The sequence below is a fragment of the Loxodonta africana genome, chromosome 2 (genome assembly GCF_030014295.1).
Source record: "Loxodonta africana isolate mLoxAfr1 chromosome 2, mLoxAfr1.hap2, whole genome shotgun sequence".
In the NCBI taxonomy this organism is placed as follows: domain Eukaryota; kingdom Metazoa; phylum Chordata; class Mammalia; order Proboscidea; family Elephantidae; genus Loxodonta; species Loxodonta africana.
Genome location: NC_087343.1, coordinates 229,252,847 through 229,374,742, shown reverse-complemented (window position 1 = coordinate 229,374,742; position 121,896 = coordinate 229,252,847). Strand labels below are relative to the sequence as shown.

Sequence of the window (121,896 nt, the reverse complement as noted above, 5' to 3'; positions counted from 1 at the left end):
ATGACTGGTGGGGTGGAGGTGGGGGTGCCCAGGGGCCCCAAGGCAGGGCATGGGGCTCTGGAGGATGTCCCCAGCTGGGCTCCCCACCTGGGCTCCCCACCTGGGCTCCCTGCAGACAAGGAGCTGGCTTCTCCCACGTTCACTCATTCACCCATGCCTCCTGTCTGGGTTTCTTTCTCTGATACTCACTTTTTAAAAGATGCACTTTTTTAAAAGATGTCCACTAAAAGACTATCCGAAAGGAACCAGAAAAGCCTTCCTTTGTAAAACTGGTGACTGAAGCTTCGCTACAAGGGGCTTGCCCTGAGTGGGGGTGGCTGTGCAGAGCCCAAGGGAGGAAGCAGGGAGGAAAGGTGCTGGAATAGCAGGGCTGAGGGGGAGGGAGGCAGGGGGAGCTGCAAAGGCATCAGGGGCGCTTCTTACACCTGAGGCTCACATACTTGTGTGCATGCACACATACGTGCTTCCTGTGTTCTCACTACACACACGCAGTCATGTCTCACTCCCATGTTCTCACTACACAGTCATGTTTTCATTGCTATGTTCTCACTACACACAGTCATGTTTCATTCCCATGTTCTCACTGCACACACAGAGTCATGTTTCATTCCCATGTTCTCACTGCACACACACACAGAGTCATGTTTTTATTCCCATTTCTCATTACATCACACACACCCTACAGCCTTTGCAAGAACCTGCCCAGACACAGCCCGTCAAGGTTAAATGGAGGAGACTCTGTTCTCTGTTCCCAGCCAAAATCTGTCCAGGAAACCTGCAAATCTGCAATTCCTGAAGCAGCATTCTCAAAGGGTGAGGGTGGGAGTACAGGAGGCCCAGAGCAGAGACCACACCTGATCCTTTGGAAATACTTCTCATCAGCGTCACGAGTCTTTAGGATGGGAAACCCAAATGTGGAACACAATTGGAATTCAAGTACTTGCCCCCTAATATCCCTGGATGGTACAGTTAATGTCCTCAGCTGCTAACCTAAAGGTTGGAGGTTCGAGGCCACCCAGAGGTGCCTCAGAAGGAAGGCCTGGCAATCTACTTCCAAAGTATTAGTCATTGAAAACCCTATGAAGCACAGTTCTACCCTGACACACATGGGGTTGCCACAAGTAGGAATGGACTCAATGGCAACTGGTTGGATGGGTCAGAAAGTCTAGTGGGTAGTAAAAAGTTATGGCCATCCATGGAACATCAAATTCCTTTGTTCTACAAATTAAATGAGGGTCACCTGAGCAGGAATCACATGGGATGAAGGATGGCCCATCCTCAGGGCAGGGGTCAGCCTCTCGGGGCAGGGCAGACAGTCTCCAGTGCACAGCAGCAGTCAGAACTTGGAGCAGATGGTGTGGCAACGGTCTCAAGGGGACACAGCGAATTTTCATTCCCGTATTCGTGACCAGAGGCTTCTCAATTTATTAATCTCTAAGAATCAGCTTTTGGTTTTCTTTTTACTTTTCCATTTCATTGATTTACCCTTTGATATTTACTTTCTTCTACTTATTTCAGGTTTAATTTGTTCTTCTTTTTTAGTTTCTTCAGGTTGAAGCTGGGATAATTGAGACTTTCTTTTCTAATACAGACTTCTAATGGTATAAATTTCCCTCTAAATATAGCTTTAACTGCATCCTGGCAAAGTATGATACATTGTATTTTTGATACATTGTTTATTTTCCTGTTCAAAATACTTCCTAATTTCTCTTCAGAATTCTTCTTTGACCCATCAGGTTATTTGGGCATTTTCCAGAGATCTTTCTGTTATTCTTTTCTTTCTGAATTAATTCCTGCTTACATTTTTATGTATGCCATCCTCCTGTTTTGCTTATTTTTTTTTAACTTCTTCAGTTGATGGCTGCTCCGTTTATTTTCATTCTCTTTCATTTTATCATAAAAAAAAAAAGTATATGTGAAATCACTGATTTTCAACAAGGATACCAAGACAATTAAATTGAGAAAAGAGTCTTATTGACAAATGTGTTGGGCAAACTGGATATCCACATGCAAAAGAATAAAGTTAGACCCCTTTCTCATCCCATACACAAAAATCAATTCAAAGTGGATCACAGACCTAAATGTAGGAGTAAAAACTACAAAACTCGTAGAAGAAAACATAGGAGTAAATCTTCATGACCTTGGGTTAGGCAATGGCCTGTTAGATATGACACCAAAAGCACAAGCCACAAAAGATACCATTAAGAGAGTGAAAAACAAAGACCAGACTTAATGGTCTGAGACTAGACCCCGGTGGTCACGGCCCCCAAGACCTTCTGTTGGCCCAGGACAGGAACCATTCCCACAGCCAATTCTTCAGACAGAGATTGGACTGGACAATGGGTTGGAGAGGGATGCTGGTGAGGAGTGTGTTTCTTTGATCAGGTGGACAATTGAGACTATGTTGGCATCTCCTGCCTGGAGGGGAGATGAGAGGGTAGACGGGGTTAGAAGCTGGCAAAACAGACACAAAGAGAGTGGAGGGAGGGAGCGGCCTGTCTCATTAGGGGGAGAGCAATTGGGAGTATGTAGCAAGGTGTATATAAGTTTCTGTGTGAAAGGCTGACTTGATTTGTAAACTTTCACTTAAAAAATAAAATAAAAATTTGAAAAAAAAGTGAAAAACAACCCAATCAAAAACCAAACCAAACCCAGTGCTGTCGAGTCAACTCTGACTCATAGCGACCCTATAGGACAGAGTAGAACTGCCCCATAGAGTTTCCAAGGAGTGCCTGGCGGATTCGAACTGCCGTCCCTTTGGTTAGCAGCCGTAGCACTTAACTGCTATGCCACCAGGGTTTCCGAAAAACAACCCAGAGAATGGAAAAAAATATTTACAAATCACGTATCGGATAAGAGACTTCTATCCAGAACATATAAAGAGCTCTTAAAACTCAATAAATAAACAGGCAAAGGATTTGAATGACATTTCCCCAAAGAAGATACACAAATGGCCAATAAGCTCATGAAAAGATTCCCAGTATCATTAGCCATCAGGAAAATGCATGTCAAAACCACGAGATACCAATTTATACCCACTTGGATGGCTATGGAAACCCTGGTGGCATAGTGGTTAAGAGCTACAGCTACTAACCAAACGGTCGGCAGTTCAAATTCACCAGTCGCTCCCTGGAAACCCTATGAGGCAATTTTACTCTGTCCTATACAGTCACTATGAGTCGGAATCAACTCAACAGCAATGGTTTGCTTTGGTTGGTTTAAGATGGCTATAAGAATCCCTGATGGTGCAGTGGTTAAAGCCCTTGGCTAACTGAGAGGTCAGCAGTTCAAACCCACCAGCTGCTCCACATGAGATGTGGCAGTCTGCTTATGTAAAGATTTAGTGCCTTGGAAACCCTATGGGGCAGTTCTACTCTGGCCCATATGATCGCTATCAGTCAGCATCGACTTGACAGCAATGGGTTGGGTTATGGGTTAAAACCAAACCAAACTAAACCCAGTGCCATCGAGTTGATTCCGACTCATAGCGACCATACAGACCCTATAGGACAGAGTGGAACTGCCCCAAAGAGTTTCCAAGGAGTGTCTGGCAGATTCAAACTGCTGACCTTTTGGTTAGCAGCCGTAGCACTTAACTACTACACCATCAGGGTTTCTGGGTTATGGGTTGGAATGGCTATAATTAAAAAGAGAAAGAGACAATAACAAATGTTGGCAAGGATGTAGAGAAATTGGAACCTCATACATTGCTGTGGGAATGTAAAACGGTGCAATCATATGGAAAATAGTTTGGCAGTTCCTCAAAATATTAAACACATAATTACCATAAAACCAAAAAACCAAACCCACTGCCATCGAGTCAATATGACCCACAAATTCCACTCCTAGGAGTATAATCAAAAGAAAGCAAAACATATGTCCACACAAAAACTTGTACTGTGGTTTTGGTGAAGATCCTTCACTCCTTACATTCTAGGACAATGACACACAGTTCCTCCAATAGCTTCCTCAGTGCCCAAGACCACAGATACCCTACAACACCGAGCAACTGTCTAAGTCAGTTCAGACAATTTCTTGAAGCTTCCCCTCCCATTCACTGCTCTGAGCAAAGTTCTATTCTCTCAGCTCAGGCCTGGTGCTCTTCCAGCTGCCCTTCTAGGCTGACAGCTCATCTGGACCACCTGCTGGTGTCTCCCAGTTGTTGAAAAGAAGGCAGAAGCTCTTTATCCTGAGTGTGTGTGCTTCTCCCATGGCAGTCACCAGGAAAATGCCCCAGGAGGCTCAGGTTTAGAAACAGCAGAATATAAGCAAGATAAATGAAGTGGCAGACAAGTCAGTAGAAAATACCAAATTGAAGCACAGGGATAAAGAATGGAAGATAAAGACTGTAAGAATCACGTGGGGCACAATGAGAAGTTTTCTAACAAATGTGCAATTGGAAGCTAACAGAGAAGAGAGAAAACAGAGTGGAAACAATATGTAAAGCAACAATGACCCAAGAATTTCCCAAGACTGATGCAAGATGTCAACTCACAGATTCAAGAAGCTCTGTGAACTCTGGGATATTTAAAAAAAAAAACTATACATAGACAATATAGTAGACAGAAACAATATAGTAAAACAGCTGAAAACCAAAGAAAAAGAACAAATATTAAAAATAGAGGAAAAAAGACATCATATCCCCAGAGGACCAACAGTAAGACTGACAGGGAGCTTCATAACAGAAACAATGGAGTCCAGAAGATGATGGAACAGTAACTTTAAAGTACAGGGGAAAATACAGCTGCCAACCTAGACTTTCATAATCAACAAAAATGTCTTTCAAAGTGAAGGTACAACAAGCAAACAAAATCAGAGGAATTTGTAGTAAGAAGACTTAAACCAGAACATGTATTAAAGGAAGTTTCTCAGGCAGAAGGAAATGATTTCAGACAGAAACATGGAAATAAAGGAAGGACTAGAGAACAATGGAAAGGGTACATATGTGTATAAGTATAAATAAACATTAACCGTATAAAATAATAATGTATTGTGGGGTGTTAAACATATGTATACTTAAAATGCATAAAAATAGTCATGTAAAAGGTGAGAGGGGACTAAATGGATGCAATGTATTCTAAGGTCCTAGCACTTATGGGTAAGTACTAAAAGTAAAAAAATAAATAAATAAAAATTATATTAGAATGCAGTGAGTCAAAGATGCATGTTGTATCTCCATCAGGATACTTCATCTGAACTGCAAGACACAAAAAATAATTTGAGAGACGATTTTCTCAATTCTCCCAAGTCTGACTGTTACGGATTGAATTATGTCCCCCCCAAAATACTGTTGTAAATCCTAACCTCTATACCTGTGGTGGAGCCCTGGTGGCGAAGTGGTTAAGGCTTACCTGCTAACCAAAAGGTCAGCAGTTCGAAACCACAAGCCGCTCCTTGGAAACCCTATGTGACAGTTCTACTCTGTCCTATATATACAGGATCCCTACGAGTCAGAATCAACTTGATGGCACCTTAACAACATACCTGTGGATGTAATCCCACTGGGGAATAGGGTTTTCTTTGTTATGTTAATTAGGTCATGTCAGTGTAGGGTGTGTCTTAAACCTAATCACTTTTGAGATATAAAAAGAGCAGATTAGGCACAGAAGCAAGTAAGCAAAATGGGGAAAAGGTACGTGCCATGTGGGTATTTCCAAAAAATGCTGAGACCACCACCAGAGAAGCTAAGACAAGGATTTTCCCCCAGAACACAGAGAGAGAGCTTTCCCCTAGAGCTGGCACCCTGAATTCTGACTCCTAGCTTCCTAAACTGTGAGAAAATAAATCTGTTTGTTAAACCCGCCCACCTGCGGTATTTGGTTATAGCAGCACTAGGAAACAAAGATTCATAAATGAGAAAATAATTCATTTCACACAACGGAAACCTGAAGGCACATGGCCTGATTTTCTCATGAAGTCCTGGGAGAGAAAGACTGCCAAAGGTACATGCTAAAGGAATAATACTAGTTTTTTTTTTTATATAACTAATACACTGAAAGAGGGGAAATGGAATAAAAAAAAATAGAATTTAAGCCATGAGCACTACTAAACATAGAAAGGGTTACTTTAAGGGGCCAATCTACCAGGAAGATGGATCAACTCTAAATAATTCTAAATTAGAGAAAAATAAAAAATAATATTTTTTATTTAAATTTTTAATAAATTTTTAAAATAGTTAAATATTAATTAAATAAATATTTAAATATTAATTAAATATTTACATTTTTAATAAATTTAATTAAAATTTTAATAAATTTTATTTATTTAAATTAGATAGATAGGGCAAACATTAAAAACAAATGAAAAAGAGAGACAAATCCACAATCATAGAGGGAGGGTTTGATGTCTATGAGACTTCAAACCTTTCCTTTCAGTATCCAATTGCCGTCGAGTCAATTCTAACTCACAGCGACCCTATAGGACAGAGCAGAACTGCCCCATAGGGTTTCCAAGAAGCACCTGGTGGATCTGAACTGGTTATCAGCCATAGCTCTTAACCACTGTGCCACCAGGGCTCCATCCAATAGTATAAGCAGACAAAAATATCAGTAAATATCCAATTATCTGAACAACATAATTAACTAACTTGATCTAAAGGACATATTTAGAGTCCTGCGCGCAACAGAGTACATATTCTTTTCAAGTGCACATGAATACAATTAATGTATGTTGAGTCATAAAAGAAGCTTCAACAAATTCTAAAGGATTGAAATCACTCGAGAGTTTATTCTCTGACCACAAAGGAACTAAGCTAGAAAGCAAATAACAGAACAACAACTAGAACATCCCAACTTTGTGAAATTCAACTATATACTTTTAAAGACAGTATGGTACCACAAATCACAGCAGAAATTAGAAAGTGTTTGTTGTGAAGTGCCGTCTAGTCAGTTCCGACTCACTGTGACCCTATGTACACCAGAACGAAACACTGCCCCGTCCTGCGCCATCCTCACGACAGTTGCTGTGTTTGAGCCCATCATTGCAGCCACTGTCAACCCATCTGGTCGAGGACCTCCCTCTTTTTCACTGACCCTCTATCTTACAAGCATAACGCTGTTCTCCAGGGACTGGTCCCTTCTGATAACATGTGGACAGTATGTGAGGTCAAGTCTCGCCATCCTTGCTTCCAAGGAACACTCTGGTTGCACTTCTTCCAAGACAGACTTGTTCGCTCTAGAAAACATTTGAAACTACATAATAATGAAGATAAGCCAAAATCTGTTTTTTTAGCGAACACAGTTTCAAATTTTACAGCTTTTAATGCACGTACTAGAAGAGCAAAGCTATAAATCAATGCTCTAAGCTTCTTTTTTTTTTTTTTTAAGCTTCTACCTCATATGCGGGAAATGAATCTTGAGCCCTACACCTTACGTCATGACAAAAATCAATTCCAGATGGATTGCTGCTGTACATGTAAAAGGTACAACGATGCTCTTGCTGTTGTCAGGTGCCATCAAGTTGGTTCCACCTCATATCAGCTCTATGTATAACAGAACGAAATGCTGCCCGGTCCTGCACCAAGCTCACAATCGTTGCTCTGTTTGAGCCCACCATGCAACCACTGTGTCAATCCATCTCGCTGAGGGTCTTGCTCTTTTTTGCTGACCCTCTACCAAGCGTGACGTCCTTCTCCAGGGACTGGCCCCTCCTGATAACATGTCCAAAGTACGTGAGACGAAGTCTCGCCATCCTCGCTTCTAAGGAGAATTCTGGTTGTACTTCTTCCAAGGCGGATTTGTTCATTCTTTTGGCAGTCCATGATATATTCAGTATTCTTCGCCAACACTGTAATTCAAATGTGGCATCAACTCTTCTTCAGTCTTCCTTATTCATTGTCCAGCTTTTGCATGCATATGAGGCAACTGAAAATACCGTGAGGAGTACCTTAGTCCTCAAAGTGACACCTTTGCTTTTTAACACTTTAAAGAGGTCCTTTGCTGCAGATTTTACCAACGCAATATGTCATTTGATTTCCTGACTGTTGGTTCCATGGGCGTTGATCGTGGATCCAAGTAAAATGAAATCCTTCACAACTTTTTTTTTTCCCTTTATGGTTCCTGCTTTTTCTGTGCTGTTTAAGAAATCTTTGCCTAACCTAGGATCATAAAGATATTCTCCTATATTTTCTTTCAAAGCTTGTTTCATCAATAATAAGCACAGAAAAAGCACTAAGCATAAAAGAAAAAAGAGTCAAATTGGGCTACATAAAAATTAAGAACTTCTGTTTATCAAAAGACTATTAAGGGTATGAAAAAATAAAACCACAGAGTGGGAGAAGACACTTGTAAAATATATATCTGGTAAGGAACACCCTTATAGAACAATGGGCAAAAGACTTAAACAAGCACTTCAAACACACCCAAATGACCAGCGAACATATGAGAGTGCATCAGACATCAAGGAAATGCATTATCACATTCACACACCCACCAGAGCTGGCAAAACCAAAAACAGACAATACTAGGGGTTGGCGAGGATGTGGGGCATTTCAACTCTCATGAAGCAAAGGACATGTACAGAAATGTTCACTTTAGCAGTATTCGTAACAGCTAAACACTGGAAACAACCCAAGTATCTGTCAACAGAGCGATGAGATAGATTGTGGTCCCTCCACACAGTACAACACTACACAACGAGGAGGTATACAAACTCATTGAATCTCACAGCATGATGCTAAACTAAAGAAGGCAGACAAGAGAACATTCAACGTACAACTTTATTCATCTAATGTTCAAAACCAGACAAAAGTAATCTGTGGTGTTAGAAGTCAGGACACTACCCTTGGAAGTGGGTTCTGAACAGAAGGGGGCACTTGGGGGCTTCTAGAATGTTGACATTCCTTGGCCTAGGTGCTGGTTACATGTGTGTCCACTTTATGAAGTTTCATCTATCTATACACTCATAATCTGTACAATTTTTGGTAATACATTTTATTTCAATAAAAAGTTTACTAGAAATCAAAATACAGAAACACCAAAAAAGTCGACATATGCCTACTGACAAGTTTCCTCATAAGATCAGACAAGAAAAGGTTACAAAACACTGTGTGTAGCATGATCCCGTGGTTGTAAAACGCAACACATGTGAACAGAAATAGGATACATACCCATGTTCACTTATTAAAAAATATTTATTGAGTGCCTACTGTACACCAACACATGATTTGTCTGGAAGACTTCTACATGACTGTACTATCCCATGCAGAGTCTAGCATGCACTCGCCGGCACCAGCTCTCATGCCGCGAGCCGCTCAGCATCCCCCACGCATCAGCAGCACAGCAGGGCGAGGCTGCCTTCCACGTGCTGAGCAGATGAACCGGCACCAAGGACACCATTAAACACACAACGCATGAACAGTTACTTTGACAGGAGTGAACGGCGGTTGATGGGATGTGTCCTGGGAGTTTAGGTTAGAACTGGACCTAGCTTAGGAACACTGTACCACTGAATTGCCCAGGAGCGGGCCCCACAGGGAACACTGATAAATACCCGGAAACACGGCCTACTTCTAACAGAACACTGGGGGAGTGACAGCGGTGAGGGCAGCTCCTGGTTGGCCCCGAGCACGGTTTTCTGTGAAGGACCCTGGTGAGGTCTCTGAGCCTGCAAATGATGGTGTGTCACCATTTGCCAAGTGGGGAGTACAGTCAGTGCAGAGCGAAAGCTGGAGGACTTTCAGAGGGTGACGCACCAGCCTCCAGGAAAGTCTTCCTTCACTGTGCCTGTCCCCTCCCAACGTGCATGCTGCCTCCCCTGCACAGCCTCAAGTGTCATCTCCAGATGGGAAAGGTTTTTTCTCCGACCTAAAGGGAAAAAGAAAGAAAACAAACAAATCAATTGAATAATAAATTGTTTCAGTTTGATTAGCATGCAGTATTTCCTAATAACAAGTTCCTGTTGTACAAGAGAATGATGTTTAAGTCCTGGATTTTTAAAAAATGACAAACATTTAAACTTTTAACATAAAATAATCACAGGGCAAACACAAAAAAGGAATCAAAATAAATAAAGGAAACCATTTAATTACTTTTCTTTTCTTCCCTGCATAATCCCGAGTACAAAGACGAGAATCCCAGTGGTCACGAGCCTTCCTGAGACGGAAAAGGCTCCTTGCCGACCTCTGATGTGATCTCAGTGAACTAGTCCCACCAGCCCTGAGGCCACTCCCCACACGTTTTCACATATGAAAACATAGGCTACTCAAGCTCTGACAGAGTCAGAAAATAAGACTCCACACTGCACGTCCAGGCTAACCACGCCTGGAAAGCCCGGTGACTCACATAAAGGGAAAGCAACATTTTTTTCCTTCCTCCCCACTCCACCATGGGCGTTCTGGATGCTGTGGGAAGGAGTGGACTGTGTGGTCTGGTTGGGGTCTCTGTCCCGCTCACTGGCTGTGTCACTTGAGGGAATCACTTACCTTCTTGAACCCTCGCTTCCTACTCCGTAAAGCGGGAAATGGGACAAATAGTAGCACCTACCTGCTGGTGTGAAGATGAAAGAAAATGAGAAAAAGGAGGTATGGGCCAGGATGCCCCCAGGAGCATGCACAGCCGGCCATCACCCAGCCGTGGCCACACTCAGACCTGCCTCCTAAGGACCAGCATCCTCAAAACACAACGTTGAAACGAAACACGGGAGGTCAGCGTTTCTTACTCTTTGAGATGTGGGGTCTTGTCCAGAAGTGACTGACCAGCTCAGGGCGACTGACATGTGCCTTCTCCACACGGGGTTTCTCTGCAGCACCACTGAGCCTGTGACCACATCTCCTATGTGGACCGAGACAGGGTCGTCCATCATGAACAAGGTCTGCTTCCAGTGCGTTGTGCTACAAGGCAGGTTTGCAAAGTCACACCCAAAGCGGCCTGGACCTGCTTCCACCCCGCCCTGCTATGACCTTACCACTAACCCCCGTGGACAGCCTGCAAGGCTGTAGTCTCCTTCCCTCATTCCCCACACCAGCCTCTCTGGGAGCCTAGGACCTTGGAGCTCCATTTACAGGCAAACAAACTCCTTGCTCTATGAATTAAAAGGTGTTTATGTGACATGCTGAGATCAATTCACAACTATGACTCCAGAAACAAAACCAAGAATGGATATTTTCTCTGGAAGCCTGAGGATGGCTCCGCCTGGAGGGCTCGGGGGCACAGGGCTAGCACTCACGGTCCCCTGAATGAGGCCTGATCCCCGGGCCCTGGCAGGGTCAGCCCACTGGCCACATCCTCTCTCTCCTGGCAGAGCAGGGCCTCCCCTAAATCCTCGATGCTCTCTAAGCCGCTAGTGCCTATGGTTCTAGGTATCCCAGCAAAAATGTGACACAAACTGAAGCTATCGTGCAAAGCAACAGGTTACTTCTCTGGAAGGTAACAGGAAGGGATGCAAGACAACCATAAACTTTCGGGGAAAAGAGTAAAAATCTAGGATTCTGTGCCCAGGTTACACTGCGAAGGTCAAGTTCTCACTTCACCTTTAAAACCGGTATTCTTAGTGGGAGCACCAGCATCCCTGGGGGCAGAAGCTGCCTCCTGGGGGGAAAGTCTTGCTCTATTTATGTAGGAAGCACAGATGTGCCTGCTGGACATGTCCAGTATATCTCTGGTGTTAGACTTCCCTGCAGAGGCAATCAGGAAAAAAAAAATCTAAAAAGGCTCCTCAAATCGAACCAGTCACCGTGGAGCTGTCTGGCTCACGCGGACCCCACGTGTGTCAGAGCAGCACGGTGCTCCACAGGGCTTTCAGTGGCTGATTTTTTGGAAGTAGATTGCCAGGCCTTTCTTCTGAGGTGCCTCTGGGTGAACTTGAACCTCCAACCTTTAGGTTAGCAGCTGAGCACATTCACCCTTTGCACCATCCTGGAACTTGGGCTCATAACGAGAAAAGGCTGGCAAACATTGACTTAAAGAAACCCAAATGAGTACTCGTAGACCCCCCTGGGGCTTCCTGCAAGGAAGGCGGCAGGGCCTCCAGCCGGCAGACACACCTTGAGAACTGGGTGTGTGCTGATGTGTTCTAAGTTAAAACACACGTCGTTCCCTCCTCTTGCCAACTTCTGGCCTCTATGGGGCCACAAAGAGGCTCTGGCAGCCCGATGGGCCCACCCTCTGCCATCCGCCTGCTCTCCTTCACCCATGAGGGCAGGAAGGATCCAGGTCATGGCCCACAAGCAGCTCCAGGCCCTGCCCTTCCTCTGTGCATTCTCAATCAGCCCTGGAACATCCTTTTCTCTTGACTTTCTTCCCAACTCTCCAGCCACTCCCCTCCGCCACCTTCAGTTTCTTCCCCAGCCCTCACTTAGTGTGTGTCCCGGGGTCAGGTTCCACCGGCACGTGGACAGCCCCAGGGGAGACAACTGTGAGGGTAAGGGCCTAAGTGCACCACCACCTAGCATCTGCTCTGCACCTAGATCTGTTTCCAGTGCTCCCGCCCGCCCAGTGGGGACAGCCTGATCTGCAGGGGGCGCTCAGGAAGGCAACCCCTCTATCGGCTGCAGGGCAGCTCTGGGCAAACAGCTCCCCCGGGCAGCACTCCGTTTACAAAGTGACGGCCGAGGTCTCCCCATCTGAATCCCATGACTGTGTCAAACCCATGAGGCGCCCTCTCTGGTGCCTTGGCTGCTGTGACCTGACTACCACACGGAGGGAACCACCCTCAGGGCATTTATGGAGGGGGAATGAAAGACCACTGAGGGGGTGGGGAGGGGGGCGTGTGTGCTTATCTCAGCTCTCAGCACACTTGCCCAGGTGGGGGGGGGCGTGTGTGCCCATCTCAGCTCTCAGCACACTCGGCCCAGGTGGGGGTGTGTGTGTGCCCATCTCAGCTCTCAGCACACTCGGCCCAGGGGCGGGGGTGTGCCCATCTCAGCTCTCAGCACACTCGGCCCAGCCACCGCTAGATTTCCAGCATGCACTCAAGCAAACTCAGTCTCTGTAAAGCTAAAAAATGGCCTGGAGACAAAGTTTGTCCCAAAAGACATCTGCCTTCCAAAAAAGCCTGACTACAAACCTCCAAAATTCTATTGACTGTATTTTTGTGTTAGATCATCAAAAAGCTGTAGGGCAGCAGAGTGCAGATTCTAGGTAACTTCTCTTCCCACAGCCACCAAGTCTGTGCATCGCGGGGAGCCCAATGCAGGGGCAGCAGAAAGGGAGACCCCGGAACCCTCTGTCCACACAGAGAGATGGGGGTGCAGAGATCAGTGGATGCAGAGCCTTTGCGACCTGACCCCGCCTCCTTACGTCGGCCCCAATGACCCGCTGCCACCCAGAAATCCTCAGGCACACGGGTTACCCTGGGCTACAGAGTTTCTGAGATCAACTTTTAATCTTTACTAAATCATGACTGTATCGTTAATGGCACGTTGACAATTGGAGGGCAAATGTGTCGTTTCACACACACCCAGGGCCAGGCTGTGTTTGCACAACCAGGTCATGGCAGTCCAACATGGCGGCACTTACGGGTGGAACGGGCCAGTGCTCAGAACCAGCTGTGGTTTGTCTTCTTCCAGATTCTGGAACCTGACGCTGAACCAGGCTGTAAATCCATGCAGAGTACCAGCTTTTTTAATATCAAAGTGTAGTTCGCCTTTCATGGTCTGTTTTCAAATAAACAAATAAGAAAATAAACACCCATTCCACAAGCTGTGAAATGCCCACCGAGTAACAGGGTTCCCTGAGGAAGATGCTTCCTGTGGCTCTGTGAGTGAGAACTAGCAACTATCATCACTGAGTGCGTTCTTTTGCTTACTGAACATTTTACAAAGCTCACAACATGGTGCATGAACTGAACAGCTGTACTGTCTAATTCAGTAATTATGAAATGTAACTCTAACATGCTAGCTTAGCTGAACACATCAAAAACCATGTAAAATTCTCTCCTAAGGAAAAAGAGTCAAACTTACATTATAAACTCAAATGCTGCAGATAATCAGAAAGGGTTTTGTTATGGATAGAACTGTATACCCCAAAATTACATGCTGTAAGCCCTACCCTCTATGCCTGTGTTACAATCCCATTTGGGAACCTATTGTCTTTGTTATGCTAATGAGGATGGATTAGCAGAAGGTGTGTCTTGAGTCAATCTCTTTTGAGATATAAAAGAGATTACAACAAGCAAGCAGAGGAGACAGGGGCTAAAACAGAAGCCAAGACACATGGGCATCTCCAAAGAACCCGGAAGCAGACACTGAAGAGACGAGGACCTTCTTCCAGAGCCCACAGAGAGAGAAAGCCTTCCCCTAGAGCCAGCACCCTGAATTCGGACACCTAGCCTCCAAAACTGTGAGAAAGTACATTTCTGTTTGTTAAAGCCACCCGTCTGTGGTATTTCTAGTATAGCAGCACTACATAAGGAAGACAGGTTTCAAGCAACTTGAGCCTCGTTCTGCCTGAATTTCTGCCTCCAAATACGTGTGGAATACTTTGCACTAAACAGAAAAACAGGCTTCTGACCCAAGTTTCCACACTACCAAAACCTAGAGAATTCAGTTCACGCACTGTTTTGCCGTATGGTTTGCAAGGGAGGGCTGGCACCGTTTTTGTGTGTGAACCGGCTACTTTCAAATGGTAACCTCTCACACGCACATCCAGTTCAGGGGCTGAGGGAGCTGTCAGGAGCAAGCAGCGGGGCTCTCCCTCCCTTCTGCCACCACCAAGGAATTCACACGGGTGCCATCTCATGGCAGAAGAGAGTAATTTAAGGAAATAACTTTGATTAAGAATTTAGTAGCTAAAAAGACTTTTGAAAATATGTTCTATCTCAAATTCCATGAAGAAACTGAAGATTTTTTAAAAATACTAAACACGCGATCTAAAAATAACTAAAGATGCTAAAAAAATTTGAAGAAAAATGATGTAAAATATATCAAAATAGAACACAAAAAAGACTGTGGGAAAAATCAATAATAAAAAGTTCACATATCTGCTACTTGTGTAAGTTTCTCTCACACACCCCCCCCAATATTTACTGAGGGCTTACAATGTGCCAGGCACCATTTGTTCTAGGGCTTTACAGGTATTGACTACCTGATTTAGTGAACAATTCATCTTCTCACCTCTAGATCAGAGATCTGCACAGTTCTCATGTCCAACTGTAATATAGTGCACGGTTCAGAGAGGCAGTCTTCTGGTTTCAAAATGTGATTATACTTGGGCTTTGAAAAAAATTCCTTAATTGCTAAAGATCTGGGGAAAAGATCAAAGCCATTGTCAAAGTCATGACAAACATTTCCGGCTTGGAACACATGCGCTTAACAACAGTAAGTTTCTCTCCCTTCCCGTGTTAGCAAAAAAAAACAACTAAACCCGTTGCCGTCGAGTCGATTTAGCGTAGAACTGCCCCACAGAGTTTCTGGGGAGTGCGCCTGGTGGATCTGAACAGTTACCCTTTTGGTTAGCAGCCATAGCTCCTAATCACTAGGCCACTAGGGCTCCAGTGTTAGCAGGAATTCTAAACCATTGTCAGAGCATGCCATAGCCAAGGCCGGCCAGGAGGTGGCTCCCTCCCTCCTCTCCTGCCACCCCGGCAGGCCCCAGAGGGGCACCATGAGCCTTCTGGAGCCAGGCTACTTCTCTTCTGTGCCTTATTTACAGGGATCTGAACACACGGACGCCGACGTTCACACGTATAACCCAGAAGATAGGGGCAAGGCAGCGCACTTTAATTTTAGAATCTACTTTATCTCAAATTACCTTTTGGGGGATCTTCTAAAACCGTGCGCTGTAGACTCGATTCCGACTCACGGCAACCCTACAGGACACTGGGACTCCCCAGAGAGTTTCCAAGGAGCACCTGGTGGATTTGAACTGCTGACTTTTTGGTTAGCAGCCGTTGCATTTAACCACTACGCCACCAGGTTTCCATGGATCTTCCACTACACAGCAAATAAAAAGGATAGCTCTGTCCTAGGTCAGAAGCCCTGGTGGCACAGTGGTTAAGAGCTATGGCTGCTAACCAAAAGGTCAGAAGTTTCAATCTACCAGGAGCTCCTTGGAAACTCCATAGGGCAGTTCTACTCTGTCCTACAGGGTCACAATGAGTTGGATTCGACTCGACGGCAGCGGATTTGTCCTAGGTCACTCCTGAACAAACGTAACGAATCAGTAGGCCTGAAGTCGCCCACCTGAGCTAAGACCTCATGAGAAACACTTGTGCTGCTGCTCTGCAAACTACACACAAACAGACCCTGGATCCCTGTAGCCTCCCATGCCACTGCCTGTCTGCACTCCCACTTCACTCCCGACCATACGAGTGACAGAGACACTTCTCAAAAACTAGGCACACCAGTAACTTTTGAAATAGCAAATGACAGTAAACATTCTAATAGAGATTTCATTATATATCCATGTTTCTGAATGATAATTTTTCTAATGATAAAAGTAGGAAATTTAGAAAAGAAAGTATTAAAAAAATTAAATCCTCCAAAATCCTGCATTTTCCCTAATCTTGCATAATCCTTAGCATTTTGTGATGGTTAAGGTTATATGTCAGCTTGGCTAGGCCATGATTCTCAGTGATTTGACAGATATTATGGAATCATCCTTCATTTTGTGATCTGATGTGAGCAGCCAATTAACTGAAAGAAAATTTCCTTGGGGGAGTGGCCTGCACCCAATATATATGGATGTTCTGGCAAAGCTCTCTCTTGATCGTACATCTGACTTGTCATCATCTGACCTCCGGTTCCTGAGATGTGAGCCAGCAGTCTGCCATCTGACCTGCCAATTTTGGGTTCACTGGCCCCTGCAACCACATGAGTGAGAAGTCTCCAGCCTGACACCTGACCCACGGATTTCAGACTTGCCAGCCTCCACAACTGCGTGAGACATTTCCTTGAAATAAATCTCTTCATGTATATTTATGTATATACACTTGTTATGGATTAAATTGTGTGCCCCCAAAATGTGTATCAACTTGGCTAGGTCATGATTCCCAGTACTGTGAGGTTGTTCACCATCCTGTGATCTGATGTGATTTTCCTGGGTTGTAAATCCAAATCTCTGCCTGTGCTTAATGAGGCAAGATTAGGTTAGGTTAAAGAGCATTAGGGTGGGATGCAACACGCTCACTCAGGTCAGGTCACATCCCTGATCTAAGGGGAGTTTCCCTGGGGTATAGCCTGCATGACCTTCTATCTCACAGAGATAAAAGGAGAGGGAAGCAGACAGATGGTACCTCATACTACCAAGAAAGCAGAGCTGGGAGCGGAGCATGTCCTTTGGACCTGGGGTCCTGACACTGAGAAGCTCCTAGACCAGGGGAAGACTGATGACAAGAACCTGCCCTTAGGACCAAGAAAGACAGAAAGGCTTTCCCTGGTGCTGGGGCCCAGAATTTGGACTTCTAGCCTCCTAGACTATGAGACAATAAATTTGTTTGCTAAAGCCATCCACTTGTGGTATTTCTGTTATAGCAGCACTAGAAACTAAGACAATGCTTCACTGGTTTTGCTTCTCTAGAGAACCCAGCCTAAGATAGTGCCCATGGAGGACAGGATTCGGCAGAGTTTCCAGACTAAGAGATTAGGAAGAAAGGCTTGGCTATCTACATCTGAAAATCAATCAATGAAAACCTTGTGGATTAAAACACAACACTGTCTGATATAGTGCTGGAAGATGACCTCGTAGGCTGGAAGGCACTCAAAATACACAGTGGCCAGAACAATGGAATCAAGCACACCAATGATCATGAAGAGGGTGCAGAACCAGGCAATGTTCTGTTGTGTTGTACACAGGGTCACCATGAGTTGGAGCTGACTCGACAGCAACCAATGCAGCAAAGTTTCTTGGCCTCACAGAAGCACCTTATTAAAGGCAGTGTGCAAGTACTGTTGTGTCTTACACATTATACGAAACTGAGCAGGGTCCTTGCCTTCTAAGTGCTTAACACTCATGATAGCTGAAATTTAGTGCAAGCGTCAGAAAACATGGTTCTTGAGAAGCAGACCTCAGTGCTTCCACCTGAAGATGACCTTTTAACAGTTTTCCTGACATTTAAAAGGATCCAGGCCAAACCATGCCCTCTCCCTGTTCCCTCTCAGGTTGGGGGTGGCCCAGACACAGACTATAAGGGTTTGGGGGAGTATCCAAAGGTGGAGATGCTACCTGGGGCCACTGCATCACTGAAAACCCCACTCCTGGTACCAAATGTCTTAGGCTGGGTTCTCTTGAGGAGCAAACCAGTGAAGCATATGTATACAAACAGTTATAGAGAGATTTATTTCAAGGGAATGGCTCATGCAGTTAAGAGGGTGGCAAGTCCCAAATCCATGGGTCAGGTGTCAGGCTGGAGGCCTCTTCTGACTCACCTGGTTGTACGGACTGATGAACCCCAAATCTGCAGGTCAGACAGCAGGCTGCTGGCTCACAGGCTGCTGCTGTTGTTAGATGCCATCGAGTCAGTTCCGACTCATAGTGACCCTATGCACAACAAAACAAAACACTGCCTGGTCCTGTGCCATCCTTACAATTGCTGTTATGCTTCAGCTCATTGTTGCAGCCACTGTGTCAATCCACCTCACTGAGGGTCTTCTTCTTTTCCGCTGACCCTGTACTTTGCCAAGCACAATGTCCTTTTCCAGGGACTGATCCCTCCTGACAACACATCCAAAGTATATAAGATGCAGTCTCGCCATCCTTGCTTCTAAAGAGCATTCTGGTTGTACTTCTTCCAAGACAGATTTGTTCGTTCTTTTGGCAGTCCATGGTATATTCGGTATTCTTCGCCAGCACCACAATTTAAAGGCATCAATTCTTCTTCGGTCTTCCTTATTCACTGTCCAGCTTTCACATGCATATGATACAAGTGAAAATACCATGGCTTGGGTCAGGTGCACCTTAGTCTTCAAAGTGACATCTTTGCTTTTGAACACTTTAAAGAGGTCCTTTGCAGCAGATTTACCCAATGCAATGTGTTGTTTGGTTTCTTGACTGCTGCTTCCCTGGCTGTTGACTGTGGATCCAAGTAAAATGAAATCCTTGACAATCACAGGCTGCAGGAGATGGCAAATCCCCAAATCTGCAGATCAGGTGGCAGACTGCTGGCTCACATACCAAAAACTGAAGGTCAGAGAATGATAAGCTGGATGTAGGATCAAATGAGAGCTTTGCCAGAATATTCATATATATTGGATGCAGGCCACACTCCCCAGGAAACTCCCCTTTCAAGTGATTGGCTGCTTATATCAGATCACAAAATGGAAGATGACTACATAATTATCTGCCAAGCCACTAAGAATCATGGTGTAGCCTGGTTGACACATAACCTTAATCATCACACATTTGGATATATTTACTCATTTTTCTCCCCCACAGACATATTCATGTGTGTTTTTTGTATACACCGTTTTGTGTCCTACTGTTTTTACTTATCTCTTAAAACACTTTGCAATATCATGATATTCCCCCAAAAATGTAACTTTTACAGTTACAAGTCTTCTACCAAAGGGTCGTACTGTCATTTAACCACGTTCCTATCAACATGTGTCCAGTCTGCCGCATGCATATGAGCGTACTACCAGGATATTCTTGAACGAAGCCTGGACTTCCTGTCTGTCTGTCTATCTGGGATGAACCAGAAGCTCAGCTCTGGCCCAGGGCACCCACCAGATGGGAAGAAGCTGCCGTCCCCCTATCTCCAACCCCGCTTCTGCAACGCACAGACGGCACTGCTGTTACATCTATACCTGTGCAGGGTGTCACTGATCAAATCTTCACTCATCTGATGGGAAAATGGCATTTGTTTTAATCTGCATTTAAATTGCTAACGTCATGGAAATTTTCTCAAATGTTTACCGGTAATTTTACAGATTTGTGACTTGCCTGTTCACGTCACATGCCTATAATTTCATTTGGATATTCACCTTTTTCTAAGTGATTTCCGAGACCTGTCAGCAAGTAGATTTCCCTAATTACAAACGTATTTTTGCTGATTTTGGACATTTTACAAAGTGAAGTCCTGCTTTGTCCTCTGTTTCTGCTTCTGACTTCCTCTCCGCCTAAGATTTGATACACAGGTGCAGTTGCTGTCGTTACTGTTTTCACCCAAACTCTTAAATCCACGTGGAAATGAATTTTTCCAAAGAGCTAATCAACTGTCCCAGATAATTCGCAGGGTCATCCCTCGCCCCCCAGTCCTGACTTATAAAGCCACCTTTTCATCTACTAAAAAGTCCTCTTTGTCTTTTCATCCTGTTCTACTCATCCGTCCAGCGTTGTCACAGTACCACACTGTTTTAATGACTGGTGCTTTTAATAGATTTTAATACCTGATAACACGAGGACCTCCTCATTCTTCCTTCCACTCTCTCCCACTTGTTGCTCCCAGATGAGTGACAGAATCCCTTTGTAGGGTACCTTTCCCCTCTTTTCACTTGGGATTTTAGTTAAGATAGAAATGATTAGCAGGGGAAGAATTCATGTTGCCATGTTACTATTTCTTCTTTTTCAGTGAAAACATAACAGACTCGGAGCTCCCACCTTGCCACCACCTCCCAACCCCTTGCATTCCACCAGGAGTCCACAATCTCCCATCGTAGCCTCCCAGCGTGGACTGGGAGTTCTCACAGTTTCTGACACGTGTGACCCGTCCCTAATTCCCAGGCTGATGCTGGCCTTCTGCCACCCAATGTGAAGGGCGGTATCTGGAGGGAAGTCAGCAGCTTAGGTTACACTCCCGCTCAGAAGGGCAACGTGTCAGGAAGTCGTATGTTAGTAAACATCTGGAGCTCAACTGTGCCAAGGTGTCCAGGTGTTAAAAACCAGAATATCAGCTATCTTAAAGCAATTCTTTGCAAAATGCCAGGAATGACATTGTAATTCTCATTAGAAATGTATAACCATTAGTACGAGAGTATGTTTGTGTTGTTTAACGACCCACACGTTTTTTAAAGGCCTCATTTTTAAATATGACCTTATTTCTCCCGTTATATCTGAGAGCTTAACCAAAAAAAGAACCAAACCCACTGCCATCGAGTTGAGTCCGTCTCATAGCAACCCTACAGGACAGAGCAGAACTGCCCCCTAGAGTTTCCAAGGAGTGTCTGGCGGATTCGAACTGCTGACCTCTTGGTTAGCAGCTGTAGCACTTAACCACTAGGCCACTGGGGTTTCCATCTGAGAGCTTAGGGGACAACAAATATTCTACTTAGATTCAAAAGACATTTCATCTCCAATCATGTCTGTCAGCAGTGCCAAGGCATTAAAAGCAAATGTGTAAATCCTCAGCCCCCTGGGTAAATGTGGATTAGCTTCTTGGCAGCTTCGACCACAAAGTATAGTTATTCTGTGTCTTAGAGATGTCTGAGATCTTCGGACTGGAGCTTTCTCCCCATCTTCCCACCCCTTACCGTATCTTTCCTTAGGAAAGGGCGTGGGGTAAGACAGTATGTCCCCCCCGGGCTTCCTCAGAAGTGACAATCCCTTGCCCATCAGGAGCTGGGCTAGGGACAGGAGAAGAGGAAAAGGGCATGGTGGAAGAACCTCGGCCAAATTCTCACAGTCATTCCGGGTCACTAAGTGTGCTGGGAACAACTTTCCTAAAGCGATTACACTTCCCACAGAGGACCACCTCCACAAAAAAGCCACAACTATCACTCCGCCCTCACGGGCCGTCTATACACCACCTGCACCTCCCTGCCAGGGCACCAGGGGTCCAGAGCCCACCCACCTGAGCAGAGACCTAGACAACGATTCCCGCTGGCCCAGGAATGTTCTAGAAAGCTCTGGAACTCTTTTTGTTCCTGACTCACCCATTCAACTTACTTCAGTGCGCTGAGGTTGAACTCGTAAGCGTTGTCCCAGAAGAGGACTTTGCTGTGGTAATCCCTGTCGGCACTGCAGGGCACGAGGTGGAGTGCGGCCGTGGTCGGCCAGATCACCCCGTCCTCCTTCAGCCACATGTCCCGGGCGTACAGGATGGACTCAATCATGAACTCAAACTGTATGAGGAGGGAAGAGACACAGAACACCCCACAGCTGAGGCCGTGGATCCTCGGGAGAGCTTTCCCCGCTCCGTTCAGTCTGAACGTGACCCCTGGCCCAGGGCTCTCATGAATTTCAGCACAAGAGCACTCTAGCCAGGTGAGCGCTGCCCAGCACCACGCGGAAGAGTGCCTTAGACAATCTATTTTATACCCACAAGTTTTTGCTGCCATAATCAAAACTGGGCTGCCCTAACAGTCAGGAAAATGTATGTGCTCGTCCCACCTCAGCCACTTAGGGGTCTGTCACTACTGGGCTTCGAAAAAGCCCCTGCGTTTTAGCTGCTGTAGGACTTTAACTGATAAGTGGAATTATTTGGTTGGGGTGTTCTCAGAATTTTCACACCCTTTTTTTGGTTTGTTTTTATGCTTTTTTTTTTTAATCGTGCCTTAAGTCAAAGTTTATAATTCAAGTCAGTTTCTCCTACAAAAACTTATACATACATTGTTATGTGACCCTAGCTGCTCTCCCTACAATGTGACAGCACACTCCTCCCACCCTCTATGCCCCACGTCCATTCAGCCAGCTCTTGTCCCCTCTGCCTTCTCATCTCGCAGAATTTTCACACCCGCTAAGCTGAGTGAAATCACTCCTTAACGCTATGAACTGTCGGACCAGGAGGAAGAGAGATACCACTGGTACTTGGTTAGACGGTGTCTAGTCTGGAAACCCTGGTGGCACAGTGGTTAAGTGCTACGGCTGCTAACCAAAGGGTCGGCAGTTCGAATCTGCCAGGCGCTCCTTGAAAACTTTACGGGACAGTTCTACTCTGTCCTATAGGGTCGCTATGAGTTGGAATCAACTCGACGGCACTGGGTTTTTTAGTGAACAGTCACATGAAATAGTGTGATGAGTGGCATCCACCCTACCCTGCATCCTCACATCAAGGCACCCTCACAGGCAGGCCCCTGACAGCCTGTCTGCACTGCCCTGCCCTGCCCTGTATGGACCGGCCCCTCCTGGAAAACTCCCCCAGCCCCTACACCTGGGCTCTCCTGACATGGCCAGCCCCCTCTGCTCTGGCCCAGACCGTGCCCTACCCTCCCCATGCCCTCGGCCATGTCCTTCCTACACTGCCAACTCAGGCCAACAACACAGCCCCAAGGGACAGTGCCTATACTGAAGACTTGGGTAACAAGACACCCGGCCAGCCGTACCTGTTTAATGCTCACTGTCACTACTCTGAAATTCCCAGTTACTCCGTCTTTGAGCCTGTGCTGTTAGGTGCCACTGGATGGGGCAGAGGGTGTACAAGCCAAGGACATGTGTGCTGAGCGCACCCAACTGCCCCATCTTGTCCTTTCTTACTCTGCGACATCCCTGCATTAGTCAGCCCTTATGCTGACCACAAGGACACGGAGAGAAAAGGAAGACAGGCACCCACGGCCCGCTTTCCTTTCAGTCCCTCCCCTCTCATCAGGGAGCCCTGGTTGAGAGCGTTGGTAGAACGTGTATACCAAGTGAAGGCAGACAGCTGAAGTAGTTCTGTGCAGCATTCCCACTGTTCTTGTGAGAGTGAAATTCACGCGCACGCAGGAGCTACGAGCTATAAACTGCACGATGACCGTGATTCTGCTAACAAACGTTCTTATCTTTGCGTTTAACACTGGCATCGCATGATAGAACGATGAACGTAAAATTTATGGTAATAATTTAAAATCTCAATTTTTCTTTACTTAGAAAGTTAAATAGCAAATAAAAAATGCCATTACAAGTGGAAAGAGACTGCAAAAGAAAGGAAAAGCCCTTCAGCCAAAGATTAGACAGGCCCGTAAAACAAAACAAGACCAAAGGGGCACACCAGGCCAGAAGCGAGGATGAGAAGGCAGGAGGGGACAGGAAAGCTGGTAACGGGGAACTCAGGTTGAGAAGGCAGGGTGTTGACATGTCGTGGGGTTGGTAATCAATGTCACAAAACAATATGTGTACTAACTGTTTAATGAGAAGCTAGTTTGTTCTGTCAACCTTTAAAGTACAATAATTAAAAAAAAGAAAAAGGGCATGCTCAGAGGCTGCTAAGAGGTGGGGTGAGATAAAGGCTGAAAACAGAACATCAGAATCAGCGACGGAGACTGGTGGTTATGGCCTTGACAGAAGTAGCTTAGGAGTTAGGGGAATAAAACTGAACTGGGATGGGTTCCAGAGAGGATGGAGGGGAGCAAGTGAGGACACTGGGTACAGTCAGCTGTTTCCCGGAGTTCTGCGACAAAGGCCATGAGAAAAATAGGGCTGTAACTGGACAGAGACAGGGGTTTAAGGAAGAGCCCTGGTGAGACAGGAGACGTCACTGAATGCTTTCACACTGTTGAGAATCTCCAGCAGAGAAGGAAATTTGTCCTCGAGTTTTTCTCTTAAATATCTCACACCAGTGCCATCCTTCCATCCTCACTTGTTTGTTGCCGTCGAGCTGGCTCCGACTCATGGTGACCCCACGTGTTACCGAGTAGAACTGCTCCACAGGGTTTTCTTGGCTGTAATCTTTTAAGTGCTATGGTTGCTAACCAAAGTGTCGGCAGTTCGAATCCGACAGGAGCTCCTTGGAAACTCTATGGGGCAGTTCCACTCTGTCCTATAGGGTCGCTATGAGTCGGAATCGATTCGACAGCACTGGGTTTTGTTTTTTTATCTTTACAGAGCAGATTGCCAGGCCTTTCTTCTGCAGAGCCCCTGGGTGGGTTCAAACCACCAACCTTCAGGTTAGTAGTTGAGTGCAAACGTTTGCACCACACAGACACCTTACAGATGTCTTATTTGGGATTCTGAACAGCTTTCTTTATTGGAAAAAAAAAAAAAGGAAGAGAGTCTGTTGTGGGTTGAACTGTCTCCCCTAAAAAGACATGTTAAAGTCCTAACCCCCAGTACCTGTGAATGTGACCTTATTTGAAAACAGAGCTTTTGCAGATGTAACCAAGTCCAGATGAAGTCATACTGCATTAGGAAGGCCCTAATCCTGGTGACCTTGTAAGAGGAGAAAGCAGAGCACACAGGGGAGATGGCCACAGGAAGACGTGGGCAGAGTCTGGAGTGATGTTCCCACAAGCCAAGGGACACCTGGAGCCACCAGAAGCCAGAAAAGGCAAGAAAGGATTCTCCACTAGAGCCTGTATGGCCCTGCCAAAACCTTGATCTTGGGCTTGTGGCCTCCAGAACTGTGAGAGAGTAAGTTTCTATTCTTATAAGCCACCCAGTCTGTGGTACTTTGTTCACGGCAGCCCCAGGACACAAAGGCAGGGTCTATACTGTGGCACCATCCTCTACCTTCTCCACACGCCCCTGCCTGCCGGGACAACCATGGCCCAGCAGTGTGCTCCCTCCATGCCATCTTATCCTCTATCCCACTCAGCTGCAAAGCCCCAGCCCTTGATAAATCTGACTCCCTGGAGCTCACTGGTCTAGCTGTTCCAGTCTCCTGCCAGTCCTGGAACACGGCACAGCCGCTCAGTGAACCTGGGGCTGCTGACACTCCCTGTCTTATGCCTCATGGTCCACCCGCCCTTGACCCATCCGGGCTCTCCCAAATGTGGCGCACCTGGGTGCTTACTAAACGGACAACAGTGTTTAGGACAAAGTTATTTTAGAACATCGTCCTTTGTGGGTGATGCTGTAATAGACTAAATTATGACCCCCCCAAAAGACGTGTTGTAAACCCTGACCCTTTCATCTGCGGACGTTAATCCCATTTGGGAACAGGGGGTCCTTTGCTATGTTAATGAGTCCACATCAGTATAGGCTTCTTAAACCTAACCATTTCTGAGATATAAAAAGACCAGATCAACTTGCATCAGGTGGGCACTTGAGACTGTGCTGGCATCTCCTGTCTGGAGGGGAGATGGACAGGTAGAGGGGGTTAGAAACTGGCAAAACAGTCAAGAAAGGAGAGACTGGAAGGAGGGACCGGGCTGACTCATTAGGGGGAGAGTAAGTGGGAGTATGTAGTAAGGTGTATATAAGTTTATATGTGACAGACTGACTTGATTTGTAAACTTTCACTTAAAGCACAATAAAAATTATTTAAAAAAAAAAAAAAAGCAGATTAGGCACAAAAGCAAATAAGCACAAATGGAGGAAAGACGGATGCCACATGGATATTGCCAGGGAATGCCAGGAAGAACCCTAGAGACGCTGAGACAAGGATTTTCCCCCAGAGCGGACAGAGTAAGCCTTCACCTTGAGCCAGTGCCCTGAAGTCAGACTTCTAGCCTCCTGGACTGTGAGAAAATAAATTTCTGTTCATTAAAGCCACCCACTTGTGTTATTTCTCTAACAGTAGCCCTAGGAGACTAAGACAGACGGTGTGGGCCCTCTCTCCCGGCACATCATCTCATGAACCCATCCCCATTGCCATCAAGTCCATTCCGACTTATAGCGACCCTACAGGACAGAGCAGAACTGCCCCATAGGGTTTCCAAGGAGCGGCTGGTGGGTTTGATCTGCCAGCCTTTTGGTTAGCAGCCGAGCTTTTAACCACTGCGCCACCAGGGTTCCCTCATGAACCCAGAGCCTATTCACACTTGATCTTCAGACAAGGTCATTTCAGCAGGGCTGAACGTCTTTTGCCATCATCTCCCTCCTTCTTTACAATCTGTAAAAAGCTGGGGCAACACTCAACAGCTATTTCTTCCTATTTAAATAGGTTCTCCAGCTGGGAGCATCTGTCATAGTCCTCTCACCCTCACCCAGATGTTATTTTCTGAGTTTTTACACAGGAAACTAAATTTCAGATAAGGATGATTCACTCTAAAACCTCATGTCCCAAGATGCTAAACCCAGAGTCAGCCTCAGGAGAAAAGGGTGGGCTAGCAGCATCTGCTGAAGCACCAGGCCCACCTGGGTTCCCATCAGCACTCACTCACATCTGAGCTGCTTGATTCAAGTGTTATGAACACGAGATACTTAGACAGGATAAGTTGAATGTCCCAATCAGGGGGACTGTAGGGTACAGAAAGCAATTTGGTCTTTTGTTCCTGAGAGCCAGGCTATACCTAAAGCTAACGAATGGGGGCTGACCAGACCAAGAGGGCCCACCTGGGGGCCAAATGCCACCCAAGCGTCATAAACATGATGTAATTTATCATGGCCACATGGGAAGGGCAATAAAAGTTCTGAGTCCTGAGGCTCAGATGAAACTTTCTGGTTAGTAAGATGGAACATCTGCTCTGGGGAGGGCAGTGTGTTCCCTTGGGACATGGAAGTTCCACACTGGGACCCCTCCTGAACCCTGCCCTATGCATCTCTGTATCTCTTTTTGTTATCATGGGCATGGTATCTCCCATGAGCACTGTGAGTCATTCTGATGAAATACAGGACCCAAAGGAGTAGTAGGGGCTGGCTAGTCTGAAAGTGGAGCGAGTCATGTGGACTCCTGGGTTTGTGGTTGGTACTCTGAGAGGGTAGAGGAAAACCCCAAATTTGGGGCTGGCTAGTCTAGGTGATACAACAGAATGTGGAAATTATAGAACAATATCATTAATATCACACACAAGCAAAATTTTGCTGAAGATCATTCAAAAACGGCTGCAGCAGTATATCAATAGGGAACTGCCAGAAATTCAGGCTGGATTCAGAAGAGGATGTGGAACCAGGGATATCATTGCTAATGTCAGATGGATCCTGGCTGAAAGCAGAGGGTACCAGAAGGATGCTTACCTGTGTTTTATTGACTATGCAAAGGCATTCAACTGTGTGGATCATAACAAACTATGGATAACACTGCGAAGAATGGGAATTCCAGAACACTGAATTGTGCTCATGAGGAACCTTTACATAGATCAAGAGGCAGTTGTTCGGACAGAACAAGGGGATACTGACTGGTTTGAAGTCAGGAAAGGTGTGCATCAGGGTTGTATTCTTTCACCATACCTATTTAATCTGTATGCTGAACAGATATTACCAGAAGCTGGACTATATGAAGAAGAACAGGGCATCAAGATTGGAGGAAGACTCATTAACAACCTGCGTTATGCAGATGACACAACCTTGCTTGCTGAAAGTGAAGAGGACTTGAAGCACTTACTAATGAAGGTCAAAGACCACAGCCTTCAGTATGGATTACACCTCAACATAAAGAAAACAAAAATCCTCACAACTGGAGCAACATCACGATAAACGGAGAAAAGACTGAAGTTGTCAAGGATTTCATTTTACTTGGATCCACAATCAACCGCCACGCAAGCAGCAGTCAAGAAATCAAAAGATGCATTGCATTGGGCAAATCCGCTGCAAAGGACCTCTTCAAAGTGTCGAAGAGCAAAGATGTCACCCTGAAGACTAAGGTGCGCTTGACCCAAGCCATGGTATTTTTAATCACATCATATGCATGTGAAAGCTGGACAATGAATAAGGAAGACTGAAGAAGAGCTGACGCCTTTGAATTGTAGTGTTGGCGAAGAATATTGAATATACCATGGATTGCCAAAAGAACGAACAAATCTGTCTTGGAGGAAGTGCGGCCAGAATGCTCCTTAGAGGCAAGGATGGCGAGACTGCGTCTTACATACTTTGGACGTGTTGTCAGGAGGGATCAGTCCCTGGAGAAGGACATCATGCTTGGGAGAGTACAGGGTCAGCGGAAAAGAGGAAGACCCTCAACGCGGTGGACTGCAACAATGAGCTCAACAATGGCTGCAACAATGAGCTCAAGCATAACAACGATTGTAAGGATGGCGCAGGACTGGGCAGTGTTTCGTTCTGTTCTGCATAGGGTCGTTATGAGTCGGAACCGACTCGACGGCAACGGGTTAGTCTGAAGTGGGGGGAAGGGGTCATGTGGACTCCTGAGCCTGTGACTGGTATCCACTGACCTAGCCCTGGGCGAATGGGGATGTGAGAAAGAAGGGCTGCATGGGCAGCTGAAGTCTGAACTGAATAGGGTAGGAAGCTGAGATTTCCTTAGGATGCACTGGCGTATGGAGTGGGATTTGTTATTCACCACACAGTCCGGCATCCGAAGTGGGCAATCGTAGTCTCCCTGGACTGGTCTGTACAATGGCGTAGTTGGCAGGATTTGCTACAGCAACCCTGACTGATCACAGGCGTAACCAGGAAATCGTTCCCTTCTATTCACGTGCAGCAAGAAGACTCGAGAAGAGAATAGCCTGTGAAAGGCCAGGCCGTACAACGGGATCCCCCAAGTAGCGCTAACCATGGTTTTCTCAGTACAGCAGGAGACACGGTCTCTGAGGAGAGAAGAATCTCAGGCTAAGGAAAAAAGGGAGACTCTGCGTATATTCAAGAGTCATGTGTATTAACACTTGATCATGATACTTGCATGATACTTGCAGGTGTCCAAAGACAACATATCTTACATAAACCACTCATGAGAAAGTTACACTAACTTTGATTTCAATCTGTCACAAAAGCATCTTTTTAATGAGTCAAAAACTCAAGACAATGAACACAATGTTCATACAAGAAATCACATCTTAACTTAGGAAAAAAATTAAAATTAATAATGATATGTGAAGATCCCCGGGACTGACCTGGTCATGCCTGTGTTTGGAAACCTGAGTAAAATCCAACCCTCCTCCGTGGGCTCCTGTTACACCACAGCTGTCCCCACATCACAGTGCCTCCCTCCGCCCTGTCACATGACACTACCGGACTCAGGCACCCCTCCCCCACCCGCCACATGCCATTACCCTACCAGGGCACCTCTCCCTATCACATGACACTACCTGACTTAGGTACTCCATCCCCCATCACATGACACTACCTGACTCAGGTACTCCTCCCCCATCACATGACACCACCTGACTCAGGTACTCCTCCCCCATCACATGACCCCACCTGACCTGGGAACCCCTCCCCTATCACATTACACTGCCTGACCCAGCCCCACCCCCTCTCACCAGCAGGCAGGTCCCCATCCACTCGGACACCAACACGTCCACCTTCTCTGGAAGTACCACATCCTCCACCTTCTGCTGGAACACGGTGATGGTGTCAGCGAAGCCGTTCTGCAGCACCAGCTGCCCTGTGTGCTGCGCCATCTCACTAGCCTCCACAGCATACACCTACAGGCAGGACAGAAGTCCATTGGTCAAGCGTGCTGAAGAGGCTTCTGGCCCCACTCCACGTGACGGCCATCTCATCTCCTGGGTCTGAGTGGACTGAGACAGCTGGAGTAGAATCAACTTTAGAAAACCACTGAGTGCAGCAAGAGAAGGAGACAGGGTTTGGGTGGTGGCAGGCCGTGCACACAGCTACTGGTCATGCAGCTGCTCCGGACACCCTGACAGTATCAGGGAGGGGCTCTGTTTCCGGATCGAATAGCTGCTTCTAATCCTTCCTCTTCCCTCCACACCTGCCCCACCCAGGACCGCCCACTCTAGGAAGCCCTCCTGGCTAAGAAGACTTGTGGCCAGGCATGTGCACACATAGCCAAGCCCAATCTACAACTGATCCTAGATGCTCTTGGTGCCCAACAGCACAGCCAGAATCTGTCTCTGTGTCCAGTGACTGCGTCAGGCAATTTCAAATATAAGTTCTCAGAGGACAGCCTGGTGGAGGATGCCAAGGGCCAGGTCCCAGTTCCAGCAGAATCTGGGTCAGGCGAGTCCTATAAAACAGGATCATCACTCATCTGTGCCAGCTGTCACAAGGCACAATCCAACAGCACAGACAGACAGGCCTTAAGGGCAGAGGGCCGCGTTTCATGGTGAGTGAGGGTCTTCCACGTTGCCCATGAGGTGGGCTATGCCTGAGCAAGGCAAGGTCTCAGACCCTGACCAAAGGGTGCATCACACCCCCGATGGTGATCTGCACACTGCAGCCTAGCTTGACGTGGGACCACTTATCTCTACATCCAACTAAACAAACATTTCACAAAAATACCCCACAACACGTACTTCCCTCTGGCATTTCTTATCCTGCCCTATTCCATTCCATTTAAAAACAATCACTGTTTGGGCCTCATTACGGCAACATCGCAGCCTCACAAGGCTCGGCCCCTGGCTGGGAGCTACTGCCCAAGTCCCTGAACACAGGGTCACTTCACAGAGACAGCCGCCTGAGCAGGCAATCAAACAGTGAGGTTCCCAGCAGGGACCGTTCTCACCGGCCCACCTTGGCACGAACAGGCCGGAGGACCAGCATTTTCTACTCACAGCTCTGGGTTGAGCATGATGCGCACAGAAGAGGCTGATGATCCCCGTTCCACAGCCAACATCCAAAATCACTTTATCTTTCAGGGAATCTTTATTCTGCAGGATAACGTTGTGGTATTTAGTTGTTCGTGGCTGGTCTGCCAACATTTCCAAGTGAAGTTTCTAGAGGAAATACACATGTAGAATCACTGCCATTAGCCTAACACACATGGAGTTCTGGTTTGAGATGGAGGATTAGAGCCAGGATGAGTATCTTTTAACCCTACCACTCCATACGCAAAAATATGAGGAACAAATAGGTTTAAAAAAGCAAAAATACACCAGCATATAAGTGGCCAACAAAGGAGTGAAGCAGAAGTTTCCGGAATCCTCTCGGCTCAGCATGGTGCTCCCTATAGCTTCTCCCTATGTCTTCTCCCAAGAGCCAGGCAGGTGGAGAAGCAGTTGTGGACCACTCGGGACGGAGGTGTGAATGTCAGCCTTGGAGCACCACCAATCCCACCCAATACAGCAGGAATCCCCACATTCCCAACCCGAGACACCACCTGGTCAAGTATCCACCAAGAGAGACCACCAGAGGGCGCTCACAGGGGCCCTTAGCAAAGGCTGCAATCTCCCCGCCTGGCAAAGGGGCCCAAAAGTCATATTTCACACATAGATTTCCCCCTTGTTCACTCAGGGAGTGCAGAAACTACAGCCCAGGGGAGGGAGATGACACCAAGTAGGAACACAACTCTGGCCAACTCTCAGGGAGGACACCCCAAAAGCCATGGACATACCCCCTGGAATCACTCCAATCCCCCAGTAGAGGGACTCAAAGAAAGGCTCACCCAAGACAGTTAAGAAAGCCACAGAAGGGTGGTCAGAGCCCTTGTCTGCAGACAAGGCCACACAGCCACAGTAGTGCCTCCTGCAGTCCCATTCCCCATCCCCCCCACCCCACTTCCTATCTTTCATTCCCGCCCCCCAGCGCTTTCAAACTGTAGAAACCCCAGCTGACAACTGTATCACTTGGAGGGGAAGACAGACCCAGGAAATAATGTAGCCAAGGACAGGCCACCTAGGCTGCGTCAGCACAAACAGGAGGTCAGGAAGAGCTTTCACGTAGCCCTCACACACACATTGTAGAATGAAAAATAAAGGGTGGATGGGGGCAGGCAGCATGAGGAAAGGGAGGTGAACAGGATGCAGAGGAAGAAGTCTATGCCAACCAAAAGGAAAGAAAATATTTCCCTTTCAGTACTACAGCATAAATTCAAAAAGGCATAAATTTAGTAAAATAAGTACCTGAAGACAAGATGGTAACATTACGTACAGAATTAGATTTTAAAAGGCAGGGGTACTACAAAGTTTAGGAGAAAATCTGAGGACCAGAACACCACCATTACAGAACTGTGCACAGGAGGTTAACCCGACCTTTCCCCTCCTGCACAAGAACCCAACCCTACGCCGGTCTCCTGCCTCTGTTCCTCTGGAGACCTTATAAAGATGGCTTGTTAACCGTGTAGCTCAGCAATGCTGCTTACGCCAAAATGAACCCTGACTGGAGGCTGTGTCTGGGCAGGGTACTGTAAGTGCTCGGCGGGGATGCCGTGACTTTGGGCTTCCCTGAGTGGGAGGAATCTTGAAACTGGGCATGTCCCTTGCAGGGACCTTGGAAGCTCTACCCATGAAACAGTCACCAGACACTCTGGCCCCCGTGATGCAGGAAGCATTAAAGCCAAAGCTGTCCCTACGGTGTGGGTCTCGTCCCCTTGAACCCGAGCTGCTGGCCTGCGACAAGGACTCTCTCCTGCCCCCCGAAGATGAGCCCCTGGTCCCGCCCCGCCGGCAAGCTCAGCTTCTTAGCAGACTAGTGCCAAGTATAGCTTATGGTCTTTGTGTGAAAGTGCACGTTTAGTGGCTATCGCCTACCATGCAAATGAAGCATCTGTGGGCTACTAAAAGGGACAGAGAGAGGACTGGTTAGTTTGTGGCCCTGGTAGGAGGGCTAAGCCTTCAAACTGATGAGGAGTTTTCTTATATGCAGCTAGCCCTATAGAGGCTGGCAGGCAGAAGAAGAAAGAAAGAAGCAGGAAAACAGAAAAGGCAAAAAGAGAGAGGAAGCAAGGAACCTCCTAAAAGAGCTGTAACACAGGTCAAGGGCTGTAACATTGAAGACGAGCAGGCCGGAAAGGGCCCTGCAGCAGAGTCAGCGGTGACAGGCCCAGAAGGGATCCTGCAGCAGAGCTGGTGGTGACAGCAAAAACCTGCTGCTAGAAGTGCAGTGAAGAGAGCTGAACACAACTGCACCACTGGCTATGAGCTGGATCAGTTAACAATGGAGAGGCCAAGGGCAGGGAGGCCGAAAGCAGAGAGGCCTGTGCTCAGCATGCCAAGCGGAGGTCTGTCCTCATGGTGCCAAGAGGAGCCGGTCCTGAGAGGAAGCCTGTCCTGAGGGAGCGGGGAGGAGGCCCGTCCTGAGGGGGCCGAGAGGAGGCCCGTCCTGAGGGGGCCGAGAGGAGGCCCGTCCTGAGGGGGCCCGGAGGAGGCCCGTCCTGAGGGGGCCCGGAGGAGGCCCGTCCTGAGGGGGCCGAGAGGAGGCCCGTCCTGAGGGGGCCCGGAGGAGGCCCGTCCTGAGGGGGCCCGGAGGAGGCCCGTCCTGAGGGGGCCGAGAGGAGGCCCGTCCTGAGGGGGCCGAGAGGAGGCCCGTCCTGAGGGGGCCGGGAGGAGGCCCGTCCTGAGGGGGCCGGGAGGAGGCCCGTCCTGAGGGGGCCGGGAGGAGGCCCGTCCTGAGGGGGCCGGGAGGAGGCCCGTCCTGAGGGGGCCGGGAGGAGGCCCGTCCTGAGGGGGCCCGGAGGAGGCCCGTCCTGAGGGGGCCGAGAGGAGGCCTGTCCTGAGGGGGCCCGGAGGAGGCCTGTCCTGAGGGGGCCCGGAGGAGGCCTGTCCTGAGGGGGCCGAGAGGAGGCCTGTCCTGAGGGGGCCCGGAGGAGGCCTGCCCTGAGGGGGCCGAGAGGAGGCCTGTCCTGAGGGGGCCGAGAGGAGGCCTGTCCTGAGGGGGCCCGGAGGAGGCCTGTCCTGAGGGGGCCGAGAGGAGGCCTGTCCTGAGGGGGCCGAGAGGAGGCCTGTCCTGAGGGGGCCCGGAGGAGGCCTGTCCTGAGGGGGCCGAGAGGAGGCCTGTCCTGAGGGGGCCCGGAGGAGGCCTGTCCTGAGGGGGCCCGGAGGAGGCCTGCACAGCTGAGAGGGAGCATGCACGGCAGAGAGAAGGGCCTACTCGCTTGCACAGCTGAGAGGAGCTGAGACAGCTGTCTTACATTGAAGAAGGGAGGGATGTGCTTTCCACTTCCGGGGAGTCTTCTGGACTTTGCCTGCATGCTTCCTGATCCTGAATTGTAGCCTGCTGATTGTGATCCCAAGTTGTACCCTGTTACTTCCTTAATAAACCACTTACCTGTAAGTATGGTCTGTGAGTTCCATGTGGCCAATGCAACAGATTATCAAAACCACAGAGAAGCTGAGAGTGCCGTGGGAAGGATGGCTGGTGTAAGAACCAGTAAAAAGGCTGGAGGCTGTCTGACTTCCACCTCATAGGAATGACCGCTGGGCTGATCTTGATTCTCATTATTCCCCCGAAGTCACACAGGTTCTGACGCTACTACTACCAGGACACAGCACCTCTAAACTACTCATCAGCAGACTACAGCCTGTGGGCCAAATCCAGCCCTCTACCTAATTCTGTATGGCTCTGCAAGCTAAGAAAGGTATTCACATTTTTAAATGGCTAAAAAAACTCAAAGAATAATATTTTGTGATACATGAAAATTATAAGACATTCAAATTTAGTATCCATAAATAAAGTTTTATTGGAACACAGCCATGCTCATTTGCTTCTGTGTTGTCCATGGCTGCTTTTGGGCTATGCTGACAGAGTTAGGTAGACAACACAGGAGCTGTATGACCCACTACACTGAAGATATTTACAGAAATGGCTGCCAACCTCTGCTCTAATCAATGAGGAGAGGAAGCTCAGAGATTATTTTCTTAAAGTTCGAACAGACAACCAGAGAGAAGAAACCACCACCTGGCAAGCTAAACAGGGAATTTGAAAAACAATTACCAGAGTTCCATAGCTGCCAAAATACTCTTCATCTTGCCATGTGTCTTCAGGATCATACTCCTCCAGGTGTTTCCCAACATGGTTAGCTGGTATATAACCGCAGCAGCCTGCACGCTCACCCCACCACCAATCAGCAGTAGTTTGTCTCAGGATAAGAATTTTTTCTCCTCTCAAAAAACTGAGCTGGGAAAGGAAAAGGAAAAAAAAAGAAAGAAATAACCTACTAGCAAAACTAACTGATATTTCAACTGCAGCTTGGTGATAAATCCTGGTAAATCATGGCAATTTCAAAACGTAGTCAGTGAAAGTTCAACACTCATTCATGATAAAAACTCTCAGCAAAATTGGAATAGAAGGAAAATTCCTCAACATAATAAAGGGCCTTTATACAAAGCCAACAGCCAACATCACCCTAAATGGAGAGATTCTGAAAGCATTCCCACTGAGATCCAGAACCAGACAAGGATGCCCTTTATCACTACTCTTACACAACATTGTGCTGGAAGTCCTAGATAAAGAAATAAAGGGCATCCAGATTGGCAAGGAAGAAGTCAAAGTATCTCTATTTGCAGATGACATGATCTTATACACAGAAAACGCTAAGGAATTCTCCAGAAAACTACTGAAACTAATAGAAGAGTTCAGCAGAGTATCGGGATACAAGATAAACATACAAAAATCAGTTGGAGTCCTCTACACCAAGAAAAAGAACATCAAAGCAACAGAGAACCCCTGAGGGAGGAGGAGATCAGTGGGATGCAGACCCCAAATTCGCATAAAAAGACCATACTTAATGGTCTGACTGAGACTAGAGGAGGAATCCCGGCGGTCATGGTCCCCAAACCTTCTGTTGGCACAGGACAGGAACCATTCCCGAAGACAACTCATCAGACATGAAAGGGACCGGAGAGTGGGTAGGTGAGAGATGCTGATGAAGAGTGAGCTAATTATATCAAGGGGTCACTTGAGACTGTGTTGGCATCTCCTGTCTGGAGGGGGGATGGGAGGATAGAGAGAGTTGGAAGCTGGCAAAATTGTCACGAAAGGAGAGACTGGAAGGGCTGACTCATTAGGGGGAGAGCAAGTGCAACACGGAGTAAGGTGTATATAAACTTATATGTGACAGTCTGACTTGATTTGTAAACGTTCACTTGAAGCTCAATAAAAGTTAATAAAAAAAAAAAAGAAAAGAACATCGAAGAGGAAATCACCAAATCAATGCCATTTACAGTAGCTACCAAGGAGATAAAATACCTAGGAATAAATCTTAACCAGAGATGTAAAAGACTTATACAAAGAAAACTGCAGTACACTTCTGCAAGAAACCAAGAGACTTACATAAATGGAAGAATATACCTTGCTCATGGATAGGAAGACTTAACATTATAAAAATGTCTATTCTACCAAAAGCAATCAATACATTTAATGCAATTCTGATCCAAATCCCAACGACATTCTTTAATGAGATGGAGAAACAAATCACCAACTTCATACGGAAGGGAAAGAGGCCCCAGATAAATAAGGCATTACTGAAAAGAAGAACAAAGTGGGAGGCCTTACTTTACCTGATTTTAGAACCTATTATACCGCCACAGTAGTCAAAACAGCCTGATACTGGTACAACAACAGATACACAGGCCAAAGGAACAGAATTGAGAATCCAGACATAAATCCATCCACATATGAGCAGTTGATATTTGATGAAGGCCCCAAAACAGTTAAATGGGGAAAAGACAGTCTAACAAATGGTGCTGGCATAACTGGATATCCTTCTGCAAAAAAATGAAACAAGACCCATAACTCACTCCATGCACAAAAACTAACTCAAAATGGATCAAAGACCTAAATATAAAATCTAAAACAATAAAGATCACGGAAAAAAAAAAAAGGGACAACATTAAGAGCCCTAATACAGGGCATAAACCGTATAGAAAACATTATAAAGAATGTAGAAGAAAAACTAGATAACTGGGAGCTCCTAAAAATCAAACACTTATGCTCATCCAAAGACTTCAACAAAAGAATAAAAAGACTACCTACAGACTTGGAAAAAGTTTTTAGCTATGACATTTCTGATCAGTGCCCGATCTCTAAAATCTACATGATACTGCAAAAACTCAACTGCAAAAAGACAAATAACCCAATTCAAAAATGGGCAAAAGATATGAATAGACACTTCACTACAGAAGACATTCAGGTAGCTAACAGATATACGAGGAAATGCTCACGATCATTAGCCATTAGAGAAATGCAGATCAAAACTACAATGAGATTTCATCTCGCTCCAACAAGGCTGACATTAATCCAAAAAACACAAAATACTAAATGTTGGAGAGGCTGCGGAGAGATTGGAACACTTCTACACTGCTGGTGGGAATGTCAAAAGGTACAACCACTTTGGAAATCGATTTGGCGCTTCCTTAAAAAGCTAGAAATAGAACTACCATACAATCTAGAAATCCCACTCCTTGGAATATATCCTAGAGAAATAAGGGCCTTTACACAAACAGATACATGTACACCCATGTTTATTGCAGCACTGTTTACAATAGCAAAAAGATGGAAGCAACCAAGGTGCCCATCAATGGATGAATGGATAAATAAATTATGGTACATTCACACAATGGAATACTCCGCATCAATAAAGAACAGTGAGGAATCTGTGAAACATTTCATAACATGGAGGAACCTGGAAGGCATTATGCTGAGTGAAATTAGTCAGTTGCAAAAGGACAAATATTGTATAAGACCACTATTATAAGAATTTGAGAAATAGTTTAAACTGAGAAGAAAACATTCTTTTGTGGTTAAGAGAGGGGGGAGGGAGGGAGGGTGGGGGAGGGAGGGAGGGTGGGAGAGGGGCATTCACCAAGTAGAGAGTAGATAGGAACTACTTTAGGTGAAGGGAAAGACAGCACACAATACAGGCAAGGTCAGCACAATTGGACTAAACCAAAAGCAAAGAAGTTTCCTGAATAAACTGAATGCTTGGAAGGCCAGCGTAGTAGGGGCAAGGGTCTGGGGACCATGGTTTCAGGGGACATCTAAGTCAATTGGCATAATAAAATCTATTAAGAAAACATTCTGCATCCCATTTTGAAGAGTGGCGTCTGGGGTCTTAAATGCTAGCAAACAGCCATCTAAGATGCATCAGTTGGTCTCAACCCACCTGGAGCAAAGGAGAATGAGGAACACCAAGGACACAAGGTAATTACGACCCCAAGAGACAGAAAGAGCCACATGAACCAGAGAGTACATCATCCTGAGACCAGAAGAACTAGATGGTGCCCGGCTACAACCCATGACTGCCCTGACAGGGAACAGAACAGAGAACCCCTGAGGGAGCAGGAGAGCAGGGGGATGAAGACCCCAAATTCTCATAAAACCAGACTTAATGGTCTGACTGAGACTAGAAGGACCCCGATGGTCATGGCCCCCAGACCTTCTGTTGCCCCAGGACAGGAACCATTCCCGAAGCCAACTCTTCAGACATGGATTGGACTGGACAATGGGTTGGAGAGGGATGCTGGTGAGGAGTGAGCTTCTTGGATCAGGTGGACACTTGAGACTATGTTGGCATCTCCTGCTGGAAGGGAGATGAGAGGGTGGAGGGGGTTAGAAGCTGGTGAAATGGACATGAAAAGGGAGAGTGGAGGGAGAGAGCAAGCTGTCTCACGAAGGGGAGAGTAATTGGGAATGTGTAGCAAGGTGTATAGGAACTACTTTTTTTTTTTACGTTTTTGTGTGAGAGACTGACTTGATTTGTGAACTTTCACTTAAAGCACAATAAAAATTATTTTAAAAAAAAAAAAGGTAGTCAGTGGGTAATTACAGCAACAAACTACAAAAACAATACCAGAATTTAGAGATTTTTGTAAAACACTTACTGAAAGAACAGCCTAGCTTATTTGAGATTTTGAAAAACAATATCAAAGGTTAAACATTTTCAATACAGCTTAGAATAGAATTTCTAAACAACCTGTTCACTGTAACTCAGTTATGTAGTAGCCAATTTAGTTACTGAAGACTTACTCTATAAAAAATTTGTTACAAAGCAAGGAAAGCTACACTTGTGCAGGTATTTTTATTTTCATTAACTGGAATTAGTTCTTAACCCAGGTTTCCAAGCAGAAACTGGAACAGGTGCTTTTTCCTCACCCTGCTGCTGACTCTCTTCCTTCCCCAGGTGTCTTTCCTATCATGCCTGAGGTCAGAACTTGTTAGGCAAGGAAGAGAAGGGTTTCGTGTGGTTCCAAACACCTGGATACATTGTTATTTAACTTTGGTGTGACTTTTGGTTAAATCCTCAGCATAGGCGAAATTTACATCTAATTCTGCCAGTGAGCACGCTGAAAAAATGAGTACACGCCCGGGTGCGCGAGGCACACAGACAGCTACCTGCGTTTCATCAGTAGCAGAATAGTCTGCGATGGCCACAAACTCCTCAGGCTGCAGCACGCCCTCCTGGAGGCTCTTTTCTTCACTGTGCTCGATGGCTGCTTCTTGTTCCTGCTCAAAGCCAAAAAGATCACAAGTAAAGGAAGGTAAACCTTCTTAAACATACATCATTCTGTGGGTCTCCAGTAATTCTCATAGGATACATTTCTGGATACGAAATTGATGTATCAAAGACCATGAATACTACTGATTTTGATATATACCACACCAGATTCCCTCTAAAAAGGCTCTTCCTTCTACTTCTGCCAGCTACTTGAGAGTGAGCTACCCATTATCCTATGCCCTCATCAACAATGGGTATTATCAACCACTTTATGCCAATTTGATGGGTAAAAATTACATGGCTTTGTTACTTCCGTTTGTCTTTCTTTGATTACTGAGGTCAAACATGTTTGTAGGTATTTACTGGCCATTTGTGTTTTTTTTTTTTTTTTTTTGCTCAACTGCCTGTTCACATTCTTCGCACTTTTTTCCACGTGATTTGTTTTAGAGCAGAATTTTTTTCTTTTTGGTTCACCCTCCATCTCTACCCTTGTTACACCCAGGTCATCATCCATCACCCCTCACCACCACCTCTGGATAATCTGTATTAACCACCTGATACATATCCTACCATAGCCTCTCCATGCTCATGCCATGCGCAACTAAACTCACGCCCATACACATACAGGGTATTTCTCTTCTTTTGACATTTTTAAAAAGTACATTACTGTTAGTGTGTGCCATCAAGTTGATTACAACTCACAGTGACCCTATAAGACAAAGGAGAACTACCCCATAGGGTTTCCTAGGCTGTAATCTTTACGGGAGCAGATCACCAGGTCTTTTCATCTGTGGAGCAGCTGGTGGGTTCAAACCGCCAACCTTTCTGATAAAATCTGAACACATAATCATTATGCCCACAGGGCCCTTCAGACCCTTTTTTTGTATTAGCTTTTCTTCTTTATACAACATGTTGTAGAAAAACTCCCCAAGGTAACTGGTGGAATTATAATCTATTATTTGCAATGGCTGCGTAACATTCCACAGTCTGAATTTAGCTTGAATTTTCAGCCATTCCTACTGATGGGCTTTCTCCTGGTATTCAGTTTTCTACTACCGTGCACAATGGTGCAATAAACATCTGTGCACATATATCCTTGCGTACTCATGTTTCATTCCTGTGGGGTACGCTGCCAGGAGTGGCATTGCAGATATGAAGAATAAACATATTTTTATTCTAGCACATGTCAGATTCTTTCCATAAAGGTTCTAACACTTCACAATTCACCAGCAATGCATGGAGCACCCTTTGTTCAAACATTCAGCATCAGCAGGCATTATAATGGTCTTTAATTTTTGCCAGAGTGATAGGTGTACACTGGAATCTCACAGTTATTTCATATCAATTCCTCAACTACTGTGTTTTTACATGCTTACTGTCCATTTGGATATACTGTTCTATGAACTGCCAGCTGTTACATCTGGCTGCTTGTCCTTTTCTTGTCACGTTAGAAAAGCCCTTTGCATAATATAGGTCTTATTTATCATCTTGATGGAAACATTTTTTCCAAATCTATTTGTCTATTGATTTTGTTTAGAATCGCTAAACTCAAAGTCAGGTCAGTATAAATTATCTAAACTGAAGTACAAAAGAGAAAAAAGATCTAAAAAGAAGAAAAGAAGAGCATGACACGTGTGATACAATATCAAACAATTTAACTTGCATGTAAGTGGAATTGCAACAAAAGAGGAGCAAAAATGAGGCAGAAGAAATAACTGAGGCGGTAACTGGAAGTTTTACCAAAAGTAATGAAAGGCATGAGCTCAAAGATTCAAAAAGCTCAGCTAACCACAAGCAGTAGAGATACAATGAAAACTGTTAAAAACTAAAGATATAAAGGAAATCTTAAATGTAGCCAGTGGAAAAAAAAGACAGCTTACATTTAGGAGAGCAACAGTAAGAATGACACCTAACTTCTCATGAGAAACAATGAAAACCAGAAGACAGTAGAAGGACATCTTTAAAGAATGAAAGAAACTGCAAACCCAGAATTCCATACCAAGTGATATATTATTTAAAAAAAGAGTCATACACTTTTATTCAAACCAAAGTTGAAATAATTGGAAACATTTCAAAAAAAATTAAGAGAGATTCTTCAGGCTGAAAGGAAATGATCCTACATGCAATAAAAATGGAAAAACACCAGAAAAGGTAAATTATAGGAAAACATAAAGACTGTTTCTTACTCTTAAAAAATATTTTTGACGGTATAAAGCACTACATGACAACAACAGCACAAAAGATGGGGGCTGGTAACCTGTAAAATTCTTAACATTGTGACGTGTTTAAAAAAAAAAAACTGCAATAAGTTATTGATACATATTAGTTTCTTATGTAACCATTAAGAGAATACTATGAAAAGGTACATCTAAAATGCCAATAGAGAAGATAAAGTGGAATTACAGAAAATACATTATTAATACAAAAGGGCAGGAATGGAGAAAGGCACAAAGAAGAAATGCGACAAGAAGAAAACAGCAAGGTGTTAACCAAGTCAGCCAGCTGCTGCTGAGTGGATTCCGTCTACCGGCAACCCCACGTGTGTCAGACCAGAGCTGCGCTCCGCTGGGTTTTCAACAGCTGATTCTGCAGAAGCAGATCTCAGCAGCCCCTCTGGGTGAACGCAACCAAACGACCTTTCAGTTAGCAGCCAAACACATTGACCGTTAACCCAGGGACTCCATCAGGATGTTACATCTATCATATCATTAGTTACATTAAATGTTAATGGACTAAACACCTCAATTAAAAGGTGGAAATTGACAGGAAAAAAAAAAAAAGACCAACTACATATAAAGAGAAATACTTTAAATGTAAAGTCTTAGATAGGTTGAAAACATAGGGATGGGAAAAAATAACCACGCAAACATTAAGCATAAGAAAGCTGATGCAGCTGTATCAACACCAAAGTAGACTTCACGGCAAGGAATATTACCAGATACAAAGAAGGACATTTCATGAAAATAAAACGGTCAATTAATCTAGAAAACAAAACAATCCTAAATGTGTATGCACCTAATAACAGAGTTTCAAAATTTAAGAAACAAATAGTGACAGAAAAAAAAAAAGAGATATACACAAGTCCACATACATAGTGGAGATTTTTTAACACATCTTTCTCAGTAATTGATATAACAAGTGTACAACACACCAGAAAGGATACAGAAAATTTAAACAATACTATGAACTCATTAAGGAGCCTGGGTGGCACAAGCAGTGTGTGATAGGCTGCTAACTGAAGGTCGGTAGTTCGAACCCAAGCAGCAGCTCCACAGCAGGAAAGGCTGGGTGACCTGCTTCCATAAAGATTACGGCCACAAAACCCCCCGGAGCAGGTCTACCCTGTACACACAGGGTCGTCATGAGTTGAGGGCTGACTTGACAGCACCTACAACAACACAAATGCACAACACCCAACAACTGCACAATACACAGTCTTTTCAAGTACAAAGGAACTTTCGTCAAAACAGCCTACATGACTAAGCCACGAAGCAGATCTTGATAAAAAGAACTAAAATTAAACATAGTATGTTCTCTGGTCAAAATGTAATTAAACCAAAAATAAATTACAAAAAGTGAAAATTCCCAAGTGTTTGGAAATTAAGCAACATACCTCTGAATAGGCCATAAATATTCTAAGTTCCTTTAACATATTTCCATAATATCACAATGGTAATTAGAAAACATTTTTAACTGAACAATAATGAAAATACAATATATCAAAATGTGTGAGGCACAGTTAGCACAGTGGTTTAGAGGAAAAGTTATAGCTTTCAAGACATAAATTAGAGAAGAAAGTTTAAAATAAATGATCCAAGCTTCCATCTCAAGATGCTGTACAAATATAATAAAATAAAGGAACTCATAAAGAGGGGAAATCGATGAAACAGAAAACAGGTGAATAGAGAAAATCAACAAAGACAAAAATTGGTCCTCTGGAAAGATAATAAAACTGATAAAACCCTAAGAAGATGGATCGAGGAAAACAACACAGAAAACACAGATTATCAGTATCAGGAATAAAAAAGGGGGCATCACCAGAGATCACATACATGTTAAGGGAATAAATAACATTATGAGCAACCTATACAAATAAATTTGACAATTCAGAGGAAACTGAAAAACTTCCCTAAAGACACAACATACTGAAACTAACACAGAAGAAAAAGAAAATCTAAATACTCTTTATCTGTCAAAGAATTAAATCCATAATTTAATGCCATAATGATAATTCCAGACACAGACTGGCTTCACTGGTTAATTTTATCAAACATTTAAAGAAGAAATACCAGTCATACAAAAACACATTCCAATCAGCAAAACCCTAATATCGAACCTAACAAAGATATTTTAAAAAAAGAAAATTACAGACCAACACTCACGTACACACAAATACAACACTCATACACAATACACCCACGTACATAAAAAAACTGTAAAGTATAAGCCAATCAAATCCAGCAATATATAAAAAGGAAAGACATCATGATTAAATTCGTTTATTCCAAAAATGAAAGGTTGATTTGAAATGCAAAAAAATGCAAAGTCATTTACCACATTAACAGATCAAAGGAGAAATAAATGAAGAAAAAAAAAAAAAACATTGCCGTCAAGTGGATTCGACTCATAGCGACCCTACAGGACACAGTAAAACTGCCTCATAGAGTTTCAAAGGAGCGCCTGGTGGATTCAAACTGCCAACCTTTGGTTTGCAGCCGGAGCTCTCAACCACTGCACCACCAGGACTCCTTACAGATACCCATGATTGTGCAAATAGATAATGCAAATGAACGTATAAATTAGAACTGTGAAGTGAATTTAGCAATGTTGTTGAATATAAGATCAACATGCAAAAATTGTGTTTCCATACATAAACAATTGCAAACTCCAGTTTTAAAAGAGACCATTATAATAGCATCAAAAAATACCCAACACCTTGGAATAGATCTAATGGCAGATGTGTACCTTTAAAACTCTACCTTGAAAAACTACAAAACATTCCTTAGAGAAACTGAAGACTTAAATAAATGAAGAGAAATACCATATCCATGGACTGGAAGACACGATAAAAACATTTACTGAGTCTTCCATTATGTCCCTTTTCCCAAATTGACCTGTACACTAAATGTAATCCCAATCAAAATTTTACCAAGATTTTTTTTCAGAAATCAGCAAGCTGATTGTAAACATGGAAATGCAAAGGATCTGGAGTAGTCAATAAATATAGAATAAAATTGAAGGAACTGACTCCAAGTTTATCTGATTCCAAGACCTACTATAAAGTTACAGTAATGAAGACAATGTGATACTGGCATAAAGACAGACATACAGATCAATGAAACACAACATACTCCATAAACGGACCCACACACATAGACCCACTTTATTTTCTGTCAGACACTAAAGCAGCTGAACAGGAAAAGAAAGGTGTGAAATGGCCAGAGTAAGACTAGTAGTAATGTGGCATCCAAGTCGAACTTCAGGGGGATAACGCCAATCAAGACCCGCCCAAAGCTGACTCTGGGAGGTGAGAGTCAGACATGTCTCCACACTCCTATCTTTTTACCGATTCTGACACCAGCCACCCCCCCACAGCACTCTCTACTTCTCTTCTGGCTTCAATCATCCGTTGCGATGGCCACACAGAACTCACAGACCATGCTTACAGGTAAGTGGTTTATTGAGGAAAAGGGTACAACTCGGGATCAGGATCAACAGGCTACAGTTGAGGATGAGGAAGCATGCAGGCAGTGTCCCTTCTTAGTGCAGGACAGCTCTCTCAGCTCCTCCTGACTGTACAGGCTTCCTCTCAGCCCCCTGAGGACAAGTTCTTCTTAGCCCCCTGAGGACAGGCTCCCTCAGCCCCCTCAGGACAGGCTCCACTTGGCCCTGCTACCTGTTACCACCAGCTCTGCCACTGGGCCCATTCCGGGCATCTCACTATGTTCATTCAGTGTTACAGTCCTTGCCTCCTCTCTTTTAGGAGGTTCTTTGCCTCATTTCTTTCTCTCTCTCTGCTTCTTCTCTCTTCTTTGTTCCTTCTGCTTCTCTTCTTGCTTCTGCCTAACTTCTGTGGGGCTGGCTGCATATATTTATATATACATATGTGTGTGTGTGTCAGTTTGTTGTACTGTAGGGGATTGTGTGTTGCCATGATGCTGAAAGCTATGGCACTAGTATTTCAAAATATCAGCAGGGTCACCCATAGCAGACGGATTTCAGCTGAGCTTCCAGACTAATACAGACTAGGAAGAAGGACCCAGCAGTCTACTTCTGAAAAGACTTAGCCAGTGAAAATCTTATGAATAACAGCAATATACTGTCTGATATAGTGCTGGAAGATGAGCCCCTCGGGCTGGAGGGCACTCAAAATACAACTAGGGAAGAGCTGCCTCCTCAAAGTAGAGTCAACCTTAATGACACGGATAGAGTCAAGCTTTCAGGACCTTCATTTGCTGATACAGCATGACTCAAACTGAGAAGAAACAGCTGCAAACATGTTTGTTAATAATTGGAACCTGGAATGTATGAAGTATGAATCTAGGAAAATTGGAAATTGTCAAAAATGAAATGGAACACATAAACATCGATATCCTAGGCATTAGTGAGCTGAAATGGACTGGTATTGGCCATTTTGAATCAGACAATCATACAGTCCTATGCTGGGAATGACAACTCGAAGAGGAATGGCATTGCATTCATCGTCAAAAAGAACATTTCAAGATCTATCCTGAAATACAACGCTGTCAGTGACAGGATAATATCCACACGCCTACAAGGAAGACCAGTTAATATGACTATTATTCAAATTTACACACCAATCACTAGGGCCAAAGATGAAAACTGAAGATTTTTACCAACTTCTGGAGTCTGAAATTGATCGAACATGCAATTGGGATGCACTGATAATCACTGGTGATTGGAATGCAAAAGCTGGAAACAAAGAAGGATCCGTCGTTGGAAAATATGACCTTGGTGATAGAAACAACACAGGAGATCCCATGATAGAATTTTGCAAATACCTTTTTTCACCAACATAAACAGCGACTATACACATGGACCTCGCCAGATGGAATACATATGAATCGAACAGATTACATCTGTAGAAAGAGATGATGGAAAAGCTCAATATCACCAGTCGGAACAAGGAAAGGGGCTAATTGCAGATCAGACCATCAATTACTCATATCCAAGTTCAAACTGAAACTGAAGAAAATCAGAATAAGTCCACAAGAGCCAAAGTATGACCATGAGTATATCCACCTAAATTTAGAGACCATCTCAAGAACAGATTTGACGCATTGAACACTATAGAGAATGGGAATTCCAGAATACTTAATTGTGCTCATGAGGAATCTGTACATGGATCAAGAGGCAGTCGTTGGAACAGGACAAGGGGATACTGCATGGTTTAAAGTCAGGAAAGGTAAAAGTCAGGGCTGTATCCTTTCACCATACTTATTCAATCTATATGCTGTGCGAATAATCCATCCAAGAAGCTGTACTATATGAAAAAGAACAGGGCATCAGGATTGGAGGCAGACTCATTAACAACCTGCATTATGCAGATGACACAACCTTGCTTGCTGAAAGTGAAGAGGACTTGAAGCACTTACTAATGAAGGTCAACAACCACAGCCTTCAGTATGGATTACACCTCAACATAAAGAAAACAAAAATCTTCACAACTGGACCAATCAGCAACATCATGATAAATGGAGAAAAGATTGAAGTTGTCAAGGATTTCATTTTACTTGGATCCACCATCAACACCCATGGAAGCAGCAGTCAAGAAATCAAAAGACGCATTGCGTTGGGCAAATTGGCTGCAAAAGACCTCTATAAAGCGTTGAAAAGCAAGGATGTCACCTTGAAGACTAATGTGTGCCTGACCCAAGCCATGGTGTTTTCAATCACCTCACACGCCTGTAAAAGCTGGGCAATGAGTAAGACCGAAGAAGAACTGACACCTCTGAATTGGGGTGTTGGAGAAGAATATTGAGTATACCATGGACTGCTGAAAGAACAGACAAATCTGTCTTGGAAGAAGTACAACCAGAATGCTCCTTAAAAGCAAGGATGGCGAGACTACGTCTCACATACTTTGGACGTGTTATCAGGAGGGATCAGTGCCTGGAGAAGGGTATCATGCTTGCTAAAGCAGAGGGTCAGCACAAGAGAGGAAGACCTTCAAGGAGATGGACTGACAGAGTGGCCGCAACAACGGGCTCAAGCACAGCCACTGTAAGGATGGCGCAGGGCCGGGCAGTGCAGGACCGCTGAGTCAGAACTGACTCAACAGCACCTAACAGCAACATATACGTGTGTGTGTGTGCGCGCGCGCGTGTATATACATACACACAGAGGCAACACCTGGTCAATTTCAAGGCACAGCCCCTCCCAGCAGGGGCCAAAAGTCGATCAGCTTCCTCTCAGTAGGCCACAGAGACTTCACCTGCACAGCAGGAACGGCTGGGCTGCAACTCGCCTCGCTTGCCGTCTATTGACCACTTTTACAAGGTGCATACCAATCACAGGGCAGGCTGTAGCCCAGGACCAGGTAAATAGTATCAAAACCAAGCTGTTTACAACTTACCCAAGAAATATCAATCGACATGGAGAGAAGTAACAAACCCTCTGGGGTAGAAAAGTAGGGCAAAGATAACTCTTCAGGGCTTAGGGGAAAAATCTCTCAAGCTGTTTTTCCAAAGAACCAAGGCAAAAGGCCACATAAAGGAACTAATTTCACCACAGGAAGGTCTTTTAAATAAGGAATGCTATGACAACTAGAAATCAATAGGGGAAAAAATGAACCTTGACCTCTACCTCACACCACACACAAAATGAATTTGATATGGGTCACAGACCCAAATAGGAAAGCTGAAACTATAAAGCTTCTAGAAGAGTTCACAGGAGAATTTTTTCGTGACCTTAGAACAGGTGAAGATTGCTTAAAGAGAAAGGGTACTAATCATAAGAGAAAACTGATAAACTGGAGCTTTATAAAATTAAAAACTTCTGTTCATCAAAGACACCATTAAGAAAGTGAAAGTCAGTGACAGACTAGGAAAAAATAATCACAGTACATAGTTCTGATAAAGGACTCATATCCAGAATATACAAGGGACATCTCCAAATCAGTAAGCCCGGTTTGAAAATAGACAACAGACTTTAACAGGCATTTCATATAAGAACATATCCAATTGGCCAATGAGCATAAGAAAGGCCAATACAATCACAAGAGTCACTTCTACATACAGGAATGGCTAACGCTGAGGAGACTGGCAATACCAAACATAGGTGGGGATGGAGCAACTGGAACTCTCACTGGTAAGAATGTAATACGGTACAACTTTGGAAACTCTTGGACCATGTGCCTACCCTACGACCTAGAAATTCTACATCTATAGACATACTCAAAAGAAGTAAGTATAAATGTTCCCCCCAAAATTACACAAGAATATTTGTAACTTTATGATAGCTAAAAATTGAAAATAACTAGGAAAACAGAAAACAGTGGTACATGCATGTAATGGAATACCACACAGCTTAAAAAAAAAAAAAAAAAACCCTACTGATATGCAGAATAATACAGCTAAAACTTAAAAGATAATACTGAGACACAAAAAACAGACACAGAGCACTATAAACATACCATGATGATATTAGTCAAAAGGGTGATTATGTTAGTGGCAAGGAGTTACTGACTGGGAAGGGACACAAGGTTATTTTGCTGAGTGAAATGTATCTTCAGCTGGAAGGTGGATATACCTTACATGTGTGTAAAAACCCATGGAGTTTTACGCTTAGAATGTGTACATTTTAATCTATGCAAATTAAGCCTCAGTAAAAACATAAACAATTACAAAGGGAGATGCACTGCAAAGTTGAAAGGTATCACTGTCCTTTTATCAAGTCTGACCAGCCATTGATATAAAATCACCGAGGACTCAGGTTCTTTCTACTGCTAGGCCACGCTTTCCAGAGCCAACTTCACCCTCGGACTCTACACACTACCAGCCTCCTCCGCCCCAATCCACAGGTTCCCTTTACGGTGACAAATGGTCACAGCAGTGCGAACAGCACTTTCTCTCATCGCATACAGCAGGTAAGGAGAGTCTCTTCTAAGAGTTCCCACAGAAGAAAGGAAATTTTTCACTCTCAGAACCCCCAGTAAATATAACTTTGAATCTCACTGGTTTGGAGAGGGTTATATGCCTATCCTGGCTCTCGTCAAACTGGCCAGAGGGATGGAATATACTGGCTATATTAAGCCAATCGGAGTTCATCCCTAGACTTGAGAGTGGGGTTCCACTTCATATAAACCACATGGCTTGAGCATGGGGAAGGAGTTGTTTTACCAAGAGAAGGGTAAATGAATGCTGGGCAGAAAAAAAATGACACTACAATATTCATACTCTTTGATCCAGAAATACCACTGTGAGGAATCTATTCTAAGGAAAGACTTCAAAGTAAAGAGCAAGATGTACTTGCAGGAGGGATTCACTGCCATGTTGAAAAATAATAAATTGATTGCCCAACAACAATCAAATGAGCAAATTATATTCACCAGATGAAACATTGTGGCCATTTTGAATATTTGGTTAGACACGCACATATGGGATGTTTATGTTAAGAAAGCTGGTTTTTGCTATATGTGCACAACCATTTAAAACACAACCACTCAAAACAAACAAAACGTAGATTGCAAACATAGTATAAAGACACATCACAAACATAACAGTGGTTGTTTCGAGGTCACTGGACTCAGAGTAACTCATGTAGTGAAAACACACCAGGACTTATGCTTTGCTAGAAATTAAAACACAGATTTATTGAAGGATATAAACACATTTCACGAAGTGGGAAACACACACGTTAGCATTTAAGCAAAGGCTGTGGTGTGTTCCGACTTGCAAAGAGAGGGAGCAGCTTTTATCAGGTGAAACAAAAAAAGAGCTGGGCTCACAGACGCACACACGGGGAAGTTACATAGTAGGGATTTACAAGTGGTATGTGTCATGCACTGAACTGAGTCCCCCAAAATATGTGTGGACTTGGTTAGGCCATGATTCCCAGTATTGTGTGACTGGCCTCCATTTTGTGATTGTAATTTTATGCTAAAGAGGATTGGGGTGGGATTGTAACGCCACCCTTACTCACGGCACCTCCCTGATCCAAGATCACCTCCCTTATCCAACGTAAAGGGAGTTTCCCTGGGGTGTGGCCTGCACCACCAGCATTTCCATCTAGAACTAAGGCTAGCTGTTTTAGTTTATCTGGGTCAAAGAGACAGTTACAGGCTATGTTTTATCCTTATGAATTGTGCTCCTATTTCCTGGTCTCCGGGGATGAGCAGGAAACCCTGGGGACATAGTGGTTAAGTGCTACACCTGCTAAGCAAAAGGTCAGCAGTTCGAATCCGCCAGGCGCTCCTTGGAAACTCTATGGGGCAGCTCTGCTCTCCTCTATATGGTCGCTATGCGTCAGAATAGACTCGACGGCAGCAGGTTTGGTTTGGTTTGGGGATGAGCAAGGCATTCTTTTCAGACCAAGCTGAGTAAACATTTTTGACAACTTCAACAATTAATTCCTCATCCAAGCTAGAAATCCTGACTCCTCCTTTCTTTGTGTTACAAGTAGTTAAACTTTTACAAAGAGGCTGAATTGTCTTTTACGGACAGCAGAAGTGAGGATTTCAGTTCAGTTCAGAATGCAGTTTTAATTAAGGCCCGGAGTCATCTAATTCAGTTAGGCCCAACCCTCCTATCTAAAGCTCACATATACACCTCACCCCTCGGATCAAGCCACCACTAGGGGGCGCAGATGACCCACAAAAGGAGCTATCGGTCTCCTACCAGGACTTGGAGTCTTTGGGATGGCTGGCTGCCTGCTGGAACTTTTAAGTTCCCAGACGTTACTGTTCTCAGGTGGCTGCTTTTTTGGCAGCCTTTAAGACCTTGAACCCTGGTGGCGTAGTGGTTAAGTGCTACAGCTGCTAACCAAAGGGTTGGCTGTTTGAATCCGCCAGGCGCTCCTTGGAAACTCTATGGGGCAGTTCTACTCTGTCCTATAGGGTTGCTATGAGTTGGAATCAACTTGACGGCAACGGGTTTGGTTTGGTTTTTTACTGTGAACAAAGCTACATTAGAGAAAAAACTGGGCACTCCTGTGACCCTAATACCTCGCAACATGTTTTCTCCTTTTCAGAATGGGTGATTGGGACTCTGATATAACTAAACCCATAATGATGCTCTAAGTAATCTATAAGCATTTTTTTTATTGCACCAGCTGTACTGGTCTCTTTCCAAAGGGATGCAGAGCCATCTCGGCTCCTGTGGCCTTGGTCTCTCTCCCCTTCTTTGTTCTCCTGAGAAATGGCCTTCAGCCTGTATACAAGACGGCAGCTAGGAAGGTGCCCGGCACTTTTGGTTTGCAACTTTCTTTCTTACTCCTTATCTCAGTCAGAGTGGACTTGGCAGGTCAGTTCCACTAGCCGAGAGAGTCTTACGTGTTTTCAGCCTGTTACAAACATACAGATTAGAGTCCAGATGTCTGACGTGCATATCTTTAGTTAAGAGTTTCCTGTAGTTGTTTTGTGATGTATATGACCACCTGTGGGATATGTGCTTAAAAACATTAGGTAATTCTTGCCAAAATGATATATAAGCTCTGATGTAAAAATTGCTTTTGGGGGTCTCCATAAAGAACAGCCCGCATTGCTGCCCGGGCCCCTTCTTTAGTGTCACCTCCTAACAAACTTATCTCACGTTTCACTGGCTCAACTGCTCCAGGGCACAGGCCCCATTCAGGTAACATTCCCAAAAAGGAAACCCTGGTGACATAGTGGTTAAGTGCTACGGCTGCTAACCAAAAGGTTGGCAGTTCGAATCTACCAGGTGCTCCTTGGAAACACTATGGGGAAGTTCTACTCTGCCCTATGGGGTCACTGTGAGTCGGAATCGACTCGAGGTAACAGGTTTGGTTTAATCCCCAAAAGACTATGACTCCAGAACTAAACTACATTCTCCTTATCAAAATTAGTTTTTTCCAAATATATAATTCATTGCATGTCCACATGCTTTGAGGGTTGGCTGCGGCAGTAAGAGACATGGTTCATAATGCAACAAGTCATACTACAAGCCCTCGTGGCCCATTAGTTAAGAGATTGACTATCAACCAAAAGGTCGGCAGTTTGAATCCACCAGCCACTCCTTGGAAACCCTGTGGGACAGTTCTACTCTGTCCTATAGGGTCGCTATGATTCAGAATCGACTCCTCGGCAGCAGGTTTGGTTGTTTTTTTTTTTTTTTTTTTGGTTGCTCTTGCTAAATGTCTCAGAGTAGGTTCCGATTCACCACGACCCCATGTACAACAGAACGATACACTACTCAGTCCTGTGCCATCCTAACAATCATTGCTATGTTTAACCCCACTGCCGCAGCCAATGTGTCAATCCATCTTGGTGAGAGTCTTCCTCTATTTTGCTGACCCACTACCTTACCAAGCATAATGTCCTCCTCCAGGGACCAGTGCCTCCTGATAACACATCCAAAGTACATGAGATGAAGTCTCGCCATTCTCATTTCCATGGAGCACTCTGGCTGTACTTCTTCCAAGACAGATACGTTTGTTCTTCTGGAAGTCCATATTACATTCTGTAAACAACACCGTAACTCAAAGGCATCAGTTCTCCTTCAGTCTTCCTTATTCACTGTCTAGCTTTCACACATGTATGAGGCAATTGAAAATACCATGGTTTGGGTCAGGCACACCTTAGTCCTCAAAGTGACATCTTTGTTTTTCAACACATTAAAGAAGTCTTCTGCAGCAGATTTGTCCTGTGCAGTGAGTTGTCTGATTTCTTCACTGTTGCTTCCATGGGTGTTGTTTGTGAATCCAAGTAAAATGAAATCCTTGACAACTTCGGTATCTTCCCTGTTTATTAAGATATTGCTTACTAGTTGTGAGAATTTTTGTCTCCCTTATTTTGAGGTATAATCTGTATTGTAGTCTGTAGTGTTTGATCTTCATCAGTAAGTGCTTCAAGTCCTCTTCACTTTCAGCAAGCAAGGTTGTGTCATCTGCATAATGCAGGTTGTTAAGGAGTCTTCCTCCAATCCTGATGCCGCGTTTTTCTTCATACAGTCCAGCTTCTTGGATTATCTGCTCAGCATACAGACTAAGTGTTATGGATTACACTGTGCCCCCCAAAAACATGTGTATCAATGTGGCTAGGCCACGATTCCCAGTGTGTACCACTGTCCATCATTTTGTCATCTGGTGTGATTTCCCTATGTGGTGTAAATCCTAGGTCCATGACATTGATGAGATGGGATTAACTGCAGTTATGTTAATAAGGCAGGACTCAGTCTACAAGATTGGACTGTGTCTTGAGCCAATCTCTGAGATATAGAAGAGAGAAGTGAGTAGAGAACATGGGGACCTCATACAACCAAAAAAGCCATGCCAGGAGCAGAGCACGTCCTTTGGACCCAGAGTTTCTGTGCAGAAAAGCTCCTGGACCAGAGAAAAATCGATGACAAGGACCTTCCTCCAGAGTTGACAGACACAGAAAGCCTTTCCCTCGAGCTAGTGCCCTAAATTCGGACTTCCATTTTTTTCTAGCCTCCTACACTATGAGAGAATAAAGCCATCCACTCGTGGTAATTCTGTTACAGCAGCACTAGATGACTAAGACAGTATGGTGAAAGAATGAAACCCTGTTACACCCCATTCCTGATTTTAAACCATGCAGTATCCCCTTGTTCTGTTCCAATGACTGCCTCTTGGCCTATGTACAGGCTCCTCATGAGCACAATTAAGTGTTCCAGAATTCCCATTCTTCACGTTATCCACAATTTGTTATGATCCACACAGTCGAATGCCTTTGCATAGTCAATAAACCACAGGTAAACATCCTTCTGGTATTCTCTGCTTTCAGCCAAGATCCATCTGACATCAGTAATGATATTCCTCGTTCCACATCTTCTTTTGAATCCGGCTTATATTTCTTGCAGTTCCCTGCTAAGGTCCTGCTACAATGACTTTTGAATGATCTTCAGCAAAATTTTACTTGTGTATGATATGAATATTATTATTCGACAATTTCCTCATTCTGTTGGACCACTTTTCTTTGAAATGGGCACAAATATGGATCTCTTCCAGTCAGCTGGCCAGGTAGCTATCTTCCAAATTCCTTGGCATAGACAAATGAGCACTTCCAGCGTTGCAATCATTTGTTGAAGCATCTTAATTGGTATTCCCGGGGCCCTGTTTTTCACCAATGCCTCCAGTGCAGCTTGGACTTCTTCCGTCAATACCCTCGGTTCCTGATCATATACTACCTCCCGAAATCACTGAATGTCAACCAATTGTTTTTGGTACAGTGACTCTGGTATTCCTTCCACCTTCTTTTGATGCTTCCTGTGTCATTCAATATTTTACCCATAGAATCCTTCAATATTGTAACTCGAGGCTTGAATGTTTTCTTCAGTTCTCTCAGCTTAAAAGATGCCAAACATGGTGTTATCTTTTTCTTTTTTAACTTCAGGTCTTTGCACATTTCATTATAATACTTCATCTTCTCCAGCCATCTTTTAAAACCTTCTGCTTAGCTCTTTTACTTCAACATTTCTTCCATTCACTTTAGCTACTCCACATTGAAGAGCAAGTTTCACAGTCTCTTCCAACATCCATTTTGGTCACTTCTTCTTTCCTGTCTTTTTAATGACCTTTTGCTTTCTTCATGTATGATGTCCTTGATGTCCTCCCACAATGCATCTGGTCTTCAGTCATTAGTGTTCAATGGGTCAATTCTATTCTTGAGATGGTCTCTAAATTCAAGTGGGATATACTCAAAGCTGTACTCTGGCTCCTGTAGACTTGTTTTAATTTTCTTCAGCTTCGATTTGAACTTACATATGAGCAACTGATGGTCTGTTCCACAGTTGGCCCCTCGCCTTGTTCTCACTGATGATAATTGAGCTTCTCCATCATCTGCTTCCACAGATACACTCGTCTGTCAGTCTGCCCTACTGTGGTGGCCTGCATGTCGCGCTGATGCTGGAAGCTCTGCCACCAGATTTTGAACACCAGCAGGATCACCCACGGTGGACAGGTTTCAGTGGCACTTCCAGACTGAGACAGACTAGGTAGAAGGACCTGGCAGTCTACTTCTTTAAAAACTGGCCAGTGAAAACCTTATGAATAGCAATGGAACACTGTTCGATATAGTGCTGGAAAATGAGCCCTTCAGATACAAAGGCACGAAAAATTAACTGGGGAAGAGCTGCCATCTCAAAGTAGCCCCAGTCCCAGTGCCGTCGAGTCGATATCGACTCATAGCGACCCTATAGGACAAGATAGGTAGAGTCGATCTTAACTAAATGGATGGAGTAAACCTTTTGGGACCTTCATTTGCTAATGTGGCATGACTCAAAATGAGAAGAAACAGCTACAAACATTCATTAATAATTGGAACACGGAATGTATGAAGCATGAATCAAAGAAAATTGGAAATCATCAAAAATGAAATGGAATGCATAAAGAGCGATATCCTAGGCACTACTGAGCTGAAAGGGACTGGTATTGGCCATTATGAATCAGACAATTATATGGTCTACTATACCAGGAATGACAAATTGAAGAGAAAGGGCATCACATTCATCATTGAAAAGAACATTTCAGGACCTATCCTGAAGCACAACGCTGTCAATGACAGGATAGTATCTATACGCCTAGAAGGAAGACCACTTAATACAACTTTTATTCAAATTTACACATCAACCACTAACGCCAAAGATGAAGAAATTGAAGATTTTTACCAACTTCTGCTGTCTGAAATTGATCAGACATGCCATCAAGATGCATTGATAATTACTGGTAATTGGAATGCAAAAGTTGGAAACAAAGAAAGATCGGTAGTTAGAAAATAAGGCCTTGGTGACAGAAACGACACTGGAGATCCCATGACAGAATCTTGCAAGACCAACGACTTATTCATTGCAGTAAGATAACACTTAGGTAAATTCTAAAACGCACACACAAATAATACCATATATCATTCAAGGATCCTTACGTAAGGCAAAAGAACGTAAGAAAATTGTGCAGAAGCACACATACCAAATTCCTAATTCACCGCAGTGTTTCCTCTGCACAGAGTGGAAGAGGAATGAGCGTGGGACTGGAGAACAAACTGTACCTACTGTTATCTCATTTACATTTATGTATAAATATATATATACAAATATGAGAAAAGGTTAACAAGTTTTCAATTCTGGATATTATATTTTTGATATTAGTAATATTACTCTCTAAACGTTTTAATATTCTTAAATTTTCTCCAAAAAATCATATATTCATAAATTAAAACATTTTAATTATTAAAAATAGACTAATCAAAGATACAACTATAAATAAAATTCCCAAATAAAATCAGAATAATCTTTAGAATGAAAGAAAAAAAAATATTTAAATTGATATCATATAAAGTTTAATGTTTAAAAATAGAGTATTTCATTTGTTTTTTAATTTCACATAATCAACAGTCCTTAAAATTCACTTAAAATAAGATGCCTTCTTTTACTGCTAACTTGTATGAGACGATAGGCAGAAGGACAGCAGGAACACATAAATCTCCTTTAATACGCCAAGCCTGCCTTTGACATTATGGGCATTATGTCCACGTCTTTATTAAATGACTAAGAAAATGTACCTGCTTCAGCAGCTCACGTGCTAAAACTGGAATCCTAGTTGGCTGTGATGTTTTGGGGCGTCTGGAATCCTAGTTGGCTGTGATGTTTTGGGGCGTCTTAAGTATTTCACTGCAATTGTTTAGAATGCCCAATTCAGAATTCTGTCACCTTCCACACACGGAGCGTCCTCTGCCTCACCAGTACACTGAGGCACCCTGACTGTCGGTGGCCACCTTCCAAAGTCGAAAGAAGCTCAACCTGTCTGGCACATCCTTGGTCAGGACTGTGCACTGGTGCCTAGCGCTCCGTAACGTACATGTTCTTTAATTACAGGTTCTAACATCCAAAGCCAAAATTACCTGCAATTCGCATACGGTACAGTCACCTGAAGTCTCCATAGTGTTCTCAGGCTCTGCCTCATAGCTGCTGCCTTTCATGTTTCATGTTTTCCTCTGTTTCTACTTTAAAAAAGAGAAAGCGATAGTTACATTGCTAATAATTAAGCTCATTTAATTTCTAAAGCCCAGGATAAAGGTCCTCTACCAAAAAGAAGTAAAACGTGTGCGAAGAAGGATAAAGAAATGAAATATATCAACTCAATTCATTACGGAGAGAATTAAAACCATTTAAGAATTATAAACTTCAACTAATGTGTATTTTCTTCACTAGCCTCCATGCTGCTGATTATATTCATTTCCCAAAACCTGTTAACACTGTTGGATCACTGTGCTGATTTAAAACAATAGACGTCAGTTCTGTTCTCGGAACTCTGATAGCTTTAACTCAAATTAAAGTTCCCAATCTCGGGTTTAAACTGTTTCCACTAACAGGTAACGTAGGTCTCTCAGCTTCCAGAGGCTTTTCCTTTATTCTCCATTCTTATTTTTTCACTGACAATACAGTCACTACTACGCTTTGAGTTGAATATGGGTTTTTTTTCCCCAAGTACACAGCAATTCTTTGTTAAAAACGGGTACTCTGTTTCATAAATTAAGACCTAATACTCATTTCTGTGACATCTGTAATTCTGTAATGATGAATATTTACTAACTTACACACGTTGCATTTTCATTGGATAACGCCCTATCGTTCGCATCAATGCTCTTTCAACAATGCACCCGTTAGGCTCCTTGTGTTTAGGTGCCAGACCCTTACTATTGTTGCTGGTGCTGCAAACCCAGTGCCAACTCACAGGCACCCTACAGGACAGAGCAGAGCTGCCCCCAGAGAGTTTCCAAGGAGCAGCTGGTGGATTGGAACTGCTGGCCTTTTAGTTAGCAACTGAGCTCTTAACTGCTATGCCACCAGGACTCCATGCCCTCACTAGGTCCTCAAATATGATGCGACATATTGACCATACAATGAATGTCCTCAGGGCGACAATGTGATGTTTTCCCAATATGGTACAGGACCATGGATGACAGAGCAAACCTGACATGAAACACACAAGAATCGGAGCTGATGAACCACCCAGGCCACCAAACAGCACAGACCTGGACAGAGGGCTGGCACACACCTCAGCCTATGCTGAAAACCAGCCCACCCTAACTTGAAGGCCGGTGTTTTCAGATCCTAACCTGAAGAGATGGCTGGGCCAAGACTTTACCTGATTTGTGTGCAGGGGTTCTACCAAATATTTCATTCCAACACTGTAAAAAAGGATTGAGAACTGCCAGTGAGATTGCCCCCATGGTCTCATCTGGTAAAATGAATCAACAGGCGTTTAGTGCACTGGGACCCTGCATAGGTACTCAGAGCTCAACGGGCTCATGGCAGCCATGCACCTGCCTGCTGCCCTCCAAGCTCCGCAACTGGGATTTGCTGTGGCCAAGGAAGGGGGAACAGAAGAAAGGGACACTTCCAGGCAGAGATTAAAAGTCCATCGGCATGGTTCCAGGCTGACAGCCACCACAAGCAGGGCGCCTCTGCCAATCCTTGCAGACTCATGGCATCAACAAAAAACTAGGTTAAGCCCCAAACTTTTGTTGATTTTTGGTTACTGCAGCTTAACCAACTTGGATGAGCAAACTGCAGCTGTTTCTAAACCAGATCTCAGTGATTTGGGGGAAGTTTTTGTAGGATAATATAGCCTGTCTTAACTGGCACAAAGAGAGAAAGATCTTTCTTGCTTTAAGCTACTGAGATTCTGGGACTGTTTGTTTCTGTGCCATAATCCTGACTGAATACGAGGTGCTTTCAACTCAGCAGAAGATATAAAAATAAACACATAAAAAGTGAAATTATATTACATAAAAAATTAAGGAACAGCAGAGGGTTGAAGGTTATGTTAGTTGATAAATTTCTTTGAATTCTAAGAGTCTTGAGGAAAAGAAAAGAAAATTTCAGAGAAATGGTAAAATGTGACCTTGATCTTAAAGGACAAGTTGGATTTGGGCAGAGAAGGAAGAGGGCACGCTCGACCCAAGCAAATGTGGATGATACAGCCCGAAGAAAATCAGGAAAGAGCTGGATGTGGTGGGTGGCGCAGCAGCCCAGCCAGAATGGGGGAGGACTTGGACAGGGCCAGGACAAGGCCAGGATGGGGTCAAGGTCAGGGCAGCTCCTGCCCATCTAAGGCTCAGTGGGGGAAAAACCCATTGCCATTAAGTAGATTCCGACTCATAGCATGCTATAGGACTCATAGCGTGCTACAGGTCCGAGCAGAACTGCCCCATAGGGTTTTCAAGGAGTGGCTAGTGGATTCCAACTGCCAACCTTTTGGTTAACAGCCAAATGTTTAACCACTGCCCCACCAGGGTCATAAGAGGTCAGGAGAAAAGGGAAGATGAAGCAGGAATGATGTGCAGGAAGCACAAGGGACTAAAGGAGATGGGGAGAGGGGTGTGAGGTCAGGAAGAGTGGCTGGATGAGGACAGGGTGTGGTGAGGGAAGAGGTGGACAGATGGTGATGGATGGAGAAGGTGGAGGGAAGGTGGGTGTGATGGAGAGAAGGGAGAAAGGAAAGGGGGGTGGTGGGGAGAAGGGGGGAGGGAAAGAGGCATGGTGGGGAGAAGCTGAAGGGAAAAGGGCATGATGGGGAGAAGGGGGAGGGAAAGGGGCATGATGGGGAGAAGGGGGAAGGAAAGGGGCGTGACGGGAAGAACGGGGAAGGAAAGGGGAGTGAAGGGAGAAGGGGGAGGGAAAGGGCTGTGATGGGGAGAAGGGGGAGGCAAAGGGGAGCGACAGAGAGAAGGGGGGAACGGGCTACGGGAAGAAGGGGGGAGGGAAAGGGGCATTAGGGGGAGAAGGGGGAGAGAAAGGGGAGTGACAGGGAGAAGGGGGAGGGAAAGGGTTGTGATGGGGAGAAGCCGGGGGGAAAGGGGGGTGACAGAGAGAAGGGGGGAGGGAAAGGGGGTGATGGGGGAGGGAAAGGGGCGTGAAGGGGAGAAGGGGGAGAGAAAGGGGAGTGACAGGGAGAAGGGGAGGCAAAGGGGTGTGATGGGGAGAAACCGGGGGGAAAGGGGCGTGAGGGGCAGAAGGGGGGAAGGAAAGGGGCGTGATGGGGAGAAAGCGGGAGGGAAAGGAGTGTGACGGGGAGGGGGGGAGGGAAAGGGGTGTGATGGGGAGAGGGGGGAGGGAAAGGGGTGTGATGGGGAGAGGGGGGAGGGAAAGGGGTGCGGTGGGAGACAGTACAGACAGGGTGGCGCAGATGTGCGCAGAGAAGGGGGCATGATGCAGGAAAGGGAGTGTGGCAGTGGAGAGGAAAGGGGGTGATGCAGAGGAAGGGGAGCAGAGGGGCGGGGTCCGGAAGGGGTGCGGTGCCGGAGGTGCAGGGCGCGGAGGGCCGAGCTCGCCGTCAGTCGCCAGAGCGCCGAGGAGACACCCGGAAGGCGCCGACCTGTCGACCCTTCCTGCCGACCCCAAAAGCGGGCGGAGGCCTCGGTCCTGCAGCCTCCTCAGCACCCGGCCCGCCCTCCGAGGCACGGCTGGGGGCGAGGGCCCCTTACCTGGAATGTCGTGCCTCAGCGCACGGTCCAGCCGCCCGCTGCAGAACCAGGAGACCTACCTGAGCCGGTTCCTCTGCTCAGCGCCGCTGGCACCGCCGGCCCGAGAGGCCGATGGTCCCCGCTAGGCGCCAAGCCACCGCCCTCGGCCCGCGCAGGCGCAGTGCGCGCAGGCTCTCGGAGGAGGAGGCCCCGCCCCGATCGGGAGCCCGCGCGCAGCCGCACTCCGCGGGCACCGCCTCCCGCGGCCGCGCGAGCCCCGGGGCCCAGCACCGCCCCCATGCGGACAGTGGTGGGCGTGCGGCCCAGGAGAGGAGTGGACTTGTGGGGTGGTGAGGGAGCCAGGCTGCCCCGGGAGGGGCGGGCAGAGACCCTCCTGAGCTGAGGGAACTGCCCGTTATGGACGACGGAAATGGAGCCAGAGTCCCCTACCTGGAACAGTTCGCTTAACCTCCCCACCGCTCTGCGAAGTGTAGACTGTTAGTCGTTCTTTACGGTTGAAAAATGGAAGCACAGTGATTAGGTTTTTGCTTCGCAAAGGGGAAGTTTGGGCTTGAAAGTAAAATAGCCAGGATAAGGTCAGCGTCCGCTAAGCGCTTGGAGAGGGCCAGGTGGGGTGGCACCCAGCGGCTGCACTCCCACCGCAAATGCGGGGAACAACCGTTTTAAGGACACTGGAGAGCTGTGTAACAACAAGCACTAGAAAAGCTGAAATTCCAGGGGGCCTCCCCCCACCCCCCTCAGTGAGCTCACTCCAACCTCATGCACTGTTCATCCCCAAGGCATTTGCAGATTCTGGGCTTGGAGGACCTGGCATGGTCCAAGCAGAAGGACTCAACTGGGAGAGGCAAGGGATCCCCCTCCATCCCCAGAGGAGCTTTTGATGCCATATGAGCTGGCTTGATAGATTGGAAATAGAGTCCCAAAAGCAAGGCCAAGACATTTGGCTGAGTTCTCGAGCAAATGGCGGGGGGCGGGGGGGGGGGGCCTGAAAAGCAGAGTGAAGTGGGCCCCAGTCTCCAGTGCTACAGAGAGAATTTGCAACAGACAGTATCCCCCTCAAGACATTTGCTAAATACTGTAGTTGCATCAAATGAGAAGCTAAAGAGCTAATTTAAGGCGGGACTCAGTCTTCTCTAATTCAGGGTAGAGGGGGCTAAGGATGCTCTCAATCCAGAGCCTGGAAACTACCGTGGGAGAATGGAGAACCGGAAGTGGACTGTGTCTCACTGGAGCTATAACTCAACCCCTTTCAGCTTAAACACTGATTGGATTTAAGTCATCAGCCCTTTAAGCAACCTAATTAAGGGGTAAGGGAGCTTCCTCACTGGTAGAAGATCCCATGTGAAACTGGTATGGTCCTTTTATGAACAAAGTCCAAAGTACAATAAAAATGACTAGACATGTGAGGAGGCAGGAAACATGACATATAATCAAGAGGGAAAAATGTAAAGTAGAACTATAGATGAGGACTAAGATGGGTCTCAAACTCACTCAAGCCATGGTGTTTTCAATCATCTCATATGCATGTGAAAGCTGGACAATGAATAAGGAAGACTGAAGATGAATTGATGTCTCTGAATTGCGTTGGCGAAGAATATTGAATATACCATGGACTACCAGAAGAACAAACAAATCTGTCTTGGAAGAAGTATAGTCAGAAAGCTCCTTAGATGAGAGAATGGCAAGACTTCATCTTACATACTTTGGACATGTTATCAGGAGGGATCATGCTTGATAAAGTAGAAGGCCAGCAAAAAAGAGGAAGACCTTTACAGAGATGGATTGACACAGTGGCTGCAACAATGAGCTCAAAGAGCAACCATCATGAGGATGGTGCAGAACCGAGCAGTGTTTCGTTCTAGTGTATATGAGGTCGCTGTGAGTCAGAACCAACTTGATGGCACTTAACAAAACAACATAAATGATCCAGATCCTGGAGTTATGAGACAAGGAGTTTAAAAAAATGAAAACTGATATGCTAAAATTTTTAAGGAATTGAAAATAATACAGTATCTAAAATGATGAACACATTGAATAGCTTTAACAGCAGAAGGGATATGCAGAAGGTCAAGCACAATCAACCTAAAAACAGATCTAAAAATTATATCCAAACCATAGCACAAAGAGAAAAAAGAACTGAAAAAACAGAGCATATAAGCGATTATATGGAAAACAGTCTAGCATATATGTTATTGGTAACCAGAAGAAAGCACTATGTAGTCATGAAAAAGGGATGAAGCGAAGCACAGCCAAGATGGTGGAATAGACAGACTCTTCCAGCAAGCCCTCTTTACTACAAACAACCGAAAAAACAAGTGAAACGAGTATATTTATGACAAGCTAGAAGCACTGGTCATCAAAGGCAAGCTTAGAAAATGAACAGAGGGGCAGGGGGAGGAAGAGACAGTTCAGAAGCGGAGAGGAGTTACCGGACCTGAATCAAAGGGAGCCCTTAGGCACCATTCCCAGAGCCGCAGAGGCAGGCCGGTACTAGCATTTGGCCGCAGTTTCCTCAGGAAGAAGCAGCCAGCCACACAGCCTACTCACACCTCCAGAACCTGAGAAGAACAGCGCTCTTGGCAAAAGCTAAGTACTTGCATGTATTTTACTGTACCCCACCCCCACCCCTAAGCCAGCTTCAGCAGTTGAATTCCCAGGGCCTGAGATACGCGTTGTTGAACACCTAGAGCCATCCTCCTGGCCTTGGAGAAGGAAAAAATTTGCATTTGGGGGAGAAGATAATTTGCCAGCATCACTAACCAGGGGAGCTCAAGACAGAAGCAGCTCCTGTCCAGGCATAAACAGTCTGTAGACTTTGAGCACATTTCCCCTGTGCATGGACCTGTGTTGGCCTATTTCAGGAGAATAGGCCCTTATTGGCAGACTCCAACCATTTCAGCTGTGTGGTGCAGAAGTGGGTGTTTGATGTTTCACATTGCTTTTCCTATTAAACAGGGTCCTCATCTACCCACATCAGGGGCCTAAGGACTTGTAGCTCCACTCGGGTCACCAAGCCACCCGTGACAGGAGCCCAAGGATAACTGGTACCTCCCAGTCCTTACAACCAAAAACATTAGGTGCCCATGGTCCACCTGCAGAACCCAGCCACCTGCACACTCTAGAGAACAGGGACATGCTTTCCTCAGAGACATTCAGGGGTCAGTTCTCAACCCCCTGCCTTGTTCAGAGTGTGACCCCCTGCTGCAATCAGATACTGGTACCTACACCAATCACCCCTGTCCCTCTAAGACTGTAGGACAGAGCCTGTACCACATATTTGATGATCAGCTACCTGGACACCTAAGCTGAATTCATACAAGAAAAGTGAATGGACTCCTAGGCTGATATATGTGATAACAGCTCTAGCCATCTGGGGATAGGATGTCAGAGCTCCAAAGGCAAAAATAATCAAGCTAGCTCACTCAAGCAACCCATTTGGGCATATCAAAACAAAACAAAGCAAGAAGCTACAACATAGCAAGCAAGCATAAACTAATACAATAACTTATAGATGGCTTGGAGACAACAGTCAATATCAAGTCACATAAAGAAACAGACCATGATCACCTCAACAAGCCCTCAAAACAAAGAATCAAGGGGTCTTCTAGGTGAAAGTGCATTCGTAGAATTAGCAGAGGCAGAATACAAAAGATTAATATACAGAATCCTTCAAGACATCAGAAAGAAAATGAGGCAATATGCAGAACAAGCCAAGGAACACACAGATAAAGCAATTGAAGAAATTAGAAAGATTATTCAGGGACATGATGAAAAATTCAATAAGCTGGAAAAATCCACAGACAGACAGCAATCAGAAATTCAGAAGATTAACAATAAAATTACAGAAGTAGACAACTCAATAGAAAGTCAGATGAGCAGAATTGAGCAAGGAGAAGCCAGAATTTCTGAATTTGAAGATAAATCACTTGGCACTAATATATTTGAAGAAAAATCAGATAAAAGAATTAAAAAAAATGAAGAAACCTTAAGAATCGTGTGGGACTCTATCAAGAGAAATAACCTACGAGTGATTGGAGTACCAGAACAGGGAGGGATAACAGAAAACATGGAGGGAGTTCTCGAAGATTTGTTGACAGAAATCTTCCCTGATATTGTGAAAAATGAGAAGATATCTATCCAAGATGCTCATTGAACTCCACTTAAGGTAGATGTTAAAATAATGTCACCAAGAAATAATCAAACTACCCAATACCAAAGACAAAGGGAGAATTTTAAGAGCAGCTAGGGATAAACAAAAAGTCACCTACAAAGGAGAGCCAATAAGAATAAGCTCAGACTACTCGACAGAAACCATGCAGGCAAGAAGGCAATGGGATGACTTATTTAAAAAATTGAAGGAAAAAAATTGCCTGCTGAGAATCATACATCCAGCAAAACTGTCTCTTAAGTATGAAGATGAAATTAGGACATTTCCAGATAGGTAGAAGTTTAGGAAATTCATAAAAACCAAACCAAAACTACAAGAAATACTAAAGGGAGTTTTTTGGTTAGTAAATCAATAATATCAGGTATAAAACCAAGACTAGAACACTGGGCAGAGCAATCAGAAGTCAACCCAGACAGGGAAATCCAAAAAAAAAAGCAAGATTTAAATTAAAAAAGCTCAAAACAGGCTAACAGAGATGTCATTATATAAAAGAAGACAACATTAAAACAATAAAGAGGGACTAAGAAATGTAATCATAGATCTTCCATATGGAGACGAAGCTACGACAACACAAAGAAATAAAAGTTAGGTTTAAATTTAGAAAAATAGGGGTAAATAATAAGGTAACCACAAAGGAGACAAACTATCCTACTCATCAAAATAAAATACAAGAAAAAAATAGAGACTCAGCAGAAACAAAATCAACAACAATGAATATGAGGAAAAGACAATATATAAAGATAATCTACTCAGCACTTAAAATTAAGTGGGAAAAAGAAACGGTCAACGACACAGAAAAAAAGACATCAAAATGATAGCACTAAATTCATACCTATCCATAATTACCCTGAATGTAAATGGACTAAATGCACCAATAAAGAGACAGAGAGTGGCAGAATGGATTAAAAAACAAGATCCATGTATATGTTGCCTACAAGAGACACACCTTTACTTAGAGACACAAACAAACTAAAACTCAAAGGATGGAAAATGATATATCCAGCAAACAACCATCAAAAAAGAGCAGGAGTGGCAATATTAATTTCTGACAAAATAGACTTTAAAGTTAAATCCATCAGAAAGGATAAGGAAGGACACTATATAATGATTAAAGGGACAATACACCAAGAAGATATTACCATATTAAATATTTATGCACCGAATAACAGGGCTGCAAGATACATAAAACAAACTCTATCAGCATTGAAAAGTGAGATAGACAGCTCCACAATAATAGTAGGAGGCTTCAACACACCACTTTCGGTGAAGGACAGGACATCCAGAAAGAAGCTCTATAAAGACAGGGAAGATCTAAATGCCACAATCAACCAACTTGACCTTGTAGCCATATACAGAACACTCCACCCGACAGCAACCAACTATACTTTCTTTTCTAGTGAGCATGGAACATACTCTAGAATAGACCACATATAAAGCAAGGCTTAGCAGAATTCAAAACACTGAAATATTACAAAGCATCTTCTCAGACTATAAGGTCATAAAAATAGAAATCAATAACAGAAAAAGCAGGGAAAAGAAATTGAACACTTGGAAACTGAACAATACCCTGCTCAAAAAAGACTGGATTATAGGAGACATTAAGGATGGAATGAAGACGTTCATAGAATCCAGTGAGAATGAAAACACCTCCTATCAGAACCTTGGGGACACAGCGAAAGCAGGGCTCAGAAGTCAATTTGTATAAATAAATGAACACATACAAAAAGAAGAAAGGGCCAAATCAAAGAAATTAACTTGAACAAATAGAAAGAGAGCAACAAAAGAAACCCACAGGCCCCAGAAGAAAACAAATAATAAAAATTAGAGCAGAACTAAATGAAATAGAAAACAGAAAAACAATTGAAAGAATTAACAAGACCAAAAGCTGATTCTTTGAAAAAATCAACAAAATTCATAAACCATTGGCCAAACTGTGAAAAGAAAAACAGGAGAGGAAGATAAATAACCCAAATAAGAAATGAGGTGGGCGATATTACAACAGACCCAACTGAAACTAAAAGAATCATATCAGGTTACTATGAAAAATTGTATGGGCAAAAGATATGAACAGACACTTCACTAAAGAAGACATTCAGGTAGCTAACAGATACGTAAGGAAATGCTCACGATCACTAGCCGTTAGAGAAATGCAGGTCAAAACTACAATGAGATTTCACCTCACTCCAACAACAACAAAAAAAGGCTGGCATTAATCCAAAAAACACAAAATAATAAATGTTGGAGAGGCTGTGGAGAGATTGGAACACTTCTACACTGCTGGTGGGAGTGGAAAATGGTACAGCCACTTTGGAAATCATTTTGGCGCTTCCTTAAAAAGCTAGAAATAGAACTATCATATGATCCAGCAATCCCACTCCTTGGAATATATCCTAGAGAAATAAGATCCTTTACACAAACAGATATATGCACACCCATGTTTATTGCAGCACTGTTTACAATAGCAAAAAGATGTAAGCAACCAAGGTGCCCATCAACAGATGAATGGATAAATAAATTATGGTATGAAATTCTCACAGTGGAATACCATGCATTGATAAAGAACACTGACAAATCTGTGAAACATTTCGTAACATGGAGGAATCTGGAAGGCATGCTGAGTGAAATTAGTCAGTTGCAAAAGGACCAATATTGTATAAGGCCACTATTACAAGAACTCAAGAAATAGTTTAAACAGAGAAGAAAATATTCTTTGATGGTTAAGAGATGGGGGAGGGAAGGAGGGTGGGAGAGGGGTATTCACTAATTAGATAGTAGATAAGAACTACTTTAGGTGACGGGAAAGATAACACACAATACAGGCAAAGTCAGCACAACTGGACTAAACGAAAACCAACGAAGTTTCCGGAATAAACTGCTTTGAAGGCCAGTGTAGCAGGGGCAGGGGTTTGGGGACCGTGCTTTCAGGGGACATCCAAGTCAATGGGCATAATAAACTCTATTAAGAAAACATTTTGCATCTCACCTTGGAGAGAGGCGTCTGGGGTCTTAAATGCTAGTAAGCGGCCATCTACGATGCATCAGTTGGTCTCAACCCACCTGGATCAAAGCAGAATGAAGAATACCAAGGACGCAAGGTGATTACGAGTCCAAGAGACAGAAAAGGCCACATAAACCAGAGACTACATCAACCTGAGACCAGAAGAGCTAGATGGTGCCCGGCTACAACCGATGACTGCCCTGACAGGGAACACAACAGAGAACCCCTGAAGGAGCAGGAGAGCAGGGGGATGCAGACTCCAAATTCTCATAAAACCAGACTTAATGGTCTGACTGAGACTAGAAGGAACCCAGTGGTCATGGCCCCCAGACTTCTGTTCGCCCAGGACAGCAGCCATTCCCAAAGCCAATTCTTCAGACATGGATTGGACTGGACAGTGGGTCTGAGAGGGATGCTGGTGAGGAGGAGCTTCTTGGATCAGGTGGACACTTGAGAGTATTTTGGCATCTCCTCCCTGGAGGGGAGATGAGAGGGTGGAGGGGGTTAGAAGCTGGCAAAATGGACAAGAAAAGAGAGAGTGGAGGGAGAGAGCAGGCTGTCTCATTAGGGGGAGAGCAATTGGGAGTATGTAGCAAGGTGTATATAAGTTTCTATGTGAGTGACTGACTTGATTTGTAAACTTTCACGTAAAGAAAAATAAAAATTAAAAAAAAAAACACAAAGTCTAAGCTCAGTAAAATCTGAGCAGAATATAAACAAACAAACAAAAAAATCATAAAGTCACATCATTGTAAAACTTAGAAAATCAAAAGTCAGCAAGGGAATCTCAACTGCACCCAAAAATAAAAGACACATTACTTAAAAAGAGCAACAATAAGACTGATGGCTGACTTGGTAGTGAAATTATCGAAGCCAGAAGACACTGAAATGGTATTTTTAAAGTGCTGAAAGAATAAAAACCACCGAACTATAATCATAAACCCAACAAAAGTATCCACCACAAAAGAAGGCAAATGCATTTTCAGATGAGCAAAATCTGAAAGAATCTGACACCAGCAAGCCAGCACTAAATATATGCTAAATGACGTTCTTCAGGCTGGAACAAAATAATCTCAGATGGAAGGACATAACTGCAGGAAGGAAAGAAGAATACTAAAAAATGACGTTCTTCAGGCTGGAACAAAATAATCTCAGATGGAAGGACATAACTGCAGGAAGGAAAGAAGAATACTAGAAAGTGTAAATAAATACATGAGCATATTTTTTTAATTTTTGCTTAGATCAACAATAATGTTGACTTGTGAGGTTTGTAACATGGAGAGGTAAAAATACACGACAACAGCAGCACAAAGAGCGAGAGGAGAGGAGAATGAATGGAATTAAACTGTTGACTGTGCACATGGACCTTGCCAGATGGAATACACAGGAATCAAATCGACCACATCTGTGGAAAGAGATGATGGGAAAGCTCAACATCGTCAGTCAGAACAAGGCCAGGGGCCAACTGTGGAACAGAGCATCAGTTGCTCATATCCAAGTTCAAGTTGCAACTGAAAAAAATTAGAACAAGTCCACTACAGCCAAAGTACAAGCTTGAGTATATCCCACCTGAATGTAGAGACCATCTAAAGAATAGATTTGATGCATCAAATACTAATGACTGAAGACCAGACGAGTTGTCCAAGGACATCATACATGAAGAAAGCAAGAGGTCATTAAAAAGACAGGAAGAAAGATAAGACCAAAATGGATATCGGAAGAGACTCTGAAACTTGTTCTTGAATGTTGAGCAGCTAAAGCAAAAGGAAGAAATAACAAAGTAAAAGAACCAAACAGAAGATTTCAAAGGGTGGCCCCAGAAGACAAAGTAAAGTAGTATAATGACATGTGCAGAGCTGGAGATGGAAAACCAAAACAGAAGAGTATGCTCAGCATTTCTCAAGCTGAAAGAACGGAAGAAAAAATTCAAGTCTGGAGTTGCAATAGTGAAGGATTCTATGGGGAAAATATTAAGCGATTCAGGAAACATCAAAAATACACACAGTCATTATACCAAGAAGAATTGGTAGACATTCAACCCTTTCAAGAGGTAGCATATGATCAGGAACCAATGGTACTGAAGGAAGAAGTCCAAGCTGCACTGAAGGCATTGGCGAAAAACAAACCCCCAGGAATTCATGGAATATCAATTGAGGTGTTTCAACAAACGGATGCAGCAGTGGATATGCTCACTTGTTTATGCCAAGAAATTTGGAAGACAGCTACCTGGCCAATCGACTGGAAGAGATCCATATTTATGCCTATTCCTAAGAAAGATGATCCAACCAAATGTGGAAGTTATTGAACAATATCATTAATATCACATGCAAGCAAAATTTTGCTGAAGATCATTCAAAAGCAGTATATCAACAGGGAACTGCCAGAAATTTAGGCCAGATTCAGAAGAGGATGTGGAACCAGGGATATGACTGCTGATGTCAGATGGATCCTGGCTGAAAGCAGAGAACACCAGAAGGATGTTTACCTGTGTTTTATTGACTATGCAAAGGCATTTGACTGTACCCACCCAAAATCATAAATTATGGATACCATTGTGAAGAATGGGAATTCCAGAACACTTCATTGTGCTCATGAGGAACCTTTACGTAGATCAAGAGGCAGCTGTTTGGACAGAACAAGGGGATACTGAGTGGTTTAAAGTCAGGAAAGACGTGCGTCAGGGTTGTATCCTTTCACCATATCTATTCAATCTGCACCCTGAGCAAATAATCCGAGAAGCTGGACTATATGAAGAACAGGGCATCAAGATTGGAGGAAGACTCATTAACAACCTGCGTGATGCAGATGACACAAACTTGCTTGCTGAAAGTGAAGAGGACTTGAAGCACTTACTGATGAAGATCAAAGAGCACAGCCTTCAGTGTGGGTTACACCTCAACATAAAGAAAACAAAAATCCTCACACCTGGGCCAATAAGCCACATCATGATAAATGGAGCAAAGACTGAAGTTGCCAAGGATTTCATTTTACTTGGATCCACAATGAACATCCTTGGAGGCAGCAGTCAAAAAATCAAAAGATGCATTGCATTGGACAAATCTGCTGCAAAGGACCTCTAAAGTGTTGAAGAGCAAGATGTCACCTTGAGGACTAAGCTGCTCCTGACCCAAGCCCTGGCATTTTCTATCGTCTTATATGTATTTGAAAGCTGGACAATGCATAAGGAAGACCAAAGAAGAAATGACCCCTTTGAATTGTGATGTTGGCAAAGAACATTGAATATACCATGGACTGCTAAAAGAACGAACAAATCTGTCTTGGAGGAAGTACAACCAGAATTCTCCTTAGAAGCAAGGATGGCGAGACTGTGTCTTACATACTTTGGACATGTTATCAGGATGGATCAGTCCCTGGAGAAGGACATCATGCTTGATAAAGTACAGGGTCAGCAGAAAAGAGGAAGACCCTCGACGAGGTGGGTTGACACAGTGGCTGCAACAATGGGCTTAAGCATACAACCATTGTGGGCATGGTGCAGGACCGGGCAGTGTTTCGTTCGGTGGCATATAGGGTTGCTATGAGTCAGAACTGACTCGATGACACCTAACAACAGCAAACTTGCTACAGCATGGATGAACCTTGAAAATATTACGCTAAGTGAAAAAAGTCAGTCACAAAAAGACAAATATTGTACGATCTCACTTACATGAAATATCTAGAATAGGCAAGTGGACAGAGACCTAAGAGAGGGGGACACTGAGCTTCTTGGGGAGTGAAAAAATTTGGAAACAGAAAATGGTAAAGAATGTAATTAATGTCACTGAATTGTAGATGTAAAAAATACTGAAATGGTAAATGTTCTGTTACATATATATTTGCCACAATAAAAAAAAAAAAAAAACCCCAATCATGATCCCAACAGACTTTTCCTAGAAATTAACAAACTGTCAAATTTGTAGGGCAATCCAAAAGACCTAGGGCAGCCAAAACAGTCTTGGAAGAACAGTATTATAAGATATACACTCTCTGACTTCAAGAATTATTATAAAGCTACAATAATCAAGAGATATGGTATTGGCAAAATGACAGGCATAGAGATCAATGGAACAAAACAGAAGGTCCAGAAGCACACCTATACTTATATAGTCAATTGATTTTCAACAAAGGTGCCTGTCTTTCCAAGGCTGGATTCTCTAGAGAAGCAAAACCAGTGCAGCGTATAAATATATATAGAGAGAGATTTATATAGAGGAAATGGCTGACATGGTTGTAGAGACTGGGAAGTCCCAAGTCCATGAGTCAGTCTGGAGGTGTCTCGTGACTCACGTAGCCTACTGGCGAATCCAAGATCAGAGGGTCAGATAGGAGGCCTCTGGCTCACAACTGTGGAGACCGACTCCCAGGACTGACATGTAAGACGGCAGGTGAGCTGCTAGCTCAATCCCAAGAACCGGAGGTCAGATGAACAGGACCCAGCTGCAGATCCAGAGCAAGCAAAAGGCAGCGAGCCTTGCCAGAGAGTCCACCTATATTGGGTGCAGGCCACATCCCCAAGGAAACTTCCTTTCAACTGATTGGCTGCTCATAACAGATCCCATTATGGAGGTGATCACATTGTATCAGATCTCATTAAGGATGCGATTACATCATTAAAAAGCTGCCAAACTACATCATAACTGCCAAACCACTGAGAATCACGGCCCAGCCAACCTGACACACGACCTTAACAATCACAGTGTCCAAATAACTCAATGGCTAAGGAAAGACTTAAAAAATTGGCTGCAGGACTGGATTTTTGTTTAGAAACAACAAACCTAGATACTTACCTCACACCACACATAAAGATTAATTTGAGATAGACAGTAGGCATAAGTATAAAAGCTAAAACTATAAAGCTGAAGGCAGCCAAAGATTCCTTACTGTGTAAAAAGCATGAACAATAAAAGAAAAATTGGCAAGTTATACCAGAGGCTAGAAAACTTTTTCTGTTGAGGACGAAATAATAAATATTTTAGAGTTTGTGAGTAGCTCTGGTTGCAATTCATAGCAAGAAAAAAACTATAGACAATATGTAAATGGATGGGTGTGGCTGTGTTTAAATAAACTTTATTTACAAACCTAGGCAATGGTCCAGCTCTGTCCATAGTTTGTCGACCTCTGTATTAGTTCTTCAAAAATAAAAACTCTACTTATCAAAAGACGCTATTAAGAAAAAGAATAGGCAAGCCATACTCGTTGCCATTGAATCGATTCTGACTCATAGTGAAGGGAGAAAATATTTGCAAAATACGTACCCCCCAAAAAAGATTATTATTATTCCAAATATATAAGACCCCTACAATGCAATATAAATAAATAATAAGTAAATTTTTTGAATGGGTGGATGACTTGAACAAACACTTCATGAAAGAAGATATACAAATAGCCAATAAGTACATGAAAAAAGTCCTCAACATCTTTAATCACTGGGAAAATGCAAGTTAAGATCCCAAAGAGATAACTTCACAAACTGACCAGAATTTAGTTAATTGTAAAGACTGACAACCAAAGGTTGGCACATATGTGGAGCAACCAAAATTATCAGATATCATGTGAGAGTTTAAAATATAAAAACCACTATGGGAAAATGTCTGGCAGTTTCTTATCAAGTCAAACATACACTAAACATATACACACCCAATGGCTCAACAATCACAAAAAAAAAACTCTAAGAAAAATGAAAACACATGTTAAAAAAAACTCTTATACAAAAATTTTTGTTCATAACAACTGTATAACAGCAAAAACTAAATGATAGCATTCCAGATGTCTATCCACAGGAGAAGAGACACACAGATCGCGGTATAGTCATACAGCGGAGCACCACGCGGCAGTGGAAAAGAGCAGGGTGCTGTCGTACAAAATAACGTGGCTGAACCTCACAGACATTATGCTAAGGGAAAAAAGCCAGACACGAAAGAGTATGCACTGTGTGCCTCCATTTATGTGAACTTCTAGACCAGACCTGAAAACTCTCTGGTGATTGAATCAGGACAGTGGTTGATTCAGGGAGAGGGGAAGTGGCTGTCTGGGAAGGTATTAAAGAGAACTTTCCAGGGTAGTGGGAAAGACCGTATTTGGCTATGTACTTGGACAACAGAGTATATGCATAGTTCTTTAAATTGTGCTTTAAGTGAAAGATTACAGCTCCAGTTAGTTTCTCATACAAACATTGGTACACACATTCTTACGTGACCCTAGTTGCTCTCCCTATAATGAGACAGCACAGTCCTCCTTTCCGCCCCGGATTTCCTGTGTCCATTCAACCAGCTCCTGTACATTCCGGACAGGAACTGCCCATTTAATCTCATTTATTCTATTTTATCTACTTAAACTAAGAAGCACACTCTTCACGAGTATTATTTTATGTCTTATGTTGTTGTTGTTAGGTGCTGTTGAGTCGGTTCCGACTCATAGCGACCCTATGAACAACAGAACGAAACACTGCCCGGTCCTGCGCCATCCTCACAATCTTTGTTATGCTTGAGCTCATTGTTGCAGCCACTGTGTCAATCTCCCTCGTTGAGGGTCTTCCTCTTTTCTGCTGACCCTGTTCTCTGCGAAGCACGATGTCCTTCTCCAGGAACTGATCCCTCGTGACAACACGTCCAAAGTATGTAAGACACAGTCTCGCCATCCTTGCTTCTAAGGAGCATTCTGATTGTACTTCCTCCAAGACAAATTTGTTCATTCTTTTGGCAGTCCATGGTATATTCAATATTCTTCGCCAACACAATTCAAAGGTGTCAATTCTTCTTCGGTCTTCCTTATTCACTGTCCAGCTTCACATGCATATGATGCGATTGAAAATACCATGGCTTGGGTCAAGAGAACCTTAGTCTTCAGGGTGACATCTTTGCTCTTCAACACTTTGAAGAGGTCCTTTGCAGCATATTTGTCCAACGCAATGCGTCTTTTGATTTCTTGACTGCTGCTTCCATGGCTGTTGATTGTGGATCCAAGTAAAATGAAATCCTTGACAACTTCAGTCTTTGCTCCGTTTATTATGATGTTGCTCATTGGTCCAGTTGTGAGGATTTTTGTTTTCTTCATGTTGGGGTGTAATCCAAACTGAAAGCTGTGGCCTTTGATCTTCATTAGTAAGTGCTTCAAGTCCTCTTCGCTTTCAGCAAGAAAGTTTGTGTCATCTGCATAACACAGGTTGTTAATGAGTCTTCCTCCAATCTTCATGCCACATTCTTCTTCATATAGTCCAGCTTCTCGGATTATTTGCTCAGCATACAGATTAAATAGATATGGTGAAAGAATACAACCCTGACACACACCTTTCCTGACTTTAAACCACTCAGTATCCCCTTGTTCTGTCCGCACAACTGCCTCTTGATCTATGTAAAGGGTCCTCATGAGCACAATTAAGTGTTTTGGAATTCCCATTCTTCACAATGTTATCCATAATTTGTTAGGATCCACATAGTCGAATACCTTTGCATAGTCAATAAAACACAGGTAAACATCCTTCTGGTATTCTCTGCTTTCACCTAGGATCCGTCTGACATCAGCAATGATATCCCTGGCTCCACGTCCTCTTCTGAAACCGGCCTGAATTTCTGGCAGTTCCCTGTCCATATACTGCTGCAGCTGGTTTTGAATGATCTTCAACAAAATTTTGCTTGCATGTGATATTAATGATATTGTTCTATAATTTCCACATTCAGTTGGATCATCTTTCTTGGGAATAGGCATAAATATGGATCTCTTCCAGTCAGTTGGCCAGGAAGCTGTCTTCCATATTTCTTGGCATAGACGAGTGAGCACCTCCAGCGCTGCATCTGTTTGTTGAAACATCTCAATTGATATTCCACGAATTCCTGGAGTCTTGTTTTTCGCCAATGCCTTCAGAGCAGCTTGGACTTCTTCCTTCGGTACCGTCGGTTCCTGATCATATGCCACCTCTTGAAATGGTCGAATATCAACTAATTCTTTTTGGTATAATGACTCTGTGTATTCCTTCCATCTTTTTTTGATGCTTCCTGAGTCGTTTAATATTTTCCCCCATGGAATTATTCTCTATTGCAACTTGAGGCTTGAATTTTTTCTTCAATTCTTTCAGCTTGACAAATGCCGAGCGTGTTCTTCCCTTTTGGTTTTCCATCTCCAGCTCTTTGCACGTGTCGTTATAATACTTTACTTCGTCTTCTGGGGCCGCCCTTTGAAATCTTCTGTTCAGTTCTTTTACTTCGTCAATTCTTCCTTATGTCTTAGAGTCCAGTCTAATCGTTGTCTGAAGAGTTGGCTTCAGGAATGGTGTTAGTTCTGGGTTAACAGAGAGTCCTGGGGGCATGCCTTCCAGGGTTCCTCCAGTCTCAGTCAGACTATTAAGTCTGGTCTTTTTACCAGAATTTGAGTCCTGCAGTTCCGTTTTCTCCTGTGTTGTGTTCCCTGTCAGGGCAGTCATTGGTGGTAGCAGGGCACCATTTATTCCTTCTGGTCTCAGGCTGATGGAGTCTCTGGTCTACGTGGCCCTTTCTGTCTCTTGGACTAATATTTTTCTCGTGTCTTTGATGTTCTTCACTCTCCTTTGCTCCATGTGGGTCAGGACCAATTGATGCATCTTCGATGGCCACTTGTTAGCTTTTCCTGTATTTTATTTTTGTGAATAGGTTAGTCTCCTTTGTGGTTACCTTAATATTTACCCCTATTTTTCTATGTTTAAACCTAACTTTTATTTCTTTATATCGCCTTGTCTTCCTCTCCGTACGAAAGATCTATGACTACATTTCTTAGTCCTTCTTTATTATTTTAATGTTGTCTTCTTTTACATAATGACACCGCAGTTTTCCTGTTTTGAACATTTATTCATCTTGATTTGTTTTTGTGATTTCCCTATCTGGGTTGACATCTGATTGCTCTGTCCAGTGTTCTAGTCTTGGGTTGATGTCTGATATTATTGATTTTCTTACCAGAGAACTCCCTTAATATTTCTTGTAGTTTTGGCTCTTTTTTTTTTCTTCTTCGAAATTCCTAAACTTCTCTTTATTTGGAAATGTCCTAATTTCGCCTTCGTATTTGAGAGACGGTTTTGCTGGATATACGATTCTTGGTTGGCAATTTTTTTTCCTTCAATGCGTTATGTAAGTCATACCATTGCCTTATTGCCTGCATGGTTTCTGCTGAGTAGTCCAAGCTTATTCTTATTGACTGTCCTTTGTAGGTGACTTTTTGTTTATCCCTAGCTGCTCTTAAAATTCTCTATCTTTGGTTTTGGTCCCACGTGATTCTTAAGGTTTCTTCATTTTTTTAAAGTCTTATATCTGATTTTTCTTCAAATATATTTCTGACAAGTGCTTTATGTCAAAGTCACCAATTCTGCCTTCCACTTGCTCAATTCTGCTCCTCTGACTTTCTATTGAGTTGTCTAAGTCCTTACTTTTTTTTTTTTAATAATTTTTATTATGCTTTAAGTGAAAGATTACAAATCAAGTCAGTCTCTCACACAAAAACCCATATACACCTTGCTACACACTCCCAATTACTCTCCCCTTCGTGAGACAGCTTGCTCTCTCCCTCCACTGTCCCTTTTCATGTCCATTTCACCAGCTTCTAACCCCCTCCACCCTCTCATCTCCCTTCCAGGCAGGAGATGCTAACATAGTCTCAAGTGTCCACCTGATCCAAGAAGCTCACTCCTCACCAGCATCCCTCTCAAACCCACTGTCCGGTCCAATCCATGTCTGAAGAGTTGGCTTTGGGAATGGTGCCTGTCCTGGGCCAACAGAAGGTGTGGGGGCCATGACCACCAGGGTCCTTCTAGTCTCAGTCAGACCATTAAGTCTTGTCTTTTCATGAGAATTTGGGGTCTGCATCCCACTGCTTTCCCGCTCCCTCAGGGGTTCTCTGTTGTGTTCCCTGTCAGGGCAGTCATCGGTTGTTGCCGGGCACCATCTAGTTCTTCTGGTCTCAGGCTGATGTAGTCTCTGGTTCATGTGGCCCTTTCTGTCTCTTGGGCTTGTAATCACCTTGTGTCCTTGGTATTCTTCATTCTCCTTTGATTCAGGTGGGTTGAGACCAATTGATGCATCTTAGATGGCTGCTTCCCAGCATTTAAGACCCCAGACGCCACTCTTCAAAGTAGGACGCAGAATGTTTTCTTAATAGATTTTATTACGCCAATTGACTTAGATATCCCCTGAAACCATGGTCCCCAGACCCCTGCTCCTGCTACACTGGCCTTTGAAACATTCAGTTTATTCAGGAAACTTCTTTGCTTTTGGTTTAGTCCAATTGTGCTGACCTCCCCTGTATTGTGTGCTGTCTTTCCCTTCACCTAAAGTAGTTCCTATCTACTAATTAGTGAATGCCCCTCTCCCACCCTCCCTCCCTCCCCCCTCTGGTAACCACAAAAGAATGTTTTCTTCTCAGTTTAAACTCTTTCTCAAGTTCTTATAATAGTGGTCTTATACAATATTTGTCCTTTTGCAACTGACTAATTTCACTCAGCATAATTCCTCCCAGGTTCCTCCATGTTACGAAATGTTTCACAGATTCATCACTGTTCTTTATCGAAGCGTAGTATTCCATTGTGTGAATATACCATAATTTATTTATCCATTCATCCATTGATGGGCACCTTGATTGCTCCCATCTTTTTGCTATTGTAAACAGTGCTGCAATAAACATGGGTGTGTGTATATCTGTTCATGGAAAGGCTCTTATTTCTCTAGGATATATTCCAAGGAGTGGGACTGCTGGATCGTATGGTAGTTCCAAATCAATTTCCAAAGTGGTTGTACCATTTCACATTCCCACCAGCAGTGTAGAAGTGTTCCAGTCTCTCTACAGCCTCTCCAACCCTTATTATTGTGTGTTTTTTGGATTAATGCCAGCCTTGTTGGAGTGAGATGAAATCTTATTGCAGTTTTGATCTGCATTTCTATAGTGGCTAATGATCGTGAACATTTCCTCATATATCTGTTAGCTACCTAAATGTCTTCTTTAGTGAAGTGTCTATTCATATCTTTTGCCCATTTTTGAATTGGGTTATTTGTCTTTTTGCAGTTGAGTTTTTGCAGTATCATGTAGATTTTAGAGATCAGACGCTGATCAAAAATGTCATAGCTAAAAACTTTTTCCCAGTCTGTAGGTAGTCTTTATTCTTTTGGTGAAGTCTTTGAATGAGCATAGATGTTTGATTTTTAGGAGCTCCCAGTTATCTAGTTTTTCTTCTGCATTCTTTATAATGTTTTGTATACTGTTTATGCCATGTATTAGGGCTCCTAACATTGTCCCTATTTTTTCTTTCATGATCTTTATCGTTTTAGACTTTATATTTAGGTCTTTGATCCATTTTGAGTTAGTTTTGTGCATGGAGTGAGTTATGGGTCTTGTTTCATTTTTTGCAGATGGATATCCAGTTATGCCAGCACCATTTGTTAAAAAGACTGTCTTTTCCCCATTTAACTGTTTTGGGGCCTTTGTCAAATATCAACTGCTCATATGTGGATGGATTTATGTCTGGATTCTCAATTCTGTCCCATTGGTCCATGTAACTGTTGCTGTACCAGTACCAGGCTGTTTTGACTACTGTGGCGATATAATAGTTTCTAATATCAGAAAAAGTAAGGCCTCCCACTTTGTTCTTCTTTTTCAGTAATGCCTTATTTATCCGGGGCCTCTTTCCCTTCCATGTGAAGTTGGTGATTTGTTTCTCCATCTCATTAAAGAATGTCCTTGGGATTTGGATCGGAATTTCATTAAATGTATAGATTGCTTTTGGTAGAATAGACATTTTTATAATGTTAAGTCTTCCTATCCATGAGCAAGGTATGTTCTTCCAGTTATGTAAGTCTCTTTTGGTTTCTTGCAGAAGTGTACTGTAGTTTTCTTTGTATAAGTCTTTTACATCTCTGGTAAGATTTATTTCTAAGTATTTTATCTTCTTGGTGGCTACTGTAAATGGCATTGATTTGGTGATTTCCTCTTCAATGTTCTTTTTGTTGGTGCAGAGGAATCCAACTGATTTTTGTATGTTTATCTTGTATCCTGATACTCTGCTGAACTCTTCTATTAGTTTCAGTAGTTTTCTGGAGGATTCCTTAGGGTTTTCTGTGTATAAGATCATGTCATCTGCAAATAGAGATGCTTTGACTTCTTCCTTGCCAATCTGGATGCCCTTTATTTCTTTATCTAGCCTAATTGCTCTGGCTAGGACTCCCAGCACAATGTTGAATAAGAGTGGTGATAAAGGGCATCGTTGTCTGGTTCTGGATCTCAGTGGGAATGTTTTCAGGCTCTCTCCATTTAGGATGATGTTGGCTGTTGGCTTTGAATAAATGCCCTTATGTTGAGGAATTTTCCTTCTGTTCCTATTTTGCTGAGAGTTTTTATCATGAATGAGCATTGAACTTTGTCAAATGCTTTTTCTGCATCAATTGATAAAATCATGTGATTCTTGTCTTTTGTTTTATTTATGTGGTGGATTACAGCAATTGTTTTTCTAATGTTGAACCATCCCTGCATACCAGGTATGAATCCCACTTGGTCACGGTGAATTATTTTTTGATATGTTGTTGAATTCTATTCGCTAGAATTGTTTTGAGGATTTTTGCATCTACACTCATGAGGGATATAGGTCTATAATTTTCTTTTCTTGTGGTGTCTTTACCTGGTTTTGGTATCAGGGATATGGTGGCTTCATGGAATGAGTTTGGTAGTATTCCGTCCTTTTCTATGCTCTGAAATACCTTTAGTAGTAGTGGTGTTAACTCTTCTCTGAAAATTTGGTAGAACTCTGCAGTGAAGTCATTCGGACCAGGGCTTTTTTTTGTTGGGAGTTTTTTGATTACCTTTTCAATCTCTTCTTTTGTTATGGGTCTATTTAGTTGTTCTATCTCTGTTTGTGGTAGTTTAGGTAGGTAGTGTGTTTCCAGGAATTCATCCATTTCTTCTAGGTTTGCAAATTTGTTTGAGTATAGTTTTTCATAGTAATCTGATATGATTCTTTTAATTTCAGTTGGGTCTGTTGTAATATTGCCCATCTCATTTCTTATTCAGGTTATTTGCTTCCTCTCCTGTTTTTCTTTTGTCAGTTTGGCCAGTGATTTATCAATTTTGTTGATTTTTTCAAAAAACCAGCTTTTGGTCTTGTAAATTCTTTTAATTGTTTTTCTGTTTTCTATTTCATTTAGTTCAGCTCTAATTTTTATTATTTGTTTTCTTCTGATGCCTATGGGTTTCTTTTGTTGCTCTCTTTCTATTTGTTCAAGTTGTAGGGATAATTCTTTCATTTTGGCCCATTCTTCTTTTTGTATGTATGCATTCATTGATATAAATTTATCTCTGAGCCCTGCTTTCGCTGTGTCCCAAAGGTTCTGATAGGAAGTGTTTTCATTCTCACTGGATTCTGTGAGTTTCTTTATTCCATTCTTAAGGTCTTCTATAATCCAGTCTTTTTTTGAAAAGGGTATTATTCAGTTTCCAAGTGTTTGATTTCTTTTCCCTGCTTTTTCTGTTATTGATTTCTATTTTTATGGCCTTATGGTCAGAGAAGATGTTTTGTAATATTTCAGAGTTTTGGGTTCTGCTAAGGCTTGCTTTACGGCCTAATATGTGGTCTATTCTAGAGAATGATCCAAGTGCACTAGAAAAGAAAGTAATTTGTTGCTGTTGGGTGGAGTGTTCTGTATATGTGTACAAGGTCAAGTTGTTTGATTGTGGCATTTAGATCTTCCGTGTCTTTATTGAGCTTCTTTCTGGATGTCCTGTCCTTCTCCGAAAGTGGTGTGTTGAAGTCTCCTACTATTATTGTGGAGCTGTCTATCTCACTTTTCAATGCTGATAGAGTTTGTTTTATGTATCTTGCAGCTCTGTCATTGGGTGTATAAATATTTAATATTTAATCCTTAACCATATAAATATTTAATATGGTTATATCTTCTTGGAGTATTGTCCCTTTAATCATTATATAGTGTCCTTCCTTATCCTTTCTGATGGATTTAACTTTAAAGTCTATTTTGTCAGAAATTAATATTGACACTCCTGCTCTTTTTTGATGGTTGTTTGCTTGATATATTATTTTCCATCCTTTGAGTTTTAGTTTGTTTGTGTCTCTAAGTCTAAGGTGTGTCTCTTGTAGGCAGCATATAGATGGATCTTGTTTTTTAATCCATTCTGCCACTCTCTGTCCCTTTATTGGTGCATTTAGTCCATTTACATTCAGGGTAATTATGGACAGGTATGAATTTAGTGCTATCATTTTGATGCCTTTTTTTGTGTGTTGACAGCTTCTTTTTTCCACTTGATTTTATGTGCTGAGTAGATTTTCTTTGTATATTGTCCTTTCCACATATTTGTTGTTGTTGATTTTGTTTCTGCTAAGTCTGTGTTTTTCTCTTGTATTTTATTTGGATGTGTAGGATAGCTTGTCTCCTTTGTGGTTACCTTATTATTTGAATTTATTATTATTATTATTTACCCTTGTTTTTCTAAATTTAAAACTTTTATTTCTTTGTGTCCCCCTATCTTCCTCTCCATACGGAAGGCGTATGATTACATTTCTTAGTTCCTCTTTATATTTTAATGTTGTCTTCTTTTATATAATAACATCGCTGTTACTCTGTGTAGGGCTTTTTTCTTTACACCTTTTTTTTTTTTTTTAATCTTGCTTTGTTTCTTTTTTTTTTTTGGATTTCCCTGTCTGGGTTGACTTCTGGTTGCTCTGCCTAGTGTTCTAGCCTTGGGTTGATACCTGATATTATTGATTTTCTAACCAAAGATCACCCTTTAGTATTTCTTGTAGTTTTGGTTTGGTTTTTATGAATTCCCTCAACTTGTGTTTATCTGGAAATGTCTTAATTTCACCTTCATATTTAAGAGACAGTTTTGCTGGATATATGATTCTTGGCAGGCAATCTTCTTCCTTCAATTTTTTAAATATGTCATCCCATTGCCTTCTTGCCTGCATGGTTTCTGCCGAGTAGTCCGAGCTTATTCTTATCGGCTCTCCTTTGTAGGTGACTTTTCGTTTATCCCTCGCTGCTCTTATAACGCTCTCCTTATCTTTGGTTTTGGCAAGTTTGATTATAATATGCCTTGCTGACTTTCTTTTAAGATCTACCTTATGTGGAGTTCAATGAGCATCTTGGATAGATATCTTCTCATCTTTCACAATATCAGGGAAGTTTTCCGCCAACAAATCTTCAACAATTTTCTCTGTATTTTCTGTTATCCCTCCCTGTTTTGGTACTCCAGTCACTCGTAGGTTATTTCTCTTGATAGAGTCCTACATGATTCTTAAGGTTTCTTCATTTTTTTTAATTCTTTTATCTGATTTTTCTTCAAATATATTAGTGCTAATTGATTTATCTTTGAGTTAAGAAATTCCAGCTTCTACTTGCTCAATTCTGGTCCTCTGACTTCTATTGAGTTATCTAATTCTGTAATCTTGTTAATCTTCTGAATTTCTGATTGCTGTCTGTCTGTGGATTTTTCTAGCTTATTCAACTTTTCATTATGTTCCTGAATAATCTTTCTAATTTCTTCAGTTGCTTTATCTGTGTGTTCATTGGCTTGTTCTACATATTGCCTCATTTCCTTCCTGATGTCTTGAAGGGTTGTGTACATTAAACTTTTATATTCTGCATCTGGTAATTCCAGGAATGCATTTTCATCTACAAGATTGCAGGATTCTGTGTTTTGAGAGCCTGTTGAGGTGAAACTCGTCTGTTTCTTTATAAAAACCCAGTGCCATCGAGTTGATTCAGACTCAAAGGGACCCTACAGGACAGAGTAGAACTGCCCCACAGAGTTTCCAAGAAGCACCTGGCAGATTCAAACTGCTGATCTTTTAGTTAGCAGCCATAGCACTTAACCACTACACCACCCTGGTTTCCTAATGTGACTTGATATTGACTGTTGTCTCTGAGACATCTATAAGTTACTGTATTTAGTTTATGCTTGCTTACTGTGTCATAGCTGCCTGCTTGGTTTTGTTTTGGTATACCCCTATGGGTTGCTTGAGTGAGCTAGCTTGATTATTTTCACCTTTGGAGCTCTGGTGTCCTGTCCCCAGCTGGCTAGAGCTGTTATCAGGTATATCAGTCTTGGAGTCCATTCAGTTTTCTTGTATGAATTCAGCTCAGGTTTCCAGGTAGCTGATCATCAAGTGTGTGGTACAGGCTCTGTCCTACAGTCTTAGAGGGCTGGGGTGATTGGTGTATATACCGTTATCTGATTGCAGCAGGGGGTCACGCTCTGAACAAGGCAGGGAGCTGAGAACCGACCCCCAAGTGTCTCTGAGGAAAACGCATCTCTGTTCCATAGAGTGTGCTGGTGGGTGGGTTCTGCAGAGGGACCATGGGCACCCAAAGTTTTGGTTGTAAGGACTGGGAGGTACCAGTTGTCTTTGGACCCCTGCCGCGGGTGGCTGGGTGACCTAAGTGGAGCTACCAGTCCTTAGGTCCCTGACTTGGGCAGGTGAGGACCTTGTTTAATAGGCAAAGCAATGTCAAATGTCAAACACCCACCTCTCCACCTCACAGCTGAAATGGTTGGAGTTTGCCAACAAGGGCCTATTCTCCCGAAATAGGCCCACACAGGTCCATGCAGAAGGGAAAGGTGCTCAAGGTCCATGGACAGTTCATGCCTGGACAGGAGCTGCTTCTGTCCTGAGCTCCCCTGGTTAATGGAGTTAGCAAATTATCTTTTCCCCCCAGTTGCAATTTTCTTCCATCCTCAAGGCCAGGAGGATGGCTTCAGGTGCTCACCAGGGTCTATCTCAGGCCCAGGGATTCAGCCGCTGAAGCCGGCTTGGGGGTGGGGAGGGGCGTGGTAAAATATAGGCAAGTACTTAGTTTTTGCTGAGAGCGCCCTTCTCCTCAGTTTCTGGAGGTGTGAGTGGGGTGTGTGGCTGGCTGCCTCTCCCTGAGGAAACTGCGGCCGAACGCTAGGACCAGCTCCCCTGCCGCCACCAATGCTACTCTAGGAATGGTGCCTGAGGGCTCCCTGCGATTCAGGTCCGGTAACTCCTCTCCACTTCTGAACGGCCTCTTCTTCTCCATGCCCCTCAGTTCGTTATCTAAGCTTGCCTTTGATGCTCAGGGCTCCCAGGTTGTCACAAATATACTCGTTTCCTTAATTTTATTCTTAATCTTCCGAATTTCTGATTGCCGTCTCTCTATGGATTCTTGCAGCTTATTAAATTTTTCATTATGTTCTTGGACAACCGCTTTAATTCCTTCAACTGTTTTATCTGTGTGTTCCTTGGCTTGTTCTGCATATTGCCTGATCTCCTTCCTTATGTCTTTAAGATTTCTGTATATTAATCTTTTAATTCTGCATCCGGTCATTCCAGGAAGGCACCTTCGTCCAGAAGATCCTTTGATTCTCTCTTTTGAGAGCTTCTTGAAGCGATCATTGTCTGTTTTGTTATGTGGTTTGATATTGAATGTTGTTTCTGAGCCATCTATAAGTTATTGTATTAGTTCATTTTATGTTTGCTTACTGTATCCTATTTTCTTGCTTTGTTTTGTTTTGATAAGCCCAGATGGGTTGCTTGAGTGAGCTAGCTTAATTATTTTCACCTTTCGAGCTCTGAAGTCCTGTCCCGAGATGGCTAGAGCTGTTATCAGGTATATTAACTTATGAGTCCATTCACTTTTCTTGTGTGGATTCAGCTCAGGTGTCCAGGTAGCTGGTCATCAAGTGTGTGGTACAGGCTCTGTCCTACAGTCTTAGAGGGGCAGGGGTGTTTGGTGTAGGTACGGGTATCTGGTTGCAGCAGGGAGTCACACTCTGAACAAGGCAAGGGGCTGAGAACCATCCCCCAAGTGTCTCTGAGGAAAGCACATCCCTGTTCCCTAGAGCATACAGGTGGGTGCGTTCTGCAGACAGACCATGAGCACCCAGTGCTTTTGGTTGTAAGGAATGGGAGGTAACAGTTATCCTTGGTCCCCTGTTGTGGGTGTCTGGGTGGCCTGAGTGGAGCCACCAGTCCTTAGGCCCCTGATGTGGGTAGGTGGGGACCCTGTTTAATAGGCAAAGCCATCTAAAATATCAAACACCCACCTCTCCACAGCACCACTTAAACAGTCACAGTCTGCCAGCAAGGGCCTCTTCTCCTGGAATAGGCCCACACAGGTCCATGCAGGAGGGAAAGGTATTCAAAGTCCACAGGCCATTTATGCCTGGATAGGAGCTGCTTCTGTCCTGAGCTCCCCAGGTTAGTGGAGCTGGCAAATTATCTTTTCCCCTTGTTGTAAATTTATTCCTTCTCCAAGTCTGGGAGCAGGGCTCAGGGTGTTAGGCCCAGGGAAACCTATAGCCACTGAAGCCAGCTTGGGGGCAGGGGGCACAGTAAAATATATGGAAGCACTTAGCTTTGCTGAGAGTGCCATTCTTCTCTGGATTTGGAGGTGTGAGTAGGTTGGTTGGCTGGCTGCTTCTCCCTGAGAAAACGGTGGCCAAACGCTACCACCAGCCTGCCATAGCCATTCATGGGAGTGGTGTTTGAGGGATCTCAGCCATTCAGGTCCGGCAATTCCTCTCTGCTTCTGAACAGTCTCTCTCTCCCCTTGCCACTCAGTCTGTTTTCTAACTTTGCCTTTGATGTTCAGGGCTCCTAGCTTGTCATAAATGTAATTGTTTCACTTGATTTTTTGGGTCTTTGTCATAGGAGGGATAGCCAGAAGCATCTGGCTATTCTTCTGTCTTGGCGCCACCTCTGTATTTTTTTTAATACTGTATGTAAATGTTATCTCAATTTAAAAATAATTCCTAATAATATCTTTAAAAAGAAAATTATCTGTGCTTTCTACTGTATGTAAATAGTTCATAGCCAGAGGATGGACTATGGTAGGTTTCTTTTTTTCTAATGGCTGAAAATTCCTTGATACCTTTTCCATCAAGAAATAGGATCCACAGAAGAACTAGGTGGTGCCCAGCTACCACCAATGTCTGCTCTGACAGAGAACACAACAAAGAGTCCCTGATGGAGCAGGAAAAAGTGGGGTGCAGAGCTCAAATTCTAGTAAAAAGACCAGACTTGATGGTCTGACTGAGAATGGAGGGATCCCAGAAAACAGGGCCCCCAGACTCTCTGTTAGCCCAGAACTAAAACCATTCCTGAAGCCAACTTTTCAGACAAAGATTAGACTGGACTCTAAAACATAACATGATACTGGTAAAGAGTGTGCAGCTATAATAAATGGGCGGCTCCTGTCTGGAAGTGAGATGAGAAGGCAGAGGGGGGCAGGAGCTGGTTGAATGGACATGGGAAATACAGGGTAGATAGGAGGAGTCTGATGCCACATTGTAGGGAGAGCAATTAGGGTCACATAACAATGTGGTTTTTTTTTTTTTTTTTTTAACAATGTGTGTATAATGTTTTGTACGAGAAACTGACTTGAATTGTGAACTTTCACTCAAATCACAATAAAAAAGAAAGAAATCTTGTCCATACTCCTTCCTCCTGAATTTGAGTGGGCTTGTATCTGCTTCAACTGATAGAGTAGGAGACCGATGGTGACTTCCAAGGCTAGCTAACTAAACGTCAGACACCTTTCTCTGGTCTCTTCAGATGCTTGTTCTCAGGACACTCCTCAAAACCCAGTCACTGCACGAAAGCCCACACCACATGTAGACTCTGCTTGTAGGTGCTCCAGCCAACGGTCCCACCTGAGCTCAAACTTCAAGTCATCTCTTGCCAGGTGCCAGGCATGGGAGTGAAGAAGCCTTCAGATGATCCCACTCCAACAATCTGAGTCACCCCAGCTGTTCTGGTCTCCCCAGCTGAGGCCCCAGACATTGAGCTGAGCTAAGCTATCCCCACTCTGCTTGGCCCACTGTGCCTATGTGGATAAAAGAAATGGTTGGGTTTTTATGCTGTTAAATGCTGTTGCTTATAAAGCTATAGTAACTGGAGCATAATTTGGTACATTGAAGCAGGATGCTGCCATAAAAGAAACCTAAAATATATGGCATTAGGCAACAGATGGAAGCTAGAAAGGCCTTGGGGACACTGTTATTGGAAGCCTGGCAGGCCTTAAAGACTGTCATTAAAGGCTTAAAGAAAAGCGAGAAATGGTTAGAGAGAGATGAGCTAAAGAAGGAATTATTATATTCCTTCTAGAAAGAAAGAGGAACTATGAAAGAACCAGGACCTTCTGGGCTAAAAAATGAAACTATTTTTTATCCCCAGTCTCTTCCTGCAGAAGATTCTCAATGAAAAAAATAAATGGTCTCAGAGCAAAGATCCAGTTGATAGCCCTAGCTGAGCCAGCCTCCCAGCCATCTCCACCAAAGCACCACACGTGACTGAGTCCACCTTGGACCCTTCAGACTAAGTGCCAGCTGAATACCAACAGTGGCCTCAGTCAGCGCCACATGGAGCAAAAGAATAGTCCCACCAAGCCCAGTCAAAATCCTGACCTACAGAGCCTATGGGATCAACCAAAATGGTTTTTGTCTTAAGCTGCTAAGCCTTGGGGTATTTTGTCTGCAGCAATAGCAACTAGAATATTGTATTTAAGAAACAGCCTTTCCTACATGTGTGGGCCAAGAGACTGGCAGGAACATAATTTCACTGATGAGTTCTGGCCACTTCTTAATAAAGTCTTTCAATCGCCTTTGGCAGTTGTGAGTAGAAACACACGAAATTTTTTAAATGGTAGACTTATGATTGGTTTTTATTTATAAGGAATCTCTGACCAAATTTAAGTGATTCAGATATACATGAAAATGCTTCCTATTATATTGTTTTTAGAAAAGCTCTGAGGAAAACAAAGATTGAAGAATCAAATCTAGGCCTTGCTTTCACTTTTATTCATATCTTACCTGAAGGCTTCAGAAAATTTGAATTTTCAAAAAGAACGACTTAGCTCCAAAAAGCTACAGAAAAAAATTTTTTTCTTTTATTTCTTGGAGGAGGAGGGCATTTTTATATGCTACAGGGCAAAAAAGCAGCATTTCACTGCAGTTGGAGCTTGGATTCTGGAGCAGGCGGGAGTTTGAATTCCAGCTTCAACACTTACTCGGTAATGAAAGCTGGATAAGTTACTTCCTCTGTCTTGAGTCTCAGCTTCCCCATATTATGATGGAGAATCATATGATCACTGGACAGGCAAGCCTCAGAATGCCTGCTAAGCCCCTCGCCCCCTTCCCAGGGGCTTCCTCATGCATGCCCCACAGCCAAAGTTTCTTTTGAGCACAACTTGTCATATGGGCACTGTGTAGCCCTGTCATGGGGGCCATCCTCTTTGAACCAATTGATGCCCCCTGTGAACAGGGATGAGCAGAGGGGTTTTGTAATGTTGCATCACAACTCACCTACATCCACGAGGGATAAAAATCAAGATCAGCATAAAGCTGCCTCCTATGAGGTGGAGGTCAGACACACCTCCACTCTCCAAATTTTTCATCATTTCTGACACCAGCCAACCCTCCCTCCACCCCCGATGGCACTCTCTGCTTCCCTGTAGGGTTTCAATAATTCATTGCAATGGCCACTCAGAACTCACAGACCATACTCACAGTTATGGAGTACATTAGGAAACTAACAGGCTATGACTCAGGCTCAGGATCAACTTGGAATCAACAGGATACAACTCAGAAGACAGGATCAACTGTTCCATCCAGGACAGATCTCAGCTCCTTCCTGGCTGTGCCCACAGGCAGGCCTTCTCGGCTGTGCACGTGCCCTTCTCTCAGATGTTCTGCCCCTGGTGGAAAGACCCCTGCCCAAGATCCCCCGGGCCTCTGCCATCAGGCCCCTCTTGGCCTCTGCACTGCTCAGGCAACTGTTACAGCTCTTTTAGCTCTGCTGACACTTGTTCAGAAGCACCCTGGTCTACAGCAAGCCTCCTGCCTGAAGGCGCTCAGCTCTCTCTCTCTGTGGGACTTCTCACACCCGTCTCCTTGTTCTGCCTCTCGTACTGCTGCCACCTTTTCTCTGCTGCTGAGCTCTGCTGTCCTTTCTTTGTCCTCTCATGCCATCTTTAGTGTCACAGCTCTCTCTTTTAGGTCTAGGTGGTTCTCGGCACGGGAACCCTAGGTCCAAAGGAGGCATTCCACTCCAGGATTTTCTTGACGGTAGTGAGGTTCCCCCTAAACCTCTGTGGGATTGGCCTTTATATAAGCCTGGCAGGATGGCAAAACCGACTAATCTCCTAGCAGGACTGCAAGTTACTAAATCCTATTTGGGTGGATTTTCAAGCTCCTATTTGCATAGTATTTGAATAATCCTTTGCCAGATTGTGGCCCAGTCAATAATTTTTGGCAAACTTATAAACCCGAGCCCAGAAAAGCCATATATAAGAGAAACTCTTTGCATTCCAGCTGTGTTTCTCAGCTCGCTGTCTGAGGGAACCTCTTCTACCACCAGAGTTTACCTCCAAAATCCTGCTCCATGAGTGCCCAGAGCACACTGAAGTTTGAGAGCTGCTGACCACGTAGGGCCTGGCAGGAGCACTCTGCCTAGTGGGAGCACTCACAATCAGCCGGGCCAGGAGGGAGGACTCTGGAGCACACAATCCCTGTGCTGAGGAGTAGGAATGCGCAGAGATTGGTGCTTGTCTTACTCATCTAGTGCTGCTGTAACAGAAATACCGCAAGTGGACGGCTTTAACAAAGGGTAATTTATCCTCTCACAATCTAGTAGGCTACAAGTCTGAATTCAGGGCGTCAGCTCCACGGGAAGGTTTTCTCTCTCTGTTGGCTCTGGAGGAATGTCCTTGTTATCAATCTTCCCCGGTCGAGGAGCTTCTCAGGTGCAGGGATGCTGGGTCCAAAGGACCTGCTCTGCTCTTGGTGCTGCTTTCTTGGTGCTGTGAGGCCTCCCTGTCTCTCTGCTTACTTCTGTCTTTTATATCTCAAAAGAGATTGGCTTGAAGCACTATCTAATCTTGTAGATCTTGTCAATATAACTGCCACTAATCCATCTCATTACATCATAGCGATAGCATTTACAACCCATAGGGAAGTCACATCAGATGACAGAATTGTAGACAATCACACAACACTGGGACGTACGGCCCAGCCGAATTGATACACATATTTTTGGGGGACACAGTTCAACCCATGACAGCACTCTATGTGTGAAGCCTATCCAGGCGAGGAGCCACTGTGCGGCCCTGCTCCAGGGTGGGCTCACAGCCTGGGCCCACATCCCCACTCTACTCCCTGGCTGGGAGAGGTCTCCTGAGCCTCCCTGGGACTGAGAGTCCTACCTGCCCAGCCTCACGGGCTGAGGGTAGAACCAGCAAGTGCTCAGCAACGGGTGGCGACGTTGTTGTTATTATTATAGGAAAAGCCGCGTCAGCAGGCTGCCTCTAGTCCTCTGGAGGGGGTTCAACACAGGCTGTGCTCTCTTCTCCCTGGGTGCCTGGCGCTTGTGTTTTAGAAACTGATACCCTCAGAGCGCTGTCCTCGTCTGCCTCCATATCTCACCATCCTGCCTGGAGTTGGGGCCCCCACGGAGCCAAGTCAGCCTTCCTGGGGAGCGGACAGAAGGGAGTGTGCAGTTCAGGGGCACAGCACACTTCTGGGCCTCCCGGAGGGGGCTCCAATGGCATCCGCCAGAGCCATTCTAGAGACCCCTGGAGGACCCCCAAAGGCTGCATTCAGAAGCTTGCTGCAATAAACCTTGAAAAAAGTTTCAATATATTAAGAATGCATTAGTTGAGCTAGAGATAGAAAAATATTACATAAGGTACATTGAGAAGCCTAATAACAGCTAATTAATTTTAAATGTTTAACAAACAATGTTAACATGCGTTACGAGAATCACATAAACTTATTCAATTTTATTAAAGAAGCTACTTTAAATTTTCATCTCCAAGGATGGTTCATTCTTCCTGGGGTGCTGCCTAAGTATCCTTTACATGTTTATTTATAGCACCGCTTGATTGATACTAAATATACCTGTGGATAAGGAGCTCTGGGGGCGCAAAGGTTAAGCGCTCGGCTGCTGACTGAAAGGCTGGTGGTTCAAATCCATCCGATGGCTCTGCAGTAGAGAGGCCTGTTGATCTGCTTTGGTGAACCCTGTGGGGAAAGTTCTGTTCTATCGCTGTGAGTTGGATCCGACTGAACGGCACCCAACAATAACACCTGTGGATACAACTCAGTTACGTCAAAATTTTTCCATGTGGCGCCAGGCTCTTTACGGTATCTTTAACTTAAAGTTCCTTTTTAAAAATCAAAAGATATTATTCCTTGTAATAAGAAAACTGTTGGGATTAGGCTTTCAGATTTACATGTCCTTATCTTTAAAATTCTCTATTTTGTTTGGTGCATTCTTTTTATTTAAAACCTCTAAAATAAATAAACCAATTCTCCTTCCACCAGTCATTCTTGTTGATGATGGTTCATTTCCACAAAGGCATTTTTTTTCAATCAAATGTATGAACATAACTAGTTACATTAACTAATTATTAGTTAAATAATTTTAACAATCTTTCTTACTGATTATTTTTTTATTTCGCTTAATGTGGTTAAATATGCTATGCTATTCTGTGGCCACAAACGTCCTAAAGGATAGGACAAAGCCGTGAAAAATGTATTATTTTTACAGTGGTTAAATTAAAAACATTTCTATTGAGTAAATGAGCCAAATAAGCTAATCTAGTGTTTTTTGTTTGTTTGTTTGTTTGTTTTGTCCCTGGATGGTGAAAACCATTAATATGCTTGGCTGCTAACCAAAAGGTTGAAGGTTTGAGTCCACCCCGAGCATCTCAGAAGAAAGACCTGGCGAGCTACTTCTGAAACTTTCACGACTGAAACCTGCTGGAGCACAGTTCTACTCCGACACACGTGGGGTCGCTGTGAGTCGGAGCTGACTCGGCAGCCGCTGGAGGTGATTTTTAAAACTTTAAACCTGACATAATTTTATGGCAAATTTCCAAGAGTCACTTAAAGTTTTAAAAAGTATATACTGGAATAAATACTTGCGGCAGAATTCTACGGTAAGGGCAAAACTCACGGTTCTTCATTTCTATAGCTTTCCCTGGCACCAGGTCAAACACCCCCTCTCACATTTCTCTAAGCACATTTCTTGGACGACACACACACACACAGCCAGTGCCGTGAAAGTGCCTTTGTTCGGGGGTGTGATCCCTATGTTCCAACCTCCAGTTCCTCCTCAAATTAAAAAAAAAAAGGAAAAAAGTTGAAAAAGAAAGAAAAACAAAAGCCTGTTGCTTTGAGCTGAGCCCTAACGTTGCCATGGATCCAAAGCAAACGGCCGTGTGGCGGCGAACAGCCCTGCAGCTGCCTGGCGGTGCCACTCTCTGCTCCTGCCTCTGCTCACGCTGGGCTCACACTTCTGGATGGGAGCATCAGCTTTGGGATGACTGGTTAGGAACCAAATGGATTCACGGAATTTGATGTGGTGCAAAAATAGTAAAATGTGATGCCCATGAAATAGAGATATTCTTTCACAAATTGCCAAATGGGGGGCCCCCTGGATTCAAAGTATTCTGCATTAAGCAATAGGGTCATCCTGCATTATTCAACCCTAGGACGTCCGGCTCACAAGTCAATCTCGGTACTTCTTTTATTCGCTGTTCTTTGCTTGGCATTGCCTGTGTCGTGTGCCAGGAGTCCACCTGACAGTTCCAGGTGCTTTGGATAGACAAGAATAGTAATTCTGTAATAATAATGATCATTAATTGGTGTGTCATGGGTACAAGGCACTTCACACTATATGTACTTGGGTATGTGTTTAAAATTTATTTGAATCTTCCAACTTTGTGAAGGGGCATTGCTTTTCCCCTCTTTTACTGATGTGAGAAAGGTTGTCACCTGTTGAAGGTCTCTCGACAGGGGTAGGATTGGAACCTGGCTCCAAGACTCCAGAGTCCGAGCCCTTGCCCCGTGGCCTCCTGCTAGCTGGTGGTAACATTCATTAGACTAGGAAAAGCAATTAATTCTCATGGCACTGACACTTGCCTCGACTACAACAGAAGCTTTCTGTCCCCTCTCCTTCATGCCTCTGATGCAAGCCACCCACATTCCTTCAGAACACAAGCCTCTTTTTCTCCTTATGGACATCAATCACTGTGACCAAACCTCGTGAGCAGCTTGGTGGCGGATGGCACTGTCCTTTGTATGAGAAAAGAATGCCGTTGCTTGAAAGCTTTCCTTCTGGAAAATACAAGCCAGAATGACCTCTTCAACAGACCCAGCTAGGCTTGGCACTGATTACCTAATTAACTGGTGCTATTTTTTTTTTTAAGGGTTTGCTGCTATGGAGTAGTTCTACTCTGCACACATGGGGTCACTATGAGTTGGAGCTGACTCTACGACAACTAGCAACAATAACAACAACAACAAAGGGTTTGCTAAGTGGATGAATGGTGGTCTGAAGACAGAAGGAATATCTAAGTGACTGAAGACCTTCCCCAAACTTTTGCATCTATGAAGGGGTGCTTGTTGATCCACCAGCATCTCCAGTCCACTGCCTGCGTGGAGAAGGCACTCTTGCCTGCGAAGTGGAGCCCTCCTCTCTCCCTTGACAAATGCTGGAATCCCCACTTTCTGGGAGCCCGGAAGTCACATCACCCTACCTCCTCCGCTCAGTGGGTCCTTGCTGTGAGAATAGAAGAACTGAGTAGAGGTCACACGTAGAATTCTTTTGGTATTGAGGGGTGATGTGGACTAGACATAGTGGGATTTGATTCTCCTTCACCACTCTACCAATTATCCCCAAAATTTTGCGGACTAAAATACTGGGTACTTCTCAACAATGCAGTGACCACTAATCAATTGGATGGCTCCTGGCGACAGAGAAAACAAAATCCTAAGAGTTGTTTCAGTAGTCATTCACAGTAAATGCCTTCCTTCCCAGGTGTCGCATCCAGCAGTTCCTTGGTCTCACTCTCTTGGGAAACATGTAGTAACCACTGCAAAAACTAGCTCCTTATTGTCTCCTAATCTCCATAAGCTTTTTTATTAATTGGGCAACAGTGCATGTTTCATTTATAAGTGGGCTATTTCTGCTTACAATGTCTTGTTACATCAGTTTGAGGATTTTATGAAGAGGACTTGAAGCACTTACTGATGAAGATCAAAGACTACAGCCTTCAGTTTGGATTACACCTCAACATAAAAAAAAACAAAAATCCTCACAACTGGACCAATGAGCAACATCATGATAAACAGAAAAGATTGAAGTTGTCAAGGGTTTCATTTTCTTTGGATCCACAATCAGTGCCCATGGAAGCAGCAGTCAAGAAATCAAATGATGTATTGCATTGAGTCAATCTGCTGCAAAAGACCTCTTTAAAGTGTTGAAAAGCAAAGATGTCACCTTGAGGACTAAGATGCGCCTGACCCCAGCCATGGTATTTTCAATCGCCTCATATGCATGTGAAAGCTGGACGATGAATAAAGAAGACCGAGGAAGAATCGATGCTTTTGAATTGTGGCGTTGGCAAAGAGTACTGAATATACCGTGGGCTGCCTTGGAAGAAGCATAGCCAGACTGCTCCTTGGAAGTGAGAATGGCAGACTTTGTCTCTCTTACTTTGGGTATGTTATCAGAAGGGATCAGTTCCTAGAGAAAGACAACATGCTTGCTTGGTAAGGTAGAAGGTCAGTGAAAAAGAGGAAAGTCTTCAACAAGATGGACTGACACAGGGACTGCAACAATGGGCTCAAACGCAGCAACGATTGTAAGGATGGCGCAGGACCTGGCAGTGTTTCATTCTGTTGTATATGGATAGGGTCACTATGAGTTGGAACTGACTCGACGGCACCTAACAACAACATACTAAAAAAAAAAAACTACTGACTGTAGGCATCGGTGCTATTCTTTTTTTTCCATTTAGTCCCTTTTTGATAAGTTTACTCTTTCCAAATATTATCTTTTTTATTCTGAAAAAAATGTTAGACTAAGAGTTCCAAAAAACTATTAAGCTTTTTTAGTGTATTAGCTTGGGGAAACCCTGGTGGCGTAGTGCTTAAGTGCTATGGCTGCTAACCAAAAGGTCGGCAGTTTGAATCCACCAGGCGCTCCTTGGAAGCTCTATGGGGCAGTTCTACTCTGTCCTATAGGGTCGCTATGAGTCGGAATCGACTCGATGGCACTGGGTTTGGTTTTATTTTTTTGGTATTAGCTCGGGTCTAATCAGTAGACAGAAACCACATAGTAATTTAAACAGGACAAGTTTAATATAAAGCATTACAAACTATGATAGGGCAATAACTGCAAAGAGAAATTTAAAACATCCGTTGGTATAGGCAATCTGCCATGGGCCCTGACTATCCCTGCGCGGTATTGCTAGGTATGCCAAGAATGCAAGTCTGGCTGTTCTTTACCCAGGCCATTTCTGAGTTGTGTTTGTAGTGATCAACCCTGAGAAATGAGGACAAAGAGCACACTTATTACCACTCTGAAAGGAGTGAATTCCCCAAGCTCAGTGTTTCTCTCCTATAACTCAACCCACTGCATGCATTGTTCTAGGCTCATCTGCATTACAGCCTTGGGACTCAGCAAGAGGGAACCAACATGACGGTTTGGTTACTGCTTTTGCCGTGAGTAATACAGTCCTTTGTCTCTGACCTAGGATTCTTGTGTCTTCTGCCAGCATCTATGAAACAATAACAGGCTAATTTGTTAGCTTGCAAGTAAGGTAAAATCCCAGACCCCTCACTGTTCTTGGCACAACCCTATGGAGCACAAGCAAACCAAGGCTGATAGGTGGGTGGGTGCACAGAGAGAGTTGGGGTGCCGTGTGGGTACAACCCTGTATGTGTAGCGACCATACCAGGAAGGCTGTGAGAAACAACATTCCAGGGCACAGGTGAGCTAGGCTGGTGTGTGGACATGCAGAGGGAGTTGGGAGCTGATGTGAAGGCAGATTTTGGAGTGTGCAGTGTCCATGTCAGGAGAGCCATTGGAAGGTGGTCACCAGGACAAAGCCAGGCTGCAAGTTATGAAAGCCTGCCCTCTCTGAATGTGTGGCTAGAGCAGAGGTCAACCAGATATACCCACACACAAGTACTGCGGAAAGACTGTGAAACAGGAGAAAGACAAAGCAAAACACATTATACCGGAGCCAGAAAGAAAAGCCCCCTTCCTCCTGCAACGTCCCTCCAACGCTCTTTACTAGCAAAGCTCAACATCATGCTTACTGTAAAGGAGAAATGATTAAAGAACCCAGTCATTAATGTAGGGCAAGTACCAAAGGGTGAATTTAGACCTGAGAACCCATAAATTGATAACTGGCATACCACCCCTTGGTTACTCAGCTTCCACAGGCAAACTTCTTACACACTTGAACTTCCTTATAACCAAAAAAGAAAAAAAAAGATACATTTCTACCTAAAAAGATACAGTTATCTTTTTTTTACAGGTAAATAAGCTCTCACCCTTCCCCAAATGGGAAAATGCACGTCCCAACAGACATCGTAACCACTGCCGGCTATGTTAATCACTCCTCATATATATTTATGGTCCCACTGAATATTCAGTTAACCTTTCAACTACTTGTCTATTAAAAGAAAAGGGAAATGGGAAGAAGAAGTAAGTGGTTAATATACAAAAATAAACACATATGTATAACAAACAAAATATGTGGTTACTAAAAAAAATCCAGTGCCGTCGAGTCGATTCCGACTCATAGCAACCCTATAGGACAGAGTAGAACTGCCCCATAGAGTTTCCAAGGAGGGCCTGGCGGATTCGAACTGCCGAACCTTTGGTTGGCAGCCATAGCACTTAACCACTACGCCACCAAGGTTTCCATGTAGTTAGTTACTACAGTCCTCATTTATATAAAGGGTCATGAGGTCATAGCTGATTCCTTCTTCAACTATCCATTCCATATCTCTGGGTGCTTTATTGGGTACAGTGACCCAAATTTTCATTCCACATGGGTCTGAGTCTTCAATAGTCCTATCTTTGTCGTTGTAGATTTCTACTAACCTTTACCATTGGGCATGAAAGTAATAAGAGGTGCTTCAGAACATTCCCTGGGTTCCATACACAGTCCTCTTTGCTTCCATTGTATAGCAGTAACCCAGTCTCCCCTTGGTAACTGGCATCAATCTCTTGACCCAGTAGATTAACCCTTTTTGGCCTGTTGGTTCAGAGGGATAAGAAGCCCAAAACGGCCAGGTGGCAGTCTCAACTCCCAATTCAATGGAAGCATTCCTCTCTTGGAGACCAGGATCTCCAAACTATCTCAAAGTTGACGGGACAGGAAGCAAAAATACTGCAAATGGGTTATTAAGTGTGATAGTGAGAGGAAACACTCATGCTTCCACTCCTTGATTTCAAGACCCATGTGTTCTGGCTATGCGAGACACAGCACCATACAAAACCAAAACTGTTGCTGTCGAATCCAACTGATGGCATCCTGCACGTGTTTCACGGTACAACCGTGCGTGTACTACATCCTGTAAGATAGGACCATGTCCTTTATGAGTGTTGTCTCCCATTTAGTGCTCTTTAGTAAGTCATTCCAACTTTCAAGTAGATCAGCCACTTCTGAGTTATGGAATATGTGGTAAGACCAGCTAATTTCATGGGCATGGGCCCATTGTTGCACTTTCTTAGCTGTAAAGTGAGGTCCTTGATCAGACATAATGCTGTCCAGGATGCCAGTGCAGTGGATAAGGCATTTTGTGAGGTCATGGGTGCTGGTACTGGCAGAGGCAATACGGACAGGGAAGTCAAGTCCATATCTAGAATATTTTATCTATTACAGTGAGGCTGAATCTCTGTCACTTCTATGATGGGAGAGGTCCAATGTAATTAACCCGCTGCCTGGTCACTCCAGGTAATGATGACATGTGGAGTACTCAGTGTTGGTCTCTACAACTGATAGATTCAGTAATCAATGGTAGCAGTAGCCAGGTCAGCTTCGGCACGGTAAAGTCCATGTTGTTGAGCGCATGCACACCTCCATCTCTGCCGCCGTGACTACTTTCTTCATGGGACCATTAAGCAAGCACCGGGATGGCTGGAGTAAAAGGCTGACTAGCATGCACAGGGGGATCAATATTCAGAGCCTCTTCTGCAGTGAATGCCCTTTGGCGGGCGTTCACATGGAACACAAATATCTTCACAGAATGAGCCCAGAAGAGGTCCATCCACATGCCTTTCACAGAGCCTTCTTCATCACCAATTTTCCAATCCTGTTCCTTCCAAGTCCTTGACCATCCAAACCATTAGCAACCGCTCATGAATTAATGTAGTTCCACACTTCTGACTACTTCTCACTCCAGACACAGTGAACCAAACATACTGCTGGAGTTTCTGCCCACTGGGAGGACTTACTTTCACCATTGTCCTTCAGTGTCACCCTTGAGTGGGGCTGTAGTGCTAACTACCCCTGTCCACTTTAGGCCCACTAGCTTATCATGCAGACCCATCTGCAAACCAGGCTCAAGTTTTTTCTTCCACAAACAGTTGTAAGGAACGCTGCAGAAGGTCATGGACATGGGTGAGAGAGGAGGCGATGTGACAGGAGTTGGTGTCAAAGGAGTCTGAGTCCCCTACTCATGCAACTGACTTGTACCTTTCTATTTGGCTAAGACCAGTGTCTTAGTCATCTAGTGCTGTCATAACAGAAATACTACAAGTGGTTGGCTTTAACAAAGAGAAATTTATTTTCTCATAGTCTAGTAGGTTACCAGTCCAAATTCAGGGCATTGGCTTCAGGGGAAGGCTTTCTCTCTCCGTCGCCTCTGGAGGAAGATCCTTGTCCTCAATCTTGCCATGGCCGAGAAGCTTCTCAGGCACAGGGACCCCAGGTCCAAAGGACGCTCTCTGCTCCCAGTGCTGCTTTCTTGGAGGTATGAGGTCCTCCACTCTCTGCTTGCTTCCCTTTCACCTCTTGAGAGATAAAAGGTGGTGCAGGCCACACCCCGGGGAAACTCTCTTTACATTGGATCAGGTAGGTGAGCTGAGTAAGGGTGGTATTACAATCCCACCTTAATCCTTTTAACATAAAATTACAATCACAAGATGGAGGACAATCACTCAATACTGGGAATCATGTCCTAACCAAGTTGATACACACTTTTTGGGGGGACATTATTCAATCCATGACAATCAGTCTCTTATATACATTTGATGATAGATTGCTGATATGCACACTCAACCTTATGGCTAGGTGAGTCAGACAATCTTTGGGCTGTATAATCACCTGACGCACCACAGTCAGATGTTCTGTCTCTACTGAGTCCCTAGAGCAAGCCAGAAACTTTTTCTCAAAATGAGAAGAGTTAACTTCCAAAAAGAACACAGACTTAGTCCAAAGTCCTAGACGCTTGTAGTGTGAGTCTCCTATTGGTGCTTGTCAGAGGATCCATACTGCATCCCTAGGCAGCACAAACACTTTGAATATCACTGGATCTGCTGGATCCTAAGGACCAAGTGGTAAAGCAACCTGTGCCAACCTAAACTTTCTCTGGTTCCCACTTGAAACTGCCAGGCTTATGAGTTGAAGTAGCAAACTCAAATGCAGTATATGATGTACATAAAATCCCAAAAGCTCTACTAAGTGTTGTTCTTTTTCATGGTAGGTGGTGTAAGATGCAGCAAGTTATCTTTCACTTGGAGGAGATATCTTGGCATGTCTCAGACTGCTGAACTCCCCCTCAAGAGACTTCACTAGGTGGTGGGCCCCTAAATTTTCATGTGCTAATCTCCCATCCTCTATTTTTCACGTCTTACTAAAGCACCTACAGCAATTGCTACTTCCTGTTCATCGATCTAATCAGCATATTATCATGAATATAGTGGATCAGTGTGATGCTTTGTTAAACATTGAGATGATCAAGATCTCTGGACACTATACTATGGCAGAGAGCAAGAGAACTAGCATGTCCCCAAGGCAACACTGTGAGGGTGTATTGTTGGCCCTTCTAGGTAAAAGAAACTGTCTCTGACGATCTTGGCAATTACGTGTGGAGAAAAAGGCATTAGTTAGATCAACAGCTGCATATCAAGCGCCAGGTCCTATGCTGACTTTCTCTAGTAAAGACACGTCATCCGGCACAGCAGCTACAATTGGAGTTCTCACCCAATTACAATAAAACCACCCTGCGAGGTAGGACAGTGATCATTTCATTTTACAGAAAGATTTATTAATTTGCCCAAAGTCACACAAATGTTAAGTAGCATAGCTGAGATTCAAACCTAGCAGTTATATGAATCTGCGGGACCTTGGCGAGGCCGTAGATTTGGGTACTGTTCAGCACAGGGATGGGATGGTGACCAAAGAAAGCTCTCATGTCCTTCCCCATGCTCTTCTTCTAAAGGCCTTGTGTCTGTGTGTTCCTGTGGGGGCTGAGCGAAATCACTCTGAGGGCCCATAGCACTAGGGAGCCCTTCTCATCCAAGTGGGAGTTCCTCTTCCTGCCAGGTTGCCCCAGCACCACGCGCCTACCTCTCTGAAGAGCTTCCTCTCCCCCTTCTCCTCGTCTGCTCCTATAGACCCTGGGACAGGGCGAATGCTGTTGGCTATCCCAAGAAGTTGTGGTGTCTTGTCTCCAGAGGGCGGGCCTGCCTGGGTCCCCAAAGTTGAGCCCAACACCCTGCATACAGTAGGTGTGGAGTAGTTGGGTGAGTGTACTCCACAATTTTTCCTTTAACCCCTGCAGGAGTAGGCTGAATATTTTATGTGTATACTGTATGGTAAACTCAGAGTCTATGCTGCCGTTCTGGGGAAGTGGTTAAGGTTTGCAGGGTGGCCATTCCCACAGCTCCAGTGCCTGGCATGCAAGAGGTGACACACCGGTGCTATGGGAGTGTAGGAGATTGGGTGGGGGTCTGGGTTGGGATAACTCAAGCCCCATGACTCACAGTTCTGTGCTATTTCCAGGGCACATTTATGGATGTTGAATAGTCAAGAATTTTCTGGTTAAAATAAATGACAAGAAAACAACTGTGTACACAGATATCTTTGTGCATTGGTACTTCACGGCCAGTTTGAACCTGAATGAGAAACAGAAGGAGAGCACTGATTCTGGTTCAGATATCCTATGGGGACCACGGACATACCTGATAAGTTTTGGGGCAATACCTTTGCATAATTTGTCAAAAGAAATGCCTACTTTTTGACAAGAACCCACAAACTGGATTTCTGTGTTTGCAGGTTGAGGTAGCGTGCTGTTAAAGCTGGGCAGTAGGATTGTGGGTGTGGTGGGGGGGTAGGTGGTTGTATTTCTCTTCCCTGTGACTGGTGTGGTGGGGCCTTCAGCAAGGGGCAGACCATCATTACTTCTCATCTTGGAAAGCAGAGCGTTTTGACAGGCTGTTTCTTTTTTTATTGTATTTTAGATGAAGGTTTGCAGAGCAAACTAGTTCACTTTAAACAGTTAATACACACATTGCTTTGTGACATTGGTTGCCAAACTGACAACATGTCAACACTCCCCCCTTCTCGACCTTGGGTTCCCCATTACCAGCTTTCCTGTCCCCTCCTGCCTTCTCAACCTTGTCCCTGGGCTGGTATGCCCATTTAGTCTCATTTTGTTTTATGGGCCTGTCTAATCTTCGGCTGAAGGGTGAACCTCAGGAGTGACTTCAGTGCTGAGTTAAAAGGGTGTCTAGGGGCCATACTCTCAGTGTTTCTCCAGTCTGTGTCAGACCAGTAAGTCTGGTCTTTTTTGTGTATGTGTGTGAGTTAGAATTTTATTACACATTTTTCTCCAGCTCTGTCCAGGATCCTCTATTTTGATCCCTCTGACAGGACATTTCTAAGGTACTATCCAACTCTGAGGCAGTGGGTTGGGTGGGTATCCAACTATGACAGCCTCTGACAGTGGAGGGAGAGGCTTGGGGTACATCTTAGTCTTCTAAAAAAAAAAAGTCTTCTAGTGCTGCCATAATAGAAATACCACAAGTGGATGGCTTTAACAAAGAAAAAATTTTTTTCTCACAGTCTAGTAGGTTACAAGTTCAAATGCAGGGCGTTGGCTCCAGGGGAAGGCTTTCTCTCTCTGTGGGCTCTAGAGGAAGGTCCTTGTCCTCAGTATTCCCATGGTTGAGGAGCTTCTCAGGTACAGGGACCCCGTGTCCAAAGGATGTGCTGTGCTCCTGGTGCTGCTTTCTTGGTGGTATGAGGTCCCTAACCCTCTGCTTGCTTCCCTTTCATCTTTTGAGAGAGAAAATGTGGCGCAGGCCACACCCCAGGGAGACTCCCTTTACACTGGATCTGAGTAAGGGCGGTGTTATAATACCACCCTAACCCTCTAGACATAAAATTACAATCACAAAATGGAGGACAACCACAGAATATTGGGAATCATGGCCTAGCCAAGTTAATACACAGATTTTTGGGGGGACATATTTCAATAATAAACAAGGATTTTCCCCTAAAAGCATCAAGCATCCATTATACCACATGTTTTGGTGGAGCCCCCTCCTTGCTGACAGTGGACTCAGTAGTTTCTGGAGGCAGCCGTGTTGGCTCCAGCCAGAGAAGCCCCCGCTGCCCTGACAGGGCATCACATCTCCAGGTGGGGGCCAGACCAGGGGAACCTGTAGACAGGGGAGAGGGGCTCCATGGGCCTCACCATTATGGGAAGGGCTCTGGAAGACAGTTGAGGTTCATCTAAGGATTTCCAGTGATAACGATAGCAGAATAAAAAAAAAAAAAATGGAAAATATACTCATCATGACTTATCATGGGCCATAGTGGACATATCATAAGAAAACTCTTAAAAATGAGCTTTTGTCTTTGGGAAAAGGATCTATTTTGGCTTTAGCTAGCTAGATGTTCGGTCCTCACCACGGAAATAAAAGAAGCCGGGCATTCACTCAGCAAACATTTATTGAGCGATGCCTGTGTGCTTAATCTCCTACATTCCGCCTGTACTTGGAAGCTTCTTGTTCTTGGCTGGACATTTGCTTTGTTTGAATTAATTAATCCATCTCGCTCTCTTTTCCCCACCCCCACACTGCTTTTGAGAGGAACATCAATATTCATGTAATTAAAAAAAAAAAAAGCGCAAAAAGCTGACTCCTGCTTCCTGCCCAACAGGGCTCTTTCTTTCCCTTGGCCCCTGCGCAGTCCTGGCTGTCCAGCAAGTCCCTGGGCGGTCGCTTGGTCAATGCAGCCCTGTGTGCCGGCCTGTCTGCCCCAGCCGCCTCCCCGCCCTTGGCCCCCATTGGCTGCCACTGCCTGCAGTGCGTCTGCACCAGGGTCCACTCCCCCTCCGCCTGGGAGGAAGGAATAAGAGCCTGCTTCTGTCTGCCACTCCTGCCACTCCGCTGCTGCAGCCAGAGACCACAAAACAGCAAAGCAGGTGAGGAAGGGCGGCTCTTTTCTGTCTTTGGAGAGAAGGGGGAAAGGGATGGGGCTAGGGGTTGGGTAGTGGCTAAAAGGCGTCCTTAAGATAACTGGCAGCATTTCAAAAGTGTCAACAGCACTGCATGCTTAAATCTTAATTGTTGATCTTATTACTGCTTTGTGGACCCGAGGATGTCCACACTAGACAGCCAGAGGTGCGTTTTACTTGTTTCTGTGACCACGAATCAGAGAAGCCTCAGGTCTAAGGGCTTAGAAGCAATTGCTGACATTTTCCCAGAGGTACAAATGCTTCTTCCCCAACTCTTCTCTAACTTTTTGTTCCCCACTGGGGCTCAGAATAGGAGCCCTAGTGGTGCAGTGGTTAAAGTGCTTGGCTGCTAACTGAAAGGTCAGAGGTTCGAATCCACCAGCCACTTCACTGCAGAAAGATGTGGCAGCCTGCTTTCATAAAGATTACAGCCTTAAAAAAACTATGGGGCAGTTCTACTCTGTCCTTTAGGGTCTCTATGAGTTGGGGCATTGGGTCTGGGGCTGAGAACAGTTTAGAACCTAATACCAGTTTAGCCTTGTATCATAAACAAATGTTTTATTTTCATCCTGCTTTTTACTTCTTCCATGGTCCTGGATAAGTTATTACTTCCTGGTTTTCTCATTTCCCTCGATTTGAAATGTCCATGTCCTGCTGGACACCACTCAAAAATTCCATGACAGTTGGGGAAGGTCTTCACAAATAAACAACGAATTGGGTCAAAAAGAAAAAAAAAAAAAAAAAGCTTAGGTTTCTGGTGAGTTTTAGGGAACCCAGGTGGCGTAGTTGTGAAAAGCTATGGCTACTCACCAAAAGGTCAGCAGTTCGAATCCACCAGGCGCTTCTCGGAAACCCTATGGGGCAGTTCTACTCTGTCCTATAGGGTCGCTGTGAGTCGGAATCAACTTGACGGCAACAGGTTTGGTTTTTTTGGTGGGTTTTAACTTTCCTCAGTCTTACAATCCCTCAAAGAGGTAGAGCCCTTTAGAGTGGGCTCTCAGAGTGTATGTGATGTGTAGGTGTGTCTTCCTGAACAGCGGAAGCTCCAGAAGTCTCATTTCCAAAATAAAAAGATTAATGCAGAACTTTCCCAAAGGGAAGTGAGAAGGAAATATGGGTATTTGCTTGCAACTTTCTTAAAAGATAATCTTTACACCATCAACCGTTTCTTAAGTCACAGGGAAGAAAAAATGAATTTGCAGTAAGGTTAAGAAGAAAACTACATTTTATGGAGTTCTATAATTTTATAATATATGATGGAGCTCTGGTGGCACAGTGGTTAACAGCTTGGCTGCTAACCAAAAGGTTAGCAGTTCGAATCCACCAGCCACCCCTTGGGAATCCTTTGGGGCAGTTCTACTCTGCCCTATGGGGTCGCTGTAAGTTGGAATCGACTTGACAGCAATGGGATTGGTGTTCATATATGAAATATGTGTTTTTTGCCTTTTTTTTTTAAAACCCATTACTCATGCTTTAGAGAAAAATCATCGAACCTTCTCTTCCCCAAATCATCATGGACTTAAAGCAACATCAGGATGAAGCAAAAGTTTACTAGGTTTCTTAAAAAAAAAAAAAAAAATCAGTAGTTGAAAACTTGAGGGCAAAGAATGGGAAAGTATGAAATCTTAGAGATTTTAACTCATCTGAATTGTCTTATATATATGAAATACCTGATTCTTAGGGATTTAAGCAAAGTACCCTGGTTACTAATAGCGTGGCTTCGGCGAAGATCAGGCGAAGACAAAAATAACCTCAATCATGTTCCCTTTGGGAGATTAGAAATAAATAAGATTTTAAACTTTTATTTTAAGATGTAAATGATATATTCAACATGGGAGTGATTTTTCAACAGTGAAATTTATTTTTAGTTACAGCACTGCAAAGGTTTTTACTTGATTTAATGATTAGAATTCAAGGTCCAAAGTGGGTAAACGTCTCTGCCTGAGCTTCTCAGTTTTGTGAGACAATGAACCAGCCACCCTTTGTAAAGAGTGCCATGCTGCTGGGATTGAGGAAATAGTTCCTCAATTCACTGGCCACGATATAAAGTACATGGTATGAGGGAAGCAGGAAACTTCTTGCTTTGGTATCTACAGAGAAACACTTCTTTCCAAGGTTTGTCCCAGTCAGTTTCTTGAATAACCCACCATTTCCCCATTCACTTGGATAGGCGCCTTCATGAATACTAACGAAATGCTTGGGCTGCGGCTCAGCCTCCAGCTGCATTCTCTCTACGCCTCTGTCAGGACACACCAGTTCAATCGTTCAGACTTATAATACATTTTCGTTTCTGGTAGGTCAGGGTGCCTCTCGATATTCTTCTTTAAGAAAAAATAAATTGTGGCAATTCTACCATATTTATTTTTCCAGTTGGATTTGACAACTGTTTTTTGTCATGTTGCTCACCTATAAAAAATTGCATTAAGATCTTTATTAAAAATGAGTTTAATTTTTATATTAATTCAGGGGAAAACAAGGTTCTATATTTATGTTCCTTAGAATCTTTTGGAAGGGCCTGCACTTTTCTTGTCAAATTTATTCTTAGATAAAATGTGTGTGACCCTGGATAGAGGTCTCTGCAGACATTACATTAAATGTTTTATGTCCAAACAAAACACAGCACATGAGAAGACATCTTTCCCTTGTAGAACCTGTAGGATGTCTGAGCTGGAGAAGGCTATGGTGTCCCTCATTGATGTTTTCCATCAATATTCTGGAAAGGAAGGTGACAAGCACAAGCTAAAGAAGTCTGAACTCAAGGAGCTCATCAACAATGAGCTTTCCCATTTTTTAGAGGTGAGTATTCCTTTGTGAAATCAACAGTTTATCCATCTTCCTTTTTGGGAACCGTGGTGGCGTAGTGGTTAAGAGCTACAGGTGCTAACCAAAACCCTGGCAGTTCGAATCCATCAGGCTCATTGGACACCCTGTGGGCAGTTTTACTCTGTCCCGTAGGGTCGCTGTGAGTCAAAATCAACTCGACCACAATGGGTTTGGTTTTTTTTTTTCTACTTATAAAGCCACCTGTACACATTCTCTTCTGAGATGCCCTGAAGGTGATTCCAAATCTGTTTCAGGACTCCTGGGTTGCTTCTGAAAGCACAACTGACCCCTCATTACTGAGGCAGCTTAGAGGGGCCCCACTGTTTTCATTTTCTTGATTTGTCTTGTGTATAGTAGGTACATTAAGGAAAAACTGCTGTCTTAAAAGCAAAAGTATGGGTCCCAAATTATGTGACTTTTCCCTGAAAATCTAAGAATTTACAGCGATAATGATAGTAGAATGGAATGGAAAATATGCTCATGACATAACATGGGCCATAGCAAACATATCATAAGAAAACTTAAAAATGAGCTTTTGTCTTTGGGAAACAGATCCATTTGGGCTTCAGCTATATGTTCAGGACGCACCATGGAGATAAAAGATGCCAGACACTCAGCAAACATTTACTGAGTGGTGCCTGTGTTCAATACTATGAGATACACACATGACGGACATGGCCTCTGCCTTCGGGGCACCCCAACTGGGCACATCAGTGAATAATTGTGATCCGGTCTACTGAGGGCATCAGAGAGGTCTGTGCATGTCCTTCAGAGCCCTGAGGTTGTGCCGGAGGCTCCACAGAGGAAGTGATGTTGGATGGAAAAACTGTCCTCAGTGTTGGCCCCTAACTTAGGAAACTAGGGTTCCTGAAGAGCCTTGCTCTTCCCCAGGCAGTTCACTTTCTGGCCTGAGGTGGAAGCATGTCCAGACACCTACACTGAGGGACGTATTTCCCTACCTGGACTGTCTCCACTGCCCCTTGGGTCAGCCATCTACCCAGTCTCTACTACACACCAACCTTGCGCCCCTGGGTCAGCCGTCCACCCAGTCTCTACTACGCACCAACCTTGTGCCCTTGGGTCAGCCATCCACCCAGTCTCTACTACGCACCAACCTTGTACCCTTGGCAATGAACTGTAATCCCCCTGTTCCCTGATGTTCCCTGAGGGCTCAGAACCTAAGCTGGCTCCTGTCACACTTTGAGCCAGATTGAAATACTCATGGTGCACACATGTGAGATATGTTTCCTGCCGATGAGGACTTTCCTGGATCACTAAGAGGAGACCTATGACATGCAGGAGAAATGGCTGGACAATGAACCAATGCACTAGAGTCTGACCAAATGCTAATTCTGGGGAAGACACAAGCACCAGGGCAGAGCCCTTCTACCTGGTGAAGAGAAGCTGACCTCCCCAAGTTAGGCCACTCAGTGCCAGACAATAAGCCCAGGGCACCAGTAGCCCTGGTTGCGCAATGGTTAGCACTGGGCTACTAACCGAAAGGTCGGTGGTTCGGGCCCACCCAGCAGCTCTGTGAGAGAAAAGACCTGGTGATCTCCTCCCATAAAGATTACAGCCTGGGAAATCCTATGGGGCTGTTCTACTCTGTCATATAGGGTCACTGCGAGTTGGAATCAACTTGATGGCACACAACCACCACAAAAAAACCAGCAACAAAGACTACACATTGTCTGGGAGATTGGCTGGGGCCTTCCTGTTACTGCTCCCACCCCAATACTCCATAGTCGAGTGACTGGGACTTGCAGATGTGCCAGGGGCATCCCTAAGGCTCAGGCCCTGGGACTTTTTTTCTCAGGCATTCAAGTTGCCAGCTCTTCCACAGCATGATGTCATCTAGTCCCACCAGTTCTGCCTTCAGACTTAACAAGTCCCAGTTTCTCCTGTAAAAAGGATGAAATGAGACCCTGTCTGTCAAATGCTTAAAAAAAAAGCTTAGCATACAGTAAATGTTCAGTGGCGGCCCCTATTACCAGTTACTAATTTTAAAACACAGAAAAAGATTAGCATCTTGGAATCACCATTTAGAAAAGACAAATAATTCATGGTAAGTGTATCAAAAGGAGCCCTGGTGGCACCACGGTTCAGCACTCAGTTGCTAACCAAAAGGTTGGCGGTTTGAACCCACCAAGTGGCTCCATGGGAGAAAGACCTGGTGACCTGCTCCCATATAGATTACAGTCTAGGAAACCCTACGGGGCAGTTCTACTCCGTCACATGGGGTGGCCGCAAGTCACATCGACTCTACAGCACATAACAACGAATGTCTTAGGGCATCATGAATTTGTTGGCCTAGTTTTACCGAGATAATTTCAGTTTAGAGGGAAATCTACAATATGATTGAAATTAATGTACTCCTCCCATTTACCTTTTAGCAGATGCTCATAGGTCCCACCCAAACCCCACTAGAACCGCAGCTTTTACATATTTATCTCATACGTGTATATTTTATATTCAAGGTAGCCTTTGTACATTAGAGTTGCTTCTTTGGGCCAAGCTCTCCTGCCCTGGGGATTTGTTATTCTGAACAATCTGCATTTATGTTCTTCTCCAGTCTCCAGTGCCCACATTCTTTCTGCGCGGCATTGGTAACCCAGCACTGCAGTTGTTCCTCTGAGGCCTTGTACGTTACTTCAGAAGCAGAGCATTCACTTGGCTTCCGTGCTGGGCAGAAGGACTGTCAAGGAAAATTCTAATGACCCCTAGAAAACAACTCAAGAGGGAAAAAGAATGTAAGGAGTAAACAGATTTGGGCCGTGTCCCAGAGTAATTCTGGCCACAGAGAAAACTTTCAGTGAATTAAAATCCATTGACAGCCTTCACTCTATAGACTTCCACATAAACACCTGAAAACTTACAGGTACTAAAACCTCATTTTTTTCCTTCAAGACATCTGCATAGAACATGCGCTGGCTGATCTGGCCAGAGTTCCTTTTTCCAGGTGTTTTGTTTAACAACCTGTAGTTTTTCAGATCTTGGTTCTTCCACTCAGTCTTTGCAAGAAGCCCAGGTTCCACTGGACCTAAAATAAGGTGGAACAAAATAGCACAGACCTCCACAGACTTCTGCCCAGTCAATAAAGGCCCTGGTGACAGAAGAAATTATTTCTGGTATTTTACATTTTATCTTAGGTTATTTTTAATAAAAATTATAAGACTCATCTAACTTTTAATCATGTTTTGGTAGCCCTAAATGCTACTTAAAAACAAATTGGGCAACTCCTTTTACTCTCTTAGGAAATCAAGGAGCAAGAGGTTGTGGACAAAGTCATGGAAACGCTGGACAGTGATGGAGACGGCGAATGTGACTTCCAGGAATTTATGGCCTTCGTTGCCATGGTTACCACTGCCTGCCACGAGTTCTTTGAACATGAGTGAAATGGAGAAAGCAGCCAGCCTGTCCTTGTAACAGAGATGAAGGTCATACAAGGCAGCACAGAGCAGGGGCTTGCTGACTAGTAGGAGCAGAGCTTTTCAGGCGTGTTGTAGCTAATTAGGAAGCTTATTTGCTTTGTGAGTGAAAAAATGAAAACCTCTTTCCAAGGGTGGTTTTTAAAGCCCCACACTATTATTCTGCTATGTTATTAGGCACACACATAAGCTGACTGGTCCCAAGGACTCTTGGTAATAATATTTTGGGAAACTCAAGGCGTAGTTACAAAGCATGGGTTATAGAGGCTGCCACGGGCGTGTAGAATCCTAACTCAGAAAAACAAAACTGATGACCGAAAATGACTCTGGGGGCATTTGTGGTTTCCCTGGAGTCCCTGGGTGCTGTAAACAGTTATCGACTACTAACCGAAGGATTGGAGGTTAGAGTCTACCCACAGGTGCCTCAGTAGAAAGGCTTACTTTTGAAAAATCACCCACTGAAAACGCTGTGAAGCACAGTTCCACCCTGACATGCATGGGGTCACCACGAGTCAGAGTTTCCTCCACAGCAACAAGGCTGATTTTTGGCAAGGTTTCACCACACTTAAAAATACAAAGCCTTGTCCACCATCATCGAAAAGGCTGCCCTTCCTTAAATCTTCTCACCACTAGTGCAAATGAAACCTAAAATAGTGAGAGGGGCTGACTGTCCTGTTCCACCCACCCCAAAAAGCATAAACCCACCCAGAAAAGCACAGTCACATTTAATGCCTTTCCCCATGCTGAGCTGTGACTACAAGGTAAACAGCTAGTGCTCGTGGCTCTAAGGGGAAAGTGTGCTTCGTAAACCAACGCACGCCGACATTTTAACCCTGATTAGAAACGAGAATCAACATTCTACTTTCAGCAGAATTCTCCTTCTAAAAGGGTTCCATTTTGCTGATCTGTGTTGTTAGTTGCCATCGAGTTGGCTTAGACAATGGTGACCCTACGTAAAACAGAATGAACTATCGCCTAGCCCTGTGCTACCTTCATGATCGTTGGCATGCTTGAGGCAATTGTTGGGCTATCGTGTCAATCCATCTCATCGAGAGCTTCCCTCCTTTCTGCTGACCCTCTACGTTATCAAACTTGATGTCCTTTCCCTGGGATTAGTCTTTCCTGATGTCTAAAGTAAGTGACTGTAGGACATACAGATAGAAGGAGAATGGGCTGGGCTCTGGACCTGAGTTGAGCTCTGTCTCTCTGGAGAAAGTAGATGTATGGCAAGCGATCTCATCTCCCTAGCCCCTTCCAGTCAGTAAAGTGACAGACCACGTGATTGTTCAGATGTGTTACTAGTGACTCAAGGGCACAGTTGATGTGTTTAGTTGGTTGGTGAATGTCATTCCTGTGTTGTTTGTGTGAGGAAAATGCTGCTCATCGCTGTTGGTGAAATCAATGTACATGGAAAGCTAAACTTCATGTTTTGTATCCACAAATTCAAATAATTCATATAGTAAGTTATAAATATTAAAACTAACTTCCAGAAAAATCCAAATTAATTTAATCCAGCCTCCCTTCTTCTTTTTTTTTTTTTTTTTTACGAGCATAGACTTGGAAACTCACAAATGCTTGTATTTGCATTAAATAAAAATAACGCTGTAACAATTCTCTGTAGCCATTATCTTTCGTGACCCAAGGGACAGATATAGCTCACTTACATTTTCTGGCTCTGATGTTTCTTGGGAAGCTGCTCTCCCACTGATAGTACAGGCAGGCATCTGTAAAATAGTTTAAAACCAGGGCTTTGAACCAGTTCTGCCTGGTTCAGTCATGGCCAAGGAAGCATTACCGGAACAGACTCAAATTTTTAGGTAGGGTGAACTGGAAAGATAACTGGAAAAAATTATAGATCAAAGACCTGCTAGAAACTTAATCTCCTTCCTAAAGAACAAGGGCAAAGTACCATCGCATAGCAACCAAATCTCTTGCCCTTGGACTTTGAGCATAGTCCGAATGAGCACTGCCCCACTCAAAGATGGCAGCACCCTGTTCAAAGATGGGGGCTGACTGCACCGCTTTGAACGCGTGTCGCTCTCTCTCCTACAGTACTGCCAACAGTCAAAGTTCACACATTAGGCTCCTGAAAGGGCTCATTACGCCTCCTCTGGGTCTCCCATCCCAAGGCTTCGACCTGTAATTTTTCCCATTCCGGGTGCTGTGCTGAATCTGCCAAACTGTAAAACTTCATCCATTGGTAGACTGGACACAACTGATCAAAGACTGTGCTTGAAGATATGTCAATTCAAACTGAAAAGCAAAGCAAAACAAACACCCCAAATTCGAAAACTGTGGGGTAATGACAAGATGTGTATCATACGTGTAATGGGAACACGAGAAGAGAGAAAAGAACAGAAGAAATCTGTGACGTAAATAGGTTCTAGCCCATGAAGCCATCCCTGCTGCTGCCCTGACATCCATTCACACCGCAAGTCCTTCTGAAAAGCTCCCGGACTGGCCTCCTCCCTCCAACCCTGCGGCATCCACCCTCCTAGTTGCCAACCCTGTCTCTCCATAGAGGCCCCAACTGCCCCCTCCCCTACTACTGTTCTTTCCTCTGCCTCTGCCTCTTCCATCCATGTACCTCACTCAGATCTTCCTGAAGCTTCAGTCGGGCTATGGGCCTCCTCTGCTGGATGCCCTCTGGTGCCCCCCACTGCACTGAGGAATAAAGCCCAGTCTCTCCAGCTGTCCCCAGGCTGCAACTTTGGGACCCTCAAGCCAGCTCCTCTGGCCCTTCGACTCCCTGTTCGTGCCCCCTCCCTACTCCCTCTCCTGGCTGACTCCTGTTGCACCTTCCAGCTCAGCTTGGCATCCTTCCCATGGACACCTTCTCCCCAGGGATAGGCAGTGCAGGGGCTTCATCTCCAAAGGGGGCTTCCTCCCTGGGGTGTTCCAGTATTGGCTGTACTCTGGCCTCAGGCCATTTGTAGGGGACAGCAGGGTCCCTAAAGTCTCAGCCTTACTTGGCTGTGACACTATCCAGGGGGATATCTCCCTGGGGAGGGGGAAGCTGAATGGCACTGACTTCTCTGCAAAGAGGGGCTTAGGCTCTTCCACCTCAACCTGGCCCACTTCCCAGGGGTGGGGATGGTCTGCTGGGGCTGTGCCAGGTACAGAAAGTGAGGATCTCAGAGCTGGCGGGGTGTGCACTGGATGTAGGCAGCAGACCAGAGGCCTTGCAGGCAGCTTCCAGATGGGGGTCCAACATCCAGGGTCTCTGTGGCCATGGCACCCTCTCCCTGCATTGCTCAGGAGGTGCCCCATGATATGCTTTCCACGGATCCCCACAGCCCTAAAGGTGGCCGCAAGGACCATGACATGCTTGTGAGGTACTTGAAGCCAGTACCACCTCATGCAGGGCAAAGTCACCATCTCTGTGCTGAGCTGCTCCTATTTCCCTTTTCAGAATCCCCCCACCCACCACAATGGTGGGCATGTGACTGTGTCGGACCAATCACAGCTCCTCTTCCTGATGATTGGCTTAGGGTGGGGCAAATATACATGTAGACCTCAGTGGATGGAAAACACAGGAATTAAATCAACTACTATCTGTGCAAAGAGACAACAGAAAAGCTCAATATCATCAGTCAGGGCTAGGCTTGTGGCCGCCCCGACTGTGAAACAGACCATCAATTTGCTCACTTGGAAGTGTAAGTCAAAGCTGAAGAAAATTAAAACAAGTCTGCAGGAACCAAAATACAATCTTAAGAATATCCCACCTGAATACAGAGACCATCTCGAAAATAGATTTGATGAATTAAAAACTAATGACCAGAGACCAGACGAGTTGAGGGATGACATCAAGGACAGCATGCACAAAGAAAGCAAAAGGTCATTAAAAAGACAGGAAAGAAAGAAAAGACCAAAATGGATGTTGGAAGAGACTCTGAAACTTGCTCTTGAACACAGAGTAGCTAAATCGAATGGAAGAAATGATGAAGTAAAAGAGCTGAAAAGAAGATTCCAAAGGGCAGCTTGAGAAGACAGAGTATTATAATGAAACGTACAAAGACCTGGAGTTAGAAAACCAAAAGGGAAGAACATGTTTGGCATTTCTCAAGCTGAAAGAATTGAAGAAAAAATTCAAGCCTCGAGTTGCAATATGGATGGGCAAAATATTGAACGACACAGGAACCATCAAAAGATGGAGAGAACACACAGTCACTGTACCACAAAGAATTGGCACCCCTTGTGTGAAACCTGATTTACAAGAAAGCTAGGCTTAAGTTTCAGTAAAGACAAGTTTTAGCAGCATTGTACATTTGACCACCTGTGCCCAGAGGCGTATCAGTGTGCGACAGGTATGGTACCGGCCTTGTGTGAGGGGTGCCACTGAGCAGCTTCTGTTAACCCCGTATGGCTAGCGTCTTATCTATGGAAAATGGTGCCTGTGGCGAGCCCTGGAATTGTGCCAGTGCCCAAACCTCTGACACCCATCTTTTAGGTGACTTTACCATACTATCTGTTCAAAAATATAGATCAGACTCATTAATCTTTTAAGAAACACATTTCTGTGCTTGAGGAAGGATGTTAGGCCCTACTGGGTTAATACAAACTGCTCAGTGGTGCCACACACCCAGGCCCGGTACAATACCCTAGACACATGGCTGTCCGTGCCCTTTTGTCAACCACATGACTCGATTCTAACAATAGTCTCTATTTCACTGATGCTGTCTCTCCACGTGACACTGTCATCGTAACTCCTTCCCTCTCTCACTGTGGTCCCCTTTGGTTTCTATTGCACTGATGCTGTGTCTCCACGTGACACTGTCATCGTAACTCCTTCCCTCACTGTGGTCCCCTTTGGTTTCTATTTCACTGATGCTGTCTCTCCACATGACACTGTCATCGTAACTCCTTCCTTCTCTCACTGCGGTCCCCTTTGGTTTCTATTGCACTGATGCTGTCTCTCCACGTGACACTGTCATCGTAACTCCTTCCCTCTCTCACTGTGGTCCCCTTTGGTTTCTATTTCACTGATGCTGTCTCTCCACATGACACTGTCATCGTAACTCCTTCCTTCTCTCACTGCGGTCCCCTTTGGTTTCTATTTCACTGATGCTGTCTCTCCACGTGACACTGTCATCGTAACTCCTTCCTTCTCTCACTGTGGTCCCCTTTGGTTTCTATTTCACTGATGCTGTCTCTCCACGTGACACTGTCATCGTAACTCCTTCGCTCTCTCACTGTGGTCCCCTTTGGTTTCTATTGCACTGATGCTGTCTCTCCACGTGACACTGTCATCGTAACTCCTTCCCTCTCTCACTGTGGTCCCCTTTGGTTTCTATTGCACTGATGCTGTCTCTCCACGTGACACTCTCATCGTAACTCCTTCCCTCTCTCACTGTGGTCCCCTTTGGTTTCTATTGCACTGATGCTGTCTCTCCACGTGACACTGTCATCTTAACTCCTTCCTTCTCTCACTGTGGTCCCCTTTGGTTTCTATTTCCCTGATGCTGTCTCTCCACGTGACACTGTAATCGTAACTCCTTCCCTCTCTCACTGTGGTGCCCTTTGGTTTCTATTTCACTGATGCTGTCTCTCCACGTGACACTGTCATCGTAACTCCTTCCTTCTCTCACTGTGGTCCCCTTTGGTTTCTATTGCACTGATGCTGTCTCTCCACGTGACACTGTCATCGTAACTCCTTCCTTCTCTCACTGTGGTCCCCTTTGGTTTCTATTTCACTGATGCTGTCTCTCCACGTGACACTGTCATCGTAACTCCTTCCCTCTCTCACTGTGGTCCCCTTTGGTTTCTATTTCACTGATGCTGTCTCTCCACGTGACACTGTCATCGTAACTCCTTCCCTCTCTCACTGTGGTCCCCTTTGGTTTCCATTTCACTGATGCTGTCTCTCCACGTGACACTGTCATCGTAACTCCTTCCTTCTCTCACTGTGGTCCCCTTTGGTTTCTATTTCACTGATGCTGTCTCTCCACGTGACACTGTCATCGTAACTCCTTCCCTCTCTCACTGTGGTCCCCTTTGGTTTCTATTGCACTGATGCTGTCTCTCCACGTGACATTGTCATCGTAACTCCTTCCCTCTCTCACTGTGGTCCCCTTTGGTTTCTATTGCACTGATGCTGTCTCTCCACGTGACACTGTCATCGTAACTCCTTCTCTCTCTCACTGTGGTCCCCTTTGGTTTCTATTGCACTGATGCTGTCTCTCCACGTGACACTGTCATCGTAACTCCTTCCCTCTCTCACTGTGGTCCTCTTTGGTTTCTATTTCACTGATGCTGTCTCTCCACGTGACATTGTCATCGTAACTCCTTCGCTCTCTCACTGTGGTCCCCTTTCGTCTCTATTTCACTGATGCTGTCTCTCCACGTGACACTGTCATCGTAACTCCTTCCCTCTCTCACTGTGGTCCCCTTTGGTTTCTATTGCACTGATGCTGTTTCTCCACGTGACACTGTCATCGTAACTCCTTCCTTCTCTCACTGTGGTCCCCTTTGGTTTCTATTTCACTGATGCTGTCTCTCCACGTGACACTGTCATCGTAACTCCTTCCCTCTCTCACTGTGGTCCCCTTTGGTTTCTATTCCACTGATGCTGTCTCTCCACGTGACACTGTCATCGTAACTCCTTCCTTCTCTCACTGTGGTCCCCTTTGGTTTCTGTTGCACTGATGCTGTCTCTCCACGTGACACTGTCATCGTAACTCCTTCCTTCTCTCACTGTGGTCCCCTTTGGTTTCTATTGCACTGATGCTGTCTCTCCACGTGACACTGTCATCGTAACTCCTTCCCTCTCTCACTGTGGTCCCCTTTGGTTTCTATTGCACTGATGCTGTCTCTCCACGTGACACTGTCATCGTAACTCCTTCCTTCTCTCACTGTGGTCCCCATTGGTTTCTATTTCACTGATGCTGTCTCTCCACGTGACACTGTCATCGTAACTCCTTCCCTCTCTCACTGTGGTCCCCTTTGGTTTCTATTTCACTGATGCTGTCTCTCCACGTGACACTGTCATCGTAACTCCTTCCCTCTCTCACTGTGGTCCCCTTTGGCTTCTATTGCACTGATGCTGTCTCTCCACGTGACACTGTCATCTTAACTCCTTCCCTCTCTCACTGTGGTCCCCTTTGGTTTCTATTGCACTGATGCTGTCTCTCCACGTGACACTGTCATCGTAACTCCTTCCCTCTCTCACTGTGGTCCCCTTTAGTTTCTATTTCACTGATGCTGTCTCTCCACGTGACATTGTCGTCGTAACTCCTTCCCTTTCTCACTGTGGTCCCCTTTGGTTTCTATTTCCCTGATGCTGTCTCTCCACGTGACACTGTCATCGTAACTCCTTCCCTCTCTCACTGTGGTGCCCTTTGGTTTCTATTTCACTGATGCTGTCTCTCCACGTGACACTGTCATCGTAACTCCTTCCTTCTCTCACTGTGGTCCCCTTTGGTTTCTATTGCACTGATGCTGTCTCTCCACGTGACACTGTCATCGTAACTCCTTCCTTCTCTCACTGTGGTCCCCTTTGGTTTCTATTTCACTGATGCTGTCTCTCCACGTGACACTGTCATCGTAACTCCTTCCCTCCCTCACTGTGGTCCCCTTTGGTTTCTATTTCACTGATGCTGTCTCTCCACGTGACACTGTCATCGTAACTCCTTCCCTCTCTCACTGTGGTCCCCTTTGGTTTCCATTTCACTGATGCTGTCTCTCCACGTGACACTGTCATCGTAACTCCTTCCTTCTCTCACTGTGGTCCCCTTTGGTTTCTATTTCACTGATGCTGTCTCTCCACGTGACACTGTCATCGTAACTCCTTCCTTCTCTCACTGTGGTCCCCTTTGGTTTCTATTTCACTGATGCTGTCTCTCCACGTGACACTGTCATCGTAACTCCTTCCTTCTCTCACTGTGGTCCCCTTTGGTTTCTATTGCACTGATGCTGTCTCTCCACGTGACATTGTCATCGTAACTCCTTCCCTCTCTCACTGTGGTCCCCTTTGGTTTCTATTGCACTGATGCTGTCTCTCCACGTGACACTGTCATCGTAACTCCTTCTCTCTCTCACTGTGGTCCCCTTTGGTTTCTATTGCACTGATGCTGTCTCTCCACGTGACACTGTCATCGTAACTCCTTCCCTCTCTCACTGTGGTCCTCTTTGGTTTCTATTTCACTGATGCTGTCTCTCCACGTGACATTGTCATCGTAACTCCTTCGCTCTCTCACTGTGGTCCCCTTTCGTCTCTATTTCACTGATGCTGTCTCTCCACGTGACACTGTCATCGTAACTCCTTCCCTCTCTCACTGTGGTCCCCTTTGGTTTCTATTGCACTGATGCTGTCTCTCCACGTGACACTGTCATCGTAACTCCTTCCCTCTCTCACTGTGGTCCCCTTTGGTTTCTATTTCACTGATGCTGTCTCCCCACGTGACACTGTCATCGTAACTCCTTCCCTCTCTCACTGTGGTCCCCTTTGGTTTCTATTCCACTGATGCTGTCTCTCCACGTGACACTGTCATCGTAACTCCTTCCTTCTCTCACTGTGGTCCCATTTGGTTTCTGTTGCACTGATGCTGTCTCTCCACGTGACACTGTCATCGTAACTCCTTCCTTCTCTCACTGTGGTCCCCTTTGGTTTCTATTTCACTGATGCTGTCTCTCCACGTGACACTGTCATCGTAACTCCTTCCCTCTCTCACTGTGGTCCCCTTTGGTTTCTATTGCACTGATGCTGTCTCTCCACGTGACACTGTCATCGTAACTCCTTCCCTCTCTCACTGTGGTCCCCTTTGGTTTCTATTGCACTGATGCTGTCTCTCCACGTGACACTGTCATCGTAACTCCTTCCTTCTCTGACTGTGGTCCCCTTTCGTTTCTATTGCACTGATGCTGTCTCTCCACGTGACATTGTCATCGTAACTCCTTCCCTCTATCACTGTGGTCCCCTTTGGTTTCTATTGCACTGATGCTGTCTCTCCACGTGACACTGTCATCGTAACTCCTTCCCTCTCTCACTGTGGTCCCCTTTGGTTTCTATTGCACTGATGCTGTCTCTCCACGTGACACTGTCATCGTAACTCCTTCCCTCTCTCACTGTGGTCCCCTTTGGTTTCTATTTCACTGATGCTGTCTCTCCACGTGACACTGTCATCGTAACTCCTTCCCTCTCTCACTGTGGTCCCCTTTGGTTTCTATTGCACTGATGCTGTCTCTCCACGTGACACTGTCATCGTAACTCCTTCCTTCTCTGACTGTGGTCCCCTTTCGTTTCTATTGCACTGATGCTGTCTCTCCACGTGACATTGTCATCGTAACTCCTTCCCTCTATCACTGTGGTCCCCTTTGGTTTCTATTGCACTGATGCTGTCTCTCCACGTGACACTGTCATCGTAACTCCTTCCCTCTCTCACTGTGGTCCCCTTTGGTTTCTATTGCACTGATGCTGTCTCTCCACGTGACACTGTCATCGTAACTCCTTCCCTCTCTCACTGTGGTCCCCTTTGGTTTCTATTGCACTGATGCTGTCTCTCCACGTGACACTGTCATCGTAACTCCTTCCTTCTCTCACTGTGGTCCCCTTTGGTTTCTATTTCACTGATGCTGTCTCTCCACGTGACACTGTCATCGTAACTCCTTCCCTCTCTCACTGTGGTCCCCTTTGGTTTCTATTGCACTGATGCTGTCTCTCCACGTGACACTGTCATCGTAACTCCTTCCTTCTCTCACTGTGGTCCCCTTTGGTTTCTATTCCACTGATGCTGTCTCTCCACGTGACATTGTCATCGTAACTCCTTCCCTCTCTCACTGTGGTCCCCTTTGGTGTCTATTGCACTGATGCTGTCTCTCCACGTGACACTGTCATCGTAACTCCTTCCCTCTCTCACTGTGGTCCCCTTTGGTTTCTATTGCACTGATGCTGTCTCTCCACGTGACACTGTCATCGTAACTCCTTCCTTCTCTCACTGTGGTCCCCTTTGGTTTCTGTTGCACTGATGCTGTCTCTCCATGTGACACTGTCATCGTAACTCCTTCCTTCTCTCACTGTGGTCCCCTTTGGTTTCTATTGCACTGATGCTGTCTCTCCACGTGACACTGTCATCGTAACTCCTTCCCTCTATCACTGTGGTCCCCTTTGGTTTCTATTTCACTGATGCTGTCTCTCCACGTGACACTGTCTTCGTAACTCCTTCCTTCTCTCACTGTGGTCCCCTTTGGTTTCTATTGCACTGATGCTGTCTCTCCACGTGACACTGTCATCGTAACTCCTTCCTTCTCTCACTGTGGTCCCCTTTGGTTTCTATTGCACTGATGCTGTCTCTCCACGTGACACTGTCATCGTAACTCCTTCCTTCTCTCACTGTGGTCCCCTTTGGTTTCTATTTCACTGATGCTGTCTCTCCACGTGACACTGTCATCGTAACTCCTTCCCTCTCTCACTGTGGTCCCCTTTGGTTTCTATTTCACTGATGCTGTCTCTCCACGTGACACTGTCATCGTAACTCCTTCCTTCTCTCACTGTGGTCCCCTTTGGTTTCTATTTCACTGATGCTGTCTCTCCACGTGACACTGTCATCGTAACTCCTTCCTTCTCTCACTGTGGTCCCCTTTGGTTTCTATTGCACTGATGCTGTTTCTCCACGTGACACTGTCATCGTAACTCCTTCCTTCTCTCACTGTGGTCCCCTTTGGTTTCTATTTCACTGTTGCTGTCTCTCCACGTGACACTCTCATCGTAACTCCTTCCCTCTCTCACTGTGCTCCCCTTTGGTTTCTATTTCACTGATGCTGTCTCTCCACGTGACACTGTCATCGTAACTCCTTCCCTCTCTCACTGTGGTCCCCTTTCGTTTCTATTTCACTGATGCTGTCTCTCCACGTGACACTGTCATCGTAACTCCTTCCCTCTCTCACTGTGGTCCCCTTTGGTTTCTATTTCACTGATGCT

At 44.3% G+C, this 121,896-nt stretch overlaps 2 protein-coding genes across 9 annotated transcripts; one reads left to right on the top strand and one right to left on the bottom strand.

The window, feature by feature from the left end:
• Positions 1 to 7,296: 7,296 nt before the first annotated feature.
• On the bottom strand, positions 7,297 to 61,479 carry PRMT2 (protein arginine methyltransferase 2). Of its 7 annotated transcripts, none has more exons than XM_064279619.1 (11): positions 61,378 to 61,479; positions 57,731 to 57,832; positions 39,573 to 39,683; positions 35,175 to 35,357; positions 31,079 to 31,240; positions 29,822 to 29,986; positions 21,756 to 21,931; positions 15,050 to 15,179; positions 13,455 to 13,591; positions 10,657 to 10,828; positions 7,297 to 9,803 (listed from the first exon to the last, which is right to left on the bottom strand). In XM_064279619.1, the coding sequence occupies exons 2-11, from the start codon at positions 57,806 to 57,808 to the stop codon at positions 9,771 to 9,773; spliced, it is 1,347 nt and encodes a 448-aa protein (XP_064135689.1). In that variant the 5' UTR covers positions 57,809 to 57,832; positions 61,378 to 61,479; the 3' UTR covers positions 7,297 to 9,770. The 7 variants fall into 7 exon arrangements, with proteins under 7 accessions (XP_064135689.1, XP_064135690.1, XP_064135691.1 ...); XM_064279620.1 differs by having other exon boundaries at positions 57,731 to 57,829; positions 61,378 to 61,474; XM_064279621.1 differs by having other exon boundaries at positions 61,319 to 61,437.
• A 43,137-nt stretch (positions 61,480 to 104,616) lies between these two features.
• On the top strand, positions 104,617 to 111,449 carry S100B (S100 calcium binding protein B). Of its 2 annotated transcripts, none has more exons than XM_064279618.1 (3): positions 104,617 to 104,697; positions 107,379 to 107,526; positions 110,808 to 111,449. In XM_064279618.1, exons 2-3 carry the CDS (start codon positions 107,389 to 107,391, stop codon positions 110,946 to 110,948), a joined length of 279 nt encoding a protein of 92 aa, XP_064135688.1. In that variant the 5' UTR covers positions 104,617 to 104,697; positions 107,379 to 107,388; the 3' UTR covers positions 110,949 to 111,449. The 2 variants fall into 2 exon arrangements, with proteins under 2 accessions (XP_064135688.1, XP_023396139.1); XM_023540371.2 differs by having other exon boundaries at positions 104,653 to 104,697; positions 107,351 to 107,526.
• The last annotated feature ends 10,447 nt before the right edge of the window (positions 111,450 to 121,896 follow it).

Bases quoted from the DNA above. Each gene is read 5' to 3' on its own strand.
- PRMT2 (XM_064279619.1), bottom strand. From the start codon at position 57,808: ATGAAAGGCAGCAGCTATGAGGCAGAGCCTGAGAACACTATGGAGACT. The intron at 35,358-39,572 runs GTAGCTGTCTGT...TTCCTTTCCCAG, and splicing joins CTGCTACTGATGAAACGCAG to CTCAGTTTTTTGAGAGGAGA. The intron at 10,829-13,454 runs GTAAGTGCCGCC...CCTGCCTTGTAG, and splicing joins AGCACTGGCCCGTTCCACCC to CACAACGCACTGGAAGCAGA.
- S100B (XM_064279618.1), top strand. From the start codon at position 107,389: ATGTCTGAGCTGGAGAAGGCTATGGTGTCCCTCATTGATGTTTTCCAT. The intron at 107,527-110,807 runs GTGAGTATTCCT...TTACTCTCTTAG, and splicing joins AGCTTTCCCATTTTTTAGAG to GAAATCAAGGAGCAAGAGGT.